The sequence below is a fragment of the Capra hircus genome, chromosome 29, assembly GCF_001704415.2.
Source record: "Capra hircus breed San Clemente chromosome 29, ASM170441v1, whole genome shotgun sequence".
Lineage (NCBI taxonomy): Eukaryota > Metazoa > Chordata > Mammalia > Artiodactyla > Bovidae > Capra > Capra hircus.
Genome location: NC_030836.1, coordinates 40440737 through 40550986, shown reverse-complemented (window position 1 = coordinate 40550986; position 110250 = coordinate 40440737). Strand labels below are relative to the sequence as shown.

General features: G+C 56.5%; 1 protein-coding gene across 2 annotated transcripts; it reads right to left on the bottom strand.

Moving 5' to 3' along the window:
- On the bottom strand, positions 5268 to 72101 carry DAGLA (diacylglycerol lipase alpha). Of its 2 annotated transcripts, none has more exons than XM_018043416.1 (20): positions 71974 to 72101; positions 34251 to 34389; positions 33688 to 33899; positions 32055 to 32156; positions 31050 to 31188; positions 27699 to 27786; positions 25553 to 25687; positions 24929 to 25006; positions 22987 to 23111; positions 16866 to 17019; positions 16251 to 16334; positions 16061 to 16138; positions 15496 to 15576; positions 14304 to 14446; positions 13680 to 13748; positions 13264 to 13336; positions 11869 to 12065; positions 11032 to 11161; positions 10317 to 10504; positions 5268 to 8730 (listed from the first exon to the last, which is right to left on the bottom strand). In XM_018043416.1, exons 2-20 carry the CDS (start codon positions 34343 to 34345, stop codon positions 7776 to 7778), a joined length of 3126 nt encoding a protein of 1041 aa, XP_017898905.1. In that variant the 5' UTR covers positions 34346 to 34389; positions 71974 to 72101; the 3' UTR covers positions 5268 to 7775. The 2 variants fall into 2 exon arrangements, with proteins under 2 accessions (XP_017898905.1, XP_017898906.1); XM_018043417.1 differs by lacking the exon at positions 71974 to 72101 and adding an exon at positions 35461 to 35886.

Below are 110250 nucleotides of genomic sequence, written 5' to 3'. Positions count from 1 at the left end.
TGCAGTGATGGGGGAATTCCTCTCTGTCTTCCATCAGGGTCACTGCCAGCCACATGTGGCCGCCGAGCCCTTGAAATTTTTAGTTAATTTTAATTAGTTCAAATTTAAATAGCTATGTGTAGCTGCGGTATTGAACAGTCCAGGTCTAACGGTTTCAAAGTGATTAGGCTCAAAGGCAACATCAGAGCCAGGTCCTGGCTGACCTGGAAAACTGCCCCTTCCGTCATCCAGGAGGGTCCTGCGTGAACCCACCAGCCTTCTCTCTCTGTCTCCATCTCTGTGAGCGCCTCTCATTTCTTTCCTGCCAAACAGCACAGCCTCTCTCCCCACTGATCTCCTCTATAACCCTCCCTATCACTCTTTTTATTTGTCTGTTTTTATTATTTGTTTATTCTTTGGCCATGCCACACAGCATGTGGGATCTTAGTTCCCCAACTAGGGATGGAACCCCCCAACCCCCGTACCCCTGCATTGGAAAACACAGAGTCTTAAACACTGGACCACCAGGGTAGCTACCCAAATCACTCTTTTTAAAACGTAGATCAGATCATGTCACTTCTTTCCTAAAACCTGGGCTTTCCCTTTGCACTCAAAACAATATCTAGGCCCATCCATGCAGCTGCAAATGGCGTTATATTTGCGGATGTATAACTGATAGACTTCCTAGTTGGTGCTAGTGATAAAGAGCCTGCCTGTCAACGCAGGAGACTTAAGAGACACGGGTTCGATCCCTGGGTTGGGAAGATCCCCTGGAAGAGGAAATGGCAACCCACTCCAGTATTCTTGCCTGGAGAATCCCATGGACAGAGGGTCCTGGTGGGCTAGGGTCCGTAGGGTCGCAAAGAGTCAGACATGACTAAAACGACTTAGCACACACACACAAGTATACAGCAGAAACCAACACAACACTGTAAATCATACTCCGATAAAAATTAAAAAAACAAAAACAATATCTAAACTCCCACCCTGGTTTTCCAAGGCCACGTATGACCTGCTCCTGCCTGTAACGCTGACCTCATCTCCTACTTTTCTCTCCATTGTTAAGTCACAGCCACCAAAAGTCCTCTTTGCCATCACTCAAACATGCCAGACTCACACTTGCCACAGGGCCTTGGCACATGCTGTTCCATCTGTCTGCAACACTGGTTCCCCTGAGCTGGTTCCTTCGGAGTAGTTAGTCTCAGCTCATTCATCACCTCACTGGCCATCCTGTTGAAAGCAATCCCCCCTGTGTGCATAAGTGCTAAGTTGCTCAACTGTGTCCAACTCTTTGCAACTCCATGGACTGTAGCCCACAGGTTCCTCTGTCCATGGGATTCTCCAGTCAAGAATACTGGAGTGAGTTGCCATGCCCCCTTTCAGGGGATCTTCCCAAGCCAGGGATCGAAGCCTCATCTCTTAAAGTCTCCTGCATTGGCAGGCGGGTTCTTTACTACTAGGACCACCTGGGAAGCCCAGTTCCCCCTACCTAGCCTTTTCTTCCTCACCACAAAAAAGATTTGTATCTACTCTTTGTTATCATTCTCCTTGGTCAAGAATGAAAGCTCTATGAGGGCAAGGGTATTTTCTGGCTTGGTCAGTGCTCTAACTTCAGCACCAAGAACGCTACTTGGCACACAGTAGATGCTCAAAATAGTAATAGATGTGATGAATGAATGACTAGGGTAGTATCTTCAAACTGCAGAATCTTAGAACTCTGAAACCTCGGGAGCAGGGAATTCTGGAATCCTGGACCCAGAAAATCATCTCACTACAGAGTGGTTCCGCTCACAGCCTCCCTGGGTCCTCAGACACAGCACGGGGGCTGGAAAAAAATCCACCCGACTCTTGTTGTTGTTCAGTCGCTAAGTCGTGCTCTACTCTCTAGGACCCCATGGACTGCAGCACACCAGGCTTCCCTGTCTTTCGCTATTTTCCGGAGCTTGCTCAAACTCGTGTCCATTGAGTCGATGACGCCATCCAACCATGTCACCCCCTGTCACCCTCTTCTTCTCCTGCCTTCTATCTTTCCCAACATCCGGGGCTTTTCCAGGAAGTCAGTTCGTTGCATCAGGTGGCCACTGTATTGGAGCTTCGGCCTCAGCATCAGTCCTTGCAGTGACTATTCAGGCTTTGTTTCCTCGGGACTGATTGACAGATGACAAAACTGAAACAGCGGCCAAGGAGGGGGTGGTGGAAGGACTCACTGGCAGATCAAGATGCCAGTCTAGCCAGCCCACCGGTGGCCCCTCAGAGGACAGTGGGGGGTGGGGGGCGAGCTGGGCTACCAGGTGGAGGTGGCAGTGAGAGCCTGCAAAGCGGTTTCCACCCAGGCCACCCTCCTCCTCCTCCCCAGCGGCCAGCCTTGGTGGGGGTGGGGGGGACAGCCGGGGCCTGAGCCCCAGATGTGGCCCAGTCAGCAGGCCCGTGGTGGCCTGCCGAGGAGGGTCAATGCCACGACAGTTCTGGGGCTGGGGGAGGGGGTGCCCAGGCCGGCGGGCGCCTCACAATGAGGTTTTGTCCCCCGGGGGCCGCTCTTGGAGCTGTTGCTCTTAGATATATAGAAATGGATTTTGCTGGAGGCCCCAGCTGTGTGTGCTGACCGGCGCTCCCCCCCGCAGGGGCCTGACTGAGGGAGGGAGAGGGCCACACTGAGACGCCTATTCTTTTCCAGCTGATACACCCCAGAGGTTTTTCCCCCTCTGCAGCCTCCCTTAAGACAATTGTTATTCTCTTCTCTGCCCCCTCCCCCACCCGGGTCAGGCCCTCCCCGTAGACATCCGCCTACGCCAAGTGATTTTTTAAAATGAATTTATTTTAGGAGTTGCCCAGGACCGCCTGGAAAATCAGCTTCTTTATAAGCCTCTCCCATCCACAGGTCTTCCTGCCACGTCCCATGTGGTGCCCAAAAAGTCTACCGTTAGAAGACGGTCCCCATCCGTGAGCGATGCCTTGCCCTGGCAGTGGGTGGATGGGGCTATGTGAATTTTGTCCCCAGCACCGAAGTCCTCAGGCTGGGTTGTTGGGTCTTGAAGATGCATGCGGTGGGGTGGGGCTTCCTATTCATCTCATGGGAGCTGGCCTCGCTCAGGGGGTTCTCATCCTGCTGACTCCACTAAACCACTGATCGAGGGAGCAGTGGTCCACCGAGATCTTCGTCTCTCCGCTGGGGGAGTAGGGTGGCTGAAAGGTCCCTGACTCCAGGGCTCAGCGAAGAGTCAAGACTGCCACCCTCCAAATCCATAATGAAGGAGGTTGAGGCTGGTGAGGGAGCCCCAAAGAGCCTTGCGTAAGCAGGACCTTGAGGGAACCCTTCCGTGGAGAGGAGTCCCTGCCAGTACCCCCTCCTCACCACACCACACGAATGAGGGACCGAGATTTCTGTGCTGGCCGGGCAGACATAGCTGTCCCTGGGGCTGGCTCAGCCATTCTACAAGGCCTGTCCTCTGTACCTTCATCTCTGAGTCAACCCATTATTCCCACCTCACGGTGTAGGTAAAGTACCAGGGAGGTGATTGATAAATGAGGCTTTCTCTGATTCCAGGTCAGTTCCCAGAGCCCAGCGCTGGCCCTTGGGGGGCAGTCGGGTTAGGAAGAGGCGGCCACTCAGCAGGCAACCCTGGGGAAAGGGAGGCAGGGACGTGAGGGTTAATGAGTAACGGGCTGGAGGCTGGCCCAGGGGAGGGTGGAGCGCTGTGGACAGAACCCTCCCTACTGCAGCCTGCAGGACTCCGGGCCTCCTGTGGACCCACACAGCCCTTGGCACCTGCCCACTTTGCAGAGGAAGAGAGGAGGGCCCAAAGGGTGGTGAGCGTGAATCCAGGGAGTCAGCAAGTGAGGGGCCCCTCGCGAGCAAGCAGGGTCACCTCTCTCCCACCTCCCTCCCAGCTGAGATGGGACAAGCCATCCGGGGGGCCAAGCGGGGTCTGGGAGGCAAGGCACTGCTCCAGTCCTTCCCCCATCGCTCCTCATGAGAGCCTCTCCCCGTTCCACACTCTGGCTGTGTGAGTGACCTCAGGCAAGTCACAGAACCTCTCTGATCCTCAGCTTCAGCCTCTGCTTCTGCTCCCCTGATAGGATAATTTGCAAACCAAATGAGACCACAAGGTGTGAAGAACCTCTGGAAACCATTAGGCGAGTGTGGAGGCAGGCCACCGTCCAGGGCTGGGAAGGCCTGGAGTTTAGTCCTAGCTCTGCCCCTGGGCCTGAGTGCCCTCGAGAAGGTTGCCACCTGTATGCAGCCTCAGTTTCCTCTGTTCAAAGAGGCCTGGAGGCAGGCAGAACCACTCTGTCACCCTCCCCAGCCCCTCAGTCTGCACTCAGAGCTGGGAGGGTGGGCAGTGTGGGGAGGGGAAGGTCCAGGTCTGGTCAGACCTTGGCTGGGTCAGTGTCTGGGCAGCACTGGTGCAGGTCCCCTCGGGACTGGCTGGAGGAACAGCGCCATCTGCTGTGTGGAGGGGGCAGACCTGGGCACCGGGCTGGCAGGAGGCCTGGCCGCCTGCCCACCCTGGCCTTGTAGCCGCTCCTCAGGCCTCACTGGCCTGAGGCTAGGCTGGAAGAGGGGTTCCTGGGCCTGACCAGGTCTTTTGCACTCTCCCTAGGGAGGGTGGGCTAGGAGGTCTCCATGATGGTAGACCCTGAGTTCCAGTCTGAGTGCTGCCAAGACGGGCTTCCCTGGTAGCTCAGACAGTAAAGAACTTGCCTGCAACGTGGGAGACCCGGGTTCGATCCCTGGGTCAGGAAGATCCTCTGGAGAAGGGAATGGCTACCCACTTGCCTGGAGAATCCCATGGACAGGGGCCAGGCTGAGTCCATGGCATCACAGAGTCAGACATGACTGAGCGACTAGACACTTTCACAGGGAAGCCCTCAGCAAAGACTTCCAGTGCTCCACCAACCGGCCACCCCCTACCCTTGGCTTCCAGCAGGCAGGGTTGGGGGAAGGGCAGGCACTGTCAGACCTGCCTGGTTCCCCATCCTCTCTGGTCTTGGGCAGTTCCCTTACCCTCTCTGGGTCTCAGACCCCTCGGGGGAAGAAAGGGCCGTAAAGTGGTCAGACAGATCCCCTGGCACGTGTCTGACACAGGCAGGGCCCAACAAGGAGCTGCCCCCATTCAAATGGGGCTTCAGGGGTTTTCCGGTCTCTCACTGAGACTCCGAGGGTGGTCCTGGACCAGGGCATTGACAGTGGTGACAGCCGACCTCAGGGGGATCCCTCCCGCCACTCTGCCACTGAGACCCACCCCACCCAGCCTGCAGGGAAGAGAGGTCACTCCAGGCGGCCAGCATGCTTCTACATCCAGTTTATACACAGCTCTATACAATATACAGAAACCTTTATATACAGATATATTTATAGAATAAGCTATATTAATGTCTCTTTTTTACAGCAATATTAGTTTGGATCTTTCATACATTAGGTACAAAAAAAGTCATGGGAGGATGGCACAAACAGTGCATGAGTGTCTGTGGGGCCCAGCTCTCACTACTGATTGCATATGGAAGTCGCCCAGGCCCCTGGGAGGACGGGCCGGTGCCGTCCGGGAGACCTTGTGCTGCGGGTCTGGGGGACAGAGTGGGGGGTCGGTCTGAGCCGAGCTGGGCTGAGGGGGGTGGCTCAGACCCCCCCAAGTGTGGTGCGTGGAGGAAGGGAGACACACGCAGCAGGCCCATCCTCCAGGGGCGAGGTGGGGAGGGGTGGACTGACCCGGGGGCGTCCAGGGCTGAGTCCGAGCCTGCCCCAGCCCCAAGCCTGCAACCCTGTGCGGCTGCAGCCTTGGGGGTGGGGAGTCTGTCCCTGATGGCTCAGCCCTGGGCATGGGTGGGTACCACGCCCCCTCAGAAGTCCCAGGCCCACCCTGATGGAGGAGGAATTAAAAGGCCAGATCCCAAGCCCCCCTGCTATTGGCTGGGTTGCTAGTTGGAACTTTACTCTGATTTATGATTTGTCTTTTTTTTTTAAAAACTCTAACAGCCACTGATTCCATCTTGCTTCTGTGCAGGGGGGTTGGGGCCAGCCAGCAGGGGCAGGAGATTGATGGTGGGTGAAGGAGATTGATGCAGGTGGGAGTGACAGAGGGCAAGGGAGGCCCAGCTCCCAGGTCTCTGTCCCCATGTGGCAAGGTGGGCAGGGGTCCCAGATACCAGTGATCGTGAGATGGGGGTCTTGGTGAGGGAAGCCCTAGGCGACCCAGGGAGGCCGTGGGTGGGCCCAGAGTAGGGGGGACCATGCCTCCGAGGAGATGAAGGCACAAGCAGGCGGTCAACGCCTCGGCACATGCCTGTCTTCCAAACCAGGGGTTGGAGTGGCCGGCGAGACAAGAGGGACGATGTTTCAGAAGCTGAGCTCATCCCGTGGCCCCTGCTGCATGGCGCCTCTCGTGTTTGCCGCCTGTTGTTTCGGCAGGCCGGGGCGGGGGGCAGCAGGCAGGGCGGGGAGGGCGGGGAGGGCGCCCCAGCCACCCCCGGCCCTGTCCTCAGGGACGGCGCACAATCATGCACGTGCACACACACGCCCCCCCCACCCCCAGCATGCACCACCCCCTGCTGGGCCTCCAGGGACAGGCAGGGTCTCCACCCCATCCCCCATGCTTCCCCAACCCAGCAGGGGAGGAGCCCCTCTAGCGGAGGCTGTACAGGCCTCAGGCTAAGCCCCTTGCCCTCCTGGGTGTCTAGCCAGGTCCCACAATACCCTACTCTTGGCCCCACTTCCTGACAACAGGACATGGCAGGTGGGAGAGGAGAGAGCCCAGCTCCCAGGAGAGAGCCCAGGGCAGGGGCCAAGGAGAGGGAGCTGCGGGGAGCGGAGGCTTGTTTGGTTTCAGATCCCAGGGCCTGGGGTGCTGAGGCCTGGGGGAGGTGATTAAAAGGGGCGGCGGGGGTTGGTGGGGCCTTCCTCTGCCCAGGGCACTGGCTCTGTAGCCAGGGCTTGTCATACCTGTGCCCTCCACCCTTTGAGTGGCCAGGATCCTGGGGGTAGAGGGCAGACCAGGAAGGAACGGGCTGGCGGGGCAGGCAGGCCTGGGTACCCGGGACCCATCGACAGAGGGATCACCGTGAGGGACATCAAGCAGAGATGGGTGGGCCACCTCTAGGCCCCATGGCTGCCTTGGGCCCTGTGGAGGCTGGCCCCTGCCTGCTTAGAAAGGGGCGGCTGAACACACGATTGCAAGGGCAAGGGGGCTTGTAAGCCCAGGACACTTCCTGAGCCCAGCCCAGCAGCTTCTGTAAACATACATGGCACTGCAGGCCACCTTAGTGGGGGGTGGTCACCCCACGGGGCTGGCCAGCAGGCACCAGATCTCGGGGTGGCCAGGGCAGATGCCAGCCTGGACCACAGATGAGAATATGTGGGGAGGGGGCCGCTCTCCATCTCGGCCCTGGGAGAGCAGCCAGAGGGCAGTGATGGGGAGTCAGCATACTCATGGCCTGTCCTGGAATAGGGGGTGCCAGGATGCCCCTGTTGGGGGGCAGTCAGGCTCGGAGGACAGAGTGCGGCCCTGCCCACCCCCCGCTTTGGCAGGCTGTCCCTGCAGCCTCCTCCCTGCTCCACGGCCCTCCCTGTCATTCCCTATCTGGAGGGCCCAGATCCCAGCTGCCTTGGCTCCGGGGGGGGTCCTAAGCTGAGGTAGGGAGGCGGACCCCCCAGCTCAGCAGCAGTGCTCAACGCCTGAGGCGACATTGGCCCGGGAGCGGCCTCTCCCCAAAGCTGCCCGGCCCGAGGGGCAGCCACCAGGAGCCCGAAGGAGCCACCTGCTCTGGCCCAGGCCACGGTCGGTAGCCACTCCTGGGTGCTGCTAGCGTGCTGAGATGACCAGGTCGTCCTGCTTGGTGGGGCTGGCCCCGCGGCCAGCCGGGGTAGAAGTCCGGACCTTGTCCACTGCCAGGCACTCCTGGCTGCTGAGGCCCGTGGGGGTCAGGTCCATGAGCTCGCCCGAGGAGCTGAGTGGGAAGGAGGGTGACAGCGAGATGCCCGAGGAGGGGTCGGCTGAGCCAGCAAAGAGCCGTGGGGGCTTGGGCACCAGATTGGGCTCGAACTGGGCTCGGAGCAGGATCTCCTGCTGGCTGGGGGACTTGGGGCCCTCGGCGTAGTCGCTGGTGGGGCTCTCAGGCACCACCATGCAGTAGAGGTCCTGGAAGGAACTGCTCTTGCTGTCCAAGTTGAAGAGGCTGTCGATGAACTCGGCAAACTCCAGCACCTGCGGGCTGGGCGAGTCCCCCAGGCGCCCCTCCTGCAGCGCCAGCTCTCCGCTGCGGGGGGCTGCCCCTCCGCCCCCTTCCTCCGGCTCCTCGTTGGCCGCAGCGCTGGGGGGTCGCTCGGGAGTGACGCCCCCGCTGCCCAGGGCGGCCTCCAGGGGCTGCGTGTCCTGCGAGTGTTTGGACAGGCTGTCGGCTGCCAGCAGCTCGGTGCGCGAGCTCAGGGATGGGTTCTCCTCGGGGATGGCCGGGTCGATGTAGAAGAGGTGGCCCTCGTCGCGCTCCAGCACGGCATGGAGGCTAGGCGAGCCGCGGATGCTGCGGAAGCCGGAGGAACGGCGCGAGTCGAAGCTGTACAGAGACTCCGTGTCCGACAGACTCTCCATGGTGGCTAGCGGCGCCCGCCGCGCCTGCAGCTCAGCCGCCAGCCGCTCCTGGGTAGACAGCAGCAGCAGCTCCACCGGGTCCTGGCGGGCCGCCGAGGCCGCGGCCACTGGGGAGAGCAGCCGCCCCTCCGAGAAGCCCTCCAGGCTCATCTCAGACTGGGACTTGCTCCTGCAGGTGGGGCAGGGAAGGGTGAGACTCAGAGGGGCGGGGAGACCCACCCCCAGCTCCTCTGGCTGGAGGGAACTTGGGGAGGGGAGGAGGGGAAGGTAGTTGAATGGTCTGGGGACAGGGAACCCTCATTTTTAAAACCAGCTCAGGAGACCCCAAGATAGAAGACAGGAGGGTTGATGCAGGGCCAAGCGGGGCAGCGGTGGGGGGTGGGGGGCACTGGTGCCCGTCTCACGGTACCGACAGGAGACGGAGGCCCAGAGAGACTGGCTGCCCCGGGTCCCTGGGGGCAGAGGTGAAGGAGAGAGAGGGAAGGAGGAAAGGCAGGGAGGGAGGCGGCACGGCTGAGAGCCGCATCCACTGGGTCCAGCACGCTCCAGGCCAGCACCTAGAGGGGGTCCTTTCTGAGCTGCTGTCACTTCCTTCCTCACCCTGGGGTCCCTCCCACCTCTCCCAGGGGGTGTAGCCCTTTGCTGGATGGGGCCCCGGAGCCCCGGGCTCCGCACACCGGCCTGCAGGGAGTGACTGAAGGACCAGGGATGGGGAGGCAGCGGTTACTGTGGCTGCACGGACACTGGCTCCCCCGTCTGCTCAGCAGCAGGGAGAGACGTCCAGGTGTGCCCACCAAGGGCCGGGAAGCCGCCAGCACCCTTCTCAACAGCCCTGGGGCCAGATTTGCCACCTGGGAAGGAAGGGTCCCAGAGGGGAAAGAGGAGCCCCACCCGCCTCAAGAGCTACTGCCTCAGAGCCCCCAAAGAGTGTGCATGAAAGTGGAGTGTGTGCACACACCTCTGTTTCTGTGTGCAGCGTGCATACCAGGCAGTTGCGTGTCAGCCGGTCCAGGTATCTGAATGGCTGGGTCTGGGCACAGTGCATCCCTCATTTACACGCATGGCTGCCTGTGCAAGTGTAGCCCTGTGTACACAGAAGTGTGTTGGCTGTCTTGATGTGTCCTATATGTGAGTCTGTCTGTATGCAGCTCTGTACTCTCAGAGCTACTATCCGTGAACACAGGTATATACACATGAAAGCTTTAATACATCATGCAAAGAGCCACCTCACTGAAAAAGACCCTAATGCTGGGAAAGATTGAAGGTAGGAGGAGAAGGGGACGACAGAAGATGAGATGGCCGGATGGCATCACTGACTCAATGGACATGAGTTTGAGCAAGCTCCAGGAGATGGTGAAGGACAGGGAAGCCTGGCGTGCTGCGGTCCAGGGAGTCACAGAGGCAGACACGACTGAGTGACTGAGCGACAAATGTGTGTGTTTCTGTGTAAGCGCATGGGTGTCCACCTGTTTGGGTCTAAACGGCTAATGAGTGAATCTGTGTTTGTGACCAGGGGTGTATGCATCCCTAGACACCCACTGGCCCATGTGGGCTTCAGTGGTGGCAGGCTGAGCGGCAGTGGAGGGCAGAGCAGGAGCGACCCCAAACGGGGGCAATCCTTCCTATGCACACGGACAGAGCTGTGTGAACATACGAGGGCCCAGTGTGTGTACACGAAGGTCCATAAGCATTCATGCTCTGAAGGCGCGCTTGGGGCCCCTGCACGCACTCTCTGGGCTGGGGGACAGCGCTGACCTGATGCTGCTGTCTCGGCGGTCTGCGGCGGGCAGCTCCAGGGCCAGGCCGGCAGGCACAGGTGGCCCCGTGGGCAGCGGCTGCTGCTGGAAGATGAGCTCGGGGGTCAGGTCCACCTCTGTGGGGCTCACCATGACCTTCGCAGCGGACAGCAGGGCGGTCTTCCCCTTGTTGTAGTTCTCCAGCACCTGGGGATGGGACGGGGAAGCGGGCAGTGGCTGAGGGGTGACAATCATGTGTGGGCGCAGGGTGGCAGGCCAGGCCTCTCAGGCCCAACAGACCTTCATGGGGTCAGCTGGGCCCACTCTCCTTCCTACCAGGTCCCCGCTCCTCCAGGAAGGCCAGAGACGGGCCCTGTGATGGAGCCTCGCCCCACACATGGGCCAGATTGGAGCCTCCCTGCGGTCGGCCGTTCCATGGCTGGGAGATGGCCAAGGCGGCCCCTGCTTGGCTGTGTATCCGCCCAGCGCCAGGTGGCTTTGGGGTTTCTGAGCCCAGCCTGCTTCAGGGACAGGTCCTCACGCATCTTCTAGACCCTCCCACCTCAGGACCACACGGTGGTGTAGACAGAGCCGGGTATGGGGGCCAGGACACGAAGGGGCTCCCTGGCCCACTGGGTGTCCAGGGAGTGCACACTTCTGAGTGTTGCCGCCCCCTTGTGTGTGATGCGGGGATGGGCCCGGCCAGCGGGGGGTGGGGGTGGGCGGCAGCTTACCTTGTTGAGCCCCTCCATAACCACGTAGGGGAGGTGCTCGTGCAGCATGGCCGGCGAGATGATCACCTCGTTGAAGGCCTTGTTGTCGCCCCAGATGGCGAAGTATGTGGGCTCCTCCTGCTCACAGCAGCTGAGGGGTACAGGGGCCAGAGGGAAGCCGGGGGCGTGGGTGGCAGCCTGGCCTTGGCCCCCAGGCCCCTGGCCCTGCTCTCGGCCCTGGGTGAATTTGGAGACCCCTTGTTTGGCCGGGCTGGCCAGGCTGTGTCCCTGGGCTCCTCGCTCCCCACCCGCGCCAGGAACGTCTTTGCCAAACGGAGCCAGAGAGGCTGACCTGGGGCCTCAGTCCTGACCCTCACAGAGTCTTTGATCAGTTGTGGTCTCGGCCATTCCTGCTCCACCCCTGGGGCAGGGTCCCAGCTCACAGCCCAACCCTCTGATAGAGCAGAGTTGGGGGAGCGAGGTGGGAGAAGTCTCTCTGATGCCCCCCTTCCTCTTCTCTCTCCTGCCCCCACCAGCTGACTGACTGCCAGCTGATCCCAGCAGTGATGCCAACTGACAGCTGAGGTGTGGGCCAGCCAGGGCCTTAGGGTGACCCTCCAGGGCATTTGCTTTTAAATGGACGCAAGTGGGGAGAGCTATCCTGGGGAAGAGCTGACGCTGGGGGCATGGCCTGGCCGGTCATTCCATGTCCCGGGCCCAAGGCTGGGTCAGCCCCATGGTGGGGGCCCTGGGCCGTAACTGCCCAGCCTTGGTGACCGAATGAAGGTCGGCCCATCCCCTGCCCCCTGCCCCGGCCACTGCCGCCTCCCAGTGGCCTGGGTCCCAGGCACCACTTACCAGCACTGCTCCGCTGGGTGGTTGTGGACCACGTGGATGATGCGGCCGGGGGGGTAGAGGGGAGTGCTGGCTGACAGGGCGATGGTCAGGTCGCTGGGGTGAGTCCAGAGCCGCGTGCTGGCCAGGGTGGTCACCTCCACCTCCTCGGGCAGCTCTGACTTGGGGATGCATTTAGTGGCCCCCACAATGATTCGCCACTGTGGGGACAAGGGGAGGGGCGGGGTCAGGGCTGAGCAGCGCCGGCCAGCTGGGAAAGTGCTCAGAAGGAGGGTTTACAGGTGACGGGGGAGCTGGGAGGGGGCAAGGGAAGGGCAGCGCCCACTGAAGAGGCAGGGGCTGGAGTGCTTGATGGCCATGATGGCCAAAAGGTGCCAGGGACAGCTGGGGTGGGATGGCTGAATTTTGGGGCTGCAAGACCAATCAACCCATTGTGGAGCGACGGGAAACAGGCCCAGTGAAAAGAAAAGGGACTTGCTCTAGGCTGTAAGTCAGACACAGAACAGACCCTAAAGCTCAGGCCAGCTGCACCCACTTGGCCAGGTCAGTGTCAGGTCCCCCCCACTGCCTCCTGAGCCAGACGAGTGCCTGGGAGGGGCAGCTCCACATCCTGGAAGCAGGCTCCTCCTAAAGCTCTGCTGCCTGCCCACCCTAGCAGCTGGTACCTGGCCCAGCGCCCTGCCTGCCAGAGGGTCCTGGGCACCAAGGCTGGGAATGGTCCCACCTGGGCTGAGAGAGTGAGTGGAGTGAGGGCCGGCCTGGAGGCACAGAAGCCCTGCCTGCCTTGGCGTGCCTGGCCGCAGCCTGCCCACCTTTGGCTTAGCACATTGAATGCCAGCTTGCTACAGGAGAAGCCCCCAGTGTCCTGCCCTATACGGGCCTGAGGGGGGGTTAGGAAGGGCTGGCCCTCTCCTCTCAGCTGCAGGCAAAAGCAGAACCCACTGCCCCCAGGTCCCCTCTGCAGGTGAACTCCAGCCTCCCTGAGCCTGGGGGATCGCGGTGGGCTTTGGAGGAGGACTTCCAGTCACACGGGACCACTGAACCTTGGGACGGCTTTGGCCTGACTGCAGGTGGCTCTGGGCCCAGGGGCCAGGACTCAGGAGTCCTCAGCTCCAGTCCTGACTGTGTTACAACTGGCTGTGTGAGCAAAAGCGAGCCCCTTGCCCACTGTGGGGCTCAGTTTCCCCATCTGCACAAGGACAGGCAGGGGGCAGCTAGGGGGAGTGCAGAGATACTGAGAGTCTATGAGCCTGAGGTCCCCGAGACACCAATCACACCCCAGTCGGGCCTCCCGCAGTGGGGGCCTCGTGTGCTTTGTGCTGAGGGGTAGGTGGCCAGCAGGAGGTCAGGGAGACTAGAGACCTGGCTGCCCAGGCGGGAGAGAGGGGACGAGCTCACTTTGGGCTTGGTGCTTCGCTGCAGGACATCCAGGAGCTGTCTGCGGAAGCCTTCCAGCTGGGAGAGGCCGATCCTGGGGGAGGGAACAAGACAGAACGTCAGCCGGGGCTGGCCAGGGATGGGGAGGTGGGAGTGACGGGCAGCTGGAGCCCAGGAACAAGGAGACTGGTCTATCAGGGTCACGGCGCAGGTGGAGGAGGGCCTGCAGCTTGGCAGGGCCCAGTCAGGAAGTGAGGCCAGGAAGGGGGGCGGAGCAGGCTGGGCCCACCTTGTCCTCTCACCCTGGACACGAGTGGCGGGGGTTCTGGGGTCCCTCGAGGAGGTGGGAATCTCAATGAGAAAGACGGGCCACCTGGGTGAGGGCCTGAGGGGGAGGACAGCCCAGAGCAGGCCAGGGGAGACAGGGACCAACTTGCCTGGGAACAAGGTCTTTGCCCAGAACCACAGCCGTCACAAACTCCTTGGAGTACTCCATAGCGTCCTCGCTGCAAGGGAAGCCAACAGGGCGCTAAGGCAGGGCAGGGGCGAAGTGTGTTTCCTGGGGGGGCTCTGCTCCAGCATTCCTGGAGCCAGCTTCTTGACTCGAGACCCTCTGGGGGGAGACTTCCCTGGTGGTCCAGTGGCTAGGGCTCCATGCTCCCAAGGCAGGGGGGCCTGGGTTCAATCCCTGGTCAGGGAACCAGATCCCACATGCGGCAACTAAAAAGACCTCGCAGGCCACAAGGAAGCGCAAAGACCTCCAGTGCCACAGCTAAGACCTGGCACAGCCAAATAAAGAAATTAAAAAAAAATAAGACCCCCGTGGGGAGTAGGGCTGGGGTCCCTGCCCTGCCTACCCTGTCAGCAAGGCGCTGCTGGGACTGGATCCCAGTGTGGGCCTGGCATTTGACAGAGCGCCTGCTTCCATGCTGCAGGCCATCCCCAGGTTCCCCATGACCAGATACCAGCCTGCCCAGGGCAGCCCCCGGCCCAAGCCAGCTCCCCCCACTGCCCACCCTTGGCCCCACCAGCCCCAGCCAAGCGCCCCCTGGACCGCTTACCTCAGCAGGCCCCCTGGGGGGGAGTAGGCAAAGCACTTGAGGGTTGGGTACTGGGGTCTCAGGAGGAAGGAGAGGATGGCGGCGGTGCCTGCACCCAGGGAGTGGCCCACCACAATCAGGCCGTAGTGTTTGGTTCCGCGGCCCTGGGGGTGGAGAGCAGCCCTGAGCGCCCCACCCTGCTGCTGCCAGGCTGATCCCAGGGAGGCAGAGGGCGCTCCCCAGAGGCCTGGGATCACGTCTGTGCTGTGCTGGGCACAGGAAGAGCCAAGCTAGACGCCCATGGAGCAACTTCTTAGAGAGACTATTTAACAAACTCCTACTCATCCTTCAAAACCTTGCACAGAGGAGAAGCCTTCTCCTTGGAAAAGCCCCTCCTGATTTTCCAGGAGAGGCTAACTCCCTCCAAGACATTGTGTCTGTACCTGGGATTGTTGCTATTGTTCAGTCAGTTAAGTTGTGTCTGACTCTTTGAGACCCCATGGACAGTAGCCCACCAGGCTCCGCTATCCATGGGGTTTCCTAGGCAAGAATACTGGAGTGGGTAGCCATTTCCTTCTCCAGGGGATCTTCCTGACCCAGGGATTGAACCTGGGTCTCCTGCATTGGCAGGCGGATCCTTCACCACTGAGCCACCAGGGAAGCCTGCACCCGGGACAGACCTCTGTATGAGTGATTACGCTCTACTATGACCATGTGGTCACCTGCTCCCATCGCTGGGCCCCAATAGCGGGACCAGGTCTCCTGAGCCCAGGGATGGCTTGGCTTTGGGAAGGGCAACTGGGAGCCCCTCGGGAGCTGCCTGCCTGCACAGGGAGGGGTGGGCAGTGGGCCGGGCTCAGATCAACCCAACCACAGCAGTGCCCCTTCTATCTGCTCTGCAATCACATTCTGTGTTCTTTCTGCTCAGCATCTCAGAAGCCCAGGACCTGAGCCATCTTTGTGCCTCGGGTGCCCGGCACCATAACGCGGGTGGGGCTGAGCAGAGGTGTCCAAGAGGAGCTGGTACCAAAGAAGAAAGAGCCAGAGAGGGTGGGAAGGACTGAGCAGTGAGGAGAGGGCTGGGGGCCTGGGATGGAAGGAGAGTGTCCGAGTCCAGCTTGTGGGGGTGGGGTGGGGAGGGCGCCATCATTCACCCATTCTGTCCCCAGCCTGTTGCCTCGCTGGAGGGCTTGTGGCATGAAAAACCCCTTACCAGGTCTCGCCCGAAGGCCTGGGACAGGACCATCTCCTGCTCCAGCTTCTTCTTGATGTACTCGGCCGAGAGGACCATCCCCTGGGTGAGGAGGAACAGAGGTGGGTGTCACTATCATGGGGAGGCACGAGGGCCCATCAGGGACCAGTGAGACCAGTGATGGGAAGCTCAGCAACCCTGTCCCGCTCATGTCCCCCTTGAGTCCCCAGGACAACCTGGCAGGGGGCTGGGGGTGCTGGTGGACACTTGATCACATCATTTCCATTTCACAGATGAGAAAACTGAGGCTCAGAGGGATTGTGGGTCTAAGAGGAACCAGTGAGATCCCTTCTCTGTTGCCTCCTTGAGCTCTCTCTTGTGGGACAGGGTCTGGGCTGTGCAGGGCTTGGGGGTCCTGGCAGGTGGGGGGCAGTGGACGTTCCAGACTGATCCACACCACTCTGACCATCTCTCTCTTGGTGAGAGGAGCGACTCCGGAGGAGGCCCTGCCCCAACCATGGGCCAGGCCTGCCTGCTGGCAGCAGAGAGGAGAAACATGGGGGCCCACGAGAGCAGGTGGGGGTACCTTGTGTCCCAGCCAGGTGCCGTGGTGGCCCTCCACGGGGAGGCGCTCGGCGTCACCAGTCAGGTCTGTCAGGGCGTCCTGGGGGCAGGGAGGACGGTGAGGCGTAGGACTGAGAACAGGGAGAAGGAGGTGGGCGCCCCCAGGGGCTGTGAGGGGACCCGGGGTCGGGTGGGGTTCCTGGGCGGCGTACCTTGGGGGACAGGGTTCCGCGGATACTGATCACCACCTTCTTCTTGTCATGGTCCACCGCCACGTAGAAGGGGGTTTCATAGACCTGGCAGAAGGGCAGCGTGTGAGCCGCAGGGGCCCCTGTACTGGGGCCGGATGCGGGGAAGTGACGGGAGCAGATCTCCTCCGGGCCCGAGACTCTGGCTCCACTGGCCCCCGAGCCCGAGGCCTGCGAGGGTCACAGTAGGTCCCTCCCAGCCCAGCACCCAGCCTGCCCTACCCTCCCAACTCCGCTGACTCGGGCGCCCTGAGCACCAGGTCATGCCTGCCTGGTCCGAAAGGCTGCCCTCTCCCCTCCCCAGTGCTTCTCCACGTCCCTCAATTCCTTCCCCCAAAGGCTGGAGCCAGGAAGCCCCAACAGCAGGGGCAGGGCTGGGGTCCACTTCCTAGCTGCAGAGTGGGCACAGGCCAGGATGTGGGGAGAAGGTGATGGCCCAGCTCTGGTTTGCCCACCTAGGGGAGCGATGCCAGCCAGACCAAGGGCTCCTGCCACCGAGGGCAGCCCCGCCTGCCCCCTGCAGCCTGCGCAGGACCCAGGCTGCGGGGAGGCTGTGGACCAGCCCGCCTGGACCCTCACCGCATCATGGCAGGAGGTGTAGACGATGTCCACCGCGGTCATGTTCTCGTCCAGGAAGTGGCGTCGAATGGCGATGGCGTTGCAGCCGCAGCAGTTGTCTTCCTCGATGGTGACTCCGGGGGCGAACCGGGGCCGGGCGGGGCACAAGCAGCACCTGGGCGGGTGGCAGAGGGCTCAGAGCCCGGGGCCCCGACGGAGCCACGGTCCCCCCCATCCTCTCGGGAACCTGTTCTTGCAGCCAGCCCCACGCCCTCTCTGAGAGCCTCCCTTGCAAAGCTCTCCAGCCCGTTCCCCAGTCCTCGCCTTATTCGGCCTCTTGACAACACGTGACCCAGGGGGTCTCTCCCGCCCCCTTTTACTCTCTCCATTCGGCAGGAGGCACCCCTCTCCTGGGCTGCTTCTCCTCATCCGTGTCTTCTCACTGAGACCAGAGGTCAGCCCTGGACCTCCTCTTCTTTCTAATGACATGAGCTCCCAGGGCCTCACCCACTCTTGGGCTTTAAATACCACCTGAGTGCCAAAGAGCCCCCCACAACTGCTTGCATTCAACCACCTATGAAAACTCTCCTCCCAGATGTCCCCCAGGATTGCAGTTCCCTCAGCCCCAGATCCCAAGGGCCTAGCCCCCTGTGCTTCAGCAGTCCCCCACACCCACCCCTGGGCGTTCAGCCTACGCTTAGAGCCAACGGGTCCTCAACCCACCTCATATCCCGTATCATCGGTCAGCACATCCATCAGCTGTGCCTTCAAATTCACATCCAGATGCCAAATGCTTTCCGTTTCTTGCCCCCATCCCCCCGCCCTGCTCCAGGCCACCTCATCCCTGCCTCCCTGCCTCAGAATGTCACAGGGGCTCCCGACTGGCCCTCCTCACTCACAGCCACCCCTTACGTTCTCAGCCAGTGACCTTTTATGATGAAAGATGAGGCGGCATCCCTGGTGGCTCAGTGGTAACGAGTCTGCCTGCCAATGCAGGAGACATGGGTTCGATCCCTCGTCTGGGAAGATCCCACGTGCGCTGGACCAACTAAGCCCATGAGCCGCAACTATTGAGCCTGTGCTGTACAGCCCGGGAACTGCAACTATTAAGCCCACCCTCTGCAACAAGAAAAGCCACTTCAGTGAGAAGCCTGCATACGGCAAGGAAGAGCAGCCCCCATGCTCCACAGCTACAGCAACTAAAACCCAGCGCAGCCAAAAATAAATAAATAAAAGAAATTATTTTTTTTTAAAGATATAAGATGAGCTACATCACTGCACTCAACACCTTCCAATGCTGCCCTTCCTGCCCAGTATAAACGCCAGAGTCCGAGCAAGCACCAAGGGCCCAGCTCCATCTGGCTCCGTTCTCTGGCCTGTTGCCTCCCATTCCTCTTGGATGCACTGGGGATACATTCCTGCCTCAGCATCTCTGCACTGCTGTTCCCTCAACCTGGAACATTCTCCTCCTGGATACTGTGTGGTTGGACCCCTCACTTCTTGAGGCCTCTGCGCAGTTTATACTGCTGTGAGATCCTCTTGGGGCCACCTCATATGACAGCTAGCCCCTGCCCAGTGTTCCCCAGTTTGACCACACAGTCAGCTCAATTTTTCTCCAAAACACTCCTATGCTCCAAAGCACTGCATTTCCTTGTCTGTGCCTCCCCAGCACCAAAAACACAGTTGTTGCTCAGTCGTTCAGTCGTGTCTGACTCTTTTCGAGCCCATGAAGTATAGCATGCCAGGCTTCCCTGTCCTTCACAATCTCTCGGAGTTTGCTCAAACTCACGTCCATTGAGTCGATGATACCATCCAACCATCTCATCCTCTGTTGCCCCTTTCTCCTGCTACCCTCCTCAGTCTTCCCCAGCATCAGAGTGTTTTCCAATGAGTCGGCGCTTCGCACCAGGTGGCCAAAGTATTGGAGCTTCAGCTTTAGCAGCAGTCCTTCCAATGAATATACAGAACTGATTTCCTTTAGGAGTGACTGGTTTGATCCCCTTGCAGTCCATGGGACTCTCAAGAGTCTTCTCTAACACCACAGTTTAAAAGCATCAGTTCTTCAGCACTCAGCCTTCTTTATGATCAAACTCTCACATCCATAGATGACCACTGGGAAAATCACAGTCAAAGCTATGGACCTTTGTTGGCAAAGTGATATCTCTGCTTTGCACTACTCTGTCTAGGTTTGTATAGCTTTTTTTCTAAGGAGCAAGTGCCTTTTAATTTCATGGCTGCAGTCACAGTCCGTAGTGATTTTGGAGCCGAAGAAAATAAAGTCCGTCACTATTTTCATTTTTCCCCCATCTATTTGCAATGAAGTGATGGAACCAGATGCCATGATCTTAGTTTTTTGAATGTTGAGTTTTAAGCCAACTTTTCCACCCTCCTCTTTAACCTTCATCAATAGGCTCTTTGCTTTCCGCCATAACGGTGGTATCATCTGCATATCTGAGGTTACTGATATTTCTCCCGGCAATCTTGATTCCAGCTTGCACTTCATCCAGCCTGACATTTCTCATGATGTACTCAGCATATAAGTTAAATAAACAGGGTGACAATATACACCCTTGACATACTCCTTTCCCAATCTGGAACCAGTCCATTATTCCATGTCCAGTTCTAACTGTTGCTTCTTGACCCGCATAAAGGTTTCTTAGGAGGCAGGTAAGGTGGTCTGGTATTCCCATCTCTTGAAGAATTTTCCACAGTTTGTTGTGATCCACATAATCAAAGGCTTTAGTGTAGTCAATGAAGCAGAAGTAGATTTTTTTGGAATTCTCTTGCTTTTTCTATGATCCAGAAGATGTTGGCAATTTGATCTCTGGTTCCTCTGCCCTTTCTAAATCCAGCTTGTACATCTGGAATTTCTCACTTTACACAGTGGTGAAACCTAGTTTGAATGATTTTGAGCATTACCTTGCTAGCATGTGAAATAAGTGCAATAGTGGGGTAGTTTGAACATTCTTTGGCATTGCCCACAACACAGTTCAGTTCAGTCGCTCAGTCGTGTCTGACTCTTTGCGACCCCATGAAATGCAGCACGCCAGGCCTCCCTGTCCATCACCAACTCCCGGAGTTCACTCAGACTCATGTCCAACGAGTCGGTGATGCCATCCAGCCATCTCATCCTCGGTCATCCCCTTCTCCTCCTGCCCCCAATCCCTCCCAGCATCAGAGTCTTTTCTAATGAGTCAACTCTTCGCATGAGGTGGCCAAAGTACTGGAGTTTCAGCTTTTGCATCATTCCTTCCAAGGAACATCCAGGACTGATCTCCCCAAAAATTAATGGGTGAGCTGCTGAGCTGGGCACCCAGCCTGGGTGCAGTTACTCCTTAGGCCACCAGAGGGAACGAGCGCCCAACATATGGGGCTCAGGGACCCAGAAAGCATGTGACCCAAATCTGCCCGCTTTCCTGTTGCCGTTCAGTCGCTCACTTGTGTCTGACTCTTTGCGACCCCATGGACTGCAGCACGCCAGGCTTCCCTGTCCTTCACCATCTCCTGGAGCTTGTTCAAACTCATGTCCATCAAGTTGGTCATGCCATCCAACCATCTCATCCTCTGCCATCCACTTCTCCTCCTGCCTTCAATCCTGCCCAGCATCAAGGTCTTCTCTAATGAGTTGGTTCTTTGTATCAGGTGGCCAAAGTATTGGAGCTTCAGCATCAGTCCTTCCACTGAATAGTCAGGGTTGATTTCCTTTAGGATTGACTGGTTTGATCTTGCAGTCCAAGGAACTCTCAAGAGTCTTCTCCAACACCACAGTTCAAAAGCATCAATTCTTCAGCGCTCAGCCTTTTTTATGGTCCAACGCTCACATCCACACATGACTACTGGAAAAACCATAGCTTTGACTAGACAGACCTTTGCTGGCAAAGTAATGACTCTGCTTTTTAATATGCTGTCTAGGTTTGTCACAGCTTTTCTTCCAAGAAGCAAGCGTTTTTGATTTCGTGGCTGTAGCCACCGTCTGCTTTCCTGATCTGATGGCTAAGATTTTACTAAGAATCCTAAATTTAGGTGATGCGGAGAGGTCTGTCTTCACCGCAGCAGCCCCTGAGGGACTGATGCAGACTTCCCAACGGAAAGAGGCCTCCATGGGAAAACCCAGGGTCAAGCCACGTCTTGGAAGCGAGAGGGCCTGGGGTGGGCAACCGCCTCCATTTACTCCGGGAGACCCCTCCCCTCTCCCCTGCCACTGCTGGTCCAAGTGGACACAGCTCTGGGTCTGTGGGCCAGGCTCTCATTTTCAGGCAGCTATCACCGCTCTCCAGCCTCAGCCTGGCCCTCCAGCACTGAGCAGGTGACTGCCAGCATGGCCTGGGAGACAGAGGCCCAGGCTGGAACCCTTGCTCTGGTGGCCCTTCCTGACTGCAACGGCCTGGGCGGCAGGTGCCGATAGCTACTTCACAAGGCTGGGGTGAGATCAGAGGCCCAAGCTGCAGAAAGAGCCTGGCACACAGCAGCCACCAGGGAGAGGACAGCCCCCGAGTCAGTGATCTGGGGGCTTGGGGAACCACGAGAGCGGCAAGGCCAGCAGCCTGGGAGGGAAGGGCCCATGGCACCTTTAAGGCCAGCACTCCCACCTAGAGGAGGCTGGGTGCTGAGGGGCTCAGAGGCCGTGGGAGCCCTGAGCACGTGCTTGGCCTTTGTCAGGGCCTCTCCTGCCCACAGGAGACCAACCACATGTCCAGGGCAGGGCTGGGGCTGAATGGGGGGTCCCCAGGGTTGCAGGGGGCGGGCACAGGCAGGCCTGGCTTGCCATGCTCTGCATGGGATGGGAAATCCACTCCAGGTGACAGGCCTGGGCCTGAGGCAGGTGGGCAGTCCTTCATCTAGCCCATGCTGGGAACCTGGGCTGCTGCGGACAGGCTGGGCTCGGAGAAGGTAGCCTGACCCTCTGGGCTGTAGGATGAGACTTCAGGCCCGCCTCTTCTCTGATTTCCAGCACCCGGCTCTTCTCAGCAGGGACCCAGCTGGGCATTCCTGGGCCTGAGGTCTTTCTGCTGCCTCTTCTGGCAGCTCTGAGAAACCGATATGAATGCAGCCTTGCCCCTGTTGGCAGAGCCCCTTAGATGCCCAGACCACCAGGGACACTACGCCCCTGTTCCGGCTTCTGAAAGATCCTACTGGCAGGAGAGGCCTGCCTGTGCAAATGATGTCCCTGCCCTGCCAGTGAGTAATGGAGCAGGGCTGTGGGATCCCAGGTCTCAGGACCCCAGGAGTGGGTTGGCAGAGACAGGGAGGGGCGTGGGGTGCCCTGGTTGGCTCTATCAGTCACTGGGGGATGGTGACGACAACCCAAAGAGCCCCCTGGCTTTCTGGGGAAAGGACACTGAAGGAGGGGGTGGCTGCCGTGGGCCCCAAGGGCAGGGGTGTGGTGGACAGAAGCTGCCTGCCCAACATGCCAGCCTGTCTGAAACAGGGAACCCGGGCAACCATCCTCCTTCTGCCAGGCTTGGGCAGAAGGTGGAGATGCCAGAGAAGGGGAGGGGCCCTCATGGAGCCGAGCCCTCCTCTGGCACACTTAGGAAGGCAGAGTCCACCCCGGCTGCCCCCCACCACCCCGCCCCCGAAGTTGGCCAAGGGCGGCATCCAGCTGAGGTCTTGCCAACTCCTTGTGAAGAGCACTGGAGCCGTTCACAAAAGGCCTTCTTGCTGCCTTTCCAGAGGCTTCTTTGGATTGGGTCTCTATCCAGAAAGGCCTTTCTTGCAGAAAGGCAGAGCACAGGAGGGGAGTTGGGGGAAGGGAGGAAGTTGGCAGAGGGGAGCAGTCGAGAGGGGTGTGGAGGGAGATGAGAGCAGCTCCGGGAGGTATGTGTTACCATCCCCATTTCACAGATAAGGAAACTGAGGCTTGCAGAGGTATGCTGACTTGCCTGACTCTGAAAGTGACAAAGTATGGGTTCAAACCCACAAAGTGTGGTTCCAAAACCCCAGCCAGGATAATGCAGAACCAGAAAGGTCCCGGCCCAGAGATGGTGCAGAAGAGCAGCAGCATGGGCCGCAGGGGGCACGGTGGCAGGCCCAGTCGTTTAGGGAGACCCCGCCCCACCATGGGCTAGCCCAGCATTGTGACCTCAGCCCTTCTGCACTCGCCAAGGGCAGGCGGGGATCCGGGAAGGGCTGGGGTACTCACGAGCAGGACCGGGCCAGCTGGCAGAGGCCACAGGCAGGTTTCCGCATCAGGTACATGGGCCAGCCGTAGGCAGCCAGGGCGAAGAGCATGTAATAGCAGACCTCCTTATAGCGGAGCATTTCGTGCTGGAAGTGAAGAGGCAGAGGAGAGTCACCTCCTGCCCTTCCCGCCTGTAGCCTCGGCGCCCACGGGCTCCCCTTCGTGGAGGCAATGGAGGCGGGAGCTGCCCTCCCCACAGGCTGCAGACCACGCCACCCCCACCCCGCGTGGAGGAGGGAACACGCCTCCAGATGATAATTGCATTTCCCTAATTAACTGCAAGCAACCAGGGCACGAAACCTCCTGAGACCTGTCCTGTTGCTCCAATCTCAGAATTAATGGTTTGGGGACAGAAAAACACTCAGAGCACTGGATCGATTTCCTTGCAGGTTTCTCAAGAAGGGAAGAGAGGGAGAAGTGAGAGACACAATCACCGCCTCGGCCATCAGGCCCCGGGAAGGGCAACTGACCCCCGAGAGGCCTGGACCCTCCCCTTGGAGCAGGATGCCCAGGCCAGGAACAGCAGAAGGGCCCTGGAGATGCAGACACGCTGGGGGCCAGACCAATCTCCCCAGCCCTGCTCTGCACTCAGGGAGACCCTGGCTTGACTCAAGGGCGTCTGGGGCAGTCGGGATGGTTCTGAGAAAGGCGCCGGTTTGAAAGCCGGTGTCTGAGGCCGGTGGCTGCTGTTATCAGCTAGACTGGCCAGGGAGGCAGGCGGGAGGCACACGTGTCCCAGGGAAGCCTCTTCTCCCTAGTCCCGGGCGCCCCAGGCGCTGGGGGACTCCTGCACTTAGAGGGAATTAGTCACCTTGTAAAAGTTAAAGACGGTGATTAGTCATCTCGTGAAGTGAAATAAGCAGCACCTTAATCGGGGCCCAGAGGGGTGGAACCGTCCCGGGCCGCTCCGTCTGCTCTTCAGGAAGGCGCAGGAGGTAATTAACCTCTGGCTCGCGCCTCAGGGCGGGGCTCTGGCACCTGGGGGCTCGGCGGCCCCACCCCCGCCCTGCCCCTCCGCAGGGGAGAGCGAGCCGGGCGGACATCCCCGAGGGAGGCGGGGACGGGCACCCGGGGGGCCTGCTATGGATGGGCTGTTTGGAGAACGCATGCAAATACCCGCCCGCTTTGTAGAGCCGGGTGGGGCCGGGGGGTGGGGGATGGTGGCGCGATGGAGAACCGGCGTTTCCAGGGGAGTCAGATGTGAAGGCCGAATCCTTTCTAACTCTGTCCTGACGGGCACCCGTGTTCACGCATCCCCTCCCCACCAGGGCTCTGGGTGGAAGGCAGGCCCAGCACCGCTTCCCCTGCAGGAATAGGCTCAGTGGGGTCAGGGACTCGCTCAAGGTCACAGCCCCCGGTGCCGAGCCACAGATTAAATCCGTTTGCTCCCAGCGCAGGGTCTGCTGTCTGGCTGCAGTTCCCGCCCTGGGTGAGGGGCTCCCCTAGCCTAGGACCAGCCCCTCCTTCACTGGGACACACTACGCCAGATTTTCTACTAAAGGCACTTAAGAAGAGCTCCTGCTACTCAAAAAACAAAAACAAAAACAAAAACCCTTGGAAACCAAGTGCTACGTCTTGCTGCCTTTCATAACAATAACAACCGTGGCAAGAATAACAGCAGCTCAGCCCCTGGAAGTAGTTGACAATCTCAGGAGGCCAGGGCCAAACATTCTGAGCTCAGTGGAGCCGATTCAAGGGGTTTGCCTGTAGAACTAGAGCAATGTGCAGGGGGGCAGGTCAGAGTGTGTTTGGGATGAAGGGGGCTGCTTGGAGAGCCAAGGCGAGACCCACAGCGGAGCAGGTGCAGCTGGCGCCTCAGGGGCCGCCGGCAGGCGGTCTGCTCGGGTGAGCCCAGCAGAGGGAGAGAGGGACCCGGCGCGCGCTGTGGGTGGTCCTGACTCACCGAGCTTTTGAGGTCGAGGTACTTGGTGTTTCGGGTCACCGGCATGCCAGACAGGAAGGCCAGGATGTCGTTGTTGGCCTGGAAGACAAGCACGTGAGGGTGGCTGCCCCCAGCGCAGCCACACGGCCGAGAAAGGGGTCCGGGCCCGGGCTCTGCACTCTGTCTGCCCCTCAAGGCCCTGAGACCCCAAAGGGGTGTGTGGTTTCTAGCTCTTCCAAGACCCGGCCCGCTTTCCAAATCCAAGGTCTCCTCATATTTCCAGTTGCTTCCCTTCCACCCAAAGCATCCATGCCGGGGGAGGGAGCCGGCCCAGGCCAGGAGAAAACATATTTTATACGAGATGCTGGGAGACCCCAGCTAGGACTGGCGAGTTGCAGGGGGGCGGGTGATGAGGCAAGCGCAGAGGCCAGAGCACAGAGCTGGGTGGGTCGCGGGGCCCCTGTGCTTAGACGGTAGATGGGTGGAGACAGCCTCTGGGCCCTGCAGAGGGAAGCAGCTCGAGCAGAGACCCTGGGCAGCTAGCTGAGGGTGAGCTGGGGCAGGGAGGGGAGTATGGAACCCGGGGGTGGCAGGGACAGCCTCGGTGGAGGGCAGAGTGGGGATGTGACCCGTGTGTGGGCTCACCTCGTCCAGCACGGCATTGCGCTTGGCCCGCTGCCGCTGCCGGAGCAGCACCAGGCCGGCGATGATGTCCGACGGCACAATGTCCAGGTCTCGGAAAAACTCGGCAAAGAGGTAGGCGATTTCCGAGTAGGCGTCCTACATGGTCCGGGGAGGCGGCGGGGGGCGGTGGCAGGGAGCAGGAGAGAGGACAGAGGCCGGGCGTGAATGTCCGGGGATGGGCGTCCGCAGGGACCCTTCTCCGGCCCCACTCCCCGCCCCTCCTCCTGTCCTTGGCACTCCTTTGGCACTCAGGCACTGGCCTGATGCCCCTGAACCATTTCCTGCTCCAGGACTAGGAACCAAGGCCTGCAGGCCCAGCGTGTTTCTCCTTCCGCCCTTCCCTGCAGCAGAGGAGCCAAAACTGAGCTCCTGGCTGCTTTTCTCCCACGCTGTTTCTTCCCACCTCCCTCCAGCTGTGACCCTGAATGGCCCCACCAAGCGCCCTTTGGAGCCCAGGGTCTCAGGCCTCCCTGCCCACCCCCCCACCCCTCCACCCCCTCACCCCCCACCCCCCCCACCCCCCGCTCCTGCCCACAGCTGGAAGTGCAGGGACCCCCACCATGTGCCTGGACCTGGAGAAGGGGAGTGTGATGCGGGGGCCCTGGCCCCCAACTGGCCTGCAAGCTCTGTCCTCAGGACACCCGTGCTTGGGGCCGGGGCCTGGGGGGAGGTCATGCGGACAGAGGCAACCCTGCCAGCCCTGTGCAGAGTCCTCTCTGCCTCCCGACACGTGGGAGCCTGGAACCTCTTCCCTAACCTGTCAGGAGAGGCTGTGGTGGGAACAGACTCATGGCAACCTGCTTTTTCCTGCTGGGTTTTGAGTGTCTGGCACTTGTGAAAGAAGAAAAATCAAGGGCTGCAAACTCGAACGCCTAATGCAAGGGCCGAATCTAGAAATACTGAACTCGACACAAACGCCCCCGATTTTTAAATCCTGGCATCCAGTACAAATGTTTGATCAACACAGCATGAGCCGATCAAAACTCTGGGCGGGACCTGACCTGACCTGACCACCATCAGTGTTTGGTGGGACCCAGCTTCTGGGGAACCCCCTGCCTTTTTTGAGAAAAGACTTCTGCCTTTTCCCCAGGGTCCAACACCAGCCCCCAATCTGCCTGTCAGGAGGGGTGGATGTGCCCTGGATGAGACCCCCCAGAGAGCCCCGTGGGGGTGCTTCCCACCCACCAGGGAACCTCCGGGGGTGGGAGGGGCTTTCTTACACTTGATTACTCACTCTATGGCTCAGCAGGGGCTTCGGGTGGGTAGGAGCCCCTGGAGCCTTTTCCGGTGGCTTCCATGGAGGGCACTGGCTGTCTGGCTCAGGCAGGAGTGGTCTCCTGACCTCACCGGCTCTGCCACTACCTAGCTGTGGGATGCTGAGCAAGTCACTCCACCTCTCTGGTCCTCAGTTGCCTGATCTGCAAAGTGAGGGGTGGGCCTAGATGATCCCTAAGGACCCTGCCAGCACAGGAGGGGGCAGCTCTCCACGGAGGGCTCCCAGGGCCCTGCCTCCCCTCCCCCGCCCGGGGGCCACCCACTGCTGACCCACCTTCCTTCTGCAGTGCCCTAGTGGGTGCGGAGGGTGAGGGCCGCACTGACCTCATGGCAGCTGATTTTACAGAAGGACCAGCAGCTGGTTGTGGTTTAGTCTGACTGTTTGGCAACCCGCCAGGCTCCCCTGTCCATGGGATTCTCCAGGCAGGAATACTGGAGTGGGTTGCCATGCCCTCCTCCAGGGGATCTTCCCAACCCAGGGATCGAACCCACGTCCCCTGCATTGGCAGGCGGATTCTCTACCGCTGAGCCAGCGGGGAGGCCCTTGCAGCTGGCTTTTCTTTGTCTTCAGGTCGCCCTGATACTTGAGTACCTCTTCTCCTAGACTCATCTCTAAGTTCCAAGGGGGTCAATAAAAGGTCTTCCCATTTTTCTGTCCCCTGACAAAGGAAGGGAAGGGCTGTTTCACATGCAGGAGGGAGTCGGGCAGTGAATGACAACAGGTCCTCTGAGGAGCAGGCTGTCACCTCCTGTCCTGCTCAAAGCCCGGCCCCGCCCCACCAGGCAGAGCCGAGGACCCGAGCCCCTGGGGCGGCGACTTCCCAGTACTTACTGACTGGGAGTCCTTCGTCCGAGTGCAGCAGAGGAACACTTTGAGCCGGCGTGACCAGCTGGTGGCCTGACCCTCTTCTAAGCGGTGCCTGCAGTGGGGGAGAGTTGGTATGTGTGAGGTCAGAGGGCTGGACCAGAAGAGCTGGGCCCAGACGTTACAGAAACAGGGCAGCCTGTTCCCAGGACCCCAGCAAAGGGCTCCCCGGCAGGAGGGTCTGGGGGGGCAACAGACCTGGGCCGGGTCAAAGCCGAGTGGCCAGCGAGCTGTCAGCCTGCAGGGCTTTCCCTGAGGGGCTCCTGCTGGCTGAGGCTGGGGCCTGTGCTTCCGGCTTCTGACACAAAGACACCAGCACACTCAGGGGCTTCGGAGCTGGGAGCCTGAACTGGGGGCCACCCTGAAGCCCACTCCAAAGGCTCCAACCAAGGGCCCTGGGAGATGGCAGCAGGGTGCTGGGCCTCCCTGCCGATTTGTTCCACTTTGGGAGCAGACCTGCTGGCCAGACCTGTTCCCCTCTCAGAAAGGATTTCTCTCATCTCTGTACTTGGGGAAGCTTAAGGGGCTGAATGAGTTTAGCATGCTGCAACGCCTTAGATCCGTTATATTACAGGGGAGAGGGCCCTGCCCTTCATCTGCATGGCTGGCTCCTCTCCATTCCCCCACCTCCACCCCCAGCCCCAGTGGGTATGGCTGCTCTGATGGGGAGGCAGGGTACCCAGGAGTCTGCACTCAAAGCAAGAGTGATTGATTGGCCAGTTATTCAAGGAGACCCTTCCAACGCTGAGTGTCCAGAGGTCGGTGTGTTTTGAGCATAAAGATCACAGATCCAACATTAAAAATGTACATTTCCAGACTGAGCAAGAGGGACTGGCTGGCTTTTGTGACATGCGCCCTCCCCGCCAGCCCTTTCAGAGCCTGGTGCTGGGTGGTCAGGAGGGGCAGGCTCTGAATGACCCTGGATGCCTGCAAGGCACTTAGCATCCATCAGGAGTGACAGGCCAGGCGGTTGCTGCCTCCACCTCCTCTCTGCAGCTAACAGCCGCTTCCTGCTCCCATCCTGGTGCCACGGCGCTACGGACACAAGGACAGGGGAAGCCACAGGGCCATCAGGGCGATAGGAGGGGGTTAGGAAACAGGGCAAGGGACTTGCTGTTTCTGGAACCTGCCAGCTCTAAGGGACTTGGGCAGCCTCATATCCTAAGCCAACGTCCCCCCTCTACTGGGGGCTGGATGAAGGGACAGCATGTCGGCTAAGCCGAGTTCCCAGAGCATCGCGTTCTTTAACTCTTTCTAAACAAACTGGCTGTCAAACATTCAAAGACAATTTCCTCCCTTCCCTCTGGCAGATTAAGTCCGGTATACTCTACTGCCCTGGTGGCTCAGATGGTAAAGCGTCTGCCCGCAATGCGGGAGACCCGGGTCCAATCCCTGGGTCGGGAAGATCCTCTGGAGAAGGAAATGGAAAATCCCATGGATGGAGAAGCCTGGTGGGCCACAGTTCATGGGGTCGCGAAGAGTCAGACACAACTGAGCGACTTCACTTCACTTCATAATCTACTGCAGTACACTTTACGCCCACCAGGGGGAAGATGGAGCCAATGACATGTTCAGCCTAATACCTCTGTCCCTCTGGACAGAAACTTCATGGACCCGGCACCCCTCTGCCCTGGGGCTCACTAAAGCAAAGGGAGGGCAGACACTCCAGCAGAGATCCAAGGTCAGGTTCCCAAGGAGCAGTGGTGGGAAGAACCCATCCCAAACCCTACCAGATTTCACTGGAAGGAGAAGGGCCCAGGACTTGAGCAGCTCCCTAACTCCCAGAAACTAAAATAACCCACTGGTGTGGAGCAGCACGGCTTGTGCACAAAGCCAAACCTGGAAGCGGATGAAGGGTCAGCAGGCTTGAAAAACGTCCTTGTTAAGAAAAACTTTCCGTTGGTCTTAGAGCAGAGCAAGGGGGCCGGGGGGAGAGCCGGAGAGGTAGTCACAGTAACCCGTCCGAGAGCTGGAGAAGCTGCAACAGGTGGGGGTCTAGGCGCTTGAGGCCTCTTACCACTCGCACAGGGCCCAGAACCGCTGAAAGACTTTCTAATTCAGATGACAGCCACCGCCAACCACCTCCACTGTAAAGGCATTGGCTGCACTGGGCCCCAAAGGCAATTATCCAGAGTAGGGGAGAGGAATTCCCCCCCACCCAGGGCCCCAGGAGCCCAGAAACCAGGTCAGGTGGGGGCACGTGCTCGGAATGAGCAAAATGGGACAGGCGGTGGTGGCCAGCTGTGCCGCTGGGAGGAACAACGGGCTCTGGGGCCTTGGCTCCCAAACCTGGCATTTGAGGCTGGGAGGTGGCCAGTCCAGGCGTGGGTGTGGCTCTGGTTGCAGGGCCCAGCTGACGTGGAGGGCCCAGCGGGGCTGGATGGAGGGGCGTGGGAGGGTGGGGTGGGGGCCTGGGAAGCCTGCTCCCCTGGGTGAGGGCTCCCAACCCTGCTGCCCTGGGCTGGGGGTGGAGTGCCAGCTCCACTCCCCAACCAACATGACCCGGGGCATGTGGTCTGCCCTCCCTGGGACTCGGACCGCTCATCTGTAGAATGGGTCTCACAGCTGCACCAGGGTTGGCCAAAGGATGAAACGGACTGCGGGTGGAAGTGCAGGACCTAACCCCGGACAGAAGCTCGATGAACAGGAGCAACCGTGGCCTTAGCTGAAAGCCCCTCTACTCTTTTTCTTTCAATAAACAGAACTCTGTGACCATCCTGGACGCCCTGTCTCATTTTCTCTGCCTCCTTCCTTCTCCAAAACACTGTGCAAGACATCCCCCAACACCACCGGCAAGAAGCCTGCCTTGGTTAACCTCCTGCAGCCCCTTAATCCTAGAGGCAGCCTCACCTAGTGGTTACGAGCCAGGGCTCTAAGGCCAGACTGACTGAGCTTGATCCCAGCCCACTGTTGGCCAGCTGTGCTACCTCAGGCAAGTCACATAACCTCTCTGTGCCCCCGTTTCCTCATCTGTATTATGGGATGACATGAACAGCGACCTCAGGGAGTTACTGTAAGTTAATATGCACACTTCCGGGCTCGCTCGTCCGAGTGCTTCCTATTATTACTCTGGTGTTTTTAATCCTGAAGATGATCCGAGCATGAAGCTCCTGTGAGCGCCTGTGTTCATCACTCTGATAAACATCACGGCAGCTGCACGAGGCAGGGATGATTGCGTTCCCACTTTACAGACCAGGAAGCTGAGGTGAGCCTTGGGCCAGCACCTGGGGCTCACGCAGGTTGAGATGCAGTGAGGGAGGCGCGGGGCTGGCTCTGCCTGCCGGGGTCAGCGAGTCCCGCCCCCGCCCGGCCACTGACCGCAGGTTGTAGGTCCGCAGGTTGCGCTGCCGCCTCTTGGTGGCCCTCAGCTTGACGAAGGTGCGGCCCGTGGGGTCGAAGACACAGAGGACTGTGATGCACACGCTCAGGATGACCACCCAGTTGCAGACGACCATCCCTGCGGAGGAGCGGTGGGAAGCCAAGGGGCATGGCACTGGGGACACCTCTCTGACCCTGAAGAAAGGAGCGCTGGGGCCTTCCTACCTCAAAATGCTCCTGGGGCCCTAGAGTCAGACTCCAAAGGCCCCAGCCCCAGCCTCTGGCTACATGGCTGTCCCCTGGCTGAGCTGTGACCACCCCCACCCCCCCCACCCCCCCCACCCCCCGCCAGGCCCATCCTTGGCACAGAGCAGACGGCTATGTGGGTTTCCAGTGCCCTGGTCAGCTCTGTGCCTGCTGCTGTGCACCCCCAGACCAGGGCCGGCCAAGGCGGGGACAGTGGACCTCGGGAGGAAGGCTACAGCCTCGCCCAGCCAATCCATCAGCCAAGCTCACAGAAACTGTTTCCTTCTCAAGGTATCTGAGCTTACTACCCTTGAACCTGGTCCCCAAGCCCGGATCTTGGGTTAGAGTTAGGGCTGCCCGTGTCCCCTGCACCTCAGGGTGTGTGAGTGCTCAGGCACTTGGTCACATCCGACTCTTTTGAGATCCCATGGACTGTAGCCAGGCTCCTCTGTCCATGGAATGTGTTGTTGTTTAGTCATTTCAGTCGGGTCTGACTCTTTGAGACCCCATGAACTATATAGCCAGGCTCCTCTGTCCATGGGATTTCCCAGGCAAAAATAATGGAGTAGGTTGCCATTTCCTCCTCCAAGAGATCTTCCTGACCCAGGGATCGAACCTTAGTCTTCTGCAGTGGCAGGTGGATTCTTTTACCACTGAGCCACTGGGGAAGCCCCCAATCCAGGGTTAAGGATGCTGTGTCCGTCCCACTGCCCTCTCTAACCTGGCCTGGCCCCTCCACCCCAGGCCCGACCAACATACCGAGCGTGACGTTCTTGGCAGTGAGGTCGTTGCAGGAGGTGTAGTACTGGGTGAGCCAGACGATGCCCACGATGGCATAGATGAACTCGATCACCAGGATGGCTGCAAGCAGAGCAGGGTCCCAGCTGAAGGATGGGGAGGCCCTGGAACCTGGGCCTGGTTCCTCAGCAGCAAACCACCCACCACCCCTCTCTCAGGCCTCGAGATGCAGAGGCCCAGGGAGTGTGGCCGTCCCATCCCCTGGTTTGTGTGCCCTCAGGCCCTGACACCTCTTTGAGAAGGTAACTGGAAAGGCAGATGAGGAAGAGGCATTTCCCTGCTCTTTCAGGAATTAGAGTTGTATCTATGAACTTTGGAATCAGACATGGGGCTTTCCTGGTGGCTCAGTGGCAAAGAATCTGCCTGCAGTGCAGGAGACCCAGGTTTGATCCCTGGGTTGGGAAGATCCCCTGAAGGAGGAAATGGCAACCCACTCCAGTATTCTTGCCTGGAGAATCCCATGGACAGAGGAGCCTGGTAGGCTACATTCCATGGGGTCGCAAAGAGTCAGACACGACCGAGTGACTAATACCGTATCTTAGGCAAGTTACCTAATCTCTGAGCCTCCATTTCCTCCACTGTAAAATGAGAGTGATGAGGTCCACAGTTCAGGGCTGTGAGAACTGGGGGACAGGGTGTTCATTTCATGGAAATGGCTGTTCCCAGGGAGGCGGCCTCTAGCACTTGAGGCAAAAAGAGGAAAGGGGCGAACCAGCTGCCCAAGGCGCCCTGTCCAGGGCTGAGCCCAGGGCTGACATGGGGTTGGGTGTAGGGAGCAGGGGGGAGGACAGACGCTCCCCCCACCCACCCCGGGGACAGCGCTGGAAGCCCCAGCTTCACAGGCAGCCCCATGTGGCAGCCAAGAGTCCAGGCTTTGGAGTCTGACAACCTGGGTTCAAATCTCTGACACCTGCATACTTGTTAGCTGTGTGACCTTAAGGGAACTAATTAACCTCCCTGGTCCCAGATTCTTCATCTGCAAAATGAGACCCACAAAGGGCTCCTCCCTGAGTTAACACAAGAAGAGGGCTAAGCTGAGGCACAGGAGCACAAGAGTGTCCAGCAGGAGTGACCGGGGGAGGCAGCTGAACCGGAGTCCAGGAGGAGGAGACAGGTGGGTCCTCAGGGAGCTGGTCTAGGCTCCTGAGGGGCCTCCCCAGGATGGGGAGGAGGGGCTGTTTGGGGAAGGATCACAAAGCAGCTGAAGACACACACACAGCCTAGACAGAACAGGGGTCGGCAAGCTTTCTCCGTAAAGGGCCAGAGAGTAAATATTTTAGACCTTGTGGGTCATACTCTCCATCACAACAACTCAGCTCTGCCATGGTTGTGCAGAAGCAGCCAGAGACGGCAAGTACTAAATGAGTGAGTGTGGCTGGGTTCCAATAAAACTTTATTAAAAAAAAAAAAATAGACAGCAGGCAGGATTTGGCCCTCAGGCTGCAGTCTGCCCACCCTTGGTCCAGAAGTGGGTGCAGGGAGTCTGCCTGTTCGCTGCTGGCCCCCGGTGCTGGCTGAATGAACGTTGGGCACAGGAGGGGGTGGGGGTGGGGAGGGCCGGAATAGCCCCCCGCCCACGGTGGGTGGCCCTTACCCAGGCGCACGTAGAGCACGTACTGCATGGATTCGCGGGGCTCTGTGTAGAGGATGCCGCCGCGCATGCTCAGCCAGATGATGGCCATCTCGGCGATCATGCAGCTCAGCAAAATGCCCAGGTAGCCGCGGCCGTGGTCCACCAGGTTCAGGGAGCAGGCCTCGTCCGGGTTGTAGACCAGGCCGAAGAGCACCACGGACAGGATCACAAACCTGGGGGAACGCACACATGAGAGGGCTAGGTGGCCCCGCCCAGCCTGGACTCCGAGGTGGAGGGCTTCACTGATCTGGGCAGGGGACCACCGTCCACCAGGCAGCGGGGCCCTCTGAGGACACAGGCACCCAGGGACAAGGCAGTGGGAGCAGGGAGCCCAGGGCTAGGTCAGTTCCTAGAGTGGCCAGGCAGGGTCTCTGGGCTCTGCGCGGGTATTGCCCTAAAGGGGGTGGATGTTTCAGCACTGACTCCTGGGACAGGGTCAGGACAGAGGGTCAGAAGGCCTCCCCCAGGTCTGTGATGCAGCCCCCCCCTCTCCCCACCGGCCTGTACATGGCCCCGAGACTCACCAGGTGGTATGCAGCAGGAAGAGGAAGATGGCAGGCAGGACGAGGTCATCGCTGCCCACAGACCAGCGCCGCCGGAACACCACGATCCCGGGCATGGCTGGCGGCTCTGCGGAGGCTCAGCGGGCCTGGCGCTCACCTCCTGAAACAGAGCAGAGGACCCCCAGGCTGCCTGGGCCACGGCCACATTCAGGGCCACCGTGCTTCTGGCCAGGCAGGCCCAGCAGCAGGCGCATCCTCCCAGTCCGACATCCCCAGGGCTTCAGTCCCATCCCTGGGCAGGACCCACCTCCCACCATATCCATCCCCCTGGAGCCAGTATCAAAAACTGCAGTAGCCAGACACTGGCTTCAGTCTAATCCCTGAGGACTTGCCTGTCCCCAAGAGTGGCACAGGCCCCTTGAGATCGGCTCAGCCTGGGGTTGCCCCAATAGGAACTGCTTAGCTCCACTAAAGACCTGGGCTTATTCCTACCCTCCTCCATGGGATCAGGAGACCCCCACTCACATATCCAGTGCCTGCAGTCCTTGGCATGGGGTCGGGGTTTCCCAGCCCAAGCCTGAGCCTGTCTCCCGGCATGAGCTGAGCCAGGGAGGTGGAAGGCTGAAGGCACTGGGGAAGGTGGGCTGTGAGCACACGCGTGGGGCTGACACACACGGAGGATGGGAGCACCCAGCACATAGTAGGTGCTCAGTAAATATCTGTTGGATGAGGTCTTCCGTTTTGTGCTTTGCTGGAATGCTGGGAGGACACTCTATGACCTGGTTTTGTACCCATCAGACAGAATCCCCAACAACAGCGACGCCCCTTGGTAGGGAAGGGCCTGGTTGAGACGGGGCAGGGGCGGGGGAGGCGTCAGGAGTGTGGCTGGGGTGCCCAGCCTCTCTGCTAGAAGGGCAGTGGGCAAGCCCTGGGGGTATCCCATCCTCCTGGCAGCTGCCCTCCACCCTCCACGCTCCCCCTGAGCCATGCAGTCTATACTGCCCGGATCCCAACTCTCTGAAGTAGCTGAATTCAAATTAGCCGCAGGGAAGCTTGGGGAGAAAGGCCCCAGGAGTCCAGTCCCCCCCTCCCAAGAGCCCCAGGAACCAGGGCAGTGGCGTGACACCGGGGAGGGGCTCAGGGTAGCCCCGCACTCAACTCAACAGAGAAACCCCAGTGACTGGAGGCTAGGTGCTGGTGGGCCGCTGCCCCCAGGCTGGCAGAGGCTTACATGGCACCTGGTCCTGGGTGGGCGGCAAGTCTTCCTCTCCCCGGTGACGGCTCCAGGGAAGGAGAGCATCCGTGGAGACCAGCATCACTCGGCAAGTGGCCAAGTCTCCCTGGCCGGTGGGCACGGTTCTTAGGGTGGGCCAGGGGATGTGGGGCCAGGTGGCCAGCCCAGCACATCCGGCCCGGCTGGTCTCCGTCGCCCTCTCCCGGGTGCAGCCGCTTCATCCGGCCGCTGCCAGGCTGCTTCCAGCGAGGTGGCGGCCTGGCGGGCGGGCGTGCTAGCCTGCTGGGGTCGTGCCTACTCCTCCCCCCACCCTCAGGAAGTGACATCATCCCACTCTCTCCAAGGAGGAGTCGGAGCGCGGATTCTGGGAAGCGGGAGAAGGATGGAGAGCCCGGAGCTGCGTGGCGGGGCGTCCGGGGGCGGGGGTCTGGGACCGCGGGAGGCCGGGGCTTCCAGTCGCCTGTCGGTGACGAGGGGCTGACCACGCCGCCGGCTTCGGTTGGAAGGAGCCGAAGGGCCGGGTGGGAGGGGCAGGGAAGGAGCCGAAGGGCCGGGTGGGAGGGGCAGGGACGCCGTGGGCGGCGGCGGGCTGGGGGGCGACGGAGCTGCCAACAGCTGGGAGGGCAGCCGCCAGCCCCTCCCCAACGCCAGGTGGCCCCCGGAGGGTGAGGAGGCGCGTGGGGTTGGGCTCAGGAGTCCCTCACACACACGTGAAACCACTGCGAGGTCCCAGCAGGTGCAGCAGCTGCTCTCAGCAGGCCAGACCCCGGCAGAGGAAGGGGAGGGCTGTCCCAGAGAGGCTGGCACGGGCTGCCCTGCCGGGAGCCCAGGACATCTCGCTTTCAGGGGTACACCCAGTGAACCCTTCCCAACCGCCTCCTCTCCCAGCCCTTCGCCTCTTAGAGTCTAGAATGGCTAAAACTCCCTCAACTCACATGTTATCACCTCATAACCTCACGCGCAGCCACACCGTCCGGCTCTCAGGTAGAAGTGGGGGGCAGGGAGCCTGGCACCCCTGCAGAGGGGGTTGAAGATCTGTCAAGACCCCTGTAGTGATATGACGCATGGCAGCCTCTGCCCCCCAGCTCGATGAGGAGGGGCGCCCAGCTGACAGCCTGGTGGTCAGTGCCAGTCCCACCTAGGTCACATGGCAGGGCGGCTGCAGGCTGACCCCGCCGGGGTACCTCATAACAGGTCTGGGGGCCACACCCCACAACCTTCAGGGCCAGCTCGCCAGTGCAGAATCCCAGGTCCAGCACTGCCTGGCTCCCAACCCCGGCTCCACCACCTACTCACAGTATGACTTACTAGTTGTGCCTCAGTTTCCCCATCTGTAAAATGTCGATGGTCCCCACCTGCTAAGGGCCTGGTGCGGACCATATGAGAGGCCTTGGCAGCGCTGGACGAAGCCAGCAGCAGTCTTAGCTCAGGAGGGTGAAGCAGAGAGAGCGCGTGTGAACTGGGTGGACGAGCTGCGCCTCTGCCCGGGCCAGCGGATTCTCCGGCTGGTCACCACCAGGTCATGGGGGGGGCGGGGGTCGGGGGTGGTGATGACAGGGCCTGTGCTGCTGCTGGGGGTGGTAAGGATGGGCCCCGCTACTCCATGCGGATTCATAAATCTCAGGACTGCTATTTTTGAGGGCCTGAAAGACGCCCTTTCTCTCGAGACCCCAGCCCTTCACAATGGGGGCCTGTTCCCCTGCTGGGGATGTGATTTCATCTGGAGGAAATGTCTCAGGATGGGGGAGGGCAGAGGCTACTTCCTGGTCTGAGGAGGCTGCAAAGCATCTCCTTTGGCTCTCCTCCCCCAGGGCACGGGGGCCTCATTGGGGCAGGGGGCATCCAGACCAGTGGCACTTCCAGGGGAGGGGATGTGCCCCCTTCAGCGGCGGCAGAACAGAAGATTGCTGGGTGCCTCCCATGCCCCTGGCTGGACAACTCCCCACCACCACCACCCAGGCAGGTGTGAACGCCCAGGACGCTCCCCACGCATGGGTGGAATGACTTGAGTGGCACTCCAAGGCCGGCCCCTTCTTCCTCCACTCACAAAGCCCAGTTTTCTTGATAGGGATTCAGGCCTTTGATTTAAGTATGAACCATCCTCAGAGTTCCTCTTTCTAAAAATGCAAAACGGTTTTTCTAAAACGCACAGGCTGATCCCTACTTTAAAAACCGTGCGTGGCTCCAGGGGTCTGCAGGATATAGTCCAAGCCTATCAGGCAGCACCTAAGGGCCGCAGCAGTGGCAGGCAGGCTGCGCAGCCTCGGGCAGGGGCCTTGCTCTCTCTGAGTTCTGGAGCAGGAAGTCACTCCCCAACCCCTAGGGATCCAAGGCACAGACAGGCACAGGGCCGCCTTCTGGCTGGGGAGGCACTCCAGTACCCCCTCACACTCCCTCATCCTCCTTTCCCAACCCCCAAACTTGCTGCTCCCTTAAAAATACCTCATTGGAATCTGTGTTTATCCTAGTTCCTCTGACAGGCAAAATCCTATTCATCTTCATAAGCCAACCGAAAGCCAGTCCTCTTTGAAACCCTCCCTGACGGCACCCCCTGGCCCTTCTCAGGCCACGCTCCCTTATGGAAACCCCTCATCTCAATACCCTGGGTACCCTGGCTTACACTTGCTGATTCCTTGTTGTCCATCCTGGTTCTGCTCAACGGAGAGTCCCGAGGGGTGGAGGGGGGTGTGGGCCAGGCAGCGTTGCTCTCCTTCACACCACACCCCCTCTTCTCTTGCCCCTGGAGTGTGAATACAGCCCCTCTCCCCCTGGGCAGCCCCAGCCACTCCAAACCACTGCTTCATCCTCCTGAAGCAGCTGCCATAGGGTGGGAGACAGGACTCCTGCCCCTCTTAGCTCAAATCCTTCACTTTGGAGGAAAGGTCCCTCCCCAGCGACCCCACCCAGATCGCTGTCAGAGGACCTCCCTCTCCTCTGGCTGTCTTAACTATTCTAGGGCTTCAGTTTCTCCAGCTGCAAAAGGGGGACAACCCCAGTTCCCCAGAGGGCTGCGGCGAGAGCGGGCTGGGACGTCACAGAAGTCTGCACAGGTCCCGGCAGAGCCCAGGCTCCACTGATGGGTGGGTGGGGGGATTGTATCAACAGGGTTTCTGGTGGCTTCCTGGCAGGGTGACCTGTGACAGGTGCCAGCGTCTGGGCAGGCGTTGCTGGGATGCCCTTGATTGGGTCCAGCTGATCAGAAAGGGCTGAACCGAGCTGACATGAGTCCTAACAGGGTCCCCTGCCCTGCCATGGGCTTTGGGGGGCTACTATTTAGAGCACCCGGGCTGGGCCTCATCCCCTGACCCAAAGGTCCCCTTGGGCTGGGCCCTGGCAGCAGGCTTCAGGGAGAAGTGCCCCTCAGCAGTGGGTCCCAGCTGATGGGGTGCTGAGAGCTCCCGGGAGAAGGATGAAGGCACGGAGAATTCCAGCTCGAGCTGGCGGGAGGTGAGACATCACCTCGTTAGCCTGCAGTGGGGCCAGGGCACCAGAGTCAGGCACAACCACAGGGGACAGGATGATGTGCTGTGGGAGGCCCATCCAGCAGCCTCTAGGTGAGCCCATGAGATTTCCTGCCTGGCAGAGGTGGCCTTGGGCATCTGGGCCCAAGGATAGGCTGGAAGTTGAGCCTGAAGGAAGGGATGACAGGCAGGTCCAGGCCACTAGGATACATCTGATATCAACTGAGCACCTTCCACATTTTGAGTCCCAGATGAATAGCCTGCCATCCTCACAGCAGTGATGCAGGGTGACAGCCTCGCTCTCACTCCACATGGGTCTGGGTCCCGGCTCTGCACGTCATGGCTATGTGACCGTGGACAAGTTACTTAACCTCTCTGTGCCATGGTTCCTTATTTCTAAAGTGGGGCTAAGAACAGCAGCTACCTCGGAACTGTCACAAGGGTTAAATGAGTCACATACACTTAAGTCAGCACCTGTCACAGATGCTCAGCAAATGTGGCTCTTCCGCTAATATTTTCGTGGAAAATTAGGAGGCTGAGGCTCAGAGACCCTGCCCCACACCTTCTGAGGAGCAGGAGGCTGGGCAGGCAAGAGACTCAGGTCCTTCCTCCTGCCATCCAAAGCCCACAGGCACTGCAGGAATGTCAGGCTTAGAAGTGATCCTGGAAACAGTCTTGGGGCCCCCATTTATGGGTGAGGAAGCAAGTTCAGGAAGGCCCCAGAGGCTCCCAGCTTTCCCATTATGTCCCTCCCAGCAGGAGCTGGACAAGCAGCCACAGTCGCCGAGCCGGCCCGGCCCTTCCCTGCCACACAGCACACGCCTTCTCCAACTCCTGAGAGCCGCTCCCATTAGTAGAGTGTTGCCCCAGGGAGCCTGGGCTGAGATCCTCTCTCACACTCTGGATACAGAACCCTCTCCAAAGCTGGCAAAATCCACATGAGCTCCCTTGCTGGAGATCAACCTGCAAGAAGGCATCAATCACTTGAGCAGTTTCAAGCAGACTCATTGGCGGCTAGCTCTCCACCTCCCGGCAGGTGGGGTCCCTGCAGCTCTGCAGCTCAGCTGGCAAAGGAGAGGAGGAGACCTTAGCCCCGAGCCCACCTTCCCTGGATCCTGAACAGCCCTGCCGGTTGAGGCTGGTGACCGGGCCAGGTCCAGCCACATTCCAGAGCTGCCAGTCCCAGACCAAGGGCAACATCCCCAGGACAGAAAGTCACCACCCCTCCAGACCTCAGTTACCTCTTCTGGCGAATGAGGAGCCTGGACTAAGGGGAGGCTGATGTTTTTGTATTTGTCAACATTCATTTGCATCCAAAGCTGCATGTGCCTATATAGAAACCCAAAACAATGAAAAGGTGGGATATAAATTTAAAAACAAACGAGAATGAAAACTAAGTAAATTGAAACAGGAGACTGGGGAAATCATCGTACATGTGCGGGACATAAAGCCCATCGTAGGAGCTGCATGTAAAACTAGCGCTCGCCTCCATGCTTCCTGGTGGCCAAAGTGAAAAGGGAAAGTGGGCAGTCGGCACGCACTCTTTAAGGGGTTCCCAGGTGGCACAGTGGTCAAGAATCCACCTGCCAATGCAGGTGATGCAGGAGATGTGGGTTTGATCCCTGGATTGGGGAGATCCCCTGGAGAAGGGCATGGCAACCAGCTCCAATATTCTTGCCTGGGAAATTTTACGGACAGAGGAGCCTCGTGGGCTACAGTCCGTGGGGTCACAAAGAGTTGGACATGACTGAGCATGCATACGCATGCAAGGCCTCTTTCAGCACTCTGTAAGGTGCTGCATTCCTTGGGGCTCTGAGGGGAGGGCCCAGGACTCCCATTCCCATAATGAACAGGATGCCCCCATGCGACCGGGCTTAGAGAAGATGCTCCCAAAACGGTGAAAGGGACCTGCTGGGTCTGTCTTTGTTGGCCGATGAGCTTGACTAGTCTTGAAGGGTAGTCATCTGACTTGGAGGACTGACCTAAGGGAGGTTGGGCCCCTTGGGCAGCCTGCAGAGCTAGTGCTGGCCCCCAGAGGCTCAGTCTCAGCTGGGGCAGGCTCACCAGGGGCTGCCCTCTGGCCTATATGGGCTGGCAGACGCCTCTTACCCTTTTTATCTCTGTCCAGAGCACGGGCTCCAGGGGTGGTGGAATCCTGGCAGAGCCACTACTACTCAGCTGAGTGGCTTGTTAGGGAGCTCCTTAACCTCCCCGCTGGCTTGTGAGACTTAAACGCGGAGCACCTGCAGAGGGAGGGGCGCGGCACCTCGTAACCAATCGTCTCCAAGGTTGCGGGGCGGTTCTGGGTGATGGAGGAGAGCTCCGCCCATCGCGAGTTGGGGACTCAGCCCCATTCTGCGACTTCCAGCATTTGTCAGTTGCCTATGGAGTCTTGGGCCTCCTCTAAGCCCTTTGTGCACATAACTCACTCAGTTCTCATTGGAGGCACTGCCATTACCGTATTTTACAGATGAAGTGATTTGCCCCGGGTCACCTAGCCTAGTTCCGCAGCCGTGTCTTAACCGCCACTTCAGAGGAGCAGGAGCCAATTAAATGCTTTTCTGAACCCTGGGAGCGGGCTACTCATGTTCCCCAACCCGGCGGAGGGAGGCGTCAGGGCTTTGCGGACCACAACCCACTCTGTGGGTCTTCCTCTGGCTCCAGACTCCTGGTCCCACCACTAGGGATACACTGTGAGCATTGACCCCATTCCCAGATGAGGAAAACTAAGGCCGAGGAGAGGCTGTTCCACGGGCTGCCTGCAGGTGCGTGGGCTGCGGCCCAGAGCTAGAAACTTTCTGTGTCCCCTTACTCCAGCTTCATCAGGCTGCACCGCTGGGATTTCAAAGCAGCCTCCTGGATTTACTTCAAAGGAAACAATGTCTCTGCCCCTTGGTCTGATTCCTGCTTGCCCTTCGAGTCCCTCTATCTCCCAGGTGTGAGGGTCCCGCAGAGGCTGGGCTCTGAGAGGTGAGGGGCAGCGGAGGGCGGCGGGGGAGGCAACAGAGAGTGAACATGCGTGGGCCGGGGGCGCAGGGGCCACCCACCTGGGCCCGGGTGTGTGCAACCGGAGTCCGGGCCTGAAAGCTGTTGCTTTTCACACGTCAGCTGTGCTGGAGCAGAAGGCACAGGCGAGCCTGCTCAGGGCTGGGGATGGATTTCGGCAAGAAATGGGTCCTCACACGCCTAGGCCCTGGGACGAAACAGGTGCCTGGTGAGGCCCGCGGCGGGGCAGTGTCGGGGACGCTGCTGTCTCTGCTTTCACCCCACGCTGCCCCACCAGGGTCTCAGGCTCATGAGCACCTTTCCTGCACCGCCACTGCCCCCAACCAGGGCAGCCTTGAAGAACCCAGGGAGGTGCCTCCTACTCCCCTCACTAGGAGCCTGTGGGTGGGCAGGACTGTTTTCATGTCACAGATGGGGAAACTGAGGTTCTGAGGTTAAGCAACCTACTGAGTGAGGGGCCAAGTCAGGCTTTGAAGCTGGACCTCCCTGCGGTGTCCTCTCCACACCCACGAGCACACATGTGTTACTCAGTCGTGTCCGACTTTGCGACCCCTTGGACTGAAGCCCACCAGGCCCCTCTGCCCGTGGAATTTTCCAGGCAAGAATACCGGAGTGGGTTGCCATTTCCTTCTCCAGGGGATCTTCCTGGCCTACGGATCGAACCTGGGTCTCCTGCATTGCAGGCAGATTCTTTACCATCTGAGCTACCAGGGAAGCCCATGAGCATCCGTGGCGCCTCACAGACCAGCACTCTGGGGCTTGGGCACAGAGTTCAGGGAAGAGGATGGAAAGAAGCAGCCCCACTTACTGGGGGCCACACCTACAGTCATGCTGGGCTGGACCTGGAGATGGCACCAGCAGTTATTCTATCACCAGTTAGTAGAAAAAAAATTCTTACATAGCATTTCCTACATGCCAGGTACAGTAGCGAGCAGTTCATAGGTATCACCTACTTTAATTTCATCTTTCTAGCAACCCTATGAGCTACGTGTTATTGTCAACCCCATTTTACGGATGAAGAAACGGGCCCAGAGAAGTTAGGTCCCTTGCCCAAGGTCACTCAGCTAGTGAGAGCCGGGTCGCGAGCTTCCAGTCTGTGCCCTCGGCCCCTCCCGACGAGCCCTCATCAGGGCTCCGTTTAGCACAGAGGCTCCAGCTTCTCGTTCTCACGCTAATTATTTTCCACTCGTCTACAACAAGCAGAATTTGCCATCTGCCACGGGCCCTGTCACTGACACCAGCCAACTCCCTGGGAATCAATTGAGGCCTTTCGTTTCCTGCTAGTTCTGGGAGGGAGGCTGGCTGCTGGGGGATGAGTTGGGGGAGGGCACCGCCCCGAGAGGCAGCAGGATGTGCCCCCCCACCCCTCCTTGCCCCGGGCATGGCAGTGAGGCCAGGCCTTCCTTCCACCCTTCAGTCTTCCCTGCTCCTCTCCTCCAGCTTTGTCCTGGGCCAGAATTGACTTGCTCTGGAGAGCAGAAGAGATTCCCCTCTGGCCAGTCCAGGTTTTGTTTCTAAATTCTTCCCTGGAGAGGGTTTCTGTTCTTGAAACTAGGAATGGCCTTTGCCCCACCCTTATTCTGGGGCCCTGGGCCGAGGTACCCCTGGCCAGTTCCTTCCGCCTGTCTGTGCATGCAGGCAGGCGCCCATCCCAGGTTTGCTTCTATTTAGGCGGAGTCTTTCCTGCGCTGCCCCTGTGGTGCCACATCCCCCTTCCCCTGCGACCTGCAGTCTCAAATGGCACACCTGGAGAGTAATGGCTCCTCCAAGGAGCCCACCGCTGGCTTCCCTCCAGCCCTGAGGTGGGGCAGCCCTGAGTTTGCATCTTGGTTCTGTTACTTCTAGGTGTCTGTGACCTTCATTTCTCTGAGCCCCTGTTTTTTCATCTGCAGGAGAGGACAACAAAGGACTCCCCGCTTCACCGGGAGTCGTGGAGTAAATGAAATAACGTATTGAAAGCACTCAGCGCCTGGCAAGTATTTGTTGCCACCATCATTATTTATCCATCATCTTCTCCTGAGAGTGCTTAGACCTCATCCTCACAGCCCAAGTCCTTCCCTGCCCAAGCTGTGGCAGGGCTGCTGATCTCTGCGAGCGAGTCAGGCTTCCTGCACAGAAAGGCCCTGCTCTTCACCCCTATGCACCAGGGTGACCCGTGCTTGCCCTCACCCGTGCCAGCCTACAGGAGGCCCTGACCCACCTTCTTGGGCAGGGATGGCAGGAGTCCCACCTGCCCAGGCTGAGGCCTCACCGGTCCTGCCTCCTTAACCCAGGATGAGCCACGGAGATGAGAATCACCATCCCATGGCTCAGCTCGGACAGGGGAGCTCTGGCCCAAGGCCACTCCGTGCTCCTGCAGATGCCCCCGGTCATCTGTCTGTCTCAGGGGTTCAGTGGGTCCCCTGGAGGCCCCTTCCCAGCCCAGACTCTGGATGCTCTGAGGGGCGGAGGCCCACCGCTCATGCCAATGTGCCCACTCCAGCGTCCTGCTAGCAGTGCCCCTTGTGGACCCCCTGTCCCCTCACCTCCCCCAGGGCCTCTGCTCTCTGGCGAGCCAGTCGCTGGGAACCCCACCAGGCAGTTCATCTGCAGCACTCTGGCTGGGCTTCCCAGAGCTTCTGAGAAGAGATTCCCTGCTTCAGGTGCTGGTGACACCTCCGAGAGGATTTCGCACCTCCACTTCATGAGGAGCCCCCTAGCAAGGCCGCTAATGAGTCTGCTAAGTGGGCACACCTCACCTGACACCTTCCTGCCAGGAACCCCGCCACCACGCCCTGCATACCCTGTGCCACCACGGTCCTATCGCGCCTGCCTCTGCAGCCTGTACTGGGGGGCTCCCGACTCCGGGGGTGGGGGCTGCATGGGCTATGGAGGATCCGCAGAGGGGGGCACCCTTCCCGGGCAGCACGGCCATCTAGGGCACAGCCCTGAGCTCGGCTATTGAGTTTCACGTCAACCATTCCCTGGGCATTGCAGAAGCAGGCAGGGATCGAGTGACTGCGTAACACAAGCTCTCTCCCAGGGAACGAGGTCAGCAGAGTCCCCGTGCACCACAGGAGCATCGCTGGAGGTGGCAGGTGCTGCTCTCATGGGCCCCGGGGCCTCGGCCCAGGCCCAGCCCCTCTGCCCTCCTCTCCTGTGCCCAGTGAGTGGATGGCAGCGCTCTCTGAAGTGGGTTTCTCAGGCACCCCCAGATGAGGGGAGGGGGTCACAGCAGGCTGGGGCTTGCAGGCTACGCTGGTCAGAGTGGCTATTAGCTTTTTTACCCACTGGGGCTCCTTGTGACATTGTGTTTGAGCTAAACGGTCTCAGGGCTTAAAAACGTTTGAGAAACCCCTGGAAACAGCCTGACCTCTCAGGTAGGCCCACTCTGGCCCTGGCTTTTAGAGTTCTACTTGCTGTTTGGGTGCTGGAGAGAGCCTGGAGCCTCCATCTGGGGTCTAGGCTAATTCAACCGTCACTTGTGTCTGCCTGGCCTGCGCCACAAAGCGCCGAAGGAAATGGTGACCCACCCAGGTGCTCAGAGACTCCCTCTGGCCCCCTCACACCTCCTTGGGCATGGCAAAGCCAGGCCCAAGCACGTGACCCCAGGTCTCCAGGGAGGGCTGGGGGCTCCGAAGGCCACCGGATGGAGAACAGGGTAGACCTGCCTTTTGTTCCAGGGTCTCTGACCACTCAGGCGTGCACTGAGCAATGACCTTCAAAGTCCAGACGAATCAACCACTGCTTTCTCCTCCTCGGTAAAGCAGGGCTGGTGATGACAGTGCCTACCCCGTGGGAGATGACAAAGTGGGTTCAAAGTTGTGAAGTGCTGAGAGCTGGGTCCTTCATACAGGGGATGCTGGGTAGCATTGGATACACACGCACACATCTTTTTACAGTTTTAACTTAAATCAACCCCCTCCTCACAAGTGCATTAAGACTCCTAAATTGCCCTGTTGTTACTGTTTAGTTGCTGAGTTGTGTCCAACTCTTTGAGACCCAGTGGACTATAGCCTGCCAGGCTCCTCTGTAGATGGGACTTTCCAGGCCAGAATACTGGAGTGGGTTGCCATTTCCTTCTCCTGGATCTTTCCAACCCAGGGAGCAAACCCACGTCTCCTGCATTGCAGGCAGATTCTTCACCACTGAGCCACCAAGGAAGCCCCTAAATTCCTCTCAAATAAGATGACAACGCCCAACCATTAGCTATCGAGCTTTGCACCAACCAGCCCCTCCAGCCCTGCTGTTGGGCAAGCCCGTTCCCTGCACCCATGTCCCTCTCCTGCTCATCAGTGGAGTGCCCCCTGTCTGGTGCTTCCTTCTCTCCGGACACCCGCTCACTTCAGGGGTTCCTCCCTGGCGAAGCCCGGGGCCCATACAGTTGGCCTTAAGCCTCAGTCCTGGTTGGTCAGCCCACAGCTCATCAGTGAAGTTGCAGCCCACCATCCTATAGGCTCTGGGCCCTCCTCCCTCACCTTGTCTGTTACACTGGAGGCCCCCAAAAGGTAATCCTGGCCTCCCCCTTCTTCTTCCCCCGGGCTAGGGGATGGGCCCAGTGGCTCAGGGCAACACAGACCGGAAATGGGGGGGCACTGGCCTCCACAATGGGGGTGACTCCATCAGGCCCCGAATAGAGGTCAGCCTTCTGCCTCCTCAGGCCTGGGCGGGACCCAAGGGCCAGCTCTGTATCTGGGCATGTGAGGCCTGGGAGGGAGCAGGGCCCGACCTGGGCTCCGGAGTAGGGTGTCACTTTCCTCCCCAGAGGACTCACCCTCAGGGCCTGGGGCCCCAGGCTCATCTCACTGTCACTCCTGGGGCCGGGGCTTCCAGGCCTGCTCCCTGGGGTGGAAGGAGGAACAGCCCTGGTGACCGCAGGCTGCCCGCCCTTCCTGCCCCCAGTGGCACTCCATGGCCATTTCGCAAGGTCATGGCAGGGAGGTGACAGGCATTTGGTGGGGTCTCCGCCCCGTCAACCTGGGGCAGGCGCCTGTGGCCCCATTAACTGCTCGCCACCAGCAGGGACGCACCTGGCAGCCCCAGGGAGGCTGGCAAAGCTGCTGGTGACTCCAGGGCCCAGACCTTTCAACCAGAGCTGACGGCACCACGGAGACAGGCCGGCAGGGCCGGCCGCTGAGTGCTATAACGGGATGCCCACCTGGGGCCCAGGAGACAGACAGGGTCCTGGCCAGACTGACTGGGGCCGAGGCTCCTGCCAGGCGGAGAGTGACACCATGTCCCCGCCGGGGCTTGGGGAGGAAGGTGACAAGGCCTGTTTCCTCAGCAAGCCCAGCCCTTCGCTGCTCGCCCAGGAAGCCTCTGGAGTCGGGGGTGGCGGTGGGGGAGTCGGCGAGAGCTAGGGGACTGGAGGAGGTGGCCTGCGTCACGGTGCCTGCTGACTGCCCCACCCTCGGTGGCCGCTGGCTGCTATAAATATGGCTCCTGCCTCCGATGGTGCAGGAGGTGACCTAGAATTGTGGGCTCTGGGGCCTCCTGGGCACCCCTCCCCGCCAGCATCAGAGGCAGCAGCCTGACCAGAATGTCCTTGCAGCTCGAGAGCCCACCCCCACGGTGAGCACGGCCCCGGCTGGGGCTGGGGAGACCCCAGCACTGAGGGGGACGGCGGCTGCGGCTTCCCAACCCATGTCCCACCACCGTCCTTTCTACCACTCGGCAGCAAGCGCCAGGTCCCCTGAGATCGAAGGCCTGGCCAGGCTGCAGAGGAGACAGATGGGAGGCCCAAGACCACCCACTGAAGCCTCCACCCTAAAGCCCAAGGGCAGAGGCCCTAAGGCCATTTGTTCCCGGTCCCCCACCCCTCCCTCAGTCCACAGTTCCTCAGCAACGCCACCTGGCTTGCAAACCTGCCACAGCCCGGAAGCCACCCTGGATGGACTCGACTGTGACTGTCCTCCTTCCAGTCAGTGGCAAGCATCTGAGTGAGCCCGTCCGGCCCTCGAGGGACCCCAGGCGGGCCCAGGCCCCAAACCCCAGGGCTGGGTGGGCCTGGGAGCAGAGGACACAGCGTGGCCCCAGGCCTGGCTGTTTCAAGGACCCCCAACCCCCACGTGTGGCCAGTTTGGTTCCAGACTCCCTGGCTCAGGGCAGCGCTGGGACCTAAGAGGAGAGGAAGCCAGGATCAGCCCCAGGGGTGGGGCCCCAGGGTGTGAACACAGGTGAAACCTAAAAATTAATTTCCCGCACACAGCCATCCTCCACCCTCCAACACACAATCAGAGAGCCCACTACGTGCCAAGGGGCCACGGCAGTAAGTAAAGGCCCAGGTGGGGCCAGCCCTCAAGGATCCGACAGGCCAGAAAGGAAAGACAGGCTGGAAGCTGATCTTCACATACGATTGTGAAAAATTCTACGACTTGTGCTCAGAAGAGGGGTCCTTGTCGGAGCCCCAGCAAAGATCTGAGGGGCAGCTGCCTGAAGAATTGGGAGCAGGAGCTGAGATCTGAAGGATAAGGCGGAGTAACGTGGCCACATGGAGAGGGTGGCAGGTCCATGTGCAGGGCGGGCGGGGGGCGGGGGATGGAGCCCGGAGCGTGGAGCGAAGACCAGAACCAGCCAGACGGGAGCAGAGGGGAGGGACGCGCTGGAGAGGCTCCTGGGGTCTTGTGAGCCAGCTTCATCCTGGAGCTGGGTGGGAAGCTCCGGGCCAAGGCAGGCATGATGCAGGAGAGGAGTCAGGGGCCAGAGATACAGCAGATGGCGGTGACCGACAGGCCGGGTGCTGCCAAGGACACCCCAGCCTGATGATGGTGCCCCCAGACAGGCCGAGGGGCCGACACCGCATCAGCCCTGAGAGCCTTGAGCCACCACCCGGGGCTGCCCTCCTGGAGCACTTCCTGCCCAGTCTCTTCCTGCAGGCAGGGGAGGATGGACCACGCCCCGCTCCACCCGATCCTGGGGGAACCCACTCCCCAGTCTCAGCTCTGCCCAGTCGTGCCCTCAGTAGGTGCGGCAGGCCAGGGCATTCGTCCAGCAGGCACCCACTCAGGGGTGGTCCCTGGGCCCCACTCCCACAGCCGAGGGACCCCCATAGTGAGCCTGAGGCTGGAGTCATTCCTCCTTCCGTGCTCATCTCCTCACTCTTCCGGCCACTGGCTCTGACCACAAATGCCACTTCACGGGGGAGGGGGCGTGTGCTGTGCTAAAGCAGAGAAACAGGCTCGGAGAGGAGAAGTCTCTGCCAGTCAACCAGCCTCCCCCTGCCTCCACACCCCATTTCCAGTCTCCATGCAGAGCTCATCACACGTGGAAAACACTCTCCTTCCTCTGCCGGCCGGCCTGCCCTCACCTCCACGCTGCCCTTGCTCACCACGCCCCAGGCACGTGGGCTCTCTCTCTGTCTCTCAGACAGCCGGGTGTGTCCTGTCTCCTGGACGCGCCACCCCCCCTGCCCACCCCATCATTCCGATCCCAGCTCACGCATCCCTCCTCCTGCCTTTCTGCCAAGCCTCAGGGCAGCCCGAAGGCCCTCTCCATCACGTTACCATTTTATTTCCCTCTCAGCACTTTCCACCATCTAACCCTCTCTGGTTTAATCCTGTGTTGGTGTGTTTACTATCTAAGCAGCAACCCACTCCGATATTCTTGCCTGGAGAATACCATGGACAGAGGAGCCTGGCAGGCTGCAGTCCATAGGGTCACAGAGTCAGAACACGACTGAAGTGACTTAGCACGCACATTATGGTCTAAGTCTCCCCACCAGGATGTGGCTCCTGGGCAGGGGCCTTGTCTGTCTCCTTCCCTGGTGTGTCCCCAGCCCTCGGCAAAGGGCCTGGCAGGCGGCACATCTAAGCACAGCCTTGCGGAATCCAGTGCAGAGCAGAGCCCAGAGCCTAGGCTCCTGATTTCCAGCCCCAGCCCTTCCCATTCCACCCATAGGCCGTGTGCCTTGAGTCCCAGCTTAGGCCTGGACGGCTCTCCTACAGCAGAGGCCATGAACGGGGTCCCCTGGCGCCTGAAGACCAAACTGCAGGCGAGGCAGGGGAGAAACGCGGCACCATCATTGCTTTGATGATGCAGAAATGCAGGGTCGGGGTGCTGGTGATCTGCTGGGGCGACACAGTGAGCAGTGGAGCCAGGATGTGGCCAGTTGTCTGGGGTGTCCTGTTGGCTAAGGAGCTTCACTGCATTGATGAACCTGCTCCCTTGGCCTCCCAGCAGGTGCCCAGGCCTGCCTGTCCATGGGAGGGTGGCCTGTGGCACCCCCCGCCGCAAAGCCTGCTGCTGGAGGGAGGGCACACGTCAGTGGGGAGAGCACCAGGGCTTGTGTATTCTCGGGGTGTGGCGAGCACTCGAGGCCCCTCCCCATGACAGGGTCCCTGAGAGACCCACATGCCTGAAGCCTGGGGGTGCCGGGGGGCTCCCCAGGATCTCAGGGATACTGTCAGCAAGAAGGAAAGGGAACGCCTGGAGAATGACTCTCCTCCTAGGGCCTCAGCGATCTCCCATTTGAGGCTTCCCAGGTGGTACAGCTGATAAAGACCCCCTTGCCAGTGCAGGAGACACAGAGACACAAGTTTGATCCCAGGGTTGGGAAGATCCCCTGGAGAAGGAAATGGCAGCCCACTCCAGTATTACTGCCTGGAGAATTTCATGGACAGAGCCTGGCGGGCTACAGTCCACGTGGTCACAGACAGTCAGACACGACTCAGCACACAGAGCACAGGATCTCCCGTTTTCCCAGGCCTCGCTTTCTTATTCCCCCTGAATGCTCACCTGCAAAGGGCCTTCAGCCTCTGCTTTGCAGACATAATCCTGGGAAAGATGCTGAAATATCGATACCACCGCACGGCTACCCTGGGCGGGAGATGGGCCGGGAATGACCATTCTAGGCCCAGTGTTTTTTTAGATCAATCAGAACCAATGCCAGAACCTAGGCCATCGGTGACTTGCCCATGACTGTGGAGCCTCAAAGCCTCTTTCCTCTCCAGACAATGGGCACAGAAACAGTGGCTGCCTCCTGGGCTGGGGGCGGGGGTGGGGGGGTGGGGGTGGGACCAGAGGTGACTGGGGAAAGGGCCTGCCCTGCAGATCCTCATTCTGCCTCCTCCCTGTGACCCTCATCTGCTCTCTGCCAACTTCCTAGGAATGCGAGGAGACAAACAAGACAGAGCAGAAGCTTCTTAGAAGGAGAGCACTATAAAAAGCCTCACAACATGATTACTTTCCTTTAAGACAGAACCCTGGGCTTCGACACCCCCGCCCCCATGGGGCCTCATTGGGATTCTCCCAGTGTCCCCCCTCCTCCTGCACAATCGGGAGACTGAGACTGGAGGCTGAGGGCAGGCCCAGCGGGAGACACGCCCCAGCATCCCCCTACTAGACGCAGAGGACCAAGCCGGGTCTGGACGGTGGGCAGGCTGGTTCTCGGCCCCGTGGCCAGCTCTGTGCGGCCCTCCCACCCTTGGCATCCGGTGTCCTCTCAGCTCTTCTGGGCGTTGGGAGGACACATGAGATCACATCTAGGAAGGGCTCAGAGCTCCTCAGAGAAAAAAAGCCAGAGGGATCCAAAGTGGGATGGATTATGTATCAATGGGCTCATTTATTAGCACTTTGTTTTAGGTCGGGGCAGAGGGGGGAGACACATGGGGTTCACTGTCAGAGAACCCAGGCTTTGTACTGCACTCGGCTTCTACTACCTGTGGGCAAGTTGCATCCTCTCGGAGCCCTGATTCCTATAAAAGGGGGAGGGGGACATAAGATCTGAGTGATGCTGGTTAAAGTACAGCCTGAAAACAGGGACTGCCAGGGTACCAGCCTCACAGTGTTTCCATGGGGGTGACAGTCGAGGGCTTGGCAAGAGACCGCATGAAAATGATGTATTTTAGGGAGCATCCTTCTGCTGGGGAAGTTGAGTTGTAGATGACAGGCCTGAGGATGGGGCTGTCTGCAACGTCACTTGAACTTGCAGACCCTGTGTCCATCCCCAGGCAGAAACCGACCTGGACCAGCAGGAGAGAAGGCTGAGCAGGGCCTGGCAGCCTCTGTGACTTAAATCAAAACCTCAGAGGACTAGCACTCCCCTCTTCCACGCCAGTCCTGCTCCCCAGATAAGAGGTGGTGGTAGAGACACCAGGCTGCCTCCCTGGCTCCAGCACACAGCCAGCTCCCCCAAGGCCAGCATGGGAGTGACTGAACAACCTCATACAGCCGCACCCACCTGGGAAGACCGTCCCCAGCTTGAGCTAGGATGTGCTCCTGGCTGCCCATTGGGTGCAGTCCAGCCACTTGGTGACAGCCTGATGGTCCTCACGGCTTGTCTGGCAGGCACCAAGGGGTGGAGTGACCACCCACAGCAGAGGGCTTGCTAAAGGCCACAGTGCAAAGCAAGGTGGGCACCCCGTGGTGGGGCAAGATCCCTCATTCTCCCAGGACCCGAGCCACAGGCAGGACTTCAGGGAGCGGGGTGCCAGCTCCCTGTCCAGCTCATTCAGTCCTCTCCCTGGGGTCCCAGCTTCGGGGGAGAAACGGCTACTTCTCCACTGGGATGCCAGACCCTCCCAGCTTCTGTTTACCTAATCTGTTCCCCTTGGTCCCAAAGATCCAGCCTGTGACTTCAGGGAGCCACCGACACATTCCCCAGCCGGTGACCGCTCTCAGAAAGAGACGTGGGGTGGGGGTGGGGGGGGCAGGGGCCGGCCCGGGCCCAGGACCAGGGAAGTTTCTGGTTCTGATTCATCTGAAAGGAGGTGAGGCCCAGGGCAAGGCAGGCCTGAATCAAGGCAGACTCTCCTCACTGGGAGGGAGAGCAGGGCGGTGGACAGGCGCAGCTGCCCCAGGAAAGGAAGGGACAGAGGTGTCCGGTGGGATACTCCCAGCTTAAGCCACGTGCTCCTCTGCCCCTGGCCACACAAAAGCCCCATTGATGCCAGGCCTCGCCTCCACGCTGCTGCCCTGACTCAAGGGTTCTGGGGACCTCTCCTGCTCCTTGCTGACCATCCAGCTGCTGCCGCCGCCGCTGCCCTGGCACGCCAGGCATGCTGGGCCCGGCAGTGCAAAGTCACATGCTGTGCGCGGGCGAGGCCAGGCACTGCTGGGGCAGCGTCGGATTGCAGGGTGTGGCACTCACGGGCAGCGCAGCCCTTCTTGGTTACACGGAAAAGCTGGAGGCCAGAAGCAGTGGACCACTCGTCTGCCCTGCCCTCCAGTCCCACCTACTTTCCTGGAGGGCAGATCCTTGGGCAAACAGTCAGCCAGGTGCTGACGGCACGGCAAAAGCAGGGCTGGGAAAAGCAAACACTGCGGGCCACCCCCACCACCACCTTGCACACCAAGCCTTCTCCAGGGGATAGGGTACACAACCAAGCAGGAGGCTGCCAGGGAGAGTCAGGCTGACCTGGGCCTGGACCTTGGCCAGTTTCTGACTGGGTGACTGAACAAGTCTCAGGACCTGGGGCAATGCCCACATGCGCCGCTCTTGTGAAGGTTAAATGGGAGGAGGCCTGTGTGGGAGCACTTAGCACGGTTTGGCATAGACTAGGGTCTTGATTCATGGAGGCTCTGTCCAGTGCTACATGGATGTGGCATGAAGCAGGGCAGGTCACAGAACGAGGGGCAGCACCTATGGAAGTCTGGGCACCACACCCTCCGAGGGCATGCTTACTCATAGCCCCCTTGTCTCAGCCTCTGGGAGAGAGTTCTGACAATGGCCCTACCAGCAGGGGCTGCTCCACCAGCAAGAGATGTTCCACCAGCTGAGGCAGGAGGTGCTCTACCAGTAGGGGGATGCTCCACCAGCAGGAGATGCTCCACCAGCAGGAGTGCTCCGCCAGAAGGAGGTGCTCTACAGCAGGAGATGCTCCACCAGCAGGAGTGCTCCACCAGTAGGAGGTGCTCCACCAGCAGAGGGGTGCTCCACCAGCAGGGGCTGCTCCACTAGCAGAAGATGCTCCACCAGTAGGAGGTGCTCCACCAGAAGGAGGTCCTCCACCAGAAGGAGGTGCCCTGCCAGCAGGGGATGCTCCACAGCAGGAGATGCTCCTGCTGGCCCCAAACTCAGGGCAACCATGAGTCAGATCCCAGAACTCCCTCCAGCGGCCGAGGGCCCCACTGGCCCCCCATGCAGTGCTTTTGCTTCAGGCTGGCCCTGCCCACAAGCAGCCAGAGGGCCACTGTCTGCTCCTCCCCACAGACCCTACTCTGGGGCTGAAGAGCACACGCTGGCAAAACAAGCTGGCTTCATCCGCTCTATTACTCACCACGGTTGAGTGCTCTGCGGCATCAGAGTTCGTCATGCCTCCGTGCCTTTGCACAGGCCATTCTCATGGCATAGGATGCCTTTTCTAATCCTTTGACCCGTGAACTCCTCAACCTACGAGGGCTTAGCCTAAACACGCCCTCCTCTGTGAAGCTCGCAAAAGCCTGCCAACCCTGAGGCAGATCTGACTGGTGCCCCTCCATTTCTGTCCCAGGTACCCTTGTTCCCCACCAAGCTGCGAGCTCATAGAGGGCAGGACTGCATCTTCTGCCCGTGTCCTCGGCACCCAGACTGTGCCTGGTGCCTCGCAGCTGCTCAAGAAACATCAATCCAGGCCCAGGCCCTTGTTCTTCTGAGGTCTCGCCGGTGGCCTTTTTGGCCAAAGAAACTCAGGCAGCGTGTGGGAACCTAGGCAAGACAGCTTCCCTCACGAAGCTGATGGGGGCTCGAGGATTCTTCGGCTTGGACGCCATCCGTGCTCTGCGCACCAAGCTTCCCCACAGTCAGAGGCGGCTTCGGGGGCTGCAGGCTGCCTCCCCGTCTCCCAAAACAGAAAGCAACGTTAACAGGAGGGCGAGCACAGGGAAGGAAGTGCAGCCGGAACTGCAGGGAGAAAGGGAGTCATGGCTGCCATCTGCTGTGAGCAAGATGTTTGCAGAACACGCACTCCTCGGCTCGGAGGTCTCCCAGCCAACTCTCGGAGGGCGGCCGCCCCTCCGCAGATGGGCGCCGGTGGGCTCAGCCAAGCCCGAGAGGGGCCAGGCCCCCTCCCACCGCCCAGACCGTCCAGCTGCCCCCGCCTGACCTCTTGCTTCTCGAGCAGGCTGGGCCGGGGGGGTGAGGGGGAGACGATGCCAGCCCAGGACGCGAGCCACCTCTTCCAGGGAGCCCCCCACAGGCTCTGAGGGGACAACTCCATCACAGTGATAATAACATTGCAGACATCATGATAACAAGGGTAACAACACCAACTACTGTTCAGTGAGAGCTGGATGACCTGCTGGAAGGCCTTGTACTGGCAGCTCGCGGCCACGGTCTCATTTCAGCTGTCACCCCAGGGAGGAGGGAGGAGGGAGGAGGGAGGAGACATGGAGAGTCCAGGAGAGCACCTGTGCTCTGCCCCAGGGTGTGGGGCACCTGGCCACCGAGGCCCATTAGAAGACGGTCCTCGGGCCCTCCTTTATTCTCTAAGCTGGAGGGCTCAGTGAGCAATAGGAGAACATCTGGGTGAGAAGGAACCTTCTGGGCCATGGAGTCACACACCCGCATTTCAGGGAGGGAAGCAAGGGTTAAGGGTGCAGAGACTGGCCCCGGGCCACCAGAGGTGAGTGGGAGGTGGGGGACATGAACCCTGGCCTGGAACCTGGCTCCCGGGGCCTCAGCAGGCTCCCGGGCAAGGCTGTCCTCTGGCCTTTAAAGAAAGCGGCCCTCGGAGGGCTAAGGGGGCTGGCCCTGCCTCTAGGGCCCGTCCCCATTTGGACCAGGCCTCCCTTACCCTCTGTGCCCCACGCTGCAGCGGGAGGGCCGAGCTGAGAGCCAGGGAAGGAGAGGCCTGTCTTCCTGGCTGTGCCTCCAGGCCTGTCCTAGACCTCCCCCTGGGTCACCCTGCCCAGAGCCTGCTCACAGAGCAATTCATGTGGCCAACAAGGCTGGGCATGCCTGCAGGGGTGCTGGGTGGCCCGCTCACCAGAGACGCTGGAGCTGCCCCGTGGCACCCGGCCAACCACACCCGTGGCCTCTCTCACCAGACCAGGAGGGTGGTTTCTGCAGGTGGGCTGCGGAGAAGCCTGCCCGCCTAGACTGAACTGTGCCAGGGCTCTGAATGCCCCTCCGTGGACCTCACTCAGCCCTGGGCAGCCCGGCCCCTGGAGGGGTGGGGGTGGGGTTTGGGGGGCTGCCGGCCCCTGCCATTCCAGCCTGGAGAGGTTAGGGGGCAGCACCCTCCCCTCCCTTCGGCACCCGGAAGGCAAGATTTCTGGGGCAATCACCCAGAACTGTGCCTCCCATCCCATCCCCAGCCCGGCTCGCCCCACGCAGCCTGCTGCAGCCGCCCCCACAGGCCTGCTCTCCAGCCGCGCGCTCCACGTTTCTGTCTGCTTGGTCCTCCCCCAGCAACCCCCCACCCCCATGCCATGACTGCAACACCTCCATCCCGCTGCCTGCTCTCTGGAGGGCAGCACAGGCAGCTGGTGGCCAGAGGGTCTGAAGACGGGCTCCGCGGGGCATCTGTGGGCCTGGAGATCGTGCACTGGCTTGTGTGAACTCTTCCAGGGGGCAGACTGCAGTTTTCTCTCCTTCTCCAGGGGCTCTTGGCCCCCGGGCTGGGTCACCGCCCTGGCCCCACTTCCTGCCTCTCAGTCCCCACCGGGTTGCCCTGGCTCTGAAGTGCCCGGGTGGATCAAGGGAATCAATGGCTTCTCTGTTCTCCGGAGGGAAGGCATTTCATCACCCTTGGGGGGAATCTTTCAGGGAAGCAGGGAGCAGCCAGGCGCCGGCTCAGGACCCCCGAGGCCTCAAGGCTCCTCGTGTTGGAAAGTGGGAGCCCTGTGCTTGACGGAGATGTCAGGGCTGGGGGTGGGGGGGAGGCAGCTGGGTGCGGGGGTCTGGGGAGACCTGAGGACTCCGTGGGCAAATCTGCCCCCGGCTGCCTGGGGCCCCTTGGCCCCAGCTCCCCTGGTTCCTGGGACACCCTCCGAGAGAGCGACACCTTCACAAATGGCTCCCGCCTGGGCTGAGGCACAGGCAGGCTGGGGTGAGTGAGTCAGCCAGGGGAATCCCAGCGCCCGCACCCACTGCTGGGTGACAGTTCCGCTGACACCTCCGGAGTGGGGCACCCAGCCCCTCCCAGCGCAGGGCGAGAGGAACACCCCAAGGGCTCCCCACCCCCAAGCCCTGTTCCCTGAGATGGGAGCCTGGCTGCGGGGCAGGGAGGAGTGACTGCTCAGAAAAGCTTTTCAAGCGGGGGCTCTGGGCCTGTGCCATGCTCTGCAGCCTCTTCAGGGCTCTGGTCTCTCATCCTTGGTACATCCGTCAGGAAGGAGGCGGGAGCAGGGTCGCCACGGCCACCGCCAGTTCCAGCCCAGCGCCCATCACCCTGGCCTCTGGGTATTCTGCTTCCCGGGGTCTCAGTATCTCCAGAGTGCGTTCCTGGTATCCTCGGTATCTCTCCCTTGTCCCTGGGGGGCCCTCACCGGTCTCCAGCCTGGGCACCCCCACCACAAGCTGTCCTGGTCTCCAGGAAGGGCAGGGTCAAGGCTCTGTCCAGGAAAAACGAGGCAGAGCAAAGCAAAGAGCAAGGCCAGCAGCCTGAGCAGGCAGGCCAGAGAGGACAGGCACAAAGCCTGCTCCCAGCAGGACGTCCTGTCCCTCAAGAAACCCAGCCAGGTCCCCACAAACCCGCCAGACCGGTTAGCGGCCACCTCACTGCTGCCGCCTGAGGGTGCTGAGGTGGGGCGGCCCCATTGGGCAAGAGCCTGCCTAGCGGGTGCCTCACTGTCGACTCCGCCCACTCCGTTATTCCATTCCCTCCCAGTCTGTCACCTGCCCAGGGAGGACCACCTCTGGGCACAGGTGAGGGCAGGGAGATGTTCTGAGCATGCTCGACTCTCTGCCTCAGGTGGGCTCTCAGACCAGGGGTGGGAAAGCAGACACTGGCCCTGCCCTGCCCGAGCCGATGCGAGGCGCTCAGTGGGATCTTAAGAAGGAGCCTCGGGGCTGTGAACGTGAGGTGACAAGCCCCAGCCCTGAGGAGTTCTTGCTGCAGAATGATGAGGACACCCACACGCGGGTCTGTGAATACAGAGTTCTAATGCCAGGGACCCCGCAGCGAGGACAGCTGCTTAGCCCAAAGCAAGATAGAGAAGGCTTCGAGTCGGGTGCTGATGGCTGAGTAGGAGTTCACCACCAGGCTGAAAGAGGGGGTAGGCACTTGCCACACTTGTCCTCCCCCTCCTCCAGTGCTCATACACACTAGCCTCCCAGGACTCCTGGGGGGCAAACACAGCCTGAGCAGGGGCTGGGCCCCAGCCAGCACTCAGCCTGCCCCCATCACCTCTGCCCTGGAGGCGCTCTGGGCTGAGCAGCAGGGCCAGCTCCCAACTCGGGCCTCTGGGATGCTGCCAGGCAGGGAAGCTGGTGATGGGAGAGACCCAGAAACCCATCCGTTTCTTTCAAAGAGCACTGAAGAGATGTGACCACAAATACCATGAGTTTACTGAAATGTCTTTAAAGCAAACGGCTTGAATGGATCTCTCCCATCCTCTCTGCCCACTGAGCCGCTCACTGAAAAATAGCAGCTCACAAGGTAGAGACTTGGGGCTGCTGGGCCTGATAGAAACAGAGTCTCAGCTGCAAAGCCGGGCAAGAGGCACTGGGATAAAGGCAGCTCTGGGCAGGAGATGAAGAATGGCATCCGACCACGGGCAGAGCAAAGGTGATGGAGGAGGGCTTGTGGGAGGCCAGTATCAGATCCAGGAATGCTCGGATACTCTCAAGCCCTCGACTACTGGTGGCTTTCCCAGCACCAAGGGTCTCCCTCTGTCCTGTTCCTCCCTTCACCCTCGCCTTGAGGGCCCTGCCCCGAGCAGCTGCTTCTGCACAGCCTCACTGGGCAGCCAGAACGGACAGGTGAGATTTTCCTGGACAGCACAAACTGCTTGCAAACCCAGGGAAAGGAGCAAGAGTGGGAAGGTATGTGACTCACCAGAGATGAGAGCTGGAAGGGCCCACAGAAATCAGAGTTCAAGAGTCCCTGAATCTTAGTGGTGAAGACTCTAATAGGACCAGAGAGGTACGCTGATCTACTTGAGGTCACACAGCTATGGGTCCTTGTCCTGTCCCTGGCTTCATTCCAAGACTCATTCATTTCAACTATTACTTCTTGAGCACATCCTAGGTGCCTAGACTCCGGAATTTAGGCTTAGGCTTTTCCTAGATGATGCCCTGATGAAAACTGAAGTCTGTCCCCTGAGGCTTGCAAGCCAGGGGGTGGGGGGCCTCCCATTGCTTGGCTGTCTCCTCCCCACACATTCTTCCTGTGTAAAGAGGAGGAGGTGCCCTCCCATCATCAGGGGAAGACTTAAAGAAGGGAGGAAGGGAAAAAGTGGGAGAAACAGTGGGAAGGACTGGGGAACACTGGGCACAGCCTGAAGGGGAAGCGAAGAGACCAAGGTGAAGGACACTCCAGAGGGGGCAGGCTGAGCAAGAGAGACACTCTTCTGGGGGTCCTGGGCTGCTACCGGCGCCTGTGGCCTAAGGACCTTGGACCAGACATGATTACCTATCCTTCTTTTTCCTTCTTATCACAAAGAACATGTTCTCCATAGAAAACAGAAACAAACAAAAGAACCCAGAAATCATCCAGGATCCCTCCAGGAAAATTATTAAGATCTGCGTAGTTGTTCTTCCCTGTTCAAATACAGGATCATTCCGTACCTGCCACATTTTTTTTTTTTTTTTTTTTACTGAGCCAGAGAAGGTGAATATTTCTCATTAAACATTTTTCTAGCCCAATCTTCCCTCATTATTGTACAGCAGTCCACGTGCCTGCAGTATGTGAGTTTAATCAACCAATTTCCTACTGGTGGCCATTAGGCTGTTTCCCCTTCTCGCTGTGAGAAAAGCCCCACAGCTGGACACAAGGATGAGCCACTCCGGGCCCCCAGGTGGGATGGTGCTGGCTACTGGGGGCTCCTGGCCCCCATCTAGCATCCTTTCTTCCCCAGCAGAGGCAGACCCTTGTGTGCAGTGTGGGGAGGTAGATACAAGCGTCTTGCCCTTCTCCACCACTCTCAGACAAGGAGTGATTTCCAGTAACTCTCAGACTTGAATAGGCAGAGAGGAGGTGGGTAAATGCAGGTTCCCAGGCCCCACCAGGCATTATGAAAGCTGGTGGTCCAAGGTAGGGCCCAGGAGCCTACAGCTGAGCCCATCAAGGGCATCAAGGTCAACCCCAGGTGATTCTGAGGCTGGGTGAGCTTCCTGGCATTGAGAGATGCCCTCCGGGAGAGGATGAGGCCCAGACATGCTTCTCTTCCCTGAGTGAGCCGAGGAGGCACCTCAGAGCTGCTCGAACTGCAGAGTCCTGGGCCCCCCTCCAGAGATTCTGATTTAGTGGGGAGGAAGGGCGCCCTGAGATTCTGACCTTTCTAACCTGTTTTCAGGCCTTACTCAAATTTAAACTGGTGCATGGGCCACATTCAGGAGCACTCAAATTAAACTGGCGTGGGCACCGTGTGCAAATGCAGCGGGCAAGTGCAGGCGCTGGGCACCATGCCTGGAAGGGCAATCACAGCAGGCACTACGTGAGCACTTCTGAGGCCTGAACACTGCCCCGGCCGCTCAAGCTGTGGTCCGTGAGCCTCATCCCAGGGGGCAGGTCTGGGCCCCACCCGGCCTCAGAGACAATCTTCGGGATCTTAGTTCTCCAGCCAGGGATGGAACCCATGACCCCTGCAGTGGAAGCGTGGGGCCCCAGCCACCGGACCACTAGGGAAGTCCCTAAAGCAGCACTTTGCTGAGACCCGAACCCCGTCAGCCTGTGTCATCTTTCTGATACTCCTCTGATGCAGGTCAATTCCCGATTTTATAGCCAAGATTCTGCAGCTGTGAGGTTATGCGATGTTGTTAAGGTCTCCCATGTGCCACCAGCAGGGGCTGCAACAGGAAGCCAGATGGTCCAGCCCCAGAGCCCGGGTTCCTTACTCCAACTCTCAACACCCGCTGCAGTTTTCTGTTCAAGCCCCACCATTATGGCAAGAGGTGAGACCTCAGAGACCAGGGGAGTCAACCCAACTCAGAAGTGCTCCCCGGGAAATGCAGGCGGGGCTGGGGGGTGGACTGTCTGCTGTGTCCATGCCCACATGCTTCCCTCTGGGCCCACTGTGTTGGTGGCCCTGGTCTGGGTGGGGGTTGTGCCTCTTGAAACCTACAGGCTCTGTGGACACGGTCGGGGGTGGAGGGGGGGGCAGGAAGCGGGAACTGGGGCGGAGCTACCAGGAGCTCAGTTTGGTCTCAGGACATTCTTTCTTCACAGCCAGACTCAGCTCTGTGTGCCTTTTGAAAGGCAGCAGAGAATATCTGTGCTCAGCCCAACGAGGCTGGCCTCTTTCAACCTTCCCCTTGCTGCCATTTCCAATTACAACTTCAGAGGCGCCTGTAATTTATACATCTCAGGATGCACTGCTCCAGCTGCTTCATGATGGGAGTTCATTACACCATTAAGGTTAAACTTTTATAAAGTACTGAGCAGGTGGTGGGCTGGGCGCCCGGCTTAGTTACCACTGCCGGAAGCCTGCTGAATAGGGTTCACCTGGGGTGGAGGGGGGATCAGGTTCTCTGAAGGGGCCAAGAAAAGGAGAAGGCGGTCGCAGAGAATGGGGGCCCTCTGTTAGCCATTTATTACGCCGCACAGTGGAGCAGGCAGGCGACAAGGAGAACAATCTGCAGCAGCTCAGCAAGGCTGGCAGGGGGCGTGGGGGTGAGTGGAAGCCCCCGTGCGGCCTGCCAAGGCACAGGGTCTGAGCCCGGACGGGCCCACACGTGGGCAGTGACAAAGGAGATGGAAGGCTGGTCTTCTCAGCAACAGGGTGGCTCGGGGTGGGGAGGTCTTCCTTTAGTAGGAACCTGTCCTTCCTGGGGCTCAAGGGGTCCCCCAACCCGATACCAGGTCAGGGAGCAAGAAGGAACACCTCCCGCCCCCCCGAGAGCAGGGGCCAGACGAATGGGGGTCTGAGGCCCAGCCGGCCAGCTGCAAACACACGGCCGTGAGCAGATTTCTTCAATTCTCTAAGGAAGCTGAGACCCTTAACCCATCCCTCAGCTGTCAAACGCACGTGCCTCCCTCCCAGGGCATGGCCCCAGCACAGAGCTGGGCGAGCGCCCACTGCACCAGAGCTGTGTCTGTTCTTCGCATTAAATGAGTTAAGGGCAGACGGAGCACTGAGGAAGGTGTGCCCAGCAGGGAGAGGATTCTTGGCTCTTTGCTGCTCTTGTTACGCGGTCTGTTTATGTATCCGGCCCTAACCTGGGAACTCTCTGAGGAAGCGGTGGTGACTTTGCTTACTCCCAGCTCCAGGCACAGAACTTTGGCCTGCAGTAGCCGCTTGACCAGGGTCCCTGAGAGCGGGTGGATGGGAGTTTTACAAGTGGTGGGGCTGTTCCTGGCTCTGCAGGCTGGCCTGGGTCCCGGGGACGGTGTCGGGCGGAAGACCAAGTTCTCTCAAAGGTATGAGGCTGAAGCCACCTCTTGAGAAACATTCCTTGACTTCCTAGGAGGAAAGAGACTCCAGATGTGGCTGGGTTTTCTGGCTCCGGGACACCGGGGTTGACTCCCCTTCTCCTTCCACAAGTCCCCAGAACCCAGGAGGATGAAGCAGGGTCTGCTGGCTCAGGAAGCACCGCTGTGGCCGCGCAGGCTGGCCTCCTCCAGTCGCGGGAGAGGCTCCCCCAACCGACAGGCTCCCAGGGCTGGACAGGACCGGATGGGACTCTGGACTTGTCAAGGTCCCCAGCGCTCTTGGCTGTGAGTCCAAGTCATGACCCCCATGCTCAGGGTGCATAGTCTGACCCACAGTCCATCCTCCCACAGTCGTGGGGAGGGGTGGGGGGACAGCCCCTTAGCACAAAGGGGTCAGAGACTCTCTAACGAAAGACTGGCCTCTCCCAGAAACCTCAGGGGAGGAAAAGGTGGATGAAAAAAAAAAAAAAAAAGAAAACAAGGCAGCCGGATGGAAGAGGCGCCAAAGGGAAGGAAACCAAGCTAGGAGAGGAACCAAGAGGGACGGGCCGCCTCGGAGAGTGCTGGGGTGGGAACAGGGCTGGACGCCAGAGGGCCGGCGGGCCACTGCCAGCCCTGAGGAGCGCCAGGGTTGCCTGGCTGCAAGATGCAGCCTCACGAAAGTGGGGTCCCCTGGGGGGACAGATGAGCGGACGGCAGGTAACATTTACAGTGCTCCCGGCACTGAGCGGAATGTCCAAGGAGGTGGCATCTCATTTGATCCAACAGCTGCCCGGTGTGCTGTGTTCCACTAGACACCGCCCCCCCAACTTTAGAGACGAGTAAACTGAGGCTCTGAGAGTTGAAGGACCTGCCCACATAGCAGTGGACTTGAATGGAGCTTTATGCTAAAGTCCATGTTCACAGGCCCATGTTACATTGACTTTAAAGAGAGAGAGAATGAATCAGAGCTGGGTGATTGGAAGAATGAGAGGGGCAGCGTGGTCTTGGGAGGCTTGGCCATGCTGAGCGGGCTAGGTGGGCAATGCCAACCAGGAGGCAGCATGTCCAATGAGACTGCAGAGGCCAGGATGGCCCGCTGGGCCCAGGGCTGCCGGGAGGACCCGGGCCAGCCCGAAACTGCAGCGGGGCAGCTGGCCCAGGGCAGCGCAGAGCTCCTATGAAGCAGAGTCTGATGTAATCCCCGCCTGCAGAGGGCGGAAACTTGGGAAATGAAACCAGCCGTCACCTCGCTGCAGCCCGGCCACAGATTTCCAACGGCCATGCCAGGCAGGCCTCGCCCCTGCCACAGTCAAAGGCCTCTGCCCTCCACCCCAGGGCCCGGGGAAGCACCCCCGACCTTGCCCCCAGACCTGGTCCAGCACTGAGACGTTCTCAGAGTAATGCTGATGAGAAAGCAGAGGGTTTCTAGCCAACGCCCTGGGAAGCCTGCCATCGGGAGGCTGACGGTCTCACCGCCTTCCGGAGCAGACGCGGGGCTCACCTCTCCACCAGGCTTTCCGCATACTTGGAGGGGTGACAGGAGGTACCCAGGGCGGCATGGTGAGCCATCCTCTGTCCACACCGAACCTGCCTGAAGTGACCCGGTCAGGCTGCCCGGGCAAGTGGCAGACGAGATGGGTGGTGAGGTCTGAATTCCAGGCAGGCCCCGTGCACTTCCACATGACCCAAGGCCCCAGGGCAGGCAGGGTGGCCTCCAAAGGACCCAGGCACACTGGTCAGCCATCCGGGACGCCAGACTGGGGCCTGGCCCCCTTGAGGGACCTCCTGCCCAGCTCTTGGCCCAGCAGGGTCCTCAAGCAAGGTCTCCCAGCTGGTAAACCACGGAATTCACTAGTCTGTGCGGGCAGCTCAGAGCATGGGTGTAGATCCCTGTCGCAGGTATATGCCCAGTCGTAAGCATTCCTGGCCTTCATGCCAGCTCCTGAAGCTTTGAATCTCATACACAAGCAATTCTAACCCCTGACCAGGAGAATGTCTTTCCCACCCAGCATTGCCTCAGCATGGGCACAGCCAGAGAAGGAGAGAGTAAATATCATTGTTGCTGTTATACAAATGGGGCAACTGAGGCTTGGAAAGGCTGAATGACTCATCTGAAGTTGCCCAGCAGAGCCAGAGGCAGGATCCAAGCCTGGCACCCAAGCCTGCCTTGCTGTCTCCCTAAAATCACCCATCTTGGGACCCTTGGAATGGGTGCTCCTGGTCCCCACGGCAAAGGAGGCAGCCCGACACAGGCCAACACATCAAACCAGACAAGCGAAAGGTTTGAGGCCGCTGGATAAATACACAGATATCAGATAAACAGGCCAGGGGAGATGGAGAGAGGAGAGAATTACAGGAGCATGAGGCCAGCACCCTGTATCTCAAGGCTGCTGGAGTCCAGGAGGCTCTGCCCTCTGTCAGCCGACTGCCTAGAGCACATTTCCACACCTCACCTATAAAAATGGGTTAATACCACCTGCCTCTTGGGTGGTCATGGGGATTAAATGAGCTAATGCATGAAAAGTGCTTAGCATGGCGCCTGGCGTGTTCAGAAAGTGCTATTTGCCATCATTGTTAGTCTTCAGTGAGAACATGCATTAGTGAGGGGAACAAGCCATGAACGTTTAACAACACACGCTCAGAAGGGCGCCTGTGCTCCACCCCCTGACCACGTCACGTAGTACAGTCCTGGTGTGCAATGGCGGGGGGTGGGGGGGGGTGGGGAAGCAAGGCATCACAGTAGATGAGGGCACTGTGTGAGCCTGAAGGAGAGGCAGAGCTCAGGGAGGAGAGGGGAGGGTCCTGGGCTCAAGCCCTGGCTTCTCACCTACTTGCTGTGTGTCCTTGGGCAGGTAACTCACCCTCTCTGAGCCTCCTATAAGACACGAGTGGAGAGGGATGGGGAAGTAGAGGGATACTTATCACAAGGAGTAAGTGGGATTCTCTCTGTGCTATATGCTGTCCCAGGTTGAGTTCCCAGCATTCACAAAATGGCAACTATTGTTATTATTACTGTTATTTGGTGGCTGAGCAAAGGCTCCTGGAGACAGATGCCCTGAAGCCTCCCAACTCCTCAAACCTGAAAGGGTCTGGCAAGAGCCGAGGGCAGGGCTCTGGCCCTAAGGTGGGTGGGGGCAGGGAGCCAGAGGAGCGGCCTCCCCGACCTCACCCCTCACCCCACGTGAGGCCTGCCCAGAGGGAGTCGCCGCGTGCTGGGAGGCACAGGGCAGATTGTATATAATGAAGAGACATCAATAATAAATTAACCTCAAGGAAGTCCAGGAACATCAATCATAAATTAATTAAATGGCTCCAGGAAAGGCAAGGACAAGGGGCCTCTTTGGGGCGGCAAACTGCCTCACCTTACACGGCATGGCCCACCTTCCCGTCCCCGGCCTGCAGGCTCTGCAGCACAGGTATCTCCAGGTGGAGGAGCTGGTCCTCAGGAGCAGCTCCCCAAACACAGGTGAAGCTAAGCCCAGCTCTCCTCCCACCCAGCCTCCAGCTCAGAGAGCTCTCAGACGCCGAGAGGGTTTCTGATGAAACTTCCCAGAATAGTAACCTCCTGGGCTGAACTCGGGCAGGCAAAATTTCAAGGGGTAATGTGGTGAGAAAATGATCAGACGCCTGGCAAGAAGTGCGAGGAACACTGGAGCCCCCTTGGTGGGTGCTCGGGGATGAAGGAGCACAGCCTCCTTCAGGGCATCCCCGACAGCCTCCTGCTTGCACCCCCAACCTGGAACCTCCTCCCCCAAGTCAAAGCAGCTGGAAGGCAAGTGTGGGAGCCGCATCTGAGTCCCAGAAGAGGCTCTGCCCTAGGCCCTGCCTCTTACTGACTAAAATGACAAACCTCGTGGCCTCCACCTTCCCGGCCTCCCGAGGGCGGCCACTACCTGAGTGCCAGCCTCCCCATTCCCGACCCCCGGCCCCTGGGTCCCTGGCACCTGCAGCGACACCTCTTCCCGGCACACTCTCGCTCAGAACACTGTGGTGACGGCCCATGTTCAAGGACCGGACCTTCTGCCTCCTGGTTGTGGCTCTTGGGGACCCAGCCCCAGCTCACTTCTCAACCTTTTATCACTTCCATTTCCTGCTCCCACAGTCAAGCCAGACAACAAAAGGTCAGCCCCTCGCTTTCTCAGCCATATACCCTGTTGCTGCCGTTTCCTCTACGGCAGCCAGTCACCTGGCTGGCCCAGGTTAAAGGCCACGGCCACTTAAGTCTCCCCTGATCTCCGTGGTTTGAGTCGCTCTCTCCTTTGACCTCCGGTGGCACCCACCTCTTGATGTTACAGTGGAGACCTCTAGGTCCATCTCATAGCTTCTCAGTAGGTTGTAAACACCAGATTCCATACCTTATAGGTGCTGGTATGGCCACTCTGGCTTCCCAGGTGGCTCAGTGGTAAAGAAACCGTCTGCCACTTCAGGAGACGCAGGAGATGCAGGTTTGGTCCCTGGGTGGGGAAGGTCCCCTGGAGTAGGAAATGGCAACCCACTCCAGAATTCATGCCTAGGAGATCCCATGGACAGAGGAGCCTGGTGGGCTACAGTCCATGGGGTCGTGAAGAGGCAGACAGACTGAGCATGCATGCACGCGTGTCCACTTCATCTTCATGGCCCTCGCTGACCTCCGGCCCTCAGAAGGTGCTCAAGAAATAACTATCAGCTCCATCGGAGTGTGAACATATGCCAGGGGCCACAGCGTTATCTTGAGTATGATTCTGTTGACAGATACGCCAGATTCCATCCATGCCGAGCGTAGGGTGGAGCTAATTTCTCCTCATCAAGAAAAGGGACATGACCTATTGCATCTCCCCTGGTGCTAATATATGCAGATCAGGATGGAGCTGCTTGTTTTGTGGGAAAGATCCTGAATGCAGGAGCAGAAGCACTTAGCGAGTGTGCTTGTCACCACTGGGCTCTCTCCACTCACCAGGCATGCAGTCCTCACAACCGCTGCTCCCTGTGGGAGGCTCTACTGTCCCCGTCTTACAGATGGGGAAACTGAGGTGTAGAGAGGCACCAGGATTTGAACTTGGGTCTGGTTGCCCCCAGAGTCCCAAGTCCCAAGGCCCATGGGCTGTGCTGCTCTCTTCTGTCACCTGGGTGGACTGTCCCCGGCTGACTTCCCCGGGGGCCTGGGGAGGAGGCGGAACCAGGCGTTATATGAACACATATGGGCATTGGAACCACTCCCCCCAGCCTGGGCTTCCTTCTAAGGAATACTGAGAGAGCAGAAAGGCTGCTCCCGAAAGAATCACACCAAGACATTAAGCTCCCCCTCCCTGAGCTGGAAGGCGACCCCTCCCCCTGCCTCCCACTGTTCTCTCCTGCTTCTTGGGGCTCAGCAACACCCCAGCATGCACACCCACTGACACCAGGCCAGCCAGACACAGGAGCCCACGGGCTCCCCCGCCACCAGGCGCTCCTCCCGCTCAGCCCTCACTTCCCACAGAAACACTTGCTTACGTGCACACGCGGCTTGGCACACGTGCACTCGCCCGGCAGCCCTGTGGCGGGAACAGCCCCACCCCTGCCCATCTCCACCTCGATCCTGCTGAGGAGTGGGGTACTCCTGCCCGTGGCCCTCGATGGTGGCCACACCACTTCCCTCCACATCACCTCCCCAGAACCCTCTCTCAGCGGCCCAGAGGACCCCACGAGGAAGACAGTTTTCTGCGTCCTCCTCACCAACACATCCAGTGCCTTATCTACCAGAGAGATCCCCTGCAGCCAAAGTCGGAATCAGAAAGGAAAAAGGACAAGATAAACAGCCTTCAGCCATGCCCGCTGGGATGTAACCACATCCCACAACGTCCAGGGCTCCTCGGCACTAGATTTATTGTCCTCTGACCGCATGTTCATTGATAATTCCCCAGCGCCACATGCCTGGTCCGCTTGAGTGTGTGGGTGTGTGTGTTAGTCGCTCAGTCGTGTCTGACTCTTTGCGACCCCATGGACTGTATAGCTCTCCAGGCTCCTCTGCCCATGGAATTCTCCAGGCAAGAACACTGCAGTGGATTGCCCTTCCCTTCTCCAGGGGATCTTCCTGACCCAGGGGTCAAACCCTGGTCTCCGACATTGCAGGCAGGTTCTTGACCAACTGAGCCACCAGGGGAGCCCCTACTGGAGTGTAAGGCAAAGCAATACCAGGGAGAAACTGAACTCAGATGGAGCGCTGGCCAACAGGTGATTAAACCCTGAGCAGGATCCCTCTGTGGTCCTGGAGAGAGGGGCTGTGGGGAGGGTCCGTGCCTTCAGCTGTGGCCTAGAAGCCTCTGTCCAGAGATGCCCAATCCCCTGGCACCCCTGCAGCTGAGCAGCTGGGCACCATGATTTACGAGGCAGCTGAGGTGGAAAGGTTGCCAGGAGCTGAGTTAAGCAACTTTTGGAGAAACATGGACAAAGAAATGGGAATAGGACTGAGGACCAGAGTTGAAACAAACCTCGACTCCAGAGAGCCCTGGATGGCCACTCCTGTGTTACCAGTTCCCTTCCCCCAGCTGGAATCTGCTCAAAACCATGATAAGGGGTGGTGGTGACTGGCGGGGCTCCTGGTGGCCTCAAACCCTGAGGACTCGCAAGACAGCCCTGCTCTGCTTCGGGCCAACAGAGGCTGGGTCCACCCGCTGGCTTCTCCCATCTCCCCCGCCTGCCACCCAGCTCGCCTGTGCAGAGTCCCAGCCTCCCAGGCAGATGGCAAGGGGTGCCTGCAAAGGGCTTCTGGATCCCCAAACCACAAGGCTGAGCCACCAATCAGAACAAACAGGCAGAGGTGTTGTGGGTGCGCTGAGGGGACGTGATTGTTCAATATTCACATCGGGGAGGCCTGAGGCTTCCTCTTAATGGACTCTCACTAGGAGAGCATTCCAAGCAGGAGCTGAAGTGCCGGCAACTCCTGGGGAGGCAGCAAAAGGGGCCGCGGGGCGCACACACGATGGGTCTCCGGCACCGCAAGGATGACCCGGAAACAAGTGGCGGAGGAAGCACCAGGCGGTGTCCAGGTGGCGACCCCTGAGAAGGCGCGGCCCTTGGCCTGGACAAGTCAGCTCACCATCCGGGACCTGGTAGGATATGTCCTCCTCCACCCCTCGTGCCGTGACACTGCAGCGTGGTCACAGGGCAAAAACTTTCTGCCTCGGGGACCAAGCTTGTGAAACAGGTTGCTGGCTATGGCGGATACTCGTGCGGAACGCTGGAGAAATGGGCCTGGGTTCATGGAATCTGGCCTGCCAGGGTGAAGCTTTTGAGCCGTGGGGTATATAATTCAGGCTCTGCAGCCCATTATTAGTAACTGGGCCCCAGTGGCAGAAAGTAAAGACCCTGGCAGCCACCCTCACTCATCTTCTCCACCTGGGTCAGCCCTTCAGGCAGAAGCGGGTCCTGGGGGATTCTGGCTACACCTGTCTGCTCTCAAGAGGCCCTCTCTGAGGGTGTCCATCACCCCTTCTTCTTGCCTCCGGCACCCCTCATGGCCCAGCCTCCTGCCATCAAGCCTCCGCCTCCATCACAGGACCACCCTGCCCCATCTCCTCTCTGGGGACTCTGACCCACTTGGCTTTCTTTAGGCCACAGCCCCCCAAAACGTGGATGTGGCTACTGTTCACTCACATCCTCTGAACCAGGAACCAAAGTAAATTCTCAAGAGAAAACACACACGTCCAAGTCCTGCTCCCACCCGGGTACCCCAGATCTGCCAGCCACAGACACCTCCCAGCCCTGCGCGGCCACAGGCGCGTCTGCAACCCCGGTGAAGGGCTTCCTCTTGTTTGGTCCACTCCTGCAGGGCTCTCCAGTGGCTGCGGCCATGCTCGGACCGTCCTCAGGAGACCTGGGGCCTGGTTCCAGCTCAGCAGCTGACTCACAATGTCAACAGATCCCACTTTCCCCACCAGGAGCCTTTACGCTCAGGGCCTCTAATTCCCTACAACAGGCCCTTCCTCCCCTTTCACATTCCACGCTTCCATCTCCTCGGCCTCTGGCCCTGGTCTCTTCACCTGAGGATAATCCCTGACCCTTGGACAGGTCTTCACAAAGGGTTTCTGTGAGCACCATCTTTCATCCTCTGCGACCACCTTCCGATGTGGCTGTGAGAGGTAAAGTCACCTGCTCAAGGTCACACCAGCGAGACTGGAATTCAAGTCTTCTGGCTCCAAATGTGCCGGACAGCACTCCAGCTTTGAGGAACCTCAGCAGCATCTCCAAGCACCCACTTGGGAAAATGAGTTGCCAGCCCCACCCTAGTCTCCTATACCCTCAGCCTGGTCTTTTTGGACTCCTAAAAGCCCAACCTCATTTATTCTTCTCTGGCGATTCCACTTCCCCAAGAGATCCACAAAGACCTAACAATTTCCTCCCACATCCTAAGACTCCTCTGGGGGTGGGGTGGGGGTGGGTCTGTAAATTGCCCCTCTGTGAAGTAGGGCATATGTGATGCTGAGTAAGACCCTCATCCAGGGCTTCCCAAAGGATCTGTGAGGACAGACACAACCCCAGCACACTCCTGGTGGCTGCAGACTCATCTTTCAAACATGCCCCAAATGATCCTCTGGACCCAAAGGCTTCTGAGCATCACAGACACCATCACCCCAAGGAAAAGGTAAGGCCTGGGAGCCACAGATGGCTGGAGCCCTACACCTCCCCCTGCCCACAGACATGGCCCACCTCTCAGCCCTGCAAATGTCTCAGGACACATGTTCAGAGATAGTGAGCAGAGCTGAGAACCACCCACCCCTTCCCTCTTCCCCAAAGCTGGATGAATTCATGAGCCCAGCATGATGGTAGTGCCTGGACAGGTCTCCGTCTGGGTCACCATCAGGGTCTTTAAGGTAGAAGCATCTCCTGGTATCTCTCTTCCATGTCCATTATAAAGGACACCAACCTTCTCCCAGACTTCTGCATTTCTCAGTCCCCCAGTGTGTGTGTCCAGCAGACATTAAAGGTGGATCTCTGTCCCAGAAGCAATACCCCTCATCATGCCCAGAGTGGGAGGACAGGTATTCACCCTGCCGGTCCACCAGGGTCTGAGGGCCACGGATTCTCCCCTCACAGGGCCGGGCTGCCCCAGCACTATGCTGTGCCAGGGCCATTTCTCACAGTCGCGGCCAGCAACTCCTGCCATGCTGAGGACACAAATTCTTCAAGCCCCGGGTGCCATCACTCCAGACCATCTCAAGGCCAGAACCACTGGACATCTTACTAATGAGAGCGTTTCCTCACACCCCTGCCGGGGGCACCACCATGCGCCCACCAGCTGGCCACCGCCACCCCAGCACGAGTCCGACTGCCGTGCCCATCACCTGCCCGCACAGAGGGCTGCGCCCGCCTCACACCTGGGCGGCCACCACCACACCAAGGTGGGGGTGTCTCCTTCTGACACCCGTGCCGGGAAAACCACGCTGCTCGGGCCAGACCCACGCTGCCCACGCCCGCGCCACGGGTGTCACCCTTCCCCATCGGTGCCAGGGGCTCCACGGATCCCACACCTGTCACGGGCGCGCGCGGCAGCCGCACCTCCGCCTGCGGACCCGTCGGGCGGGCCACTGCGCGCCCTGGACACTGCCCAGCTGCCGCGCCGCTCTCACCGCACCGGAGCCCGGGGCCCAGCCCGCCGCGCCCGCGTCCCCCTTTACCTCCAGCCCGCCGCAGGGCTCGGCCCGCCGCCACCACCGCGACCGCCACCTCCATCCTGGGCTCCCCAAGGCCCCGATTCACTAACGCCGCTTCCGCAGGGCGCCGGCGCCGGCGCGAAGGCCACCTCCGCCCCCCGGGGGACGCTGCGTCCTTTACGTAAACCCCACTCCGCCGCCAGCGGTGACCATGGCGACGGCCATGGGGTGGCAGCGCCCCCTGGTGCCAGGGAGGGGAGTGGCGCCGAGGCCGGAGGGAGCGGAGTCTTTCGCGGGCTGGGGCCCGGCGCGTGGGGGCGGTGGGCTCCGGGCTTCTGCCGCCGCTGGAGCTCCGTGGGCGGCCGGGAGGGGCACGACCCGCCGCGCGGCATGCGGGGAAGGGAGCCGCCTGGGTCCCCCTCCTGCAGGCCCCGCGTGACCGGGTTTAGCGTGGGAGAGGGGAAAAAAAAAGCGTGTAGGATCGCTGGAGAACTGGTTCATTTGGGGGAGGAAAGAGGGAGCTGGATTCCACCTCCTCCGGGTGCAGAGCGCTTCTTGGAGTAAGGGGGATGGGGGGGCAGTCAGAGCACACCTTCACCATCTGTGTCCTCTCGCCCTCCACCCTGCTGGGGCCCAGCACAGCGCCTGGCTTCCAAAAGGGCCCCTGGTCAATTTTGAATTCCTGGCAAATGAAGAAAATTGCCCTTCCTCTTCTGCTTCACACGCATCCATTCATTCCCCCAACACACCTTCCCTGAGAGCCAGCCTTGAGCAGGGAGCGCCACTGTCCGAGGGCCTTGTGCTAAGCTGGGGGAGTGAGTGGGCACAAAGATGACCAGAACCCAGGCCCAGCCCTCCAGGAGTTGGATCTCAGGGGTACTAGACCATCACAGTACAGGATGCTTGGGGTGTAGGAGCTCAGCAGAGACGGCGGGCGGTGGAGCTCTTAGACAGACCCTTAACCAAGCCCTGGGGGAGGGAGCTGGGTCTGGAGGCCAAGAGGACCTCGCTGAGTCTCAAAGCTGGAGTAGAATTCAAAGCAAAGAGGGGAGCCGCATATTTCAGCGAGAGCAGTGCCTCTAAAGTGTTGTCAGGGGCCCTGTTGTCATCCTAAGGAAACAGGGTGGCCCACAGCAGTTTGGTTTAAGTGGGAGCTATGTGAAGAGGAGCTGAAGTGGACCACCCTCCTGAAAATTTTCTGGACTTTTGCTTTAAAGTGAGACTGAGTCCAGGACAGCCTTCCTCTCTTGAAGCATGTGGGAGCTACTTCTGGAAGGAGTTCTGTATTATCCATGGTTATTTTGAAGGCAAACTCCAGTTTGCTTTAAAAAAAGAAAAATGGAGGCAGGGAGGACAAATACTGGGTTGGAAACCTTAGGGGATTCAAGAAAGAGGTGGACCTTCCTGCTCCCTGCTCAGGAAGAGCAGGTTATCAGGGAAGATCTAAGGACTGATTGTAGCATAGCAATTCAGGGACCTTCTGTCTAGATCACTGCAATGAATCAGAATCAAAACTGCCAAATTTAATGTTCCCTTGGTTCAAAGTTCCAGATTCCAAAAAGAAAGAGTTTTGTTGGTCCAGCTTGGACCATGGTCAGTTGTAGCAGCTACATTCCACCCTCTTAGCTGCACAGTGTATACAAATTCACACATGTATGCACACACACACACACACACACACACACTTCCTCCCATTCATTCAGAGTCATCTTCACCAAACAATATTGTGTCCCAGTATTCCCTGGTCCGTTACCTCCAGACGTGATGTCATAATCAAGATCCAAGTTCAAGATCTTCAAGGTGATGTCCATGTCCATTTCTCCTCAAGGTTATGGTGATCCCATCTGAGCACCTAACAACTGAGTTAACGTGTACTTTTAACTACCACCAACATGTTCTCTGAATTCTTGATGCTCGCAGGGTGGCAACAGCACCATGGAGGGGAGGGGAGGTTGCTTGTGAGAAATGCAGAATCTCAGGCCCCCACATCTCAGCATGTTGGCATGATCCCTCTGTTACGTATGCACATTACCATTTGAGAAGCACTGCTGTTCCAAATACGGATGGAAAAGGAAATACACGAAAAATGTGTTTTAATGGTGATCGTTGCTGTTTAAAAAGAAAAACAGGAGGGGTTATTTATTTGATCTTCAGCAACTCCAGTAACCAACAAGATAGTGGCTGCAGTCTTTATTTTTGCAACTGTTTGCAAACTCCTAAAAGGTGTTTATGACTTCCTTCCTCTAACTCCTGCCTGCATCGTATTTTCCTGGTGGACTGACTGAGCCTCCCTCCTTGAAGGTGTGTGTTAGTTGCTCAGTCGTGTCTGGCTCTTTGCGACCCCATGGACTGTAGCCTGCCAGGCTCCTCTGTCCATGGGATTCTCCGGGCAAGAACACTGGAGTGGGCTGCCATTTCCTGCTCCAGGGTCCATCCTTGAGGAGGAGTGATCCTGACTGTAAAGCATGTCTGCCTTTACCATAGGGCGTGAGGGCGTAGGAGGTGCTCCATGGGGACCCTGAGTTCCACCCGTATCACTCATGTCTGTGTGTGTGTGAGATGAGGATCCCCAAGTGGCCCGGTGGTAGTCCCAGTCTCCAGTTCAGCGGAACCGTTATTGTGCCCCCTGGTGGAAACGTCCCTCCCTTTAGTTCTGAAACCACCAGACAGTCGAAACTCAAGAATTGCCTGAACGGGAGGCAGGCAGCAGACATTTTGACGCTGGTGAAACTCACATCACCGTGTCCACCCCTAGTTCTGAGACCCTTTGGAAGGAACGTACCCTACCAGACGTCGGAGCACATGTTCCCTGGGGGCCTTACCTGGTCCAGCCACCAGCCTGCTCCCTCTCCACTCCAACATCCCATCTGCCCTTCCTGCTGAAAGCCATCAGCCTCAGTTCTGGCAGTCTGGCCAGGTGTCCTTGTAGTCGGCCACCAGAGCTGTGAGCAGACTGGAGTCAGGGAGGAGGCCAAGACTGAGGGCTTCAGGATGGGCGACGAGCCATAGACTGGTCCCGGTCCAGCTGCCAGGCTGTGTTCCCTCAGCTCGGTGCCAAATTCCCACTCTGGCCTCAGTTTCCCTCTGGGTCCCAGTGGGGATAATAACATGGCTCCTCCTTCCAGGGGGCTATGTAGATTAACTAATTAATGAGCGTGACATCGTCTGCTTCTGCAAAGGGGCTGATTAAATGCTGAGTGTTGTTATTAGAGCGATGAGGGTGTGTGACAGGCAGAGTCAACTGCAGACAGATCTACTCCCCTCACTCGCCTCCTCCCCGCCCCGTTCCTCCGTCTGCCCCACACTCTGCAAGCTGAGCATCTTGCAAGACAAAACCAAGATGATTTTTGGCACCCCAAAGACGGTGTCTAAGTTTTGCGTGTTTCCCCTGTACTGGAATGTGAGTCATGGCCCAGCTCCGTAGAGTAATCTGTCTCCGACAGCTGGCACAGCTGTGCCCTGCCTCAGACTCTCGGCTTCCAGCAGCTGCAGGGTGGGATGGCTAGGCCAGTGATTGCGTCGGGTTAGAGCTGCCTGCGGAAAGACAACTGCAGCATTCCTGAACTGGGCACCAACCCCCTGACTGCACTGCCCCACGGTCCCAGTGACTGAGTGATTGCCTTTCCTCACAGCCTGAGGGAGGGAAAGTCATTGTGGCCTACTGGCTTAAGGCTTAAGTGGGAATTCAGAGCATGCAGCATTTTAAAGTATAAAATATCTGCTCATGGCTGCTGGAGATCCAATGACTACATTTTAGCTTGGATGCAGGGTATAGGATAAGGCATGAAATCAGCTCTGGGCATGGTGACTTTAGTTTATTCCCAGATGCCCAAGTCCTGAGTGAAATGGTGAATCTGACTTTCCCAGTAGTCGGTGTGAAATCCTTGCCCACTCACCAGTGCTGGGTCCCCCATCTCTGAGTGTTGTAGGATGCTGGCTCCCACCCAGAATCCTGGCACCCACGGTGGGGCGGATGGGAAGGAATGGCTTAGTCCCACCACCAGGGAAACACCACCAGGTAAACATCTGACAACCACGGGCAATGTTTACCCAAACAGCACAAACTCTACCTGTGGAGGGGAAAGAAAAGCTCTGGAGGCTGAGCTGTCAGATTCCCACAGGGAGAGAAATTAACCAGTTTTGAGGTCTAGGGAATGCATGCATGTGAACTGTGGTTTGGGACACCTGAGCCAGCTCAGGATCACCCAAGGTTTCTCATGGCAGGATTTCAGCCTTTTTTCCCCCTAAAAATTGCTGCTCTCCTGCCTTCTGGATCCTCCCATTATGAGATATAGGAATGGGTCATGGGGGCAGATAGCCTGGAAGTGGGGGCTGGACCCATGAGGATTAAAATCAGCTACCACTGGGAAGTGCTGAGGTCTCGTGCAAGAAGCAAGTCGTCCCCTCCCACCTGAGGGGAGCCTGCAACCCATGCCTTTTACTTGAGTGAGCATCATTTGCAATCAGAGTCTCAACACATCTGTATGGTGATAGAGTGATAATGGTGGAGATACTGGAGGAGGTGAGAGTGTTGGTGGTCTAGGTGGTGTTGTTGATGGGGAAAAAGGACTGATGGCTTCCAAGGGGGTCGTTCTGGAAAGTTTTTCGCTTCCCACCTCATCCTCCATTCACTTGGGTATCACTAGTACTTTCACTGTAATGCCCAAAGGATCGGGGGATCCTTGCATCTCATTAAACCAGCCTATTTGTAAGTGTTTCTCCCTAACGGGCATTGTAGTAACTAGTTTTTCTCCTTGGGGCACTAGGGAGCTATGGAATTATAAACACAGATGTCTCAGGAGAAAGACTGCATGCTTATTGACTAGTGTGATTTATCTGCACTTTCTGGACAATAATAACAAGAGTAGAGAGTCCTCTTGAGGGTATTCATCCATCCATCTACCCACTCCACCACCCACTTATTCTCTCACCTCCTCTTCACCCACATACCCACCCACCCAGCCATTCACCCACTCACCTTCTTCCACCCAGTCTGTCCGCTGCCCACCTACCTACCTACCCACCCACTCACTCCTCCATTCACCCACCCATCCATCCAGTCATCCGCAAATTCATCAGTCCATCCATCCATCTATCCATTCACCTATCTGTCCATCAACTCTTCAATCTCTCCACCTATCCAACTATGTCCTAAATCTTGTCCAAATTATTATCCCTCCTAAATATCCTTGCAACTACCCACTTCTGTCCATTTCTACCAGTGCCACCCAGGTAAGGGCCACACTTACCTCTCTTCCAGGCCACTGCCACAGGCTCCTCACTGCTCCCACTTCTCATCCAGTTTTCCCCCAACAGATAAAGTGACTCCTATAAATGAACATCAGATTACATCATGTCACTGCTTAAAACCTCGCTGTGGTTTCTTATCGCTCTTAGAATACAGACTCCAATTTTTGTTGGGTATACAGTAAAATGTACAGATGATGAATTTCCCCATAGGTGTATACCTGTGATCACACCCAGATTAAGACCCAGAGTATTTCCAGTTCTTTGTGCTCATAAAAGTCAGTTACCCCGCTCCCCAATGTAGACACTAATTGTATGTCTACACCTTCAGTTCAGTTCAGTTCAGTTCAGTCGCTCAGTCGTGTCCGACTCTTTGCAATTCCATGAATCGCAGCACGCCAGGCCTCCCTGTCCATCACCAACTCCCAGAGTTCACTCAGACTCACGTCCATCGAGTCAGTGATGCCATCCAGCCATCTCATCCTCTGTTGTCCCCTTCTCCTCCTGCCCTCAATCCCTCCCAGCATCAGAGTCTTTTCCAATGAGTCAACTCTTCGCATGAGGTGGCCAAAGTACTGGAGCTTCAGCTTTAGCATCATTCCTTCCAAAGAAATCCCAGGGCTGGTCTCCTTCAGAATGGACTGGTTGGATCTCCTTGCAGTCCAGGGGACTCTACCCCTGAGGTTTGTCTGTTTCTGAACTTCCTACAGATGGAATCATGGAGCATGGACTCGTTGGTGTCTGGCTTCCTTTGAGAAACTTTATGTCTGTGAGGTTCACCCATGTTATCACGTGTACCAGTAGCTCACCGTTTTTTATGGCTGTGTGATATTTCATGAGGGTTTTCCTGGTGGCTCAGCGGTAAAGACTCCACTTGCCATGGCAGGAGGTTCGAGTGTGACCCCTAGGTCAGAAAGATGCCCTGGAAAAGAAAATGGCCCCCCTCTCGAGCATTCTGAACAGAGGAGCCCTGTGGGCTACAGTCCACGGGGTCGCAGAAGAGTAGGATACAACTTAGCAGCTAAACAGCAACGGCAGCAGCAATATTGCATGAGATAAGTATACTGTGATTTGCTTGTTTATTGTGCTGTTCGGGCTTCTTCCAGCTTGGGGCTCTAGTGGATAAGGCTGCTACATTCTTGCAAAAGTCTTTTAGTGGACATTGCACTTATTTCTCTTGGGTTGGGGGTGGACAGGATAATGACCCTTAGTGATGCCCATGTCCTAATCCCCAGAACTTGTTATGTGTAATTATAATGTGTGTTTACATGCTAAGTAGCTTCAGTTGTGTCCGACTCTTTGAGACCCCATGGACCGTAGCCTGCCAGGCTTCTCTGTCCATTGGATTCTCCAGGCGAGAACATTGGAGTGGGTTGCCATGCCCTCCTCCAGAGAACCTTCCTTACCCAGGGATTGAAACTGCATCTCTTACGTTTCCTGCATTGGCAGGCAAGGATCTTTACCGCTAGCGCCACCTGGGAAGCCCTCAAGTATAATACAAAAGGGAATTCAGGTTGCAGGTGGAATTAAGGTCTCTAATCAGCTGATCTTGAGATAGCGAGATTATCCTAGATTATCTGGGTGGGCTCTGTGTAATCAAAAGCTTCCTTATAAGTAGGAGTGGAGAAGGAAATGGCAACCCACTCCAGTATTCTTGCCTGGAGAATCCCATGGACGGAGGAGCTTGCTGGGCTACAGTGCACGGGTCGCAAAGAGTCGGACACGACTGAGCGACTTCACTTTCACTTTCATAAGTAGGAGAGGGAAGCTAGGTGAGAGAAACAGAGAGATGACAATGTGAGAAAGACTTGACCAGCCGTTACTGGCTTTGGAGATAAGCCAAGGAACTGGGAAAGGCAAGGAAACAGGTTATCCTTCTAGAGCCTCTAAAAGGAACACAGCCTTGCTGATACCTTGATTTTAGCCCTGTTGCTGCTGCTAAGTCGCTTCAGTCATGTCCGACTCTGTGCGACCCCATAGATGGCAGCCTACCAGGCTCACCCATCCCTGGGATTCTCCAGGCAAGAACACTGGAGTGGGTTGCCATTTCCTTCTCCAATGCATGAAAGTAAAAAGTGAAAGTGAAGTCACTCAGTCATGTCCGACTCTTAGCTACCCCATAGACTGCAGCCTACCAGGCTCCTCTGTCCATGGGATTTTCCAGGCAAGAGTACTGGAGTGGGGTGCCATTGCCTTCCCCTGATTTTAGCCCAGTGAGACCCATTTTGGACTTCTGACCTTCAGAACTATAAGATAAATATTTGTTTTAAGCCACCAAGTTTGTGTCAGTTTATTACAGCAATAGAAAGTTAATACAGATAGATGTGAGATTTCCCTAGTGGGGAAACTAAGATCCCACATACCTTGGGGCAACTAAGCCCACTCCCCACAACTACTGAGCCCACGCTCTAGAGCCCATGCTCCACAAGAGAAGCCTTCAAGCTGCAACTGGAGAAAGCTTGAGCATTGTGACAGAGAGCCTGCACACCACAATGAAGAGCCAATGAAGCCCCTCCCCCCCCCCAAAAAATACAGGTAGATACTTAGGAGAGGAACTGGTGGAAGTGCTCGGTCATAGGACGGACGAAACCCTCAAATTCTTCTTCATGCCACCATCCAGCACGACTGGCCCTGCCAACACGTGTGCCCGCATCTTGGCCCACTCTCTGCTCTTCTGTCCATCCTCCAGCCAGGCGAGCCTATCATGCTGTTCCTCAGAGGTGTCCCTTGCGTGTGCTCTTCCCTCTGCCAGGGTGGCCCTCCCCCTCTCTTGGGCTATCAGTGTTCAAGATGCTTCCTCAAGGGAAGGAGGTCAAGTTCCCAATTACTGATAGGCTCTCCAAGCACTCTGGTTTTTTTCCTCCAGGCCACTTGTCAAGGTTTCTTGTTTAGCTGCTAAGTCATGGCAGCTCTTTGCAAACCCTAACTGCAGCACACCAGGTTTCCCTGTCCTTCACTGTTTCCCGGAGTTTGCTCAAACTCATGTCCACTGAGTCAGTGATGCCATCCAACCATCTTATCCTCTGTCATCCCCTTCTCCTTCTGCCCTCAATCTTTCCCAGCATCAGGGGTCTTTTCCAATTACTTGGCTCTTCACATCAAGTAGTCAAATTATTGGAGTTTCTGCTTCAGCAGCAGTCCTTCCAATGAATATTCAGGGTTGATTTCCTTTAGGATTGACTGGTTTGATCTCCTTGCTGTCCAAGGAACTCTCAAGAGACTTCTCAAGAAGTCAAGATTTACCATGATATGTTCATTAAAGTGGAGGACAGGGGAGCCTGGCATGCTGAACTCCATGGGCTCACAGAGTCCTACACAACTTGGTGACTGAACAACAATTTATTTAAGTAGCTGAGTTTGCCCCCCATCCTTACGCAGCACCGTATCCACAGACTAGAAGCTCCCTCTGGGTAGGGACTGGGTCACTCTCGTATCCTTAGCACACAGCTCCACTGCCTGGCACATAGCAGACCCACAGCAGCTAACTGCTCCCTGTTGAATGAACGAACTTCTGTTTGATAGGGATGGGGAGATGTCTGGGTACAGGGAGGATGTCAGAGCAAGCGTGGAGAGGGGGATGGAAGAGGAAGAAAGAAAACAGGAGGAGAGACAGAAACACACCCCCCCGAGACCATCGAGCCCCAGATTCTACCCTCAATTTCAGTTCATTTCACTGGCATCCCCAGGGCAAGAAGACTCTCAAAAACCATCCATGTGAATCAAACCCACAGGAGGGAAATGCTGATCTCTTAGTGAGAAAGGCCCTGTATTCCTTTAAAGACAGCTCGATGCCTTTCCAGGGACCTGTGACTCATACCTACTGCCTTGGAAACAGTCGGCCTGGCCCCTGAGGAAGGAGGGGTATTATACATAAGTCTGGAGCTGACCATGACCCCAGGGTGGGTGGTGGGTTTCCCAAGGCTCCCCCAGCATGTTAGAATCACAGCTGGGATCTGAGACTGGATCTCTTGACTCCCAGCTCTCTGGTGGGGTGGCGTAGGGTTGCCAGATTTAGCAAATTAAAAAACAGGATGCCCGATTCAATTTGAATTTCAGATGAACAACAAAAAAATTTTTTTTAGTGTAAGTGTGTCCCAAGTGTTATACGAGACATACTTATACTAAATAATTATTGTTGTTCATCTGAAATTCAAATGTAACTGGGCATCCTGTATTTTATCTGGCAATGGGTGAGGAGTAGGACTGCAGGGTGGAGGCGGGGGAACATTTAATCCCTGCTTCACTACCAAACAGGCCTATCTGGGGACCCGAGTCCCCACGCTCTCTAGAAAACACAGAGCCTGTTTGTCCCCTGGACAGAGCTGGCCACACTCTGACCTCTTTGGCTTCCTTAACTCACCGGCTTCAGCCTCGGAGCAGACCCCAGCCTTCTGCCAGGACACTGGTTCTCAACTCAGAACCTTAGACTTATCTGCCCAGGCTGCACCCCAGGCCAATGACAGCAGGCTCTCTGGGGATTGCACTCAGGAATCGGGAGCTCTCAAAGCTCCCCAGGCGACTCCAGCAGGCAGCCGAGGTTGAGAACCACTGTGTAGCAGGACCCGCTTGCTTCTCGGCAGCTGAGGGCATGTTAGTTCTGCTTTTGCCTCCTGGAAGAGCCTTGGAAACCACCGCAGTCTCAGCCGCTGCCCTTTACAAAGCAACGTGCCGCAGGCCGTTCTGCCCTGGGCTTCTCTCAGCCCTTTCCGGCTGATTCTGAGGAGTTCTCCTTTCAGATGATGACAGTTCCCGTTACTCCATGGCTCAACAGGAAGGCAGGAGTGGGGACCCCCACCCCCATCCCACCCCTCTTCTGGGATCCATGTGGCCCTACTGGGATCTGGAGCAACCAGAGAGCCTCTTGGGGATCCAGGGTCAAGGCCAGGCAGAAAGCAGGTTATTCTCTGAGCTGATTCTTTGAGCCCCATCCTTGCGGCTGGGTTGGCTCTGTCCGCTGTGGGTATCTGTTGCCCCTCCATTCTTCTCCCCCAGAGCAAACAGTGCGCATGTGCTTACTTGTCTCTCTGTGTCTATCTTCCCCACTAGACCAGCTCCAGGAGGGCAGGGGACAGGTCTGTCTTCTCAGTCCCCGGATCTTGGCTGGTGGCTGGAGCCAGGGCTCCATGAATATTTATATTCAGTGGCGGAAGAACCCTTACAATTATGAATTCTTACCCTGCCCTTGTATAGATAAGGAAACAGAGGCACAGAGAGGGGCAGGGGCCTCCCCCAGGTGGCTGAATGAGGACTGAAACTCAAGACTCTGATTCCCATTCTGGGGCTCTTTCCACTCAGGAGGGCCCCCATATCTACTCCCGCCCGTGTCACCCCTCTCAGCCCTGTTCTGAGTCATCAGCTTCTCCTTTCAAGCTCTCCTGTGGACAGACAGACAGACACACATGCATATGCACCCACACTATATCCTGTCCAGAGGCTTCCCTCTGGAAAGGGTCAGGGGGCCCCTGACAGTGGGTGAAGACGCAGGCAGAGGTGGGAGCAGACATGTATTCTGTAGAAAACACCGGAAGTCCTTCTAGCTGCAGCCTCCTCTACCAAACAGACTTCCAGTGAGGAGGCCTGCCAGGTGTGCAAGGACTTCTGTGTAGACAGGCTTCGCAGGGTGGACCTTGCCCTCCCCCTACCTCCTCTCACCTTGGAAGAAAGACTGAGCTGCCCCCAAGCTCAAAGAGCCTCCTTCTCCCTAGAGCAGTCCCCAGCTTGAAGATCCACAAGCAGGATTTGGAGCCGAGTAGTGACTTCACATTCACTTCTCACTTTCATGTACTGGAGAAGGAAATGGCAACCCACTCCAGTGTTCTTGCCTGGAGAATCCCAGGGACAGGGGAGCCTGGTGGGCTGCTGTCTATGGAGTTGCACAGAGCCGGACACAACTGAAGCAACTTAGCAGCAGCAGCAGAACCAACCCACACACCCCTCTCTTGGATGTGAGACCCTCATTGAAGCTCAGTTTCCTGATCAAGAAAATAATACTATTGCCCTGGACAGGCAGTGGTGAAAATGATTCGCAGGGTGCTGAGCTTCCTGTTAGGTGCTCGGCCAAAGCACTTTCCCAGAGCCTCTGCCCTGGGGTCCCAGCAACATTCTAAGCTGCACTTGAGCACAGTTAGCAGGAATTCAATGCTGACCCCCTAATTGGACAAATCGGTATCATCAGTCCCTTCCTGAGCTGTGCTTCAGAAGGTGGCCTTTTTGGTAATTTCATGAATGATGATGGCTTCCCAATAGGCTCCAAAGAGACCGAGCTCCTTTCAGAGACTTCCCTGCCTTTTAAAAAATTTATTTTATTGGAATATAGTTGATTTACAATGTTGTGTTAATTTCTACTGCACAGCAAAGTGATTCATTTATACATATAGTGTTCTTTTTCATAGTCTTTTCCATGGTTTAATCTCAGGATATCTGATGCAAAGGGCCAACTCATGGGAAAATACTGTGATGCTGGGAAAGATTGAAGGCAAAAGGAAAAGGGGACAGCGGAGGATGAGATGATTAGATAGCATCACCAACTCAATGGACATGAATCTGAGCAAACTCCGGAAGAGAGTGAAGGACAAGGAAGCCTGGCGTGCTGCAGTCCGTGGGGTCCCAAGGAGTCGGACACAACTTAGCAACTGAGCAACAAGAAGAACAGCTGAATATAGTTCCCTGTGCTATACAGTAGGACCTTGATGTTTTCCCTGACTTTTGAAGTCATGTCAAGAAGGTAAGCAAGCATTTGCACCTCAGGGCACTGGAGGCAGGTTTGCAATGGGTCTTCCTGGGAGGGTAGATGTCAGAGGAGACGGAACCTGACAGACTTCAGTGGGCAGGATGAACCCCAGAAACCTCAGGAGTGGCATTTGCTCTCAGACATCTGTTTCTCAGTAGTTTAAAAAAATGTGTGTGTGTGTGGTGGTGAAATATTTGTTGTTGTTGTTGTTCAGCTGCTAAGTCAAGTCTGACACTTTGTGACCTTATGGCCTGCAGCACGCCAGGCTTCCCTGTCCTTCATAATCTCCTGGAGTTTGTTCAGATTCATGTCCATTGAGTCAGTGATGCTGTCTAACCATCTTATCCTCTGCCGCCCACTTCTCCTTTTGCCTTCAATCTTTCCCACCATCAGGGTCTTTTCCAACAACCCTTTTAACCATTTTTAAGTGTATGGTTCAGTGGTGTTAAATACATTCACATTGTGTGCAACCATCTCCGGAACTTTTCTGTTCTGTCATAGTTCAGTTGATAAAGAATCGGCCTGCAATGTGGGGGACCCTGGTTTGATTCCTGGGTTGGGAAGAAGGGATAGGCTACCCACGCCAGCATTCTTGGGCTTCCCTTGTGGCTCAGCTGGTAAAGAATCTGCCTGCAATGCGGGAGACCTGGGTTTGATCTGTGGGTTGGGAAGATCCCCTGGAGAAGGGAAAGGATACCCACTCCAGTATTCTGCCCTGGAGAATTCCATGGACTGTATTGTCTATGGGGTCGTGAAGAGTCGGACACAACTGAGCGACTTTCACATCCTGAAACTCTATATTCTTTCAAGAGGGACTCCCCATTCCCCTCTCTCTCACCCCCTCCCAACCTCTCTCCTACTTTCTGACTGGATGAATTTAACTGTAGGAGGTACTTTCTATAAATGGCATCATGCAATATTTGTCCTTCTGTGTCTGGCTTATTTTGCTCAGCATAATATTTTCAAGGTTCATCTATATTGTGGCATATGTCAGAATTTTCTTCCTTTTTAAGGCTAAATAATATACTGTTGTATATATAGACCACATTTCATCCATCAATGGGCTTTCGAGTTGTTTCTACCTTTTGGCAGTAATAATGCTATGAATGTGGATGTACAAATATTTGGTCAAGTCACTCTTTCAATTATTTTGGGTATGTACCAACGTCAAAATATAAACTTAGGCATATTAAATTTTTTAAGAATTGAAAAAAGTGGATTCAAATCAGGCAGCAGTCAGTCTAGCAGACAGAAAGGAGCTCCGAGGAGCTGAACAGAAGGAAAGACTTGTGGGCAGAAGGGAATGGGAACAAGCAAGTTACACGAGGCAAAAAAAGTGGGTTGGTTATTGCAAAATTACTTTCCTTCCGGGCTTGGCAGGGGTCAGTCAGGCAGATGACCTAACTAACGCTGATCAGACAATTCCTGATTGACTGGTTTAAGATTCCATTTCTGGGAGAGCCAAAACAGTCATTCAGTCTCAGTTTGGTGACATGGGCTTTAGCATGAACAACTTTATTTTGGTCCTGTCACCTTGGTTTTAACACCCAGAAGGAGGGTTGCTGGATCACATGCTAATTTTATGTTAGACGTTTTGAGGAACTGTCGTACTGTTCTCCATAGCAGCTGCACAGCTGATACTCCCATCAGTAAAGCCCCCGGGTTCCAGTTTCTCCACATCTGTGCGAATACTTGTTTTCTGGTTGGCAACTTATTTGCTCACTTGTTTCTGTTTGTTTTATATTTTGCTTTGCTGAAACACGTACTTGCTTTGTTTTTATTTGTTCTATTTTTTGTTTGTGTGTGGGAGTGTTTTGTTTTGGCCATACCACATGGCTTGTAGGATCCAAGTTCCCTGACCAGGGATTCAGCCTGGACCCTCGGCAGTCAGAGCACAGAGTCCTGCTGTGAACATTTGTCTCTATGTCTTGGTGAGCACATGCGTGCACCCATTTCTGTTGAGCACATTGCTAGGGATGGATTTGCTGAGTCATAGGATATATGTACGTTAGGTGTGGTCAGTTCTTCCGGTTTCACGAAATGGCTCTACCGATTTACAGTCCTGCCAACCATGTATGAGAGTTCCCGTTGCTCCACATCCTTGCTAACACTTGGTATGGTCTCTCCTTTCCATTTTAATCGACTTTCCAGCCACTTTTTTAAAATTTAGGAATGTGACCCAATTTGTTTCCTTTCCCACCTCTTGTAACGACTCCATTGGTCAGAGCTGATAGCCCTGGGCTGGCCCCCAATCTGAAGGCACCTCTATATGGGCCGGACAGAGGTCAGTTAACTCCCTGGTGGGGGTTGATCTAAGCTCCACCCCATGGAATCATTCTATAGTAAGTATTCAGTGCTGTGATTCAGAAGAAGTATACCCTTGGTCATTCATATGACTAAACTATATTTTTCCTGCATTTGGTTCCCGTCCATGGTGCTTGGCTCACAGCTCCCCAAGCCCTTGGAATTTCCTTTGCAATATGATCAGTGGGAGCATCTTTTTTAGTGAGTGATATGTGGTCTCTTGTAAATCTCTTCAGAGACAGAGGTGAAATGAGTGGTTGGTTATGTGTGTGTGTGTGTGTGTGTCTGTGTGTGTGTGTGTGTGTGTCTGTGTGTGTGTGTGTGTGTGTATGTGTGCATGTGTTTAAGTCTCTTCAGTTGTGTCTGACTCTTTGCAACCCTATGGACTGTAGCCCTCCTGGCTTCTCTGTTCATGGGATTCTCCAGGCAAGAGTACTGGTGTGGGTTGCTGAGCCCTCTTCCAAGGGATCTTCCTGACCCAGGGATCAAACCTGCGCCTCTTACCTCTCCTGCATTGGCAGGCAGGTTCTTCACCACCAGCGCCACCTGGGGAGCTCTTTTTTATTCACAACAAACCCCTTTCCATTGCAACTAGGTTTATGTTAATGGGGTGACTTCTGTATAGCGCCTAAGGATGGAGGCTTGTTGTCAGGGGAACCACCGTGAATACAGGAGTGGGACTGATTTCCAGGTTGGGAAGGAGGAGGTTGAATCAACTGCCAATGGCCAATGCATTAATCAATCATGCCTAAGTAATAAAGCCTCCATCAAAAAACAAAAGGCGTGAGGGTTCTGAGAACTGACATGTAGGGGAACGAGAATGCTTCCATGTGCTACCTCAGTTCAGTTCAGTTGCTCAGTCGTGTCCGACTCTTTGCGACCCCATTGACCGAAGCACACCAGGCTTCCCTGTCCATCACCAACTCCCGGAGCTTGCTCAAACTCATGTCCATCGAGTCGGTGATGCCATCCAACCATCTCATCCTCTGTCATCCCCTTCTCCTCCTGCCTTCAATCTTTCCCAGCACCAGGGTCTTTTCCAAGGAGTCAGTTCTTCACAGCAGGTGGCCAAAGTATTGGAGAGTCAGCTTCAACATCAGTCCTTCCAATGAATATTCAGGACTGATTTCCTTTAGGATTGACTGGTTTGATCTCCTTTCAGTCCAAGGGACTCTCAAGAGTATTCTCCAACACCACAGTTCAAAAGCATCAATTGTGCTTCCTGGCCAGCCCTAAACTCCCCAAGGACAGAGGCTCCTTTGTTCGAGACCGCACCCTCTTCATCTGGCTGTTGAGTTGGGTTCTTTAATATCCTCTGTAATAAACCAGTAATTTGGTGATTGAACTGGCTTCTTGAGTCTTGTGAGCGGAGAAGGCAGTGGTGACCCCCTCCAGTACTCTTGCATGGAAAATCCCATGGACGGAGGAGCCTGGAAGGCTGCAGTCCATGGGGTTGCTGAGGGTTGGACACGACTGAGCGACTTCACTTTCACTTTTCACTTTCATTCATTGGAGAAGGAAATGGCAACCCACTCCAGTGTTCTTGCTTGGAGAATCCCAGGGACAGGGGAGCCTGGTGGGCTGCCATCTATGGGGTTACACAGAGTCGGATATGACTGAAGTGACTTAGCAGCTAGCAAATTTACTGCACCCAAGGAGGAAACGTTGATTTACAGTCAGTCAGAAACACAGGTAACAACCTGGTTTGTGCCTGGTACCCGCAGTGGAGGGCAGTCTGGATGAAATGAACCTTTAACCTATGGAATCCGATGCCATCTCCAGGCAGATGGTGTCAGGACTGAACTGAATTCTCAGACACCCTCCTGGTGTGGGGGAATTCCTTGTTGTTGTGAAGAAGCCTTCTACACACACTGAAACTGGGGCCAGGAATCCCAGAAAGTGTGGCACTAGGACCACCCAAAGGCGTTCCTCGGGACATACAGTATCAGCAGGGAGCAGATGACACGGGTCAGGACTGTTGTGGTGACTCTGAGCACTCCCGCCCTATGGGGTGACCTGGGACCTGGGGGATCGTGTGACTAATGCCTGCCTCTACTGTGGCTTCTGGGCTTCCCTGGTGGCTCAGACCGTAAAGAATCTGCCTGCAATGCAGGAGACCCAGGTTCGATCCCTGGGTCAGGAAAATCCCCGGAGAAGGGAATGGCCACCCACTCCATTATTCTTGCCTGGAGAATTCCACAGACAGAGGTGCCTAGCCAGCTACAGTCCGTGGGATCGCAAAGACCTGGACACGACTGAGTGACTAACATACACACACTTTATGGCGTTCATTTCCCACCTGTGCCCTCAACCCAGCAGTGCCTGTAGGTTCCACAGGCATTGTAGCTGGAAGGCATTCGGCTTCTGCACAGGTAATGGTTTTCAAATGTATGTGGATCCCTTTGTGGTTAATAACACTTGAATTGACTGAGAGCTTTTCAGTATTCACAGTCATCTTTTGTGTTATGTTTTCTCAGTTCGTGACTTCACAAAAATACAATTATTAATAAATGGGGTGGGAATAGGTCAAACTGAAATGTACGAGTTCAGAAAACAAAAGAGATCAGAAGGCCTTGGATGTCAGTCAGTGTGGCCACTTGGAGGTTACCAAAGCCTGGGGGGTGTTATGGGATGCTGCAAATCTACCTCCCTCCGGTCGCCCTGCCTTGAAAGATCCAGGTGAAGTGGCTTGAGACCCTCTTCTTCATACTTCACCACGCCTGCAAGTATCTCCAATGGAGGCTCATGATTGCTCTCTTGGTATCCCCTAGTCTAGATTCCTGCAACCTCATCCCAGTATCACCCCACCACACCCACACACCTGCTGCTGTGATTTCTCTCCAAAGTGCTTCACCCAAGCACAGGCCTGGCCCTTGCTGATGGGGTGATTAAGCTGGACCACAAGGGCAAGACTGCCCAGGTTCAAAGCTCAACTCTTGCATTGACAGACAGCTGACTGACCTTGGGCAAGGCTCTCTGTCTCTCTGGGCTTTGATTTGCTTGTTATAAAATAGGGGCAAGTGTGACCCCTCCTGTCCAGGCTGGTTGACGGTCACATGAGTTGATGGGGGTAAAGCCTCCAGTGCCTGGTAGTTAGCCATCATTTTTATTCATCGCCTACCAAGTACTACCGAGGGCTTCCCTCGTAGCTCAGTTGGTGAAGAATCTGTCTGCACTGTAGGAGACACCGGTTCAATTCCTGGGTCGGGAAGACCGCTGGAGAAGGGATAGGCTACCCACTCCAGTATTGTAGGGCTTCCCTTGTGGTGCAGCTGGTAAAGAATCTGCCTGCAATGTGGGTTTGATCCACATTGGGAAGATCCCCTGGAGAAGGGAAAAGCTACCCACTCCAGTTTTCTGGCCTGGAGAATTCCATGGACTGTAATGTCCGTGGGGTCGCAAAGAGTTGGACACTGCTGAGTGACTTTCCCTTTCAACAAGTACTACTGTTTACAACTGATTTTATTTTATTGTTGATTTTCTTTTTAACCTTTTGGCCACCTTTCTCTGCATGTGGGATTTTAGTTCCCTTACCAGGGATCGAACCCTCACCCCTGCAGCAGAAGCTTGGAGTCTTAACCACTGGACCATCAGGGAAGTCCCTGTAACCGATTTTATGGAAGGTGGACCGAGCAGGGGGATCACAGTGCAGCATCAGAACAACTTACAGCTGAACCAGAGACCTCACCGTGTTTATCATCTCTTGTCTATCTTAGGAAGCGCCCACCAGCCTGCTACCTCCTCTGGCCCAGACCTGATGCCATTTCTTGCAGCCTGTTTACCAACCCCCTCTCCAGTTCCGCCCTCCTCTTAGCCATCAGAAGGTGCAAAGTTGATTTTGCAGGGCATCTACGTTTTGGTCTCAGCTGCTGTCTTGTAGAAGAGGCTCTAAGACAATGATACTCAATTAGGAAGGGTCTGGGAAAACTGTAAGGGTGTTTTTTTTTTTTTGTCACAATGTGTGTGTGTAACCAGTTATTATATACACTCACCAAGTAATTCTGCAAGCTTCTAATATACACAGAATCTTCCAGGAACACAACTCTATTATGTACACGGAAGGAGAAGATTGTCCTTTGTTTTGTTCGGAATTTTGCCAGGACTCGTTGCCCATTTCACATCACCAACCTCAGCACGGCTTGTGGTGTGTGAGTCACCGTCAGGAGGACCACTTGGGTCTGTCTGTCTCTGTGGCTGTCACTTTCCCAGTGGGGCCACTAGGAGCAAGTGTCCAGGCTACGTCAGCCCGTTTCCTCCGCAGTCGGCTTGTTTTCACCTTGAAATTATTTAATTATAAATGACTTTCCTTTAATTTCTTCTTCATACTATGGTCAGGATATCACATCGATTTGCTTTCAAAAAAACATGTGTGAGGGCATGTGTGATCACTTAGGAATTCCATTTCAGCTTGGCAACAGGGGAACAAAATATTTGCAGTGTTGCTGTTTAGTTGCTAAGTCATGTCCGACTCTTTTCGGCCCCATGGACAGTAGCCCGCCAGTCTCCTCTGTCCTTGGGATTTCCCAGGCCAGAATACTGGAGTGGGTTGCTATTTCCTTCTGCAGGGGATCTTCCCGACCCAGGATTCAAATGTTCGTCTCCTGCACTGGCAGACGGATTCTTCACCGCTGAGCCGCCAGAGAAGCCCTAAAATATTTGCAAAATGTTTGTCTTCTGAAAGGGGCCTGGGTCTGCCAGGGTTGCCAGCTACCTCTCAAAGGCCCACCTCTGCATAATTTAATAACCCATTTTTTTCACACAAACAATAATTAACATTGTTTATTTTCAAAATTCAGACTTGTTATTCATCTCACTTAAATAGTAAATACTTGAAATCAACATAAAAAAACCTAGGTATTAAAAACATTTAATAATTTTTACCCCTCCCCTCCCCAAATAAATCCCTCCTTGAGCTTTTGCCAACCAGGAGTGATTGTTTCTGAAATGAAGTTCTCAACTCACTCGATTGTGGAGGCTGCTGCTGTCATTTATTCCTTTCAAGAAAAAAAAAAAATTGGCTGCACTGGGTCTTCACTGTGGCTTGCAGGCTCGGTTGTTGGAGCGCACAGGTTTAGTTGTGGCTAGTGGGGTCTTGGTTCCCTGGCCAGGATTCGAACCTAGGTCCCTTTCATTGGAAGGCGGATTCTGAACCCCTGGACCCCAGGGAAGTCTGCATTTATTCTTTTAAGCAGCTCTTTTCTCTCCCCTGTAAATGCTCCGGGCAACAATCCCGCTGCTGGTCCCCTTGATCCCAGATCACTTCCTTCTTGATCGAGGCTCACAGAGTGGCCCCATGAGATGGTCTCAATATCTGAAGGTGGCAAGGCCACATCTGGACCTAAGACTGTTCTGTGGCCCCACGTTGAAATCAGAGCCCCTTAGCCTGGCCTCGCTGAGCCCGGGCACAGGATACGGCCTCCTCTCTGCTCACCCTTCCCACCCACCTTGCCATCCAGCCCCAGTGCCTGTGCCCAGGCTCCCTCCTCTGCTGGGTCCCCGAGCCCCACCATCACCCTCAGCTCCATCTACCAGGAATGTCCTATTCTCCTCTTCAGAAGAAACTCAGTCCTGAAGGTCCACTGAGAGAAGATGCGCTTCCACTGGGGCCTGGACTGAGCAGGAGAGCAGTGGCCACTGGGGAAGGAAGAGCGAGAGGTCGGGTTTTGGAGAATTTAGTCAAGAGCCCTCCTCTTCCCCATCCAAGCCTGGAACCCACTGGGAGAAACGCAGAGCAGCTGTGCAGACAGAGGTCAAAATAGTTCCCTCTGTGAGTTCAGATCCGTGGCCAAGGGCACTTCCTATGACCCCACCCTTGAATTTGACATTCACCCACCCAGACCACCCAGTCCCCAGCCCAAGTGCTTCCAAAAGAGAAGGGGCTGGGCTGGGCGTGCCCAAGTTCTCCTCCCAAACTTGGCCATCAGTCACTTCTCTGCAGGGGAGGAGGAGGGAGTGAACTACAAGAGAGAGGCTGGAAGATTATTGCAATTCAACGGACACTCCTCCGCGTGGAAACATGGTGAGAGAGAGGGTGGGAGGAAGGGAAGCTGTGATGAAGATACCAGCGCCTGCTCAGTGTTGAGGGCATGTTGGAGACGGGGCAGAGGCTCACAGAGGAGGCTGAGGCCAGAGGAAACCGTCAGAGTTAGGGACTGTGCAGAGAAATTCTCTAACTTAAAACACTTTGATTATCGCCAAAGCTGTATATGTACATCTTAGAACGTTGGAACACATAGGTAAGCAAAAATAAGAAGACAAAACCATTTCTATTCCTACCATCTGGGGAGGATGACTGTAAATACCTTATTGTCTGTCTTCCCAGATCTCTGTTTATGCGTCAGTTCAGTTCAGTCGCTCAGTCGTGTCCGACTCTTTGAGACCCCATGAATCGCAGCACGCCAGGCCTCCCTGTCCATCACCATCTCCCGGAGTTCACTCAGACTCACGTCCATCGAGTCCGTGATGCCATCCAGCCATCTCATCCTTGGCCGTCCCCTTCTCCTCCTGCCCCCTATCCCTCCCAGCATCAGAGTCTTTTACAATGAGTCAACTCTTTGGAGCTTCAGCTTTAGCATCATTTCTTCCAAAGAAATCCCAGGGCTGATCTCCTTCAGAATGGACTGGTTGGATCCCCTTGCAGTCCAAGGGACTCTCAAGAGTCTTCTCCAACACCACAGTTCAAAAGCATCAATTCTTCGGCACTCAGCCTTCTTCACAGTCCAACTCTCACATCCATACATGACCACTGGAAAAACCATAGCCTTGACTAGACGGACCTTAGTCGGCAAAGTAATGTCTCTGCTTTTGAATATGCTATCTAGGTTGGTCATAACTTTTCTTCCAAGGAGTAAGCGTCTTTTAATTTCATGGCTGCAATCACCATCTGCAGTGATTTTGGAGCCCCAAAAAATAAAGTCTGACACTGTTTCTACTGTTTCTCCATCTATTTCCCATGAAGTGATGGGACCGGATGCCATGATCTTCATTTTCTGAATGTTGAGCTTCAAGCCAACTTTTTCGCTCTTCTCTTTCACTTTCATCAAGAAGCTTTTTAGCTCCTCTTCACTTTCTGCCATAAGGGTGGTGTCATCTGCATATCTGAGGTTATTGATATTTCTCCTGGCAATCTTGATTCCAGCTTGTGTTTGTGCATATATATATATATAATCATCAAGACAAGCTCATAATGCCCTTGTTGCATTGTAATCTTCTCCCCCCCCCCCCAATTAACAATCTTGATCTCTACATCAAAACACTTTTGTCTTACCTGCACAGCACATATTCAAAATCCCTCTTTGTCCCCCAGACGTCCTTTAAGCCGAGTAGACTAGGGTGCTGCCTAGACCCTCTGGTTGGCTGCACTTAGGTCTCTTTTGGTTTGGCAAGTCTTTTTCTTATGATGGGCTTCCCTGGTGGCTCAGACAGTAAAGAGTCTGCATGCAATGCAGGAGGCCAGGGTTTGATCCCTGGGTCAAAGATCCCCTGGAGAAACGGCCAACAGCGTTGCCTGCCTTACTGCCATCACTGCGGCATTCTTGCCTGGAAAATCCCCTGGACAGAGGAACCTAGCGGGCTACCATCCATGGGGTTAAAAAGAGTCAGTGCCTAGCGGGCTACGGACCATGGGGTTAAAAAGAGTCAGACACGACTGAGCGACTCACACTTAACTTTCTTATGACAAAGACTTGTGAGGACTAGACTGGTCGTCTTGCCAAATGCTCCACCTCCAGGTTTCGTCTCCTTGTTTCCCTCTGGCCTTGTTACGTTCAGTCTCCTGTGTCACCAGAAGAATGTTGAACTCGGGTGATGAGGCATTTTGGATGAGGGCATGTGGCGGGTGACAGTGGTCTCCTTCACAGAGCATCACACCAGAAGCCACGTTTCATCTTAGGAGTCATGCTGACTTGCACTGACCATTTATTTCTTGCAGAGCTGGGCCAAGGCATCCTTGAGCTCCTTGCTCTCATTTTAGTGCAGAAACAGGTCCAGAAAGTGACCTCCTGAGGCCCAAGCCCTTAGAGTTTACAGAGGGACCTCTCCCTCCAGGGAGCCCCTTTGGAGCTTCCACATGGCCCCAAGATGCAGGAATCGTGACTCTCATTCCAAGGAAACTAAGCCTCCGTGTGGCTAAGTGACCAGAGCTGGGAAGTGACAGCTGGTCTCTGCCCCTGGGTCTTTTCTCTTTCCCCTGCGCCAGGCCACAGGGCACTGCCTGCCCTGCCCTTTTCAGGTGTATTTGACTCTGGAACCCCCTGGACTCAGCCTATGGGTCCACCCCAGGGCACGCTGACGCCCTGAGCAGGCTCCATACCTGTCCTTGCCTTTCAGAGGCACAGGCCTTTGCCCTGGGCTGGGGGGCACAGGGACACAGCTGTCTCAACCCCAGAATGTGCCCGCTCAGTAGGGCTCAGATTTCCCTCGGAGGACAGAGCCTTTCGCAGGCAGTGGAGGACAGGAGGGAGACTTGGCATTGGCTGCCCTGCCGCTCTCTGGCTCTCCTTCCTGCAGGCTCCTGCTTCAACCTGAGAGTAAACTGGGTCTCAGAGAGTCTGCAGAGCTGCTGGCCTAGGGATGCCCAGGTGGATGGAGCAGAGCCAGGACGGGAATGTGGGACCCTGCCTCCTAACCTAGGGCAGCGTCCATGGCTTTCCATCCTCCCACACCATTCTGGAGGAGGTTCCCACTCACCAGCCAGTCTCAGCCCTAAAAGCTGGGGGAAGTAAAGAGAGCACTGGTGTAAGGAGTTCTGGTCATGGTCCAGCCTGCTGTCCATCAGCCAGGCCTGTTCATTCATTCGTCAACATGCCTCATTTCCTGACAGGCACCACGTTTGCTTTAAATGTACTGGATACAGAGATAAAAAATGTTTTGGAATGAGACGGAATTGTTTTCATACCTTGGCTCAGTGACTCACATGTTATATAACCTTGGACAAGTTATTTTAACCCCTCTTAACCTCAGTTCCTTTATCCACAAAACAATGATAAGGTTCTCTGGTTGCTTTGTTGAGAGAATTAAATGCATGGACAGCGCTTAATAATAGGAGCTCACACTTATATAATGTCTATAATGCGTGCCAGGCACTGCTCTACACATTTCAGACAAATTAATTTGTTTCATCTGCACAACAGAAGCAGGCAAAGCAGCTTATTAACCTCTCCAGTGGACAGGTGAGGTACCCAGGGCTCAGAGAAGTTAAGTGGCCTGTTCAGGGTCACACAGCATGTAAGCAGTGGAGCTGGGCTTCAAACCCAGGCAAACTGGTTCCAAAATAATCTATGCTTATAATCACGAGGCTTGGACTAAGACCTGGCCACAACCTTCATAAACATAGGACGCTATCATTGGATTGCAGAAGGGAAATGCTTTCTGTTAACACCCTTCTTGTCACTATGCTTGGTCCCTAATGTTCTCTGGGACCAAAAGAGCCTGTCCACTGCACAGTCTGGGAAGGTGTATCAGGCAATGAAGGCGGCAATTGTGCGGTGTAACAAAACACGCCCAAACTCAGTGGCTTATTTCTTTTGTTTTCCTTTGAAGGTCACCAGTTTTAAGGCTTTTTAGTTTTTCTGTCTTTTGCTGCACTGGGTCTTCTTTGCTGCACTGGGCTTTCTCAGGCTGCAGTGAGTGGGGGCCACTCTCCAGTCGCAGTGCTCAGGCTTCTCTTGTTGGGTAGCGCGGGCTCTAGGTGCGCAGGCTTCAGTAGTTGGGGCACACGGGCTTAGTTGCCCCATGGCGCGTGCGATCTTTCCAAAGCAGGGATTGACCCCATGTCCTCTGCATTGGCAGGTGGGTTCTCAGCCACTGGACCACAGGGCAAGTCCCCAAACTCAGTAGCTTAAAAGGACAATCACAACTTCTCACACTCACGGGTCTGCAGAGAGGCTGGGCTTGGCCGTATGACTCTGCTCCACGCAGAAGGTCCAGCTCAGCTCAGGTGCACGGCTCCTCCTGGGGCCCAGCCTGAAAGGGCCCACATCTGGATGTGTTCTTCCTTGGGCTACGGCAGATGTGCAAAGGGGGAGGGGCAAGCTCAGCCAGGAAAGCAGGTTTAGAACCCCCATTCATCTCATCCTCCAAGGGTCAAAGCAAGTCACATGATCAAGTTCACAATCAAGAGCAAGAAGGGCCCTTCTCTCACCACGAGGCCCCTGTGAAGGGGTAACATGCCAAAGCCACTACAGGGCAAGGAAGAATTGTGATCAAAATTTCAAACCTCCAAAGAAGGGAAGGGTCTGGGGTTGAGTGACTCAGCGTGGGGCCCACATCAGGCAGGAATCTCTCATGAGCCCAGAGGCCCTGGGCTAAATCCTGTTTTGGAAGCTCCCAGCTTATTAAAATAAAAAAAAAACCGGCTTACGATAATTGTGGCATATTTCAGATGTTTACATTGAGCAAATTAATGCTTTTAGCATGCACACAAATTGCTAAGCGATATAATTAGGCTGCTCACAAGAAAATTATAGGATTTATTAAAATTATTAATTGCTGGTCTATTAGAGGTGGCGGGGCCAGCAGTGGGCCACAGGTGTGAAGTTTTCTGGTTCAGTCAGGTCAGCTCTCTGTCACCAGACAGATGACTTCCTTGGGAGACAATGCCCTAAGCCTAACCCTGAGACCCTCATTGTGCATTAGAAGCACCCGGGGAAGCTTTCCTAAGATGCTGATGCCTGGGCCCCACCCACAACGTTTCTGATTAAATGGGACCCAGGGTAGAAGGGCTTGGGAATCAGACTTTTTTTTTTTTTTCCCCAAAAAAACTCCCTGCGTAATTCTGATGCGCAGCCCCAGGATTGAGAACCATTGGATTACGGGGTGGGAAGTTGTAAGTCAATCTGTGTTAATAAGATGTGAGGTTAGACTTACTCAAAGCTTTTGAAGTTTTGGGGAAAGAATCTTCCTTATTTTTGAGAGAGATCTGGAAAGCTAAGTGTCTCTTCTGGTGGATACAGGCAGGAAACATACTGTTCAAGCCAGCCTGAGGACAATGGGGTTACAGAAGAAAAAAACAGAAATAGCCAGAGCCTTGATCTCACCATACCTGAAACCTACTTACCTTCAGTTGTAAGAACCAATACAAATCTCTTCTTGCTTAAATGCGTTTGAGTCTGGTTGGTGTCACTTGCACCCATAGGCGCTGGATAATGAAAGCACTTCCCATGGGCTTCTCTGGTGGCTCAGACAGTAAAGAATCTACCCGCAATGTGGGAGACCCGGGTCTGATCCCTGGGTTGGGACGATCCCCTGGAGAAGGAAATGGCAACCCACTCTAGCATTCTTGCCTGGAGAATCCCCAGGGACAGAGGAACCTGGTGGGCTTTCCATGGGGTTTCCATGGGGTTGCGAAGAGTAGGACACTACTGAGTGACTAAGCATGGCATCCCATGCAGGGCTGGGGGAAGGACCAGGAGAGATGCTGCATGTGAGGGCACCGTTGATGTTAGCTGCACGGGGTGCTGGGAGAACGGCTGCCCCAGGAGAGGCAGTCCAAAGGCTTGCTGCGTGGCAGAACCTAGACCTAGGACCTGTGCGAGGCAGGTGCTTAATAAATGTCTGCCCAACGAGATGGATACTTTATGCTTTCATTTCCCTTTCTGTAATGCCTGGTCTCTGCCAGATGCAGGGGAAAGAGTAATCTGATTATCTGATTAAAGTAATGTGGCCCTGAGTACCAGCAACTCCATGGCTTAAGCCACAGGGCAGATCCGTGTAGGTAAGAAGCTTACCACTCCAACAGTGAAATAATCAGGCCAGCAGGGGAGCAATTAATTAGACAGATGCTTCCTAAGAGGCTACTATGCGCCAAGCACTGTGCCAAGCAGCTGAGGAAGCTTCAAGACTTTTGCCCCCACCAGAAAGCCCGCGGGGATCTCTGAAGATGGAGTAACACTTCCGCCCCTTACCTATGCGCTTATCTGCATGCCTGGGCCACGACAACGGAGGATGTCCTGATACCCAGCACTCATGCAGTCCAAGTGTTCTCACCTCCAAGACTTTCCCATGTCCTAGACGGGGGGATAGCAGGGACTGGAAGCCACGATTTTGCATGTGGTATTTTTGAAATCATGATTTTTCAACCAGGTAATTCAGTGCCATGAATCAAAGCTTTAAACAGTTAAGATGGCAGAGTCTGAGAAGCCAGTCTTGTCCCTACCCCTGCCCCGTGCACCCCACTTCCCTGTCTCTTAGGTCAGGCACTTCTTAGCTTCCTGGGTGTCCTTTCTGCAGTGGTGATTAGGCCAGTTGTAATCTGTTGTCAAGGAGATCCAACCAGTCCATTCTGAAGGAGATCAGCCCTGGGGTTTCTTTGAAAGGAATGATGCTAAAGCTGAAGCTCCAGGACTTTGGCCACCTCATGCGAAGAGTTGACTCATTGGAAAAGACTCTGATGCTGGGAGGGATTGGGGACAGGAGGAGAAGGGGATGACAGAGGATGAGATGGCTGGATGGCATCACGGACTCGATGGACGTGAGTCTGAGTGAACTCCGGGAGATGGTGATGGACAGGGAGGCCTGGCGTGCTGCAATTCATGGGGTCGCAAAGAGTCGGACACGACTGAGCGACTGAGCTGAACTGAACTGAATCTGTTGTATGCTAGCTGTTAAATATTCTGATTATCACCTTGCCTGCCAGCATCATGATAAAGTACAAGCAGACAAAAAATATTTTCTCCCTTCCTTACTTTCTCACACAGAAGTATTGTTATGAATACACAGTTCTGAATTTTGCCCTTTTCATTGAAAAAATATCCTAGTGGTCTTTTCCTAGCAGAAGAGAAAGCGTCCTCATTCTTTTTACAACTGTATAGTATTCCTTCCAAAGATTATTTATATACAGTGCATGTTTAATTTGCCTCCAAGCTTTTGTTATAATAAGCAATGGTATAGGGAGTAGCCTCATATTCATTTATGACCAACTCTGCTGCTGCTGCTAAGTCGTTTCAGTCGTGTCCGACTCTGTGCGACCCCATAGATGGCAGCCCACCAGGCTCCCCCGTCCCTGGGATTCTCCAGGCAAGAACACTGGAGTGGGTTGCCATTTCCTTCTCCAATGCATGAAAGTGAAAAGTGAAAGTGAAGTCGCTCAGTCGTGTCCGACTCTTCTCGACCCCATGGACTGCAGCCTACCAGGCTCTTCTGTCCATGGGATTTTCCAGGCAAGAGTACTGCAGTGGGGTGCCATTGCTTTCTCTGATGAACAACTCTACCTATAGGATAAAATGTAGATTTAGGATTGCTGAAATGTGAAAAAGTGTCAGTTGCTTAGCTGTGTCCGACTCTTTGCAGCTATAGCCCGCCAGGCTCCTCTGTCCATGGAATTTTCAAGGCAAGAACACTGGAGTGGGTAGCCATTCCCTTCTCCAGGAATCTTCCTGACCCAGGGATCGAACCTAGATCTCCTGCATTGCAGGCAGATTCTTTACCATCTGAGCCACCCAGGATTGCTGTGTCAAAGGGCAAATGCATTTGCAACTTTGATAAATATTAAAATGGTTCCCTTCATAGGGAATGCTCCATATTGAATTCCCACCATCTATATATGAATGTTGTTTATTTTTCACAAGAACCAAATAAAATACTTTTCTTCCTGAAAATGAAAACGTGTCCCTTGTATTGTACAAAACTGGGGAAATACAAACAGAGCAGAAAACAAAAAGTGCGCTTGCTCCGACTGAGTGGAGGTCCCTCCTGTCCACAGTCTGGTGTGTCTTCTTCCAGTCTTGCTTGGTGCCCTGCATATTATTCCATAAACTGATTTATTCCCTGAACTAATATTTTGTGAACGGTTTCTCATGTTGGTAAATTTTTTTCTACCCTTGGAGAAGTGATAGAACAGAGATATTAAGCAAGCGGACCCTGGTTCAGAGCTTAGCCACACCGCTTTCTAGCTGCACAGCCTTGGGCAAGTTACCTACAGTTCTCTACTTTCATCTCCTCTTTTAAAATGGGGATCCTAAGAGCACCTACCTCATGTTTTTGTCATGAGGGTTGAGCCGTGAGGGCCAGCACATGTGAAATGCACAAGCAAGCTTTGGCACTATAATAAAAGTGAGCTGATACTGCAACATATCTGACTGCATGGCATTCCCTCGGAGAGAAGCAGCATCGCTTATGGAAAGAGCTCCCTATTTTCTTGGACACCCAGGTTATTTCTGTGTTTCATTGTTCAGCTGTGCTGCAGTGATGCAGCTTTGTGGATATAACCTTGCCCAGGTCTCTGGTTATCTTCATGAAAGTGGGAGGGAAGAGCTATGGCCTACCTCTAAGGGCTGCTCAGGATTTGCCCCTTGGAGCTTTTTACGGTTGGTTTTCATATCCCTGCCCCTCTGGGTTTTCCTTCACGCAGGCTTGAGAGGCAGCATCTGGGCTCCCCGGTGCCACCCTTGGCCCCTCCACCTGGGTAAATCCAGTCATCTCTCTCGGTCAAGAGAACATCAGAGCCTTTAAACCATCTGGCAACTGATGAATGGATTTTTTTAATGTGATGTCGCCATATGGAATTGGGACATGTTACAACAAGGATGAACCTTGAAGATATAAAGGTAAATGAGAGAAGTGCACACAGAAAGCCGCGTACATTCCATTTATGTGACATGTCCAGAAAAGACAAATCTGTAGAGACAGACAGTTGATTCGGGATTGCCAGGGGCTAGCAGGAGAGCTGATGGGGAAGGATTGCTCATAGGTACAGGGTTTCCTTGGGGGTGATGAAAGCTTTCTGAAATCTGATGTGGTAATGTTTGCACAACCTTGTGGAACACACTACAGCCCACAGAACTGCACACTTCGTGCTGTGTGTGCTTAGACGCTCAGTTGTGTCCAACTCTTTGCGACTCCATGGACTGTAGCTCACCAGGCTCCTCTGTCCAGGGGGCTTCTCCAGGCAAGAATACTGGAGTGGATTGCCATGCTCTCCTCTACGCAATCTTCCTGATACAGGGATCGAACCCAGATCTCCCGCATTGCAGGTGAATTCTTTACCATCTGAACAACCTACTGAACTGCACACTCTAGAGGAAGAGATTTTTCTCTAATAAATAAATAATAAAAGAGAATTGAGCAGAACTGGATACAGGGAGATGGAGGAAGCCCCCTCCTGCCCACCCAAGGCTTAACACCACCTGGCAGAATAGATAAAGTTTAACCTCTGGGTCTTGTCCCAGTCTTCTATGCATCTCAGAATCACCTGGGATGCTTTGATCCCAGGATGCCTTTATCCCTGATCCCAAGGCCCAGGATGCACCAGACCAAGGGAATCCAGTGAACCCCATGCAGAGTTGGGACTAGGAACCAGTGCCCACATGAGCCTAAAAACAATAACAACAAAAAACAAAGCAAAACACCTGGCCTGTATGATAAGGTCTCTGACGCCCAGAGAGGTGAGTCTGTTTGCTTGGCAAGTCACGGGCTACCCAACTTGGCAGATTCTCTTGCAAAGGAGCACGGATTCTGGAGCCAAGCAGACCTAAGTTCAAATCCTAACTCTTACTTAATTATCCAAACCTCCCTGAGCACCAGCTCTCTCATCCACAGGCTAGTCATTAGTACCTGTTCCTCAGAGATCAGACGAGATGCCATATGAGTAAGCACTTACTTTATGCAAGTATCTGGCAGTTTCCAGTGTGCTCAGAGAAGGGCAAGGGAGCATGACTCCTAACCCAAGGTGTCTGCCTTTTTATACCCTTAATAATCATAGTAAGTGTTGAATCTTGCTCAATCCAGGTGCTTTGTGGGAGAGGGAGTGTCTTGACCCAGGTCCCAGGCTGACCCCCATGTTCTCTTCCTTGTGGATGGATATCGGAGTACAAGTTGGCGGGGGAACAGCCTCTGCAACTTTCCTGATGGTGGGTTTCCCTGGGGTGCTGGGCCTCTCTTCTCTCTGCTCCCACAGCACCTAGTACCAGCTCTGGTATTTAATAGGTGCTCAAGAAAGATTGCCACGCAGAGGAAAGTCCCCAGGGGAGCTCCACTCCTGGTGGGTTTCCCAAGGAGATGGCAGTCCCCTGTGAGGCCACTAGGGGTCTCCACGCTCCACCAAATGGCTCCGCTAGGCTTTCGTCAAGGGTTCCGCAGGCGTTGGTCAGCTTGGGAGGAGGGTCCATCCCACTTGCCCTCCCCTGGGGTCAGATCACCAACGACGGTGAGGATCAGCTTATCAGACCGCTCAGAACAATGTCAGCATAAGGGGGAGGGGTCATAAGGTTGTCAGCATAAGGTTGGAGGGAGGTGTTCATGGTGATTGAACACCTACTACGTGCTAACTCTTTGAGCCAGCTCATTTTCTTTAATCCCCACAGCTACAAACCTGTGAAGCAGACATCGTTTTCTCCATTTTATAAACGAGGAAAACTGCAGCTCAGAGAACCAGAGCCGTTGATGGGGCTGGATTCCGGCTGTACTGTGCCTGGTTTCAGAGACTGCATGCTGTCTGGGGCCATCTGCTGCCCTCGTCTCCCCTGGGGCCTGGCTTCTGGAGGGACTGACTGTCCCTCACCCTACACACTCAGTTACTCACACAGCACACTCCACACACACACACACACACACACACACACACACACACAGGCCCCCACCCAAAATCTCAGAGCCCAACTGAGACATCTCAGTCCCTGGAACCAGGGTTCTCATGGAGGAAGGTGAGCCTTAAGGTGTTATTACAAGATCAGTTGCTCTGATCTAATCTGTTCTATTTAAAAAAATTTTTCTTCCCTCTGAATGTACTTTGCATCAAGGGCTTGTCTTCTTGGTTCCTATGAGAACGCTGTGCTATTCCTTATCTGAAGGTTCATTTATGGTATTTTTTCCTGGTATTACGAAAGCAGTGTGTGCCATTGCACAAAACACAGAGAAGCCGAGAGAACAGAAACTCCCCTCCCCCATGCTGCAAACCCATCGTCCACACGGAAGACTGCCCTTCCCCACACACCCTTCTCCCACCACCGGGCCTGGAACCCCCGCTGCGTCCCAGCTGGATCCAGACAGAACTCCCAGGCGAAAAATTCCCGAGGCCGGGGTCTTCATCCTGCCCTGCCACAGCGTCCTGTGTGTCCTTGGGCAGGGCCTGCCTGTCTTGGGGTGGGCCTGGGGATAACTCAAAGGGCCCTAACATTCAAGGACTCTGGGCCTGTCTAGAAGGGCTCAAAGCCCAGGGGGCAGCCCCAAGGGCCTCCTTCTCATGCAGGACAAGTTGAATGCTCCCAGTCACAAGTGCTTCTGGAATAATCTGGAGGCCAGGGAAGGCAAGCTCAGGGAAGCCCTCACTTAGATTCAGCATCGAGCAGAAGGGCAACCTTCCTGAAGACAGACCACATTGCTGCTCTATGGACCAGGGCATCCTATCTCCTGACCAGGGCCAGTGTCCTGGGTGTCTAGCATGCGCAGAGGGTTGCAGAGGATGAGATGGTTGGATGGCACCACCGACTCAGTGGACATGAATTTGAGCAAACTCCAGGAGATAGTGAAGGACAGGGAAGCCCGGAGTGCTGCAATCCATGGGGTCACAAAGAGTCAAACACGACTGAGGGACTGAACAATAACATGTCCAAGTGCTCAGGGCCCCAAGCTTGGGATCATGTTCCACTGTCACTACCTTGAAATTCTTAACCATTTTTTAACAGGTACCCCACATGTTCATTTGTATAGGATTCTGCAAATTATGTAGCCTGTCTTGCTCCTAATAATAATACCTCTTACTGATATGGGCTTCCCTGGAGGCTCAGTGGTAAAGAATCCGCCTGCCAAGCAGGACACATGGGTTTGATCCCCAGGTCGGGAAGATGCCCTGGAGAAAGAAATGGCTACCCATGTCAGTATTCTTGCCTGGGAAATCCCATGGACAGAGGAGATTGGTAGGGTACAGTCTATGCGGTCACAAAAGGGTCAGACACGACTTAGCAACTAAACAAAAGCAGCAGGAACAAGTACAGCTCCAGATCTTGCTGTATGCCAGGTATGACCAGCTTCTCCTAGTTATAATTCATCTGTCCCCCACAGCGGCCGGGTGTAAATTGCTTCTCTTGGACGTGGTCAACTCAGATGATGATGTTTAAAGGGAGCTAGGCATTTTTATATATGCTGACACTCCTAAGGCTCTTAGCAATGCCAGAGGTACTATGACCGTCCACATCTGATACAGGAGGCCCCAAGGCCCCGAGCGATTAAGCAACTTGCCTGCAGTCTGTAGGGTCCCAAGGAGTCGGCCGCAGCTGAGCATGCATGCATTACAGTTATGGAGCGAGTGAGGAGTCACCTGCTATTTGAATCCACGTTCCAGACCCTGGTCCTCCTGCCACTGTGCGGGGAGCCCACTGATAAGCCAGGGGTCGTTCCAGGAGCTCGGCTGCTCTGCCCCCGCCAGCTTCCAACCCAGCTGTGGTGCTGGGTGCCCAGCAGGGCCCGTGTGGGTGAGCTGTCAGTTCCCATTCCCTCCACCTCCTGATCCTCTGACAGCTGCTGCGCTCTGCCACCTCCCGTGCCCAGGTGCGCGATCTGCTCCCCCGCTCAGGCGAGGACCCGTGGGGCCAGGAAGTGTCACTTTCCATTTCTGCCCGCAGTGCTGAGCTCCCTGCGTTCCCGGCTGCAGCTGTGGCTCCAGGGACCCTGGTCCGCCGGAGCCGCTTAGCACTGACATGGCAACCCAGGCGGAAGGGCCTGATGCAGCTGGAAATGGGGTGGACAGACCAACGCGTGCACACGCCGCTGGGATAGAGAGAGCAGGTTCATCAGTGAAGAACTTGGGGTCTGGGGCACACAGTCTTGAGTTCAAGTCCAAGATTTGGCTTATCAACCATTTGACTTGGGTAAATTATGGAATTGAATTTCAGAGTCCCCTTCTACAAGAAGACAGCAAGAGGAGGCATCCTGGTTAAGAACTCAGACATAATGGGGGCTTCCCTGGTGTTCCAGTGGCTGAGGCTTCTTTCTCCCAATGCAAGAGGCCCAGGTTCGATCCCTGGTCAGAGGACTATTACTACATTCCACAAGCTAGCAAGCTAAGATGCTTCAATCATGTCCAACTCCGTGCAGCCTTGTGGACTGTAGTCCACCAGGCGCCTGTATCCATGGGACTCTCCAGGCAAGAATACTGGAGTGGGTTGTCATGCCCTCCTTCAGGGGGTCTTCCCGACCCAGGGATCGAACCCATGTCACATGTCTCCTGCCTTGGAAGGCAGGTTCTTTTTCACTAGGGCCACCTGGGAAGCCCCAATACATTCCACATATGGCCAATTATTAATAAGACCCGTTGAGGCCAAATAAATAAATCCATTAAAAAAAACTCAGATGGGATAGACTAATAGAAATTCAGATCCTAGCTCTAGCACTTACAGCGCTTGTGCTAAGTCCTATCACTTTGCACAACTCATTTCAGCTTCTCTGAGCCTCAGTTTCCTCATCTGCCAAGTAGAGATTACCCCTGTGGCAACCTCGTGGTGTCCTGGAGGCCTGAGTCCCTTTTCCCAGTGCCCGGAGTTTAATACGTGTTCAGTAAGCCATTGTTACGACCATGATCTCTCAGGGTCGTCGCGAAGACCTGATGGGATTGCTGAATGTCACAAGAACCGGTGCCCTGCTGGAAGGGTCTGTGTCAGGCCAGGCTGGGGAGTGAGTTGACCAAGGGCAGGGTATCCTTCACAGCTGGGCTGTGAAGAAGACAGCCCATGTCCCACGCAGAGGCCGAGCTTTGGGAATTTGTAGCTGAGCTCCAGAGAGCTGACCAGGAGGCAGGTAACTGAGGGGCTAAGCCTGGAGTGCTGCACTTATTCAAGTTCAAGACCATGGCAGTGGAGTGGGTGAGACACACCAAGCCCACGCCAGCCTGGGCCACCTCCCCAGCCTCTCAACGACCTCTTCTTCCCTGAGCCCCCAGCCCACCCACTCTTTAAGCCCCAAAGCTGAGCTTCTAGAACTTTACTATTCAGAGGAACCCCAAGTGGGTCCTGAGACCCCACATTTTCTCACTGGCCCCTAAGTTTACTGTTGCTGCTGGTTTAGGAACAGACATGAGTAACCAGAATTTAAAACACTGCATAAACGTAGGTCATGAAAATGAACAATAATATGGATTGTTGAGTTATTATCTTGTCTGACCTTAGCTGTCTTCAGGATCCTGTCTGAGGGGACGATTCTCCCCAGAGGTCAAAGTGAACACCGTCCTCTGAAAGTCAGAGGGCGCTAGGATCTGATCTTCTCCTAGGAGCAAAGAGAAAGGGAGAGGGGTCCTTCCAGCTTGGGTAACAAGGACAGTAGTTTCCAAACTCTGGGCCATACTCCACCTTCATCTGAGCTACTTGGGGATCCGAAAAAATACAAAGGGACTTCCCTGGTAGTCCAGTGGTTAAGAATCCACACTCCCAATGTAGGGGGCCCAGATTCAACCCCTGGTCAGGGAACTAGATCCTGCATGTCGCAACTAAGACCAGCACACCCAAATAAAGAAAAAAAAATGTTTTTAAGACAAATGCTGCATGATTCCACTTAAAGGAGGCATCTAAAGCAGTCAAATTCAAAGAATCAGAAAGAAGACTGGGAATTACCAGGGCCTGGGTTGGGGTGCGGGTGGTGAGTTATTTAATGAGCGTTGAGTTTCATTTTTGTAAGATACGAAAAGTTCTGTAGATTTTTTCACAACAATGTGAATTCACTTAACATGAGAAATGGTACCCTGAGAAATAGTCAAGATGATACATTTTATGTAATGTCTTTTTTTTTAATCACAATTTTTTAAAAAAATTACTGATTCTGTCCCTGACTCAGAATCCTATTTAGGTGTATCCAGGTAGAGCTTGGAGAAGGAAATGGCAACCCACTCCAGTGTTCTTGCCTGGAGAATCCCAGGGACAGAGGAGCCTGGTGGGCTCCCATCTATGGAGTCACACAGAGTCGGACACGACTGAAGCAACTTAGCATTAGCAGCAGGTAAAGCTTAAGAATCTGTTTTTCAAAGTCTCCCCGAGGGGATCGGGTGCATAGCCAGGCTTGGGTTCCACTGGTTGGTGGTGGGGGGAGACTACACCCTGAATATCTCCTGAACTTGCTTACCTCTCCTGTCTCAGCCCCCTATCCTGACAATTAGAAGTCCCATGCTCCCTCTCCCTGCCTGCCTCCACCAGGCAGCTAACTGCCTCATGACCTTTTGAGATCACAAATCCGATCCTACAAGCTTCATCAAAACTGTTGCCCAGCCTCCCGTTGCCCTTAGTACAGAAGAGAAAAAAGCACGGCCCCCGTTAGCAGAGTCCAGAGGTTAGGTGCGTTCTGAGCACCACACCAGGGAGCCTTTGGAGCTATGGCAGAGGTGTGCACATGGGCCCCAGGGCGCCAGGAGCCAGGGATTGATCCTGCATCAGAGAGAGGGTGTCAGGAAAGCTTCTCTGAGAAGGAGGCATTGGGATTTCCCTTCCAGTCCAGTGACTAGGATTCCACACTTCCACTGCCAAGGGCCCAGGTTCAATCCCCAGTAAGGGAGCTAAGATCCTGCAAGTTGAGCAGAGTGGCCAAAAAAATAAAAGAGAGAGAGAGAAAGAGAAAGAAGGAAGCATTATGCTGGGTCTTGGAGGGCAGATTGATGTCTGTCAGGGACTGGGGTAAAGGGCCAGCTAAGCAAAGGTCAGGAGAGGTGACCCCAGGGGAGGAGTGGGGGGTGAGGAGATGGGAGAAAATGAAGGTGGAGGTGGGTCGAGGTCTGTAAGGGGCTGAGCAGGGAGGAGGCAAGAGCTGGTTCAGCCGGGATTGGTAGGGGGGAATTTCCAGGGCTGGCCCCACCCTGGCCTCATGGAGCCGTCGGATCCCCAGCGTGGATCAGTTTACCAGCTTCAGGCCTAAGTGAGTCCTCACTGTCCTGCACCCTCGTGAGGGCCTCCCTCTGCAAAGACACCTATCTGGGGTGTGGGGCACAGCTCTGTTTGCTTGGAACCCACACAGCGTCCCAACTATCCACTCACACCCCTGGCTTGGCCCACTTCCCAAAGGCCTGACTCTAGCTTTTGGCGCGCGCGCGCGCGTGTGTGTGTGTGTGTGTGTAGCACACAGAGCGTTTACAAATGTCTGAGTGCAATCCCTTCCGATTCTCAGTGAGGCCCCAGGGCCCTCCCAGGCTGAAAAAGGGGATTCTAGGGGCCACGGAGATATGGACCTGGCATGAGGGAGCCAGGGAGGCCCTCCAGTCACCCTAGATAAGCACAAAACCCAGGTAAAAAGAGAGCCCACTGTGCAAACACAGCATCAGGCAGGGCCAAATTGCCCTCTGATCTCCTCCATGTCCCCAGGGTCATCCCCATCACCACCACAGAGGAATTCAGGAGTGTGCGTTTCAGGAAGGACCCTTTTCATTAGAGACCAAGGAAACTCATCCTCTGAGGCTGGGGCTCCCCTTCTGCACCCCCTTCTCCCTTGGGGAGGCCTCTTTTCTCCCCACCTTCACCCCACCCCCCTGTGTACACATGCAGTTTCTTACCTGGAGCAGAAACAGGGTCCCACCTGGGGTCTAGTTGAGCAGGTCAGCCTTGCATGGGGTCACATGGCCCCAGCTGGAGGGACATGACAGCCACCTCAGGGCTCATGGGAGGCTTCTGTCTTTTGGAAAGGAGATGGGAACAGAGATATCCCAGCCAGCCCTGGAAAAGATATCACATCCCCTAACGGTTGGCAGGAAGGTTAATTGGACACAGCCGTAAGCGTGTTCTGACGGTGCTAAAACATCTGAAAACGTCTAGAGACACAAGGAGGAATTAAAAGGCCCAGCGAGTCCAAGGGCACACTGAACAGCACCCAGGAGTGGAAAGAGCACTGGACCGGGAGTCTGAGCCCCTGGCTCCTTACCCTGACTCGGCCACTACGCGCTGTGCCCCTCGGGCGAGCTCCTGCCTCGCGGGACCTTGGCACAGGAAACCTCGCTGTGGTCCCATGCGGGGGTATTGTCATCATCAGCTCCGTTCAGGGGATGAGGAAACTGAGGTTCCCTGGGGAGAGGTGGCTTTTGCCAGAGCTGGCAGCGATGGGTCAGTACTGGACCCCAACTCTGAGCTGGGAGCCATTCATTACTAGAAGCTAGTAGAAGCTGGATCTAGAAGCTGTGTGACTGTGTCCTCTGCGCATGTAGACATTCCCTTGGTGTCCACTAGGAGGCGCCCCAGGCTTTCTCCTGGGCACCAGCACCGTCCTCCTCAGCCTGTGTGGTCTCTCCCCACGTCGGCGTGGGGGCCAGCTCCTGGGGCAAGGTCAGAAGGCACACTGGTCCTCCCTCTCCCTCGCAACCCACCCCTTATGGTAGAGCCTCTTTCTACGGGTAAGGGAGAGAAGAGAGGGGTCTCAAGCCCACAGTGTCCAATAGTTCCTTCCTGGGAAGGCCCATATGGGTGTGCATGCAGGCTCAGCCGTGTGCGGCTCTTCGCGACCCTATGGACTGGAGCCCGCCAGGCTCCTCTATCTGTGGGATTCTCCAGGCATGAATACTGGAGCAGGTTGCCCTTTCCTCCTCCAGGGGACCTCCCTCCTCCTCCCGACCCAGGGATCGAAACTACGTCTAGTGTCTCCAGCATTTGGCGGGTGGATTTTTACCACGCCCCCCCCCCCCCCCCCCGCCCAGGAAGCATGCCAGATTGGGGGCAGCTACAAACGGCAGAGGCTCAGAGAGGGTTAGTAACTTGCCCGAGATCATGCCGCTAGGGGTGTCTGGTTCTAAGCACCGGAGCCCAGCCCAGGTTCAGGTGAAGCTCTGGGCAGGTGTACTGGACTCAGGTGTACATGGCCCACAGCAGGCAGGAAGGTCCCAGTCAGCTAGGCCTGTGAGCCCTGGTGGTGACAAAGTGTCCCTCGGTTCGGGCAGTCAGGGACAGGCACGGAGGGTTGTGAAAGGGCAGGGTGGGCACTCAGCGGGCAGCTGGTGGCTGTCCTTGACGCTGGTGTTGGCGCCTTTAATGGAAAGTGGGGTGGAAGCGGGGGATGGGAACAGAGGGGGTGTGTGTCGGGCTCAGGACCCCCAGGTCCCTCTGGCTTAGAATTCAGATTTGTCAGGCCCTGGG

Coding starts and splice junctions, on each gene's coding strand:
- DAGLA (XM_018043416.1), bottom strand. CDS start 34,345: ATGCCCGGGATCGTGGTGTTCCGGCGGCGCTGGTCTGTGGGCAGCGAT. Junction 25,007..25,552: donor GCAATGCCGTGCTGGACGAG/GTGAGCCCACAC, acceptor CTTGTCTTCCAG/GCCAACAACGACATCCTGGC. Junction 10,505..11,031: donor TTATGGAGGGGCTCAACAAG/GTAAGCTGCCGC, acceptor TCCCATCCCCAG/GTGCTGGAGAACTACAACAA.